The sequence below is a fragment of the Amblyraja radiata genome, chromosome 3 (genome assembly GCF_010909765.2).
Source record: "Amblyraja radiata isolate CabotCenter1 chromosome 3, sAmbRad1.1.pri, whole genome shotgun sequence".
Lineage (NCBI taxonomy): Eukaryota > Metazoa > Chordata > Chondrichthyes > Rajiformes > Rajidae > Amblyraja > Amblyraja radiata.
The window spans coordinates 74,056,747-74,198,039 of record NC_045958.1 but is presented as its reverse complement, the minus strand read 5'-3'; the positions used below and the strand labels follow the sequence as shown (position 1 = coordinate 74,198,039).

General features: G+C 43.4%; 2 protein-coding genes and 1 pseudogene across 7 annotated transcripts; 2 read left to right on the top strand and 1 right to left on the bottom strand.

Annotated features, from left to right (window-relative positions):
- Nucleotides 1-19,726: 19,726 nt before the first annotated feature.
- LOC116971627 lies at nucleotides 19,727-19,864 on the top strand (annotated as a pseudogene).
- Nucleotides 19,865-32,343: 12,479 nt separating this feature from the next.
- Nucleotides 32,344-75,840, top strand: c3h5orf63 (chromosome 3 C5orf63 homolog). 6 transcript variants are annotated; one of them, XM_033018081.1, is made up of 5 exons: nucleotides 32,344-32,613; nucleotides 37,297-37,423; nucleotides 39,255-39,311; nucleotides 45,339-45,520; nucleotides 75,787-75,840. In XM_033018081.1, exons 2-4 carry the CDS (start codon nucleotides 37,307-37,309, stop codon nucleotides 45,513-45,515), a joined length of 351 nt encoding a protein of 116 aa, XP_032873972.1. In that variant the 5' UTR covers nucleotides 32,344-32,613; nucleotides 37,297-37,306; the 3' UTR covers nucleotides 45,516-45,520; nucleotides 75,787-75,840. The 6 variants fall into 6 exon arrangements, with proteins under 6 accessions (XP_032873972.1, XP_032873969.1, XP_032873970.1 ...); XM_033018078.1 differs by lacking the exon at nucleotides 75,787-75,840 and adding an exon at nucleotides 47,370-47,889; XM_033018079.1 differs by lacking the exon at nucleotides 75,787-75,840 and adding an exon at nucleotides 45,996-47,164.
- Nucleotides 75,841-80,911: 5,071 nt separating this feature from the next.
- Nucleotides 80,912-129,516, bottom strand: anp32b (acidic nuclear phosphoprotein 32 family member B). Its single transcript, XM_033018075.1, has 7 exons — nucleotides 129,128-129,516; nucleotides 108,273-108,422; nucleotides 97,261-97,383; nucleotides 94,968-95,157; nucleotides 86,342-86,461; nucleotides 83,872-83,934; nucleotides 80,912-81,497 (listed from the first exon to the last, which is right to left on the bottom strand). Exons 1-7 carry the CDS (start codon nucleotides 129,179-129,181, stop codon nucleotides 81,424-81,426), a joined length of 774 nt encoding a protein of 257 aa, XP_032873966.1. The 5' UTR covers nucleotides 129,182-129,516; the 3' UTR covers nucleotides 80,912-81,423.
- Nucleotides 129,517-141,293: the final 11,777 nt, after the last annotated feature.

The following is a 141,293-nucleotide window of genomic DNA, read 5'->3' as shown; positions in this document are numbered from 1 at the left end:
ACCCTCGAAAAGCGCCTGGACCTGATGGTATACCCGGTCCTGTTCTAAAAACCTGTGCGGACCAACTGGCTGGAGTTTTTACGGACATTTTCAACCTCTCACTCCTGAGATCTGAGGTCCCCACCTGCTTTAAAAGGGCATCAATTATACCAGTGCCCAAGAAGAGTAAGGTGACGGGCCTCAATGACTATCGACCAGTGGCACTAACGCCTGTGTTGATGAAGTGCTTTGAGAGGTTGATCATGGCGCAAATCAACTCCTACCTCGACAAAAACCTGGACCCACTGCAGTTCGCATACCGCCACAACAGATCAACGGTGGATGCGATCTCGCTGGCCCTCCACTCCGCTATGGACCACTTGGACAACAAAAACTCATATGTCAGGCTGTTATTCATTGATTACAGCTCGGCATTTAACACAATCATCCCCTCCAAGCTGGTTACCAAACTCGCAGAACTGGGTCTCTGCGCATCCCTCTGCAATTGGATCCTCGACTTCCTCATTCACAGACCACAGTCTGTTCGTATTGGTGGAAATGTGTCAGCCTCAATAATAATTAGCACGGGAGCACCTCAAGGCTGCGTGCTCAGCCCTCTGCTGTACACACTCTATACTCATGACTGCGTAGCCGGTCATAGTGCGAACTCCATCATCCAGTTCGCTGACGATACCACTGTTGTGGGACGTATCACTGATGGGGATTAGTCAGAGTATAGAAGAGAGATCGAGCGACTGTCCATATGGTGCCAGCACAATAACCTGGCCCTCAACACCAGCAAAACCAAGGAACTGATTGGGGACTTTGGAAGGAGCAGGATGGGGACCCACAGTCCCGTTTATATCAACAGGTCGATGGTTGAAAGGGTCAAGAGCTTCAGATTGCCCGTTATCTATTATTTGCACTTTATCAGTTTATTTATTCATGTGTGTATATATTTATATAATGGTATATGGACACACTGATCTGTTCTGTAAATGCCTACTATGTTCTGTTGTGCTGAAGCAAAGCAAGAATTTCATTGTCCTATCAGGGACACATGACAATAAACTCTCTTGAACCTTGAATCTTGAAATGCATAATATCTTCTCAACCCTATGTTCCTACCCTTATTCCCATGTCTCTCAATCCCCTTGCAATCAGGAAATTGTTATTAAGGTGGCACGGTGGCACAGCGGTAGAGTTGCTGCCTTACAGTGCTTGCAGCACCGGAGACCCGAGTTCGATCCCAGCTATGTGTGTTGTCTGTACGGAGTTTGTACGTTCTCCCCGAGACCGTGTGGGTTTTCTCTGAGATCTTCAGTTTCCTACCACACTGCAACGGTTTGTAGGTAAATCAGCTTGGAATAAGTGTAAATTGTCGCTAGTGTATGTAGGACGGTGTTGGTGTGCGTGGTCGGTGTGGTCTCAATGGGTCGAAGGGCCTCTTTCCGCACTGTATCTCCAAATTAAACTAAAGTGTTAGAATGCAATTACTCCACTAATATTCTTTCCCAGGTTTTCTCAGTTGCCACCTCCAAACCCGTGACCCTTCAGGATGCAAGTATTCCTCCAACTCGAACAGCTTGGAAATCAGGGTGCATAGCTCTTCACTATGGCTGAATGTTCCTTCACAAGGTTCCAGGTTCTGGAAAGCAATAAAATACATGGTCAAGTGAGAGTCAAGAAATATTGCCATATTTGGTTTAGTTTAGAGATACAATATGGAAACAGGCCCTTCAGCCCACTGATTCCGCACCGACCAGTGATCACCTGTTCACACTAGTTCTATCCAACATACTAGGGACAATTTACAGAAGGCAATAAACCTACAAACCAGCATGTCTTTGGAATGTAGGAGGAAACCGAAACACCCAGAGAAAACCATATAGTCACAGGGAGAACAGATAAACTCCGTACAGACAACACCTACAGTCAGGATCGAACCCGGGACTCTGGCGCTCTGAGGCAGCAACTCTACAGCTGCGCCACTGTGCCGCCTCTTTTGCCCCAAAACAGAACAATAAAATTCTCACTTGCAGCAGCACAGCAGCTTTATAAACACAGTATTCACAGCATACATGAGAAATCTGAAACAGAAAACAATGAGGATAATCAGCAGATCAGGCATCAACAATGGAGAAGAAACTGGGTTAATATTTCAGGTCAATGTTCCATCATCACAATAGTAACTCTGAAAACATGTGAATTGTGAGTTGCAGAGAGGAGGAGGGGTGGAGAAATACTTGTTCCAAAGATACCCAAGCAAGCTTGAAGAACGACACCTAACCCTTTATCTGGGTACATTGCAGCCCACAGGATGAAGACGACCTGCCAATGCCTCTACTTTCTGAGACGTTTGAAGAATTTTGAAATGTCACCGAATACTCTCCAACTAATTTTCCAGATTCACCATAGAAAGTATCCTGACAGCTGGTATCAGCCTGGTCTGGTAATTCCAACACACTATCTGCAGCTCAAGGGGCTGCAGATAGTGTTGGACTCGGCCCGATCCATCACAGGCACAGCCATCCCCTCCATCGAAAGCATCTACAGTACATGAAGGCTACTTCAAGAAGGTGGCATCTATCATCAAGGATCCCCACTATCCGGCCAATGACCTCTTCTTGCCGCTACTATCGGCCAGAAGCTCCTGAAGCCTGAAGTCCCACAGCACCCGATTCAGGAACAGCTACTCTGCTATCATTTATCAGGTTCTTGAACCAACCTGCACATCCCTAATCCTACCTATGGGCCACATCCTGCGCTATCATGGACTTGTTCTGTTTTCTGATTGTGCTTTTACATTCATGTCTTCTTGCAGGCTGTTTTCTGTCTTGCAGTATTTTATGTATAATTTATGCATAACTGCTGTTTTGGAGTGTTGTTTAAGGTCTATGTGCCTGTGGTGGTGGTGGTGCTGCTGCAGGATTTACAGTGTATCTGTAACACACTAGCACATTTGACAATAACATTGACTGAAACAGATGCAGATGCTCCGGATATCACAAATAGTTAACCCCTTGAGCCTTAAATTGATTGCGGATTCATGATGTTATGCATTTCCTTTAGTCATTTGTTACATTTAAAGATTATTCCGATATGGGAAGCAGAAAGAGGAAATTAATATTTCTATACCATCATTGATAATAATTTCTGTCACACTGTTGCTCTGTAAAAACAAACACCATCATTAATATCAATATTTCGGAAATAATTAACTGAGAACGTTTGGCAGCCACTTATTGGACACTAAATGTACCAAAGAAGCTTCTTTGCAATCCATAGGATCAGTTCCAAGAAATGAGAGGATTTAAAGAGCAGGAGATCACTAAGTATAAAGAGTGAGATAAAAACAGAATGTTTTGGAAATACTTTGCATACTTTGCAGGTCATTCAGCATCCGTAGAGATCATAACAGCTAGCGTCTCAGCACAGTGGCTTTTTATCAGAGTAAGGAAAAATTAGAAATCAAACACTGTTTCGGCTGCAAATAAGGGGAGGGGTGGAGGGAACAAAGCACTGTCTGTGATCAGTTGAACACCAAGAGAGTGACGCTGGCTGAGAGAGTGTGGGAAAGGCTTGTTCAGGAGATGTGTCTGGAGGGGAGTTGTAAATAGAGGGTGTTGAAGGTGGACAGAGGAGAAAGCAAAACATATTGATACAGCGTTGAGATGAAAAAGATCATTGAAGTTGGAACTGAAATAAAAGAGAATTCTGGAAATACACAATGGCCTCCATGAAGAGAGGAACACAAAGTTAACTTTGAAAGTGGATGTAAGGAGAGTGTATACAGCAAGACTTTTAATTCAAACTGGGAAGTTCTGATACAAACTGGATGGACAGGTTACCAGACATTATTAAATTCAATGTGGAGCACCACGGACTGGAATGCGTCCAGTCGATAGATGAGGTGCTGCCCTTTGAGATTACATTACATTAGAAACCAACATGTGGAGGAGAGAGAGTCCAGAGAGGACCCGAGTGTGGTGTATAAAATTATGAAGGGCAGAGATAGGGTAGGTAGAGAAAAATGTTTCCCCACACCAGTGGCATCTAGAACCAGACGTTGTAGGTTTAATATAAGGGGCAGAAGAATTAGAGAAGATATGAGGTAGACTTTCTTTTCACCCAGAGGGAGTTTTTAATTTTGAATGCATTGTCCATGGTGGTGATGGAAGCAAATCTTATCACAACATTTCAATGATGAAACGATGGTTCAATGATGCTTTTATTGTCACATGTGCAAACACACAGTGAAATTCTGTTCTTACATACAGTCCAGTAGAGTATTGCCATACCTAAGCACATCCCTGATTAGCAATCTGTACAGATATAGTCTACTGAACCCATATGCAAGAGGCACCATGTTTTGGCATTTTCAAACTCCAGTCCGTGCTCTAGGTCCTATGAGCACGTGGAGCATCATGGTACAGCAGACTAGAGGCCAGATACAAGACAATGACAGTGGTTCAGATGAATATCCTGAGCCAATGGGCATATTCTGGTGCCGCGTGAGTCTGACTCTAAATGAGTAAGAGCCCAAAGGCTGAACTGATATAGACAATAGGTGCAGGAGTAGGCCATTCGGCCCTTCGAGCCAGCACCACCATTCAATGTGATCATGGCTGATCAACCCCAATCAGTACCCCGTTCCTGCCTTCTCCCCATATCCCCTGACTCTGCTATTTTTAAGATCCCTATCTAGCTCTCTCTTGAAAGCATCCAGAGAACCCGCCTCCACTGCGCTCTGAGGCAGAGAATTCCACAGACCACTGAAATGGGATGGAGAATTAAAGTGACAGGATTAGGATGTACCGGATTCATGTTGATTTGGTCATATGGATTCGGAACCGGCTTAGTCATAGAAGACAGAGGATTGTGGTAGAAGGTAGATATACTGGCTGGAGATCTGTGGCCAGTGCTGGGACATCTGCTGTTTGTGTATATTATAAATATATATATATATATATATATATATATATATATATATATATATATATATATATAACCTAGATATGAATGTATATGGGTTGGTGAATATGTTTGCTGACAACACCAAAATTATAGGAGTTGCAGACAATGAGGAAGGCGGTCAGTACAGAGGGGGGATATACTGTAGATCAGTGGAAGAAATAGGCAGATAAATGGCAGATGGAGTTTAACCCAAGCAAGTGCAAGGTGTTACACTTTGGAAGGTTGGATGTAAGGAGAGTGTATACAACTAATGGCAAGATCTTTAACAGCATTGAAGTGCTGTGAGATCTTGAAGTCCACGTTTATAGCTGTCTAAAGGCGGCAACTCAAGTAGAAAGTGGTAAACAAGGCATATGGTATGCTTGCCTTCTTTGCAATGGGCATTGAGTGCAAGAATCCGGAAGTTAGGATGTAGCTCTTTAGGACTTTGGTTAGGCCACATTTGGAACATTTGTGGATAATTTATTGAATGCAGGTGTTGGTGGGGTGGAAAGCGAGGACCAAGGGAACTGAATGTTGTGGCTTGTGAACGAACCTACTCAGAAGCTGAAACTGGTTGATATAAAAGTTGGTATTCATCGAGAGAAACAAACATTCTCTTAGGGAACCTTTCAAAATACATTGAGTTTTTAATTTATTTTTAAACACAGACACCAATACAGTTAAACTACAGTTTCAATGGCTATAATTAGCTTTAACATTTCGAGTGTTGAAACATAACTTTGCAGAATTACAAATTTATAATGGGAGTACACTGTAGCTGCCAAGATACCTCTGAATATTCAAACAATTTTTCTGGGACAAAGTAATTCATATGAATGATCAAGAAGCTTTTGAGGAAATAATCCAAACATCCAAGTTATGCCTCTTTAGTCACTGTTTTGAAGAATGGCTTCCTGGTACACAAACAGCAGAATATTAAGTGACCAGATAAACTATGCATTCAATGGCAGGGATATGCCTTTAACAATGTGTTAATACATGAGATTGGCTGGAGTTTTTACGAACATTTTCAACCTTTCACTACTGAGGTCTGAGGTTCCCACCTGCTTCAGAAGGGCATTAATTATACCAGTGCCCAAGAAGAGCAAGGTGACGGGCCTCAATGACTATCGACCAGTGGCACTAACGCCTGTGGTGATGAAGTGCTTCAAGAGGTTGATCATGGCGCAAATCAACTCCTACCTCGACAAACACCTGGACCCACTGCAGTTCGCTTACCGCCACAACAGATCAACGGTGGATGCGATCTCGCTGGCCCTCCACTCCGCTCTAAACCACTTGGACAACAAAAACTCATATGTCTGGCTGTTCATTGATTACAGCTCGGCATTTAATACTATCATCCCCTCCAAGCTGGTTACCAAACTCGCAGAACTGGGTCTCTGCGCATCCATATAACCATATAACCATATAACAATTACAGCACGGAAACAGGCCATCTCGACCCCTCTAGTCCGTGCCGAACACATAATCTCCCCTAGTCCCATATACCTGCGCTCAGACCATAACCCTCCATTCCTTTCCCATCCATATAACTATCCAATATATTTTTAAATATATAACCAAATATATAACTCAAATATATAACCAAATATATAACTCAAAAAGGCTGGCAGTATCATCAAAGACCCACACCTGGCCACACACTCATCCCTCTGCAATTGGATCCTCGACTTCCTCATCCATAGACCACAGTCTGTTCGTATTGGTGGAAATGTGTCAGACTCGATAACAATCAGCATGGGAGCACCTCAAGGCTGCGTGCTCAGCCCCCTGCTGTACTCACGCTATACTCATGACTGCGTAGCCGGTCATAGTGCGAACTCCATCATCAAGTTCGCTGACGACACCACTACTGTGGGACGTATCACTGATGGGGATGAGTCCGAGTATAGAAGAGAGATCAAGCAACTGTCCATATGGTGCCAGCACAATAACCTGGCCCTCAACACCAGCAAAACCAACGAACTGATTGTGGACTTTGGAAGGAGTAGGATGGGGATCCACAGTCCCGTTTATATCAACAGGTCGATGGTTGAAAGGGTCAAGAGCTTCAAATTCCTGGGCGTGCACATCTCTGAAGATCTTTCCTGGTCCGAGAACACTGATGCAATTATCAAGCAAGCACATCAGCGCCTCTACTTCCTGAGAAGATTACGGAGAGTCGGTTTGTCAAGGAGGACTCTCTCTAACTTCTACAGGTGCACAGTCGAGAGCATGCTGACCGGTTGCATCGTGGCTTGGTTCGGCAACTTGACCGCCCTGGAAAGGAAGAGACTACAAAACGTAGTAAACACTGCCCAGTCCATCATCGGCTCTGACCTTCCTTCCATCAAGGGGATTTATCGCAGTCGCTGCCTCAAAAAGGCTGGCAGTATCATCAAAGACCCACACCATCCTGGCCACACACTCATCTCCCTGCTACCTTCAGGTAGAAGGTACAGGAGCCTGAAGACTGCAACGACCAGGTTCAGGAATAGCTACTTCCCCACAGCCATCAGGCTATTAAACCTGGCTCGGACAAAACTCTGAACATTAATAACCCATTATCTGTTATTTGAACTTTATCAGTTTATTTATTCATGTGTTTTGTAGTCAATGCCTACTATGTTCTGTTGTGCTGAAGCAAAGCAAGAATTTCATTGTCTTATCGGGGACACGACAATAAACTCACTTGAACTTTATGTATTTCCTGATCTCATCATGGAAGTTTCAACCAAAGATCCTGGACAATCTTTGGTTGTAACAGGATCCAATTAACATGCACATTCATCTACTCCCCTCAATGGTACTGATCACACAGTCTGACACCCAATACTGATTTCAATCGCCTTAAAATATTCTCAACAATTTCAGATAAGACACACACAGAACATTTTTCATTTATTATATTGTTTACAGAGTGCTATGTTTACATATTCTGTTGTGCTGCTGCGTTAAGAATGTCTTCGTTCTGTCAGGGACACATGACAATAAAACACTCTTGACTCTTGACCTCACCTCCTTCCCTGCAATTGAAAACACGTTTGATTTCTAGCTTTTAATTCCTATGAAAGGTCATTGCCCTGAGACATTAAGCCCAAAATGTTCTCTCCCTACAGATTCCCATAATTGCAGTGTTCTATATATCTCATAGTTCACATTGTTTCATTCCCTCTTTTCTGAGGTCATTCAAATGCTACTCCAGACAGATTATCTGCAATTAACAAGCCATGAACCCCCTCCCTCAGCCAGCACCACCACCATTTGTGTCTTCAGTCTCTCTTAGTATTAACCCTGTCACAGGATGTTTCAATTTATTTTATTGTCACGTGTACCGAGGTACGGTGAAAAGCTTTTGTTCCTTTACTCCTGCTCCCTGCTTAACTTAACTATTTCTAACTTTACAAAGTTCTGATGGATGATAATCAACATGGAATTCCTCCTCTGTTTCTTCATGGTAGCTGCCTATTTTCAAAGTATTTCCTAAATTTTCTGGTTTTATTCCTTAATGTCAATATCAGGAGCAGAGCCATTGAATTGAAATGATAATACAAGTGAAAAATAGTTTCATTACAAGATGTAAGAAATTGTACTATGGCTTGGAGATTAAATTTGGAAGTCCTATTCATTGTGAGATTGTTGTCATATGATGAAGTACACACAGTTATGAACTGCTTCATGGAAATAGCTGGCAAACATTCATGCTCGTCGGGCAAAAAAATCAAGGTGCTGGGAAACTCAGAAGGACAAACAGCATCTGTGGAGGGAAATGGACAGACAACGTTTTGGGCCGGGACCCCTCTTCAGACTAATCCTGAGCTGAAATATCATCTGTCCCTTTCCTACCACAGATATTACCCGACCTGCTGAGTTCCTCCAGCGGTTTGTTTTTTGTTCAAGATTCCAGAATCTGCAATCTCTTGTGTCTGCTGTTACTGCTTGTTGTTCTGGGTTGGGGACAATTTGGATAAGAAATCGTCATTGTGGACCTGCTCTTGCGATAGTGAATGTCAGTGAATCTTCTGAAGCCACGGTTCAGAATAATTGATTAGTACGGGTGCCTTGAGTTATGGGGAGAAGGCAGGAGAATGGGGTTAAGAGCGAGTTCGAGATCAGCCATGATTGAATGGCGAAGTAGACTTGATGGGCTGAATGGCCCAATTCTGCTCCTATCACTTATGACCTTAATGTGTGGTGAAGTCATTTCCACAATGCTTATAGGTCCAGATTAGGTGATGAAGGAACTATTAAACATTTCCAAATCAAGAGGTCAAATTCTATTTCTCAGAGGCTGCTTAAAATGTGAAATTCTCTATTACAGATGGCAAAAGAGGAAATACTGTAAACTATTTTTAAGGACGAGAACGTTATTCTGTTATATAATGCAATAGTTGCATTCCTAAAAAAAACTAATCTTCGAGAAAATTATGTTATTAAAACAATTGTTTCAAATGGGGGTTAGGGGCTAGACAGTTTAGGCTCACAATAACTAGGTAATTTTCAAAACTAAAGGTTTTTTCAATAGCAGTAAGTTTATTTTTATTACCACAAGCTAAAAATACTAATGACTGCATATTACATTGTTGAACAGAGTATCACTGTACAAGTGTTAATGGAAGTGATTACTTGTGAATTTCTGTGACCTCCAGCAGTTAAACTTCTTCTTATTGAGTTCACATCACAAGATTCCTCGGCATCTGCATACAATGGCGTCTTGCGCTTCTTGTGCTTATTGTGCATAGTGGTGGAAGCAGGGCCGCGATGTGAACACTCTTTCCTTAACCCCAACTCTTAAGTGAGTCTCTAGTTTCCAATTGAAATCGCATTACAACTAATTTGGCCCACATAATACAGGTAGAGTTCCCTAATTTATCACTCGTGTTATATCATATTTTTGTTATGGAAGCAAGCATTGCAACAGAATTACCTGTGAATAAATTTCTAAATGCAAAACAAAAGGTAGAGAGCGGGAATATAGTGTAGGACACTATATTCACAGATGCTGGTTTAAACCGAAGATAGTCACAAAATGCTGGAGTAACTCAGTGGGACAGGCAGCATCTCTGGAGAGAAAGAATGGGTGACGTTTCTGGTCGAGACCCTTCTTCAGACTGAGCCTGAAGACTTCTTCAGTCTGAAGAAGGGTCTCGACCCCAAACGTCACCCCTTCTTTCTCTCCAGAGATGCTGCCTGTCCCCCTGAATTACTCCAGCATTTTGTGTCTATGACCAGGAATACAGTATTGAAATAGAAGATCAAGTTGAATGATGGACCTGGCTCAAAGACTGAATGGCCTACTCCTGATCCTATTTACTCTTATTCGAGCATTCACATATTTAAATGTGTTGAGGATGAATCCAGGTACCTACTTCTGTGTAGATTTTGATGGTCTTGTGATCAGCCAGATGTAGTGATCGAGGAAAGGAAACTGACAGTTGATCTCCTTCAGCTGATAAGCCCTTAAAATCTTCAAGGCACTTTGAATCTTCAAGGCACTTTGGGATATTAAGTGGTCAGTTTCTATATGCAAAGGCCACAAAACTTTAATGCTGGATTAATATGGTGCTACCTGGAGCTAAATGCATTCCTGCTGCAGGTTTGGTTTTTGCACTGGAAACTACAGTAGATGCAACAAGTCCCACACATAACCATAGGGTACAACCAGATCCTCTTTTCTCTTGCTTAGGCTGGTGTTTAAAGGACTACTGGTCAGGGCTCCCAGAGAACTTCCATGCCTTGGTGTAATACATCATTCACACAACATAAAACTTTTACCACAGGGTTAGCACTGAAGTGTCAGCATTGATCTGCACTCAAACTTCCCAAGTGAGACTTGCAACCACAATCACCTGGTATGGAGGTAGAAATGCCCCCTCTGAACTACACCCAGTATTTAGGTACTTCTCAGAGAATGTTCAGCTGTAAAGTGGTGAACAGCCGTTTGGAAGAATATATGCTCACTAAATAGGTCTCATATTATAGTCATTGCAGAAACATTAGACCTCCTAACATTCCCACTTTTTCTGTCTTTATTCTTTATGATAAGACTTTGCAGACCAATGCCTTTAGGGTCCTTCTTTATCCTTAACTGTGGTTAGCTCTCTGCCGTAATGAACTTTCAATTGTGACTCCTCTATTTACCACACATCTGCTCTCTCCTGCCATCCCAGAGAAAGGGCAGGACCTTGTTCGTATCTTCCACCCTCTGCATTCAACAGATCATCCTCCATAATTTCAACTTTCCTTTCTGGATTTCAATCACCAGACGCATCTTCCTCAGCTTGTCATCCCTTTACCTTTCAAAGTTTCAGAGGGACCATTCCACCCGTTACTCCCTGGACTAGTCCTCCATCTCTACCAGCCGGTTTACTCCCACTTTCTAAGGGAAATGCAATGCCTGCCATTTAAACTCTTCCTTTCTCACCGTTGAGTGACCAAAAGATCGCTTCCAGGTGACAGTGATTCACATGCACTTCTACTCTTGTGTTTGCATATCGGTCTTTGGAGAAACCAAATGCTATGTTTTAATGACTGCTTTGCAGAACACCTCCATTCAGTCCACAAGGATGACCCTGAGTTCCAGTCACCTTAAATCTCCCATCACACTTCCATTGCTCCAACATTGCTCAGAGTAAGCTTGTTCAATAACACCTCATCTTTTCTCTGGGCATGTTGCATCCTTTGGAATACCAAATTCAATAATGCAAGGCAAACACCCGTTTTTTCTCTCAATAGATTTGTATCTTTCTGTTTTAATTTGTTTATTTTTCTCTATTTTTAACTAGATCTGCACCCTCTCAAAGACATTCCGTGTTCTCCACTCTGCTTTCCCCTCTCGATAACTTAAAACACATTGAGATCCTTGCTTTTCCAGATCTTCAGAAAAGCTCTAGACATGAACGGTTGATTCTATTTCTAACATATGAATGCTACCTGATCTGCTGAGTATTTCCAGCATTTTGTGGGTTTTAATGACAAATTACACTCGTATTGGAAAAACAAAACTGCACGTGTACACATGTATACACACACACATTTTTTTTTAAAACATAATATATATTTTTTTAATTCTGGAAAGGGTTTGTTGGACCACTTTGCATAGGGCTTTCCCCCTTGTTATTTCATATACAGAGACAAGTCAGGGCTGATCTGCTACTAATTTAAAGCCGAACATATATATTGCCACAAAATGTTTTTAAAACATGATGCTCTTTTTTGAAGCTTGCTGTGTGGAAATTAGTTGCTGCAAAATACATCACTGACGACACTTCAGAAACACTATGCTGGCTATAAAACACTTTCACACATCCTGAGGACAAGAAGACAGAACACAGAATAGCACAGCACAAGAACAGCCCCTCAGCTTAAACTGGCTGTGCCAAACAAGATGCCAAGTTGAACTGATCTAGTCAGCCTGCACATGGTCCATATCATGTGTTGGCACTGCCAAGGGTGGTGATTGAGCCAGACATGATAGTGGCATTTAAGAGAGACTTAGATAGGCATATGATTATGCAGGGAATGGAGGGACATGGTTTATGAAAGGCATTGCTTTAATCCAAGTTTCCCATTAGTTCAGAGTTATATCCATAAAAGTAAGTGAACTCAGTATAAAGCCATCAGGCCTATTATATCAGAAAAAAAGAGAAACATTAGGTATTGATAAAAGCCACAGGTATCACAAATGTACTGTCATGTTCTAGAGTACATACTACTTGCAGGCTCCAAGTAAGGTTTAATGGATTCTTTTTTGCATTTGTGCTGAAAAACGACAGTCAAATAAATAGTACCCAAGTCTGTGAATGGCTTTTTATCGATGCAGATATTTCTTTCATTCTGCATTCAAGAAATTCACCTTATACAGCTTCTTCTGAACCCAGAAGATATGTTTTAGCTCTTTGCTGCTTTATGTGGTAATGAGCCCAAGCATTGTGGTTGAGGAATAATGTGGCTACCTCAGGGGTTTTATTCAAAAGTAAGGAGCGCATGATAGATCATTGCACATACTTAAGATATCTTTCTGCAAACATAACCCATAAAACAGTTTCAATACACAATGCCACCACTGTTTTTTATCTACTGATGCAGTTGGTAGTTTTCCTTCACACGATCTCCATGATGGCATCTTCCTCGAGAAGACATTGGTGAGGGTGTCTTCTTGTTATCAGCAACTCAGTGTTCACTTAGAATGTAGAACGGTACAGCACAGTAACGGGCCCTTCTGCCCACAATGTTTGTGCTGAACATGATGCCAGTTAAACTGATCTCATCTGCCCACACATGATTCATATCCCTCTATTCCTTGCACTTCCATGTGCCTATTTAAAAGCCTCTTAAATGCTACTATCATGTCTGCCTCCACCACCGCCCCTGGCAATGCGTTCCAGGCGTAATCGTGTTATGGCCTCATTCAAACATTTATCTCAATGGTAAGAGCAACAACATTCATTGCTGAACAAAAGTGTCCTTAATCGGAGCACCAACCAGTATTTTATTGGAAAGGTCAAGGATTGATCAAAAACCAAATTCAACAACAATGACTGGCTATATTTATCAAGCTGCTAATGGCATTTAAAACTACAGCCACTGGCACAGGTGCCTTAAGTCTCTTCTCTGACTTCCTAGATAATCCTTAACGTGTGTAAATCTTTCCTCATGTGCTTACCCTTACCTTTCAATCATCAGACAAGGGCTATTCAATCAATGTCCACTTATATGCTTTAACAAAGTCAACTTGATTGTATTAGCTCCAGCAGACAAAAGTCCCAACATCCATTGAAATCCCCAGGTGCAAAGCCCAGGTTAGTTTCCTTTCCCTTTCTTTTCTGCTCCTTAACCTCAACTTCTCTTTTCTCTGTTCCTATCTGACAAATAATCCAATTTATATTAATGCTAAAGATACGACACAAAATGCTGGAATAACTCAGCGGGACAGGCAGCATCTCTGGATAGAAGGAATGGGTGACGTTTCAGGTCGGAATCCTTCTTCAGACTTCATATCAATGCTGTTTCTTTTCTCAGGTAATCTGATCCTATCTGATCTGTTTGGTGCTTCCATTATTTCTTAGGTTTATTTCTTATTTTCCCAGAGTCCAGGACAATGCATCTAGTTTGCACCATCAAATGGTGGATCCGACGTGATGGGCTGAAGGGCGCACTCCCCATCCCTTTTATTGTATTCATTTATTATTACCATGTGTATCAAGGTACCATGAAGAACTTTTTTTTGTGTGTTATCATGTTATGAGTAGAATCAAGCCATTACCAAAGGACCACAGATAATGTTAAAAGAGAAAATAAACAGTAGAATATAGTGTTACAATAAAGTGATAAACGTCATAACGTGATAGATTGGTGTATGAAAGATCTGATAAACATAGGGAGGAAACTATTCTTAAACAAGTGCTAAATGCTTTCAGGCTTTTGTACCCTCTGCTCGATGGGAGCAAAGAAGCTGGAATGACCAGGGTGTGAAGAAGGGTTTCGGCCCGAAATGTTACCTATTTCCTTCGCTCCATAGATGCTGCTGCACCCGCTGAGTTTCTGCAGCATTTTTGTGTACCTTCGATTTTCCAGCATCTGCAGTTCCTTCTTGAACAGGTCTTTGATTATGTTGGCTGCTTATGTTGTTATTGCATGATGTAAACTTAGCCACCGTTACCAATTCCCTGCACCTGGAACAATGACTTTCTGTGCCATTTTAGAGCATATTTGTGTGTTTCAACCAAAGCTAAGCGCAAAATGCTTGAGTAACTCGGGCAACATCTCTGGAGAGAAGGAATGGGTGATGTTTCGGGACGAGGCCCCTCTTCAGACGGTGGGTCTCAAGTTTAACAAACTTGATAAGAATGGTGGATTACCTTTCCTGGAGAACATTGAAAATCCACATTTGGTTTCATCTACCAGACATTTTCACTCCAAACGTATTTTATGAATTGAAACTACATCCACTAGATTATGATTTCAATGTATCTACGGATGAACAGCCCATATCTTTACATGCTAGACTAATAATTTAACCACACCATTAGCTTAGGCCACATCCTTAATAACAGAATGATTACCAATGATTAGAACAGTTTTTTGGGAATAGACCAACATCCAGTTTATATTCTTCCATGAACATTTGGGGATACAGAAGCAAGTACCGCACATGCTGAGAATTTAAAATCAATACAGAACATTCTACAAATACTGAGCAATTCAGCCAACTTGAAGGCAATGAAAAGTGACCAAACTGAATTGTCTGGTTTTCTTTCCAAATGTGGTTTCCAATTTATTAAAGGCGAACAGCAAAATGATTCAGAGCTAAAATTTGGCAAGAAAGCATTTAGGATCTTGCTTTCATATCAAAAACATCAATATACAATCTTACCACAAAATAAAGGTTATGAACGGACTTAAAAATAAAATTATCATTTCAAATACAACTACTTGAAACACAACCACTGCTCCCTCCATTGGTACATTAGCACAATTGCAGAAGATACCATTGAAACGGATGATAGCCCGAATCAAAACGAGACAAAAAGAGTATAAAAGCCACTTATCCCCATCTAACACATTGGGCACTTCTGTATCCTGCCCTCAATGTTTCTAATTCTGTAATGTAGTATAAACATCTCCAAGTTTGCAGACAACACAAAGCTGGGTGGCAGTGTGAGCTGCGATGAGGATGCTATGACTTGGATTGGTTGGGTGAGTGGGCAGATGCAGTATAATTTGAATAAATGTAAGGTTATCCACTTTGGTAGGCAAGAACAGGAAGGCAGATTATTATCTGAATGTCTAAAGAAGGGTCTCGATCCAAAACGTCACCCATTCCTTCTCTCCAGAGATGTTGCCTGGCCTGCTGAGTTACTCCAGCATTTTGTGTCTATTATCTAAATGGTGTCAGATTAGGAAAAGGGGAGGTGCAACGAGACCTCCTGGGTGTGCTTGTACATCAGTCACTGAAAGTAAGCAGGCAGGTGAAGCAGGCAGTTAAGAAAGCTACTAGCAGGTTGGTCGACATTGCGAATGGATTTAAGTTTAGGAGCATGGAGGTCCTACTGCAGTTGTACAGGGCTTTGGTGAGACTGCACCTGGAGTATTGTCTGCAATTTTGGTCTTCTAATTTGAGGAAGGACATTATTGCAGCGCAGGTTCACCAGGTTAATTCCCGGTATGGCGGGACTGACATATGATGAAAGAATGGGTCTACTGGGCTTGAATTCATTGGAATTTAGAAGGATGAGAGGGCATCTTATAGAATATACATATACAATTCTTATAGAATTGGACAGGCTAGATGCAGGATAAATGTTCCCGATGGTGGGGGAGTCCAGAACCAGGGGGTCACAGTTTAAGAATAAGGGGACTGAGATGAGACTGAGATGAGGAAAAATCTTTTCACCCAGAGTTTTGAATCTGTGGAATTTTCTGCCACAGAAGGCATTGTAGGCCAATTCACTGGATGTTTTCAAGAGAGTTAGATTTAACTCTGAGGGCCAAAGGAATCAAGGGATATAGTGAAAAAGCAGGAATGGGGTACTGATTTTAGATGATCAGTCATGATCATATTGAATGGCAGTGCTGGCTCGAAGGGCCAAATGGCCTACTCCTGCATGTATTTTTCTATGTCTATGTATCTTAATATACAGTACATGCATTTGACAACATTGGGTCTGTACTCACTGGAGTGAAGAAGGATCGGGGGGGAGGGAGAGGGCTTCATTGAAACTTACCGAATAGTGAAAGGCCCAGTTAGAGTGAATGTGGAGATGATGTTTCCACTAGTGGAAGAATCTAGGACCAGAGGCCATAGCCTCAGTATAAAAGGTCGTACCTTTAGAAATGGAGACGAGGAGGATTTTCTTTAGTCAGAGGGTGGTGAATCAGTCAATCACACCATGAAGGCCACGTTCCTTCCGGTGAGAGGGGGGAGGAATTATAAAACCCGGAAGTGTGGGTGTGGCTCAGTTGCTGCAAGATGGGGGAGGGAGAGGTCACGACTCTCTCCGAGCTGTGAATCAACTGAACACACTGAATGTCAAATGAACTGCGAGTGTGGTGTTTTGTGTGGTTTTATGGTGGTTTCACCCTGCTTGAAATGGTATGAAACTGCATTTGAATGTGATGGCCTTGCACCCTGCATGAAATGGTATGAAACTGCATTTGAATTTGGTGGCCTTGCACCCTGCTTGAAGTGGCATGAAACTGCACTTGAATTTGGTGGCCTTGCAACCTGCTTGAAATGGCATGAAACTGCATTTGAATTTGGTGGCCTTGCACCCTGCATGAAATAGTATGAAACTGCATTTGAATTTGGTGGCCTTGCACCCTGCTTGAAGTGGCATGAAACTGCACTTGAATTTGGTGGCCTTGCAACCTGCTTGAAATGGCATGAAACTGCATTTGAATTTGGTGGCCTTGCACCCTGCTTGAAATGGAATTTCAAGGAATAGCCGTGAGTCAACTGCCAGCCCACCAGCCGTGAGTGAGCTGCCAGCACCAGGCTTGAGTGGCTGAGCTGCCACCCCAAGAATCCATTTGGCCCACAATGTAGATACTAGCCCTCTGGAAACCACTCCCTTCAGCCCACAACACCCATACTAGCGCTCCAGAAAGCCCCCCCCCCCCACTGGCCAGCAATATTGGAATTGGTGGAGAGGTGGAATATTGCGTTGGGGGACCAGCCCTCCCGTGTGAACATGGGACCCAACGGGTCCTACTTAGTCTAGTATATACTATATACAACAAACACACAATCTCATGAATAAATATAATCTATAAAACATTACAATTGTGATAATCCAAAGGTATCCATGGAACTGGTGGAAATGATACTTAGTTATTATCGCCAGAGTAGGAGAGCACGGTCCTCATGGGAAGTGCTTTCTACTTGAATGATCCAAACTTTGTATACGAGGCAGCTCCGAAACACATTAAATTCAGGTATTGAAAACCTTTTTACAAAAATAAACGTTATTCATAAAAAATATAGATACGGATATAATAAGAAAACATGTCCTTTTTAAGAGCTGGAGTAACTCAGCGGGTCAGGCAGCATCTATGACGAAAATGGATGGGTGACGTTTAGGTTAGGACCCATTTTCCTTATTAATGTTTGTAGTGTTATTTAGTCTTTATATCGATAATGTTATCAGGTGTAAATATTGATAGTGTTAGCACATTCTCCACACAAGGCACCATTTCCAACCCTGGCCTCTTGGGATGATTCAATTTTCAGTTGTGAGGCTTTTACACCCAGTTCAGCCCCTCAATGTCGAATGGCAGACCTTAGACTGCAGACCTAGCCCACAAAGCCCGTCCATTATATGTACCAAAGATTTAGTGCTTCCCTCAGCATGTACTCCTGCAATCTGGAATGTGGCAGGCCGCAGCATTCCCACACAGATATCTCATTGTACTGGAAGACCAACAGATTTCGGGCAGGCCGAATTGCGTCTTTCATCAAACTGATGCTCTTCCAGCAGCAGTTCCCAGTTATCTTGCAAGGCATCCCCGGAAACAGCCTACATAGATCAAAGACATATGATGCAGCTGCTCAGGATGAACCTCAGCAAGGACGTTTGCATCCTTTACCAGACCCTCTTTGCAAATGCAGAGTCTACAAGGAGTCGGACAATTGTCTCACAGCTGTCGTCCCGAGGGCAGCACGCCGTACGGACGAAACTCCAACTGTGAAGGAAGGGTTTGACAGTGAGGCTCCCTCTCACTGCCAGCTAAGGACATCTTGGTGCTGGTTGGTGAGTTCTGGAATTTGAGGCACATTTAATCCCAGCAGCTTATGGTATATCTGTCCCATATCTCCTCCTTGTTCCTGAGCAGAATCTCAATTTTTTTCGCCATCCAAGCTTCCTTACGCCAACCTGCCTTGCCCTTCACTCCACCGGGAACATGCATGACCTGGACCCTCGTCACCACACTTTTAAAAGCAAAGTCCAAGGAAAACAAACCTAGTCTGTCCAACAAAAATATAAAGTGTTGGAGGAACTCAGCTGGTTGTGTAAAATCTGTGGAAACAAAGACATGCTTGGTGTTTTGGGTAGAGAATCTGCACCAGGGCCCAAAACCTTGACATCCATTTGCTTCCACAGATTCTGCTCGACCTGCTGAGTTCTTCTAGTGGTTTATTATTTGGTCCAGATTCCAGCACCTGCAATCTCCCATGTCTCCAGCCTATCCAATGTGTTCTCATTACTGAACTGACCCATCCTTGAATTTCCTGTTGAATCTCTTGTGCGTCTTCCCCAATGCAAACACGTTAGTTACTTCTATACCAGGGACAATCATCTGCTCTGGGATGATTTCCATCACCCGCTCCGCAGCGCCACCTCATGGCCCGTTTCAGAAATGTTCATTTGCTTGTCGGCGAATAAACGCATCGTTTTCTTTTTTGTAACATATGCAAATAAAAGTTCGAACGAATTTCATCTAATCTATGGCCCAACGTGGAATAAATTACACGGCACGCATGCAATACTCGTCTTTGTAATTGTACCGTCTGAGACCGTAGGAAATTGAGCTGAAGGATTCTCTGTCGCCATGTGCCTAAGGAGTAAGGACAAAGCTTGGCTGCTCGCCGCGCCGGCTAAATCGCATACTTACCTGGCAGGGGAGAGACCGTGATCAAAAAGGCTGCTCTCCCTTTTTGTATAGTCTCCGAAAATGTCGGATGAATTTTGTTTGAATGGTTCAGAAATTGTATATATTTACCAATTGAATAAAGTATATTTTGAAAAAAAAAGGCTGCTCTCCCTTTAAATATTTAAAATTTGAAATAAAAAAAAGGCTGCTCTCCCAGGACGATGCTATCCCATTGCACTGCGGGTGTGCTGACGCCTGCGATGTCCCCAAATGCGGGATACTCGACTGCAACATTTGTGGTAGTGGGGGACTGCGTTCGCGCTCTCCCCCGACTTCAAATCTAAAAACATAATATGTGTTCTTATTCCTATAGATCACTCTCTTGTTTTTATAGTACGTCTAAACTATCTTTGGTCTGAACATTTATCTCGTTTCTATAAAACGCTTTTATGCGATTTAAAGCAACTTTAAACGCACAAAGCTATTGTGCAATTAGCTTAGAATTGCTTCAAGTTGAGCAATTTAAGATGATGTTTAAATGTGCCCAGCGATATTGCTTCAGATTTGACCTTGCTTTCATGATTTCATTATTAAAAGGATATTAGTGCGTTATTTCTTCAATATTATTTCAATTTATTATTCAGATTCAGATTCAGATTCAGATAACTTTATTGTCTGTCGTAACAGAAAATCTTCTTTGACGTGGCTCAACATACAACCAGGACAATGTACTGATAAGCAGTCATACAACACAGATTTCTGCGAGCACACACAGTGTGTATAGATCTTATTAGTGTTTTGGGACTCTGCAGCCACTGAGAAAAGTGCCATGCTTTCAGTGTTCAATCTATCTAGTTAGTATTTAGTTGCAGTAAACCCTTGGTTATAGCGGGCTGACTTACCACTGCAAGCGCCGCCTCACGCAGTGCGGGCCAAAGATGTGCGGGCCGTCCCCGGCTGCCTGCGTCTCCCCCCATCCCGTGGGGGGCCACTTCATCCGGTGATCGCAGAGCTGCTGCCGCCAACTCCGCCACCGCCGTTGTTCCATGCCACTGCCAACCCTCATCTGCAATCCGGCCGCTGCGGTCCGCAACCTCTACCCCGACCTCCAACAAGCCAGGGCAGTCAACTCACCTGGATAGACGAAAAATGCTGGAGTGACTCAGCGGATCAGGCAGCATCCCTGGAGAGAATGAGTAAGTGACTATTCAGGTCTGACCCTTCTTCAGAGTGAAAGTAGAGGAGGAGGTAGTGGGGTGGGGGTAGGGAGGGAAATAAACTGAAGGCGAGAAAAATGGCAAAACAAATCAGGGCTGGCACCCGATGACCTCAGGAAGAGTGGAGCCGATAATGGCCCATTGTTGGCTGGGGAAGGTGTGATTACGACAGGGATTCATGGATGCGAACAGTGGAACAAGCAGGACATCTAGGGTGGGAGAGGGGGAGTGGAATTGAAAACAGGACTTTATTGAAATTAGAGAAATCAACGTTCATATCAAAGATATGGAGGAAAGAAAGAAAGAAAAAGATGGCTCAACAAATAATTAGAGGAGATCACAAGAAGAAATTGGAGATATATATATGTGTGTTATATATTTATGTACATATATGTCACATATATATATATGCAGTCCTACTCCAGCATTTTGTGTCTCCCTTTGATTTAAACCAGCATCTGTAGTTCTTTCCTACACAATCTAATAAGTTGTATGATTGCTGAATAAAATCAGCCTTTAGTTATATATCAATTGTTCAATCTTGCTCAAAACAAATTTTAATTTAGTTTGTTAAATACTTCATTTAGATAACCCCACTATTACAGACAGATCTCTTTCCACTCTCTGGCTATTGGGAAAACCAACCCCATTTTATTGTTGCAAAACAACTCCATAGACACCAAAAAAAACATTAAGGAACTCTCCAAAAGTAGAGCAACTGGAATCTTCATATTACTATTATTTTACCAAATACAACACAAATCATCTTTTTTTGCAGCTGCAGGCGATCATTTTGATATTCCTGCCTAGTCATCCTTATTTTACTTTGAGCATTCAAAATACTGCTATTAGGAAGGAGCTCCAGAAAATCCTCCACCCACTGCACCCAGCAGTTGTGAACAGTGGGATTAGATGAATTACTGAGTGCATTTAATACAAAAATCAATTCAAACACAGGACATGAGCCATTTAAAAAGAAAATTTTAAAAAACATTTTAAAAGAAAATTAACAGAATTATGAACATGGTAGATGAGCTATATAATACACGCACAAACTGTTCCCCCGCAACACTGATTACACTGCGAGAAGCATAACGGAAGTCGGATGGGGTTTACTGAAATGGCCGACGTTCCGCTCCGTTGCGTACTACACGTCGTTCCATTGGATTTTGCAGGAGTGAACCATCTTGCTCCGCTCTTGTATCTTTGGTTCATACCGCTGGGTTGTAAAATGTGCCATTTCCTCCTATTTGCAAGTGATCACTGGCTGTGAAGGCGACCATGGACAGAAAGGTCAGTAAGGAAATAAACATGTTTGGCAAATGGACCTCCGTCTCGTCGCATCCGCTCCCAAGAAGAGGAGTTCAATACCAGGACATCCAAGATGTCCTCATTTTTTAGGATACAGGGGTTCCCCCTTTCCATCATAGATGAAGTCCGCATACGTGCCTCCTATGTACCCCATAGTTCAGCTATTGCCCCCCGCCCCCCCCCCCGTGGTGACAGAGACAGTCCCCCTAGTCCACATTAGGACACTATTTTCCTCTCATTCCAATGGCAAATCCAAAACCCCCCATAATTTTCACCTAATTTAATTGGAGGTGTAAGATGGCAATGCTGTTTCCATGCTACCCCCCCCCCCCCCCCCAACTATCCACCATTATCTCTGAAGAAGGGTTTCGACCCAAAATGTTGCCAATTTCCTTCTCTCCATAGATGCTGCCTCACCCGCTGATTTGTCTAGCATTTTTGTCTACCGTTATCTCCAAACTGGTTTTTCCTAGGAGATTTTAGTAGGCTTCAGTAAACTTCCATGGACATAATTTTTAGACCCCTACACTTTGACATAGGGAGATTATCTAATCCCACCCCCCCCCCTCACACCCCCAGAGATGAAGGCAAATGGACATCTTGATCGGTATGGACCCGAAACATCTTTCTATCCATTTTCTCACGAGATGCAGCCTGACCCACTGAGATTTTGTGTCAATCTTTAGTATAAGCCAACATCTGCAGTTCATTGTTATTACAAGAGCCAAAGGGCCTGTTTCTGTGCTAAAGGATCTATTTGTAGGTTCCCAAAACTACGACTCCATCATCATCATCCTTGTTTAAATTAACATCCAGAAACCACATTATACCATTACTACTCTGCCCCACAAACAAGCTCCAACTACATACCGAGCACTCATCACAAAAGAAGCCTCAAGTTGTGGCCGAAGATAGATACAAAAAGCTGGAGTAACTCAACGGGGACAGGCATGGAGAGAAGGAATAGGTGACGTTTTGGGTCGAGACCCTTCTTCGGACTACCCCCTCTATGATTCCCAGCAATTGTGGTGTTTAATCCTGACATTCTTAACAGATATGTCCAAGGGTACTGTGGGAACTTGCACATTATTGATGGAATTAACATCCTGAGATTCCCAAGATTGCTGTCCAAGGGACTGTTTCTGATAAAGACAAGGCTGTGTCTCTGTGAAGTACAGTGAGGTGTCAGCCAGCTGCAGAGTAATTTAACCCCTCCGGCTTTCATCCTGGATGGGTGTATTTGAAGGACATCAGCCATTCGTACATAGATAAGGAGGCGTGCTTTTTAGCAGTGTCAACACATTTTGTCTGTAAAAGTGTTAGTTGAGTGTCTTTCAGCTCTAGTCATGTTCAGTCTTCAGTCCCTCAGTTACAGTTCCATAGACTCTTAATATGTTCAGTTTTTAGTTTAGTCTACAGATATTTTCATGCTTTGCTCTGATGCCATTTAATTGTTGTGCGTGAATAAAAGGTTTTAAAACGTTACAACTGGACTCGGCAGATGATTGAGAATTGAGTGATCCTACAGGTACCAATGTGTAGGAAGGAACTGAAGATGCTGGTGTAAACCGAAGATAGACACAAAATGCTGGAGTAACTCAGACTGTAGATAGACTCAAAATACTGGAGTAACTCAGCAGGACAGGCAGCATCTCTGGAGAGAAGTAATGGGCGACGTTTCGGGTCAGGACCTTCTTCAGTTTGAAGGGTCTCGAACTGAAACGTCACCCATTCCTTCTTCAGTCTGAAGGGTCTCGACCCGAAACGTCATCCATTTCTTCTCCCTAGAGATACTGCCTGTCCTGCTGAGTTACTCCAGTATTTAGAGTCTATCTACATAGATAGATAGAGTTAGATAAAGCTCTAGGTAGTTAGATAGAGCTCTAGGGAGTTAGATAGAGCTCCAGGGGCTAGTGGAGTCAAGAGATATGGGGAGAAGGCAGGCACGGGTTATTGGTACGGGACGATCAGCCATGATCACAATGAATGACGGTGCTGGCTCGAAGGGCCGAATGGCCTCCTCCTGCACCTATTTTCTATGTTTCTATGTTTCTACAGGTACCAATTGCAAGCTGATAACACCTGCAATTTTTGTCTACGCCCAACCACCTCCCTACTGAAAAATGCAGCTGCAGTTGGAGAAGGGTCACAACACAAAACATCGCTTATCCCTGTTCTGCAGAGATGCTGCCTGACCTGCTGAATTACTCCAGCACTTTGTGTCCTTTTGTGTAAACCAGCATTTGCAGATCCTTGTTTCTACATTTTAGCTGCGGTTTGATATGTGTACATCACAAGACCAACAGGGGCGCCGGGGAGATGGCAGCCCTGCCGGCAGTCTGTCTTTCTTTTTGTTATTTTTTAGTGCGTTAAAAGTTTGTTTTAATGTTCTTCGGTATGTTTTATGTGGGGGGAGGGGGGAGGGGATCGGGGGACTCTTTTTCTTCAAATTCCTACCGTCCCGGAGATGTGATCAATTGTCGGATCACATTCTCCGGACTCTGCGGCCTACCATCGTTGGAGCTGGAGGCCTCCTTGGACTGTCGTGAGCCCCACCGCAGGGCGCTGACTTAACATCGGAGCGGATCCCTTGCTTGGGATCGCTCCCACCGCGATCACCGTGGACTTACCATCAAGGGCTCGCAGCCTCGGGAGAGGCTAGTCGGGAGCTCCAATGCCGCGGAAGGCTCGACCAGCCCCGATGCAAGCATCGATCGCCCGGCGCGGCGGAGCTGACATTCCCCTGGTACAGGAGCTGAACACCTAGATGCGGAGGGCCCGAACGCACGCCGCTGGCTACGGGAGTCAAGATCATCCTGTCAACGGAGGGCTCAAGGCCCCCGACCGAAGAAGAACAAAAGGAAAGACGAACTTTATTTTGCCTTTCATCACAGTGAGGAATGTGTAGCAGTCACTGTGGCGGATGTTCATGTTAAAATGTGTTTTTGAGTGATTTGTTGCTTTTAATTGTATGACTGACCTGGCCAATGAAATTCCTCGTATGTTGCAAAGCATACTTGGCGAATAAAGTGTGATTCTGATTCTGATTCAAAGATAATAAACCCGAATTGCTTGATTGGTTTGAGCAAACTCATTCAATCAATTGAACGAATATCTTTCTTAAAATATCCAATACAAGCATTGGATAAGAGCTTTCAAATTCCCCATTTCTCGAGTCACTAAAAGGTTACTGCAGATGCCACAACATACTTTTAGTTTATTAGTTTAGAGATACCAGGCAGAAACGGGCCCTTTGGCCCACCACGTATACCAACGATCCCCGTACACTAGCACTATCCTAAACACCAGGGACAATTTTACAATATTACCAAAGCCAATCAACCTACAAACCTGGAGAAGCAGAACCCGGAGGAAACCCACGTGGTCCCAGGGAGAACATACAAACTCCATACAGACGGCACTCGTAGTCAGGATTGAACCCGGGTCTCTGGCGCTGTAAGGCAGCAAGTCTACAGCTGCCCTATCTTATTCTCAAACTTTTGAAATTCCTAAATCTCTCAAAGCATTTCAGAGTCCTGTGCTTACTATAATACAAAACAAAAAATGCTGGAACTACTCAGGTCAGGCAGCATCTGTGGAAAGGGGATCTGAGTTAACCTGTTGAGTGGATCCAGTATTTTCTGTTATTAATTCAGGTTATGGTCATGCACAGCCCCCTGCGCTACTCATTCTATACTCATTACCGCGTAGCCGGGCACAGTGCGATGTCAATTGTCAAGTTCGCTGACGACACCACTGTTGTTGGACGAATTACAGATGGTGATGAGTCAGAGTATAGAAGTGAGATCGATCGATCAACTGACCAAATGGTGCCAGCACAACAACCTGGCTCTCAATATCTTTAAGACCAATGAACTGATTGTGGTCATTTGAAGAAGAAGGATGAGGACCCACAATCCTGTTTATATCAACAGGTGGAGAGAGCCTTCAAATTCCTGGGCGTGCAAATTTCCAAAGTTCTTTCCTGGACCCAGCACACTGATGCAATTATAAAGAAAGCACATCAACGCCTCTACTTCCTGAGAAGATTACGGTGATTTGGGATGTCAGAGAGGATTGTCTTAAACTTCTACAGGTGTGCAGTAGAGAGCACATTGACTGGTTGCATCATGGACTGGTTTGGCAACTTGAATGCCCAGGAGCGAAGAAGGCTGCAAAATGTTGTGAACACTACCCAGTCCATCACCGGCTCTGACCTCCCCACTAGCGAAGGGATTTACTAGAATCACTGCATCAAAAAGGCAGCCAGCATAATCAGATTCCCACACCATCTTGGTCACACACTAATTTCACCCCTGCTATCAGGAAGAAGTTACAGGAGTCTGAAAACTGTAACGTCCAGGTTCAGGAACAGTTCCTTCCCTACAGCCATTTGGCTATTAAACAGTACAACTTCAAATAAGCTCTTAACCACATAGACTATTATTGGAGGGGGGGGGGGGGGGGGGGTGTGTGTACGTATGTGTGAGTAAGTGTGTGTGTATTTGTGAGTATGTGTATATTTACGCACACTGAACTTTTTTTCTCTCATTTATTATATTGTTTACAGTGTACTATGTTTATATATTCTGTTGTGCTGCAGCAACTAAGAATTTCATTGTTCTATCTGGGACATATGACAATAAAACACTTGTCTATCTGCATTTTTTTAAACTTTTGGTTTCTTAGTTTACTATTGGACTCTGGAGAATGGATCCCAGTGCAAGCAAACAACAAGGAACGAGGACAAAGATGGGTCCTGACAGCAGTGTGAAGGGTCACAACCCAAAACGTCACCTATCCATGCCCTCCAGATTTGCTGCCTGACCCCCTCCTAAGCCAATTACTCCAGCATTTTATTTCTGTAAGCAAGGCACTAGTTTAACTAAAACCTATCAATTTGCCACCGACCACAATCAGATTGTGTTTCCCCGTATGCGAAAGCAAGACATCCATCCCTTGCTCTTGAAATTAAAACATCATTATATCATCTGATGCGAAACAAGGTCTTGATATTGCAATATAAAACTGTTAAATTGGTTAAATGAAGCAAGGGTTTCAATGCTTCAAGATCAGTTTATTGTCACATGTACCAATTAAGGTTCACTTAAATTCAGATTACCAAACTAAAAAAAAAGCAACAAGACACAGAACTACATAAAAGTTAACATAAACATCCACCACAGTGATTCCCCACACTCCTCACCGTGATGGAAGTCAATAAAGTCCAATGAATAACATAACGCAGGAATTGTTAAAGTCTTAAGGATCTTGCAGGGTCTTGGCAGCTTTATTTTACAATTGTGTAAACCAGTTACGCACATTTTTCCAAATTTTAAAACTGCCTGAATAGAATTCAGTCGACTAAAGGGCTGATATGTGCACTCACACATTATTCCATCTTGCCAGGTTCAATAAAATCCAGATCTTTATTCTTACTGCCAGTTCTCTGCATTATTGAAAACAAATGCTTTATTTTTGGATATCCATATAAAACCTGGAAGATTTATTGACATTAAAATCCAAGTCTGTTCTTACACAGGACCCCTCAAAATGCTTTACATTTTTCAACGTGGCCTTGAATGATAATAATGAGGCCCCAACTGTGGCATTAGCAGAATAAAAAATGCACCCTTCCCTTAACATGCAGAGCAAAGGTATCCATGAAAATGTGGCAGGTTATAGTGGATCATGCCACTCTAGACAATAGACAATAGGTGCAGGAGTAGGCCATTCGGCCCTTCGAGCCAGCACCGCCATTCAATGTGATCATGGCTGATCATCCCCAATCAGTACCCCGTTCCTGCTTTCTCCTCATATCCCGACTCCACTATTTTTAAGAGCCCTATCTAGCTCTCTCATGAAAACATCCAGAGAACCTGCCTCCACCACCCTCTGAGGCAGAGAATTCCACTAATGGAATGAAGAAGGGTCTCGACCTGAAACGTCACCCATTCATTCGTTTTTTTTATAGTTTTTAGTGAGTCCTGTTTTTCGTTTGTAGGGGATATGGACTTTTTAATGTGGGGGGTAGGTCTCAACTTTATTTCTAGGTCCCTACCTGGTCGGTGTGGCAGCTTTTTCTCCGGGCTGCCCGCTGACCCGTCCTCGTGGCCTACCAGCGGGCTTGGAGCGCCGTTTCCTGGCGGGCACCGCCCAGCAGCTTGGCCTCGGTGGCGGCACAGTGTTGGAGCGCTATCGCGGAGCGGAGTGGAGCGGGCGATGCCTTGCCTGGGTCGCCGCGCTGGAGCGACGCGCTGGAGCTCTGGTGAGCTGGACCGGCGAGAGCAACATCTCCGGGCTGTGGGGCGGAGCGGAGAGGCGGCGCCGACTCTAACATCGGGAGCCTGGGAGCTCCAACTCGGTGCGTCCTTGTCGGCTCCGGAAGCCGCGGTCTCAAGCTAGGAAGCGGCCGTTCCAGGTGGCCCAGCCGCCGAGAGGACTCTCCCGACGCCGGGGCAAGATCACCCGGTGAGAACGGCCAGGAACATCGGGCCTCCGTAGAGGCAATTGCGGTGGCCTCAATAGGCCTGACTTTGGGGTGAACTGGGGATGGGGACTGGACATTGTGCCTTCCTCCACAGTGCTATCCATTGTGGGGGGATGATTTTTTTGTCTAATGTAATCCTGTAAGTCTGTGTCCAAGATGGCTGCCGTGAAGAGAGAGTGGACGCTGGCACGAATTGGTTGCCGCTGCTCTCTCTTCACACTGTGTTTTTGATTTTCTGTTTTTGGAATGAATTCTGTTTTTAATTTGTGTCTCTGTGATGTCTTTATTACTTATTTTATTCTGATTATATGTTTTACTATGTAAGGTGTCCTTGAGATTTTGTATGAAAGGCGCCCATTAAATATAAAATGTATTATTCTCTCCAGTTGCTACCTGTCCCACTGAGTTACACCAGCTTTTTGTGTCTATCTTCGGTTTAAAACAGCATCTGCAGTTCCTTGGCACTATTGGCAGCTCAACCTGACACTCAACATGAATGGTACACAAAATTGCTGGGGAAACTCAGCGGGTGCAGCAGCATCTATGGAGCGAAGGAAATAGGCGACGTTTCGGGCCGAAACCCTTCTTCAGACTGATGGGGGGTGGGAGAAAGAAGGAAAAGGGGAGGAGGGGGAGGAGCCCGAGGGCGGGCGGATGGGAGGGTGGGAGGAGGCTAGGGTGTGTTGGGTAAAGACAGATGCTAACACTACTGTGTACCACACTAGCAATGTTGAATCTGCAAACATTAAGAATGTATTGAGCTTTTGCATTGTTTTTTGTTTTGTATATATTTTTTATTATGAATAAAGTTTATTTTTGAAATGTAAAACATCACCTTGATGGCAATGTTCAAGTAGATGTCACCCACAAGCCCGGTAAGCTCTTTACTGATCCCGAGTCAATGACTTGGGACTAAACATGGAAAATCGAATAAATCTCTTTAGCTACAAAGACTACAAGAAAAAAGTTGCCATTTGCTTATGCTCCCAACATTGTATTCATATATGTCTTCATTGGTGGGACAAGCGGTGAAGAGTCAAACAGCTTCACTGGGCAAGCAGTGATGACCTCCCAGCACATTGATGCAACCTCAAAGAAAGCTAAACAACTCCTCCACCACCTCTGACAGCACATTCCAGGCACCCACCACTCTCTGTAAGGAAAACTGGCCTCATGCATCTTCTTTAAACTTTTCCCCTCTCCCCTCGTCTCCTGGGAAAAAAAGATTCTGACTGTCTAACCTATCTATGCCTCTCATAATTGTATATACTTATATCAGGGTCTCCCCTCAGCCTCTGCCGCTCCAGAGAAAACAAAGTTTGTCCATCCTTTCCTTATTGAGTTGAAGGTGTGTGTGTGTGTGTGTGCGCGTGCGAGTGTGTGCGTGCGGGTGTGTGTGAATCCAATCTAAGCAGTTGGGCAATTTACATTAATTTGGTGCATTTGACAAATAAACAATCTTGACTATTGAGACTCTAGTTAAGATATTGTTTCTCTCACTGTATCGCCACAGAGACGACCGTTCATCTAATATCAGTACCTCAACAGTAAATGAAAGTCAGATGGTGAAAATTTAAAGCAACAGCAAAAACTATTGGCAACACTCACCAAAGATCCAGTGTTCTTAATATTGGGTATTATTGAACGTTGGAGGCTGAGGGGTGACCTGATAGAGGTCTATGAAATGAGAAGCAGAAAGGGTATGCTCCTGTACCTATAGATAGGTTCACTCATCTCTTTCCGCCCATACCATCCTCTTCCAACGTACATTTCCCTGCAACTCAAAGAGTTGTAACACCTGTTTCCTATACCTCCCTCCAGGGACCACTGCACTTCTTCCAGGTGAGACGGAGGTTCACGTGCACCTCCTCTAACCTCATCTACTGCATCCGGTATTCCCGATGTGGGATCCTGTGCATCGGCGAGACAAAGGGTAGACTCGGTGACTGTTTCATTGAACACTTGCGCTTGGTCTGCCAAGGCCAGCTGGATCTCCTGGTTGCTAACGATTTTAATCCCTCTTCCCATTCCCACACTGACATTTCTGCCCTGGGCCTCCACCATTGCCAGAGTGAGGCCACACACAAACTGGAGGAACAGCACCTCATATTTTGCTTGGGTAACTTACAACCCAACAGTCTGGCTGTAGAAATCTTCAATTTTAGGTAACCTCTAACTAACCCCTTGCCTCTTTCCTACAATGACTAGAGTAATAGAGTCACACATCATGGAAACAGGCCCGTTGGCTCAACCTGCCCATGCTGACCAGGATACCCCATCAAAACTAATCCTTCCTGCCCACATTTGGCCTAAATCCCTCCAATCCATGTACCTGTCCAATTGGACACTTCCTCCCAAACACGCATTCTTTGCACCCAAGCAGGTAAGAGCAATGGTGACAAAGGGAAACTTTCTCCCAGCCACCTTACATCTTGACTTGGAACCATTCACTTTTCCTACCCTGTCACTGGGTCTAAACCGTGGAACTTCCACCATTGCGGCATTTCAGGAGGACAGTAAACCCTTGTTTTAACAGACCCATTTATAATGGATTTTGGTTTCAGCAGACGCACCTGCTGATGCCACTCCCGGCTCGTACCTCCCCCCTCTGCTTACAGCCTCGTTTCCGACACCACCCCTGACTCGCAAGGTGCACCAGCGAGCCCTTCTTCCTCCGCCACATGGTCCGGTGACTTGGCTGTTATAGCAGCTCACGTTGTAGCCTCTGGGGACAGCATTTTCTTCAGGTCGCCGCCACCGACAGGACATGCTCGAGGCTCCATTCCCTCCCACCTGCTGATGCTTCTACCTGTTGGCCTGTCTCTTTATCTGCTCCTCGATCGACCGCCACTGACTCCTCCTCCCGTCGCTCTGTCCTGTCGGCCTCTCCCCCCACCCCTCCCTACCGCCACAGCCGCCTCCTCCTTCTCCCCTGGAGTTGACCACGTACTGCACCTTGAAAGCAGCAGCAGTTGGGAGGGGAGGGAGCCCCATGGTGACTGAGCGTGTCTTGTCGTTTGCAGCAACCTGAAGAAAGTGCTGTTCCCAGGGGCTACTACGTGAGCCACAACAACAGCCGTGTCACCGGACAGTGTGGTGGGTGAAGAAGGGCTCGCTGGTGCAGGTCAGTGGACTCAACACCTAGTTTTATGCTGAATCAGTCTGACAAAGGGTCCCAACGTCACCTATCCATGTTCTCCAGAGATGCTGCCTGACCCACTGAGTTACTCCAGCACTTTGTATCCTTTTGTGTATTGAGTAGCATCTGCAGTTCTTTATTTCAACTACATACAATTATCATACCTTACTCGGTTATAATGGACGTGGCAATGAGACACCATTCCCTGGCTGTTATAACATGGGTTTAGTATTCCTTCACCAGGAGGGCTGCAGCACTTCAATGTATTATCCTTTAACCAAAAGCAACTGGGGACTGACAATAACTGATTGTTTTGCCACAGACTCCCACATCTCAAAATTAATTGTAAATAAAAGCTCAAATCTTTCTCATCTGTTTTCTGGCTTTTGCCGGTGGAAATAATTGATTCAGTTTTAAATGTTAAATTGAGGATAACAGATAAATTGCAGAGACTAATTAAGTGGAAAATTTGATTTGGAAATAGGCTTTTATCTCCAGCACAAAACCTGTATTATTTACCCTCATGAATTTTTTAATTAAACAAAACTTAAATTACCGTATAAATTTTATAAACTGCATGCATCATCTGCTAGGAAGTTTCAAAAGGGAAGTGATAATGTAGTTAGTTATATTTGCAACTCATGGGAAATGTCACATGATCGCATCACGTGAAGAGTTCATAACCATAGCGCACATGGCAAATTAATTGTGTTATTGCACATTTCCTTGCTGTTCGGTAATTAATTCCGACTCAATACACAACGTACCTTAATCTTGCAAATCTGGAACATGTGCAGGGTAGCATATCTTAGACAGGCGTTAAATTATTTGGAAGTATAACGACTGGTTTCTGCACAAGGGAAACAAAGGGTTCAGCGAACAATTCTACAGTGCTACAATTCCATTCCCCCACACTGAGGAAGGTAATACAATTGTACTTAAAACTTTGCATTTATTTCAGATCTTCGCGGCGAGTGTGATAAGAGAAGCACTGCTCTCCTGAAGAGCTGATTAGTTGCTTTGTCGAATAGGCAGCGACGGCTGGCTCAGGGGTGGGACGATTGCTGATGAGTGAAGGGCAAACGATAAGCCGCAGGCAACAGCACTGTCTTACATCACTGCACATTATCTGCAGGCTTGGAGACGGGAGGGAGATGGGCGGGTTTTATTGTGACACCAAATGTCGGGTTATTGTACTGTTGCCGAAATGTATGCAGTGGCCATTTGAGAGAATGTAATTGACTTTGGATATTTGCAAAATATCTATCATGCCCAAGAACGTAAGGCATGTTTTTCAACCCTCTCACGTGGTTAATTCTTGAGATATGTAATCGCAATTATATTTTTAGTGTTGAGCAGAAGAAAACAATCCCTTTAGGCTTGCATTGTTTGTGTCTCTGGTTTTGATTTATGTTTTTTTACTGTATATTTAATATTCAGTGTATCATATGTGGTTGTATTAATACCCTTTGAATACATATTACATTAACTGGATGCAACTTTACTGTAAATGGCAAAACACAAAGTGCTGGAGGAACTCTTCTGGTCAGGCAGCATCTGTGGAGGGAATGGACAGACGACGTTTTAGGTTGGGACTCGCTATTTTACTGTAATGGTATTTGGTGAACCGGAGGGATATATTATTGGCCATTACATCAAGGACAACTCAAACACAAGCAGAAAATATGAGAATCGCACACCTGATCACCGACACCAGGTTTACGAATGTCTTCCAGCCATCAACCATCAGGTTTTTTTAAATCACTATCCATAATCCTAAACACAACCATACCACAATGCCAAATCACTACTATGGTAGCATAATGTTGTATTTTCTGCTATCATGATCTGGTTTACTTAGAATAACTGATAACTTCTTGGAAGGTCATAAGTGATAGGAGCGGAATTAGACTGAATTTCTATGAATGGTATATCAAGTCTACTCCACCATTCAATCATGTCTGATCAATCTATCCTATAACCCATTCTCCTGCCTTCCCCCTCCCCATAACCCCTGACACCCGTACTAATTAAGAATCTATCTCACTGCAAACAAAGTAACATTAGCAAATTTGCAGATGACACAAAGCTGGGTGGCAGTGTGAACTGTGAGGAGGATGCTATGAGAATGCAGGGTGACTTGGACTTGGGGGAGTGGGCAGATGCATGGCAGATGAAGTTTAATGCAGATAAATGTGAGGTTATCCACTTTGGTAGCAAAATCAGGAAGGCAGATTACTATCTAAATGGCGTCAAGTTGGGAAAAGGGGAAGTACAACGGGATCTGTGGGGTCCTTGTACATCAGTCTATGAAAGTAAGCATGCAGTTACAGCAGGCAGTGAAGAAAGCGAATGGTATGTTGGCCTTCATAACAAGAGGAATCGAATATAGGAGCAAAGAGGTCCTTCTGCTGTTGTACAGAGCCCTAGTGAGACCACACCTGGAGTATTTGTATGCAGTTTTGGTCCCCTAATTTGAGGAAGGACATTCTTGCTATTGAGGGAGTGCAGCGTAGGTTTATAAGGTTAATTCCCAGGATGGCGGGACTGTCATATGCTGAGAGAATGGAGCAGCTGGGCTTGTACACTCTGGAGTTTAGAAGGATGAGAGGGGATCTCATTGAAACATATAAGATTGTTAAGGGCTTGGACACGCTAGAGGCAGGAAACATGTTCCCGATGTTGGGTGAGTCCAGAACCAGGGGCCACAGTTTAAGAATAAGGAGTAAGCCATTTAGAACGGAGACAAGGAAACATTTTTTCTCACAGAGAATGGTAAGTCTGTGGAATTCTCTGCCTCAGAGCGCAGTGGAGGCAGGTTCTCTGGATGCTTTCAAGAGAGAGCTAAATAGGGCTCTTATATATAGTGGAGTCAGGGGATATGGGGAGAAGGCAGGAATGGGGTACTGATTGGGGATGATCAGCCATGATCACATTGAATGGCGGTGCTGGCTCGAAGGGCTGAATGGCCTACTCCTGCACCTATTGTCTATTGTCTATTGCATGAAAAAATATCCATTGACTTCTGTGGCAAAGAATTCCACAGATCCACCACCTTCTGACGAAATAAATTCATCCTCTCTCCTTCCTAAAGGAACTTCCTTTAATTTTGAGACTATGACTCTTCCACTAGTGGAAACATCATCACTATCCAAGCCTTTCACTATTCGGTAAGTTTCAATGAGGTTCCCCCTCATCCTTCTAAACACCACCGAGTACAGGCCCAGTGCCGTCAAAAATGCTCGTCATATGTTAACCCACTCATTCCTAGGATCATTCTTGTAAACCTGAACCCTCTCCAGAGCCAGCACATCCTTCCTCAAATATGGTGCCCAAAATTGCTCACATTACTCCAAGTACACCAGTGCCTTATAGAGCCTCAGCATTACATTCCTGTTTTCGTATTCTAGCACTCTTGTATTCTAGCACTTCTAGCATTGCGTTTGCCTTCCTTACTACCGATTCGACTTGCAAATTAACTTTGGGGATCCTGCACGAGCGCTCCCAAGTCCCTTTGCACCTCTGATTTCTGGATTAGAAACATAGAAACGTAGAAAATAGGTGCAGGAGGAGGCCATTCGGCCCTTCGAGCCAGCACTGCCGGCCGAACGCACCATGGGAACAACACTTACCCCCTGCAGGACCTATATACCAGGAAGTTCAGATCCAGAGCCAGCAACATTATGGGGGACCCCAACCACCCCAGTAACGGACTGTTCCAACTGCTACGGTCAAGCAAACGCCTCCGCTGTCATGCTGTGAAAACAGAGAGGATGAGATGAGTTTCTTCCTACAGGCCATCAGGACTGTAAACTCTTATCTCACCAGGGACTAAATTACTAATTTATTGTGTTGTTTCTTTTTCATTTTTTTTCTAACATGATTTTTTTCTAACACTGATTCTGTTCTATGCTGTTCTGTAGTTTTTGCACGATCCGCAGGCATTACCACTTTCATTTCACTGCACATCTTGTATGTGTATGCGACAAATAAAGTTGACTTGAATATTCCAGACTAAATTCATCTGCCTTACCCAGAATAGTCCCTGTTTTGATACAAACCTGGGTTTGTATCAAATATTTAATTGCCTCATCTAGAGAGAGATAGAGTGTGTGTGTTTATTTGTATTATATTGAACAGAATACTTGCTGCAGCTTTACGGGTACATTAAAAGCAACAACAAAAATAAAGTGACTTGGACAGGTTGGGAGAGTGGGCAGAGAAGTGGCAGATGGAATATAGTGTAGCAAAGTGTGAAGTTATGCATTTTGGTAGTAGGAATAAAGGCATAGACTATTTTCTAAATGGGGAGAGAATGGGGAGAGGAGTAAAGAGGTTCTTCTGCAGTTGTATAGGGCTTTGGTGAGACCACATCTGGAGTATTGTGTACAGTTTTGGTCTCCTAATTTGAGGAAGGACATCCTTGTGATTGAAGCAGTGCAGCGTAGGTTCACGAGATTAATCCCTGGGATGGCGGGACTGTCATATGAGGAAAGATTGAAAAGACTAGGTTTGTATTCACTGGAGTTTAGAAGGATGAGGGGGATCTTATAGAAACATATAAAATTAGAAAAGGACTGGACAAGCTAGATGTAGGAAAAATGTTCCCAATGTTGGGCGAGTCCAGAACCAGGGGCCACAGTCTTAGAATAAAGGGGAGGTCATTTAAGACTGAGATGAGAAAAAACTTTTTCACCCAGAGAGTTGTGAATTTATGGAATTCCCTGCCACAGAGGGCAGTGGAGGCCAAGTCACTGGATGGATTTAAGAGTTAGATAGAGCTCTAGGGGCTAGTGGAGTCAAGGGATATGGGGAGAAGGCAGGCACGGGTTATTGACAGGGGACGATCAGCCATGATCTCAATGAATGGCGGTGCTGGCTCGAAGGGCTGAATGGCCTCCTCCTGCACCTATTTTCTATGTTTCTATGTTTCTATGTAATGTCTCACACAGATGCACCGCGATGTGAATTTTCCAAATTGAATAGTTGATTTCCACAGTTGCTTTGCACAAAGGGCATCTTCGATAATTCTCTGCAATTTTTTATTTTCATTTTTCAGGATATGGGGGTTAATGTGTTCGAACCATACCACATCCCTAATTGTCCTTGAGAAGGTCTTGGTGAGCCATCCTCTTAACTCCCACTGTCCTTCAGGCAGCACGGTGGCACAGCAGTAGACTTGCTGCCTTACAGCGCCATAGACCCAGGTTCGATCCTGACTACGTGTGCTGTCTGTACAGAGTTTGTACAATCTCCCCGTGAACTGCGTGGGTTTTCTCCAGGTGCTCTGCTTTCCTTCAACCCTCCAAAGATGTACATGTTTGTAGGTTAATTGGCTTGGTACAATTGTAAATTGTCCTTAGTGTGTGTGGGATAGTGTTAGTGTGCGGGTATCGCTGGTCGGCACGGACTCAGTGTGCCGAAGGGCCTGTTTCCGCACTGTACCTCTAAACTAAACTAAACTAAAAAGGTGCTCCATAAATAGTTGTGTTGCAGGATCTTCTCCATCTAGAGATTGGTTGAATATTTCATTTGTTGAAACTCACTACAATGTTGGTCAGCAAATCAATGTATAATGTAATTATATTTTTTATTACATTCAGCAGTATTGGAACAATGTATTTGCAACATTTAACAAAACTTGTTAAACCATCAAAACCTATATTGGAATTTCTCTTCAGAAGAATGTCTTGGCTTAAGAAGGAGCTTCCAATCTTAACACTGTTTACTAAGGTACGGCATAAATTTACTTCATAAGGTCATAAATGATTGGAGCAGAATTAGGCCATTCGGCCCATTAAGTCTACTCACCATTCAAGCATGGCTGATCTATCTCTCCCTCCTAACCCCATTCTCCCGCCTTCTCCTCATAACCCCTGACACCTGTACTAATCAAGAATCTATCTATCTCTGCCCTAAAAATATCCATTGACTTGGCCTCCACAGCTTTCTGTGGCAAGGAATTCCACAGATTCACCACCTTCTGACTAAAGAAATTCCTCCTCATCTCCTTCCTAAAGGAACGTCCTTTAATTATGAGGCTATGACCTCTAGTCCTAGACTCCCCCACTAGTGGAAACATCCTATCCTCATCCACTCTATCTAAGCCTTCATCTTGTGCACTATAAAAAGCAGCAAATGCTGGAACTATTCAGCGGGTCAGGCTGCATCTGTGGAAAGAGAAACGGTTAACGTTTCAGCTCAAAAATCTTTCATCAAACTGGGAAAGTGGACAAATGATAGACACAAAAATGCTGGAGTAATTCAGCGGGCCAGGCAGCATCTCGGGAGAGAAGGAATGGGTGACGTTTCGGGTTGACACCAGATTGAGATGTAAACAAGGTTATCAGGCCAGAGTGTGAATGAGAGCAGTTAGAAAGTGAGATCAGAGACAAAAGATTGCAGACCAAGAGAACAAGTTGTTTCAGAAGGAACTGCAGATGCTGGAAAATCGAAGGTGGACAAAAATGCTGGAGAAACTCAGCAGGTGAGGCAGCATGTATGGAGCGAAGGAAATAGGCAACCTTTTGAGACGAAACCCTTCTTCAGAAACCCTTCTTCAGAGAACAAGTCGAGCAGGTCAGGCTGGGCATATCTTGCATTCCTTTGTCTATGTTCTCACCACTGCAATACACTTGCTGTGTTTCACTGCTTGTATTGTTCTAACCACTTAACGTTTAACTTAATTTAACTGATGAAGTTTACCAACCCAAAATTTCACCTATCCATGTTCTTCAGAGATGCTGAAACAAGGAACTGCAGATGCTGGTTTACACAAAAGGACCCAAAGTACTGAAGTAACTCAGCAGGTTTACGAGGAAAGATTGAAAAGTCTAGGCTTGTATTCACTGGAATTTAGAAGGATGAGGGGGTTCTTATAGAAACATATAAAATTATAAAAGGACTGGACAAACTAGATGCAGGAAAAATGCTCCCAATGTTGGGTGAGTCCAGAACCAGGGGCCACAGTCTTAGAATAAAGGGGAGGTCATTTAAGACTGAGGTGAGAAAAAACATTTTCACCCAGAGAGTTGTGAATTTATGGAATTCCCTGCCACGGAAGGCAGTGGAGGCCACATCACTGGATGGATTTAAGAGAGAGTTAGATAGAGCTCAAGGGGCTAGTGGAGTCAAGGGATATGGGGAGAAGGCAGGCACGGGTTATTGATAGGGGACGATCAGCCATGATCACAACGAATGGCGGTGCTGGCTCGAAGGGCCGAATGGCCTCCTCCTGCACCTATTTTCTATGTTTCTATGTCTGGCACCATCTCTGGAGGAAAAGGATAGGTGTCATTTCGGGTCAGGACCCTTCTTCAGACTCGCCTTGTCTGCCATTCTTTGCTTTAAACTGAATTAAACCTTTTAATTATTAATCATTGTGATAAGAGTACCCATTAGTGAATAATTTTGGATTTTCTTTTGCGTGGAAAATCATTATTGTTATTAGCTGCTGTATTCAATAGTGCAAACCATGTGGGTTAGACAGATTAGTTTCACTGAAATTCTTAACTGGGTTAAAAATAGTTACTTACTAACAACATTTTCATTTGTATACCCTTAGGATTCTTGCACTCTTTGTGAAGAAGCCAAAAAGGTTTTGGAGCCATACCGACACAGGGTATGAAATTAAATGTAAATTACTTGCTTAAAAGTATTTATAATCTACATTGGGGTGTGAATGACTGCCAATGGAGTTCTAACTTTAATCAATGGGAGATTGAAGCTTTCCCAAACGTGTTCAACAATTGCTGAATATTCCCTTCCTAAAAATGATTTTCCTTTTAAGCGATCTTACAAACATTGTCTATGATTAATCCGTTGACATTCCAAATGCAGGGGTCTTTTCATCCTTTGAATTATTTCTTTGAATCACCGTTACTGCTCCTCCTGGCTTCACTCTATGCCCTCTGATGTATCTTGTTGAGCAGAGTCACTGCTTCGCCAACTACCATTTATGTATTGACTTTTTAACACAGAACCCTTCCTGCGAGAGTTTAATTGGTGTGTTGAGATGGAAAGCTTCGTTAGAGAGAGAGAAGCTACAAGGAGGAGATACATTTGGGGATGAGGTGGGGATGAGATAAGGGCATATCAGAGGTCAGTGAGCACAGGGGTGAATGGGACGTGGTGCAAGTTTGGACAGTCATCGGAGCTGCGAAGGTGCTGAGGTTTGCAGTGAGTGGGGAGGTGCTGTGTGCCCCTTGCCCTGGACAGTTTACTCATGACTGCCTGCACTGTTCTGTCCAGCGTACAGAGTGAGCTTTGTTGGTTCGACGTACTGAATACTGCGTTTCTCTCTTCCCCACTTTAAGCCATTCAGACATTTCTCGTGAATTACGCGTGTTACCCATTCCTGTTTCCTCCAGCAATGTTTGACCATTTTGTTGCCCCATTGCCTATTCCATCCAATTTAAAAAAAATTCACAGTCTGCCTCCTCGGATTGATTCAGCTAATCTTTCCTCGACAAACTTTGCTTGCATTGAATGGGAGGCTATGATTCCTGGAATGGTTCAGGGAGAACATTCAGTCAGTCACAGTTGTTTCGGTGGCTGAGTGTTGATATTAATTTATTATTGTCACTTGTACCAACATGCAGTGAAAGGCTTGGTTTGTGTGCTATCCAGTCAGATCACACTGCAGTAAACCCTCGCTTAGATCTTAGACTTAGACCCTTTATTTGTCATTCAGACCTTTCAGCAATAACGGACCACTCAGTTCCAGATTTCGGTTATAGTGGACCGAGGCTCCCATTGCACCCCCCCCCCCCCCCCCCCCCATTTCTTCCTTCCTGGTCTTGGGTTAAACGTGTGTGCAGTTTTGGTCAACTGACCATCCTCCCCGCTTGGTGATGTTCTATAGACTCAGGATCAGTTCCTGTGGATTGGAGGGTAGCTAATGTTATCCCACTTTTTTAAGAAAGGTGGGAGAATGGAAACAGGGAATTATAGACCAGTTAGCCTGACATTGGTGGTGGGGAAGATGCTGGAGTCAATTATAAAAGATGAAATTGCCACACATTTGGATAGCAGTAACAGGATCGGTCGGAGTCGGCATGGATTTACGAAGGGGGAATCATGCTTGACTAATCTTCAGGAAATTTTTGAAGATGTAACTAGGAAAATGGAGAAGGGAGAGCCAATGGATGTAGTGTGCCTGGACTTTCAGAAAGCATTTGATAAGGTCCCACATACGAGATTAGTGGGCAAAATTAGGGCACATGGTATTGGGGATAGAGTGCTGACATGGATAGAAAATTGGTTGGCAGACAGGAAACAAAGAGTAGGGATTAACAGGTCCCTTTCAGAATGGCAGGCAGTGACTAATGGGGTACCGCAAGGCTCGGTGCTGGGACCGCAGCTATTTACAATATACATCAATGATTTGGATGAAGGGATTCAAAGTAACATTAGCAAATTTGCAGATGACACAAAGCTGGGTGGCAGTGTGAACTGTGAGGAGGATGCTATGAGAATGTAGGGTGACTTGGACAGGTTGGGGGAGTGGGCAAGTGAATGGCAGATGAAATTTAATGCGGATAAATGTGAGGTTATCCACTTTGGTAGCAAAAACAGGAAGGCAGATTATTATCTAAATGGTACTATCACCTGTATCTCCTCCAACCTCATCTATTGCATCCACTGCTCTAGATGTCAGCTGATCTACATAGGTGAGACCAAGCGTAGGCTTATCGATCGTTTTTGCCGAACACCTCTGCTCGGTCCACATTAACCAACCTGATCTCCCGGTGGCTCAGCACTTGAACTCTCCCTCCCATTACGAATCCGACCTCTCTGCCCTGGGCCTCCTCCATGGCCAGAGTGAGCACCACCGGAAATTGGAGGAGCAGCGCCTCATTCCGCTTGGGCAGTCTGCACCCTAGCGGCATAAACATTTAATTCTACAATTTCCGGTAGCCCTTGCTGTCTCCTCCCCTTCTCAGCTCTCCCTCAGCCCTCGGGCTCCTCCTCTTCCTTTTTCCTTTCTTGTCCCCCCCCCCCCCCCCCCCATCAGTCTGAAAATGGTGCCTATTTCCTTCGCTCCATAGATGCTGCTGCACCCGCTGAGTTTCTCCAGCACTTTTGTCTACCTTTGATTTTCCAGCAACTGCAGTTCCTTCTTAAACACAATCTAAATGGTGTCAAGTTGGGAAAAGGAGAAGTACAATGGGATCTGGGGGTCTTTGTTCATCAGTCTATGAAAGTAAGCATGCAGGTACAGCAGGCAGTGAAGAAAGCAAATGGTATGTTGGCCTTTATAACAAGAGGAGTCGAATATTGGAGCAAAGAGGTCCTTCTGCAGTTGTACAGAGTCCTAGTGAGACCACCTGGAATATTGTGTGCAGTTTTGGTCCCCTAATTTGAGGAAGGACATTCTTGCTATTGAGGGAGTGCAAGGTAGGTTTACAAGGTTAATTCCCGGGATGGCGGGACTGTCATATGCTGAGAGAATGGAGCGGCTGGGCTTGTACACTATGGAGTTTAGAAGGATAAGAGGGGATCTCATTGAAACGTATAAGATTGTTAAGGGTTTGGACACACTAGAGGCAGGAAACATGTTCCCGATGTTGGGGGAGACTAGAACCAGGGGCCACAGTTTAAGAATAAGGATTAAGCCATTTAGAATGGAGACGAGGAAACACATTTTCTCACAGAGCGTGGCGAGTCTGTGGAATTCTCTGCCTCAGAGGGCCGTGGAGGCAGGTTCTCTGGATACTTTCAAGAGAGAGCTAGATAGGGCTCTTAATAATAGCGTGGTCGGGGGATATGGGGAGAAGGCAGGAACGGGGTACTGATTGGGGATGATCAGCCATGATCACATTAAATGGCAGTGCTGGCTCGAAGGGCCGAATGGCCTACTCCTGCACTGTCTGTTGTCTATTGGTCCGCTTTCGTTGAGGGCTTACTGCATACAAGCAGTATTCAAGTACAATTATGCAAAGAGAAAAATAAACAGAGTGCAGAATATAGTGTTACTGCAGTCAAGCTTTACAGTTACAGAGAAGGTGCAGAATTAAAATAAAAAAGTGCAAGGGTCGCCATGAGGTAGGATGGGAGATCGGGTTTATACCCTAGTTTATGAGAGTTCTGTTCAACAATCTGATAACAGCGGGGCGAAAGCTCTTCCTGAATCTGGTGGTACATGCTTTGAAGCTTTTGTATCTTCTGCTTGACGTGTGAGCGAGAAGATGGGGTGATCGGGGTAAAAATGGTCCTTCTTTCCCGAGGCAGCATGAAGTGTACATGGAGTTGATTCATGCATGATGGACTGAGCCGTTTGCACACCTCATTGTGATGCATTCCCTTAGCAAGCTTTCTACAGTGCATCTGTGTAAATTGGTCAAAGTCATTGGAGACATGCTGAATTTCCTTAGTCTTTCTGTATAGATAAAACATAGAACAAACAATACATAGGAATGGGCCCTTTGGCCCACAATGTTTGTGCTGAACATGATGGGTGTTGATTGGTAAATTGCTCACTGTAGGTGAAAAATACTATCTGCTCCTCTCTTTGCTACTGCTGCAGAACCTGTGGAGATGACTGAGACAGCATGGAAATAGACCCTTCGGCCCATCGACTGCATGCCAATCATCAAACACTCATTTACATCGATGCCACTTGATACTCCCCCCGCTCCAATCAATCTCCCCCCTTCCCACCTATCCAAATATTCTATCACTTAGCTACACAAGGGTAAGCTTGCACTTGACAATTAACCCACCAATTGTACATCCTTGGGAGGATACCAGTGTTCCCCGAGGAAACCCACATGGTCACAGGCAGAACACGCAAACTAAACATTCAGCACCGGCCGGCAATCAGGATTGAACCGAGGTTGCTGGAGTAGTGAGCTATTGTGATTCCTTTTAGCTGCCAGATCCCTCCTGAATGTTCGGGGTCTAATTTTAAGGCAACACCCCTCGATAAGCTGGGACAGAAGATAAACTGCTGGAAGAGCATAGCAGGTCAAGAAGCATCTGTGAAAGCTGATGGAATCCCTCTGCCTTCACAGATGCTGCCCGACCCATTATGTTTCTCCAGTGGTTTATTTTGTGCTCCTGATTCTTGCATCTCCTATCGTGCTGAGCTTTTCCACCAAAAGAACCAGTTTCTCTCAATCCTTCAATCACCTGAAATACCCCAGGCAGACAACCTTGTACTCTTCTGCATGCTCGGAAACGCTTGTATAACATGCTCATAATTTAGCCCATAAGTGCGGCACGGTGGCACAGCGTTAGAGTAGGCTGGATAGACCCGGCTTGTACTTGCTAGAATTTTGAAGATTGGGGGGGATCTTATAGAAACTTACAAAATTCTTAATGGGTTGGACAGGCTAGATGCAGGAAGATTGTTCCCGATGTTGGGGAAGTCCAGAACTAGGGGTCACAGTTTAAGGATAAGAGGGAAGTCTTTTAGGACCGAGATGAGAAAATGATTTTTTACACAGAGCGGTGAATCTGTGGAACTCTCTGCCACAGAAGGTAGTTGAGGCCAGTTCATTGGCTATATTTAAGAGGGAGTTAGATGTGGCCCTTGTGGCTAAAGGGATCAGGGGGTATGGAGAGAAGGCAGGGATGGGATACTGAGTTGGATGATCAGCCATGATCATATCGAATGGCGGTGCAAGCTCGAAGGGCCGAATGGCCTACTCCTGCACCTATTTTCTATGTTTCTATATAGCGTCAGAGACCTGGGTTTGATCCTGACTACAGGTGCTGACTACAGAGTTTGTATGTTCTCCGTGTGACCGTGTGGGTTTTCTCTGGGAGCTCCAGTTTCCTCCCACACTGTACAGGTTGGTAGGCTTATTGCTTACAGATTTACTGAATTGGTTTCAATTAAAAAAAATCTTTAATTGTCCCTCATGTGTAGGAAAATAATAATAATAATGGATGGGATTTATATACTCAAGGCGCTTTACATCGCATTATTCATTCACTCCTCAGTCACACTCGGTGGTGGTAAGCTACTTCTGTAGCCACAGCTGCCCTGGGGCAGACTGACGGAAGCGTGGCTGCCATTCTGTGCCTACGGCCCCTCCGACCACCACCAATCACTCACACACATTCACACACAGGCAAAGGTGGGTGAAGTGTCTTGCCCAAGGACACAACGACAGTATGCACTCCAAGCGGGATTCGAACCGGCTACCTTCCGGTCGCCAGCCGAACACTTAGCCCATTGTGCCATCTGTCGTCCCAAATACTGCTAGTGTACAGGGAATGCAGGTCGGCGCAGACTCCATGAGGCGAAGGGCCTGTTTCTGCGCCACATCTCTAAACTAAAACTAATTGCCAAAGAATGAACCTCTCAGAAGCAGGCCACTCAGTCCATCTTCTTCATGTCAGTATTTACCCCCAACCCCCTTCTTCTTCTTCTTCTTCTTGCATATGGTGTGCACAGCCTAAAGTTTTAGGACAACTTGTTCTATCTGATCTTATTTGATTGTGCACGCCAGGTTGATTGCATTCGTCAACACAGGTCGGACCACGTGAAGGTTGCAATCTCCCACCCCAACCCCCTTCTTAGGAGCCTCATCTTACCGTTCTTCATCTCATTCAGAACAATATCCTCATGATCTTATCTACTTGCCCCCCTCCAGTTTCAAACAAAGATCATGCAATTAATTATATTATCCATTCGCAGTTCATCCTGCAGGAGGTGGACATCACCGATCCAGAGAATTGTGTCTGGTTTGAGAGGTACAAGTATGACATTCCAGTTTTCCACATGAATGGACAGTTTCTGATGATGCATCAAGTCAACTTGAAAATCCTGGAGAAACAGCTGGCCAAACTGGAACAGGATGGAAACAAAATTTGATAAAGGTTTGAAGTGTGAACTTGGGTGAAAAAATAACTTTTTAATGTCTTATTAAGGCTACAGTACTGCTTGTTGCTGATTTGTAAATTAATTTAAATTAATTTGTATTTTAGACATTGCCAATGAAACTAAATTACTTGGATTATAAAACAGTTAAAATAACGTGGAAATGTCATTAAATTGAATTTTTAGACAATAGACAAAAGGTGCAGGAGCAGGCCATTTGGCCCTTCGAGCCAGCACCGCCATTCAATGTGATCATGGCTGATCATCCCCAATCAGTACCCCGTTCCTGCCTTCTCCCCATATCCCCTGACTCCGCTATTTTTAAGAGCCCTATCTAGCTCTCTCTTGAAAGCATCCAGAGAACCTGCCTCCACCGCCCTCTGAGGCGGAGAATTCCACAGACTCACCACTCACTGTGAGAAAAAGTGTTTCCCCGTCTCCGTTCCAAATGGCTCACTCCTTATTCTTAATTAGTTCAAGACTTTGAGCAAGACTTCGGCCCACCAAGTCCACACCAACCAGCCAAAAACTGTGCACAAAGTTCTATCCTACTCATGAGGGAAAATCTACAGAGGCCAATTCACTTACAAACCTGCACGTCTTCGGGTTGTGGGAGGAAACCTAAGTACCCAGAATAAACCCACGTGGTCACAGAGAAAACTCCGTACAAACTCCGTAGTCAAGATCAAACCCGGGTCTCTGGTGATATAAGGCAGCAATTCTACTGCTGCACCACTGTGCCGCCATTTTACTGCTCCACTACAAAACCTCCTCCAGGTATGCTAACTTCGAAGAAGTTCTTCTGCCTCTGACAGGGTTTCTGCGAGACCCTCTCTCACTGCTCCCCATTGTGATTCCTGGTGCTCTCCTGCTCTTCGACAGTGTTTTGTCCCGGACTTGATATACTTATCGCTTGCCTGGCTTTGAGCTGGCCCCACCTTTCTTCCAGCCTTCTTCCCTCTATTACAATCAGTCTGAAGTAGGGTCAACCAGATGCCAAAGACTTGGTAGGGGGAAGCTGCCAAGCTGACCTCCTGCTTGTCCCCTGAAGACCGGAGAGGAGGAAGCCGGCAATGGCGGACGCGAGGTGCAAGGCCGGTAGGAGAGGGATCAAGGACGGTTGCAGAAGGCGCCCCCAGGACACAAAGGTGGATGGGTGATGAGAGACATTGGTTGGCTGAACAATCCGGACAAAGGTGATATCCGGAGGGCCACAGCAGCCTGGGGCTCGCTTGGATCGGGCTCCACTCCATAAGACCTGAAGTGCAGACTGGACCGGACTTTGAAATGGCACTAAATCCTGGCGCCCCTTGCATGTGGTCTCAGTGGACTATTTCTGTACACTTTGCTAATTGGGGATGATGCTTAGGTATCATAATACTTTACTGGGTGCAACCAAAAAAAAATTCACGGCGCATTTACACATGTGACAAGCACCATTGACCATTGATTGACCTGACCTGCAATGTACAGTATGTATACTGATTGTACGCCTCGTTGTCACCTACCCCATAGCCAATGCGCGCACACATAAAACAAACAATAGAGCTGACCCCTTATGTTACTCCAGCACTTTGTGTCTTTTTTGTAAACCAGTATCCGCAAGTTCCTTGTTTCTGTATTAAATGAGCAGTTTGATTGAATAGGCTGAGTGGTCTCCTGCAGAATTGTAGATAGAAATCTGTGTGAGCAGCAAAAGCCAAGACATAGGCTGAAAGTGAAAGACGACGACCAATATCTTGGGCTGTGATTCCAAACCCTTTGGGCCTTGCAGCTGGGTGAAGGGAAAGAAATTCAAAGGAATTAATATACTTTATACAAATAAAATCTAGAATTTTTATACATCAGGTGGATCTATCCCCGGCAAGATGGTTGGTTACCGGAATATGCTGATTCAAGAATACAGGTGATGCGTGAACGTGGAAAGGATGTTTCCAGTGGTGGGAGAATCTCGAGGCAAAGGGCACAGCCTCAGAATAAAAGGACGTACCTTAAGAAAGGAGATGAGGAGGAATTTCTTTATCCAGAGGGTAGTCAATCTGTGGAATTCATTGCCACAGATGGCTGTGGAGGCCAAGACATTGGGTACTTTTAAAGACGTTTTAAATACTTTGAAGCAGTTCAGACACTTTGAAGCCTTCTACTTTGTCAGTTTTTGTATTACTTTTTTTGCACCTCATGACATTTACAATGCTGCGTTCAAATAGCTAATAACTTTACAATGATAACACTTTATCTCCTCCAACAAGAACTACCCCAGCTTGAAAGAGAGGTGCGATCAATGAAATAACTTGGAAAAAAGACTGTGCAAGGGAGATGATTGTAAGCGATTTCTATGCAGTATAATAAATGCATGTAATTACATACATCCAGATGCCTAAAGGTGGGGCTACTTTATCGAGAAGGCATGCAGTACCAGTAGCCATCTCCTGGCTGCGCTGTTGAACACAAGACCCGCTGTAACTCAGAGGATCAGGCTAGCGTCTGTAGATGATGTTTCTAGCCTGGACCCTTCTTCAGACTGACCATATGGGGGCGGATGGGGAGAGTATGCTGGAAAACATAGAGACATAGAAAATAGGTGCAGGTGTAGGCCATTCGGCCCTTTGAGCCATTAAATATGATCATGGCTGACCATCCAAAATCAGTACCCCATTCCTGCTTTCTCCCCGTATCCCTTGATTCCGTTAGCCGGAAGAGCCCTATCTAACTCTAAATAGCTAGATGCAAGACAACGCCTAGCAAGTGATACAAAGCGCTGGAGTAACTCAGCGGGCCCACCTTCAGACCTAAGTGTCCTGACCCAAAACATCACCTATCCATGTTCCCCAAAGATATTATTTCACCTCAACACTTAAGGGCCTGTCCCATTGACACGACTTTACAGCGACTGTCTTCGACCTTCAAGCTCGAGGGCACTCGCCTGGAAAACCTCGAGCTGGATCGACCGTCAGCCATGAAACTGCGAGCTGGATCGACCGACCACACACACACACGCGCAGTTTCGCGGGCATTTAAATTTCTGGTCGGTTTTTCTTGGTCCTGAAAACTCCAATGAGCCAATTAAAATGCCCGGTCAGCGAAGGAGATTGCCTACGGCTGCCCTCGACAGCCTATAACTACATAGCGACCCCACTACACTACGAGTTCAAAAGAACCATGCCGACCAATTTTTACCAAACGGAGGCCGCGAGTATGCGGGAACTTCCCTCGAGCATGAAGGAGAGTTCCAGTGACCTCATAGTAGCAATGTTACAACATTTTGAGATTTTAAAAATCAAGTCTGCAATTTATCCCATCAGATAAAGCATAAAAATAAGTTTAATTTGACACCTAATTCATTTTCATATCTGCAGTATTAAAAAAGTTATGGGCAATGTCATACTCGGAAATTAGCATCTTGTTCCCTATTGCTTTTCCATTGACTTAACACAAAAGCTGTGATCGAGGATAGTCAAAAGCCCATAAGTTTCTTAAAAATTAAGAGAACTGAAAGAAATTTTCAGTTATTATAGATTGAAGCATTCTGAAACAAATATGAAACAATCTTACTTGGATGACCTGAAATTAAAGCATATAATTAGTTAGTTACCTAATTGTAGCTAATTACAAAATTCAATCACTAGATCTAAACATCTATCCATTTCTTAAGAAAAGGTTAACATTTTTAAATAGCCGAAGTGTCCAAATAACATTCACACAAGAATTCACAATATAACATGATTTTAAAAACTCATTGTCATGAATTTATTGGCCAAATGGAAGGAATTTAATGTTTAATTCTCGTAAAATAATGGGCTTTTAAATTAGCTTGCGAGTGGGTGTTTGTGGAACGCGATTGATTTGAACGTTGCAGTTGCAGTGAATTTGAACCCCATATCGGCAGGAAAAACACTGCCAGTTCATATGGGACCAAAAATGGGCAGATGCGTGGAGGAATTGATCACGGCTAGAAATGAAAAGGAGACAAAATGTCAGATAGAAGAGGAGTGAAACGTAAAGCCGGAGGGATATGGGTGGAAGGGACGTGAGGAGGGGAAAGAGGGAAAATAGGGAACATGGGGATGGGAGAGGAGGGAAAAGGAGAAAGGTGACCGGGGGCATATCGGAGTGGGAAGCTTCTTATATGTCATCCTTTTGTCTCTGTCTAAAGAAGTGTCTCGACCCAAAACATTACCCATTCCTTTTCTCCAGAGAAACTCTGACCCGCTGAGTTACTCCAGCTTTTTGTGTCTCCGTTATACTAGCCTTTGTCACTTATTCCAACCATCTGCCAATCAAACTTCCCTCACCTGTATTCGCCTATCAATGGGAACTACAGATGCTGGTTTACAAAAGAGACACAAAGGCACAGTGGTGCAGTGGTAGAGTTGCTGCCTTATAGTGGCAGAAACCCGGGCTCGATCCTGACTACGGGTGCTGCCTGTACGGACTTTGTACGTTCTCCCTGTGACCACGTTGGCGTTTCTCCGGGTGCTCCAGATTCCTCCCGCACTCCAAAGATGCAGGTTTGTAGGTTAATTGGCTTCTGTAAAATGCCCCTAGTGTGTCGGAGGCAAAGGTGGGATAACACAGAGCCTCTGTACAGGTAATCATTGGTCGGCACAAATTCATTTCCACGCTACACCTCTAAACTAAATAATCACCAAAATATTCTCCCACTGAGCTAATTACTGTATATATCCAGTTTTTTTCCTTTGGATCCCATGGACTTTTACATTTTTGGTCAGCTTTCCATTTGCAACCTCGTTGAAAAACATCAACTGCACCATTCTTGTCAATTTACTGCTAATTCAATCAAGTCAGTCAGACCAACACAGACACGAGTCTGAAGAAGCATCCAAATGTCACCTATCCGCATTCTCCAGGGCTGCTACTTGACCTGTTGAATTACTCCAGCACTTTGTGCGATTTTTTGTAAATCAGTACCTGTAGAACCTTGTGTCTATAATTGATTACAAAATGCATAGCCAGTTTGAACCCTTAAGCAGAAGGGTAAAGAATGATTTTTCAATATGTTCAGGTGAACTGAGAGAAACTATTTCTGCTGGTCAGGAAGTCTCTGGAGTACAGCATTAACATCAGAGCTTGGCCTTTCCAGCAATGAGGTTATGTGTCTCCATGGCCTTTTCTTTTTCATGCTCGCTCTACACACAAATAAGATGATGAAAAGCCTCAATAGTCTCTCCCTCATCCTCTCATCCCCTCCAGCTCTACTCACCTCTGATAGCAGTGACTAAGAATGATTTGAATAAGTCGATATACTGTTGGTGGCCAACGATGAATTATCTCCTCTTCGCCCCATCCAAATGACATAACATCATCTCATGCTGCTCACCGCTAATCCTTATCACTTCTTACACTTGGTTGCACAATTTTCTACAGACAGTAAAACTCCAATCTATCACACCTGGGACATTGGTGGTGCCAGACTAATAGATTTCCTGGACTATTGGATGTTTCACCAATTAATATGCATTCACATTTTTTGGGGGGGTTACCCAATAATATGATGCGTTTTACAGTGAAACCTGGTAGATTTCAAGGGAGCACAGAGAAGTGTTCAATGATATGTTATTGTCACATGTACCTAGGTACAGTGAAATGTTTTGCATCCAACCCGTAAATTCCATTGCTGGAATGAGGCCACATACAAACTGGAGGAACAGCAGCCATGTTCCACTTAGGTTACTTGCAATATTCATTGGAGTATCAACAATGAATTCTCCAAATTTTAGGCAACAACCCTTCCCCCGCTTTCTGCCTGTGCCCCACCTAGACGAACACCCCTTTCTCCCACTATTCTGTTTCTCGTACCCCTGTTCACTTCCACATATATACCTTCCTCTGGCTTCACAATTTACTTATCTCCTTAGCTTACACCCTGTTGTCCTTTCATCTCTGGCCTTTGTCCATCTATCTGTCAACAAAAATGCCCCTCACCTGAATCCACCTATCACTTGCAGGCCTTGTCCTGCCTCCATCTCTTTTCTCAAATTTCTCCCCTCCCTCCTTCCCATTACAAACAGTCAGAAGAAGGGTTCTGACTTGAAATGTCACCAATCTTCAGTTTAGTTTATTGTCACGTGTACTGAGGTACAGGGAAACGCTTTTTGTTGTGTGCTAACCAGTCAGTAGAAAGACAATACACGATTACAATCAATCCATTTAGTGTAAGATACATGTAAAAGGAACGACATTTAGTCTATCGAATAACGAATTATCCGGGATGCTGCTGACCCGCTGAGTTACTCCAGACTTTGGGTCTTTTTTTTGTAAACCAGCATCTGCAGTTCATGCGTCTGAGTAGATATTAAATTCAAGTTCAAGTGAGTTTATTGTCATGTGTCCCTGATAGGACAATGACATTCTTGCTTTGCTTCAGCACAACAGAACATAATAGGCATTGACTACAAAACAGATCAGTGTGTCCATATACCATTATATATATATATATATATATATATATATATATATATATATATATATATACACAGGAATAAATAAACTGATAAAGTGCAAATAACAGATAATGGGCTATTGTTCAGAGTTTTGTCCGAGCTAAGTTTAATAGCCTGATGGCAGTGGGGAAGTAGCTATTCCTTAACCTGGTTGTTGCAGTCTTCAGGCTCCTGTACCTTCTACCTGAAGGTAGCAGGGAGATGAGTGTGTGGCCAGGATGGTGTGGGTCCTTGATGATACTGCCAGCCTTTTTGAGGCAGCGACTGCGATAGATCCCCTCGATGGAAGAGTGGTCAGAGCCGATGATGGACTGGGCAGTGTTTACTACTTTTTGTAGTCTTTTCCTCTCCAGGGCGCTCAAGTTGCCGAACCAAGCCACGATGCAACCGGTCAGCATGCTCTCGACTGTGCACCTATAGAAGTTAGAGAGAGTCCTCCTTGACAAACCGACTCTCCGTAATCTTCTCAGGAAGTAGAGGCGCTGATGTGCTTTCTTAATAATTGCATCAGTGTTCTCAGACCAGGAAAGATCAAGTTCAAGTTCAAGTGAGTTTATTGTCATGTGTCCCTGTATAGGACAATGAAATTCTTGCTTTGCTTAAGCACACAGAAAATAGTAGGCATTTACTACAAAACAGATAAATGTGTCCATATACCATGATATAAATATATACACACATGAATAAATAAACTGGTAGTGCAAGTAACAGAAAGTGGTTGCTAATAATCAGAGTTTTGTCCGAGCCAGGTTTAATAGCCTGACGGCTGAGGGGAAGTAGCTATTCCTGAACCTGGTTGTTGCAGTCTTCAGGCTCCTGTACCTTCTACCTGAAGGTAGCAGGGAGATGAGTGTGTGGCCAGGATGGTGAGGGTCTTTGATGATACTGCCAGCCTTTTTGAGGCAGCGACTGCGATAAATCCCCTCGATGGAAGGAAGGTCAGAGCCGATGATGGACTGGGCAGTGTTTACGACTTTTTGTAGTCTTTTCCTCTCCAGGGCGCTCAAATTTCCGAACCAAGCCACGATGCAACCGGTCAGCATGCTCTCGACTGTGCACCTGTAGAAGTTAGAGAGAGTCTTCCTGGACAATCCGACTCTCCGTAATCTTCTCAGGAAGTAGAGGCGCTGATGAGCTTTTTTGATAATTGCGTTAGTGTTCTGGGACCAGGAAAGATCTTCAGAGATGTGCACCCCCCGGAATTTGAAGTTATTGACCCTTTCAACCATCGACCCGTTGATATAAATGGGGCTGTGGGTCCCCATCCTACTCCTTCCAAAGTCCACAAGCAGTTCCTTGGTTTTGCTGGTGTTGAGGGCCAGGTTATTGCGCTGGCACCATATGGACAGTTGCTCGATCTCTCTTATGTACTCTGACTCATCCCCATCAGTGATACGCCCCACAATAGTGGTGTCGTCAGCGAACTTGATGATGGAGTTCGCACTGTGGTTCGCTACGCAGTCATGGGTATAGAGTGAGTACAGCAGGGGGCTGAGCACGCAGCCTTGAGGTGCTCCCGTGCTGATTGTTATTGAGGCTGACACATTTCCACCAATACGAACAAACTGTGGTCTGTGGACGAGGAAGTCGAGGATCCAGTTGCAGAGGGATGCGCAGAGACCCAGTTCTGCGAGTTTGGTAACCAGTTTGGAGGGGATGATTGTGTTAAATGCCGAGCTGTAATCAATGAATAACAGCCTGACATATGAGTTTTTGTTGTCCAAGTGGTCCAGTGCGGAGTGGAGGGCCAGCGAGATCGCATCCACCGTTGATCTGTTGTGGCGGTATGCGAACTGCAGTGGGTCCAGGTTTTTGTCGATGTAGGAGTTGATTTGCTCCATGATCAACCTCTCAAAGCACTTCATCACCACCGGCGTTAGTGCTACTGGTCGATAGTCATTGAGGCACGTCACCTTACTCTTCTTGGGCACCGGTATAATTGATGCCCTTTTAAAGCAGGTGGGGACCGCAGACCTCAGAAGTGAGAGGTTGAAAATGTCCGTAAAAACTCCCGCCAGTTGGTCCGCACAGGTTTTTAGAACACGGCCGGGTATACCATCAGGTCCAGGTGCTTTTCGGGGGTTCACCCCTCTGAAGGATTTCCTGACATCGGCCTCTGTGACTGAGACTGAAATGCCATCACAGCGAATGGGGGATCGGGAAGGCACATCAGTATTCCCCTGTCAAAGCGTGCGTAAAACGCATTGAGCTCGTCAGGGAGTGATGTTACACCGGCATTCGAGCTGCCTCCTGGCTTTGCCTTGTAGGAGGTGATTGCATTCAGACCCTGCCACAGCTGCCGAACATCTGTCTCGTCCTCCAGTTTGGAGCAGAAGTCCCTTTTGGCCTTTTTGATGGCCTTACCAAGGTCGTATCTGGTCTTCATGTAGGCCACTGTATCGTTGGAAGTGAATGCCCTGTGTCTGGACTTCAGGAGAGTGCGGATCTCAAAGTTCATCCAAGGTTTCTGATTGGGAAACACTCGGAAGGTTTTTGTAGGGATGCAGTCCTCCACACATTTCTTTATGAAGTCTGTAACGACTGTGGCGTATTCGTTCAAGTCCGTTGCCGAGTCCTTGAACATTGCCCAGTCTACAGACTCCAAACAGTCCTGGAGTTGTTCTTCTGCCCCCCCCGACCAGCTCTGTGCTGTCCTCACTTCTGGGGGTGCGCTCTTTAATTGCTGCCTGTAGGCAGGAAGAAGCAGCACCGCGGTATGGTCGGACTTACCGAAGTGAGGGCGAGGGATAGAACGATAGGCATTCTTCAGAAAGATCTTCAGAGATGTGCATGCACAGGAATTTGAAGCTCTTGACCCTTTCAACCATCGACCCGTTGATATAAACGGGACTGTGGGTCCCCATCCTACTCCTTCCAAAGTCCACAATCAGTTCCTTGGTTTTGCTGGTGTTGAGGGCCAGATTATTGTGCTGGCACCATATGGACAGTTGCTCGATCTCTCTTCTATACTCTGACTCATCCCCATCAGTGATACGTCCCACAACAGTGGTGTCGTCAGCGAACTTGATGATGGAGTTCGCACTATGACCGGCTACGCAGTCATGAGTATAGAGTGAGTACAGCAGGGGGCTGAGCACGCAGCCTTGAGGTGCTCCCGTGCTGATTGTTATCGAGTCTGACACATTTCCACCTATATGAACAGACTGTGGTCTGAGAATGAGGAAGTCGAGGATCCAATTGCAGAGGGATGCGCAGAGACCCAGTTCTGCGAGTTTGGTAACCAGCTTGGAGGGGATGATTGTATTAAATGCCGAGCTGTAATCAATGAATAACAGCCTGACATATGAGTTTTTGTTGTCCAAGTGGTCCAGAGCGGAGTGGAGGGCCAGCGAGATCGCATCCACCGTTGATCTTTTGTGACGGTAAGTGAACTGCAGTGGGTCCAGGTTTTTGTCGAGGTAGGATTTGCGCCATGATCAACCTATCAGACCTATTAGGTCTGATGAATAAAAACTTGGTTTTAAAGAATGTCTTAGAAGAGGAAAGCCAAGTGTTGACAGATATTTGGGGAGGTAATTTCAATGTTTTGTATCTAATGAAAGAGTATTAGAAGTCAGAATGAGCAAGAAATTGATCTAACCTGTGCTCTTAAAACTATCACATTTTTTATCCATGTTCTTTCAATTGGCAGTTGGCACAATAAGCTACCAATTGAAATCTTTCTGCTTATTTAGATTGTTGACTAAAATTGTATTCATTTAGATGAATAGAATATCCTACTTTATTACTTTCTAAAATAAAATCAATAGAAACCTCTATGAAAACATCTGATTATGGCAACAAAGAATAATCTAAGATAACATTGTCGGTTTAGAAAACATATAGGATTTTTATTGAAGATAAGACACAAAAGAGTCTCAGCAGGTCGAGACCCTTCATCAGACCAAAAACCTCACCTATTCCTTTTCTCCAGAGATGCTCTCTGACCCGCTGAGTTACTCCAGCTTTTTGTGTCTATCTTAGGTTTAACCCAGCATCTACAGTTCCTATTCAGGATTTTATTTTTTATAAAGGCATTGAGCACAACACCATTTAAAAAAAATAAAAGTCAAAGATTGCCTCCATATTAAGCCGTCTTAATAGAAAAGGTACAGAGCAACAATCAACCCTGATTAGGTGGTAACCAATGAGCAATCAAAAGGTTCGGAATGTGTCCTTTGGCAATGAAGCTGTGCTGAAATCTGGAGTAGTCTGCCCCCAAGTGTTGGTCTATTCAAATTGTCAAGACCAAAATCAACTAATGAACAAATCAGATCTTTGTTATGGTAGTAACTCGCACCAAATCTTGTTTTTCTTGCTTGCTCACCTACACTGACTCCCACTGAAATAAAAAATAGACAGTCTGAGGAACGGTTTTGACCCAAAACGCCACCTATTCCTTCGCTCCATAGATGCTGCCTCACCCGCTGAGTTTCTCCAGCATTTTTGTCTACCCACTAAAGTAAAACCTCAGTTTAAAAGTTTTAATGCTTGTGTTCAAATCCTTCCATGGTTGCAGTTCCCCTCTGTAGCTTCTTCCAGTTCTACAATCCTCCAAGATGCCTGACCTTCTGATTTCAAACGGTCATATGTGATAGGAGTAAAATTAGATCATTCGGCCCATCAAATCTACTCTGCCATGGCTGATCTGTAACTTTGTCAGTACCCTTATGAGGCGACTATTTGCATACCTTGCGTATGCAAGTAAAGAATTTCACTTTGACTTACATAGAAACATAGAAATTAGGTGCAGGAGTAGGCCATTCGGCCCTTCGAGCCTGCACCGCCATTCAATATGATCATGGCTGATCATCCAACTCAGTATCCCGTACCTGCCTTCTCTCCATACCCTCTGATCCCCTTAGCCACAAGGGCCACATCTAACTCCCTCTTAAATATAGCCAATGAACTGGCCTCGACTACCCTCTGTGGCAGAGAGTTCCAGAGATTCACCACTCTCTGTGTGAAAAAAGTTCTTCTCATCTCGGTTTTAAAGGATTTCCCCCTTATCCTTAAGCTGTGACCCCTTGTCCTGGACTTCCCCAACATCGGGAGCAATCTTCCTGCATCTAGCCTGTCCAACCCCTTAAGAATTTTATAAGTTTCTATAAGATCCCCTCTCAAACTCCTAAATTCTAGAGAGTATAAACCAAGTCTATCCAGTCTTTCTTCATAAGACAGTCCTGACATCCCAGGAATCAGTCTGGTGAACCTTCTCTGCACTCCCTCTATGGCAATAATGTCCTTCCTCAGATTTGGAGACCAAAACTGTACGCAATACTCCAGGTGTGGTCTCACCAAGACCCTGTACAACTGCAGTAGAACCTCCCTGCTCCTATACTCAAATCCTTTTGCTATGAAAGCTAACATACCATTCGCTTTCTTCACTGCCTGCTGCACCTGCATGCCTACTTTCAATGACTGGTGTACCATGACACCCAGGTCTCGCTGCATCTCCCCTTTTCCTAGTCGGCCACCATTTAGATAATAGTCTGCTTTCCTGTTTTTGCCACCAAAATGGATAACCTCACATTTATCCACATTATACTGCATCTGCCAAACATTTGCCCACTCACCCAGCCTATCCAAGTCACCTTGCAGTCTCCTAGCATCCTCCTCACAGCTAACACTGCCCCCCAGCTTAGTGTCATCCGCAAACTTGGAGATATTGCCTTCAATTCCCTCATCCAGATCATTAATATATATTGTAAATAGCTGGGGTCCCAGCACTGAGCCTTGCGGCACCCCACTAGTCACTGCCTGCCATTGTGAAAAGGACCCGTTTACTCCTACTCTTTGCTTCCTGTTTGCCAGCCAGTTCTCTATCCACATCAATACTGAACCCCCAATGCCGTGTTCTTTAAGTTTGTATACTAATCTCTTATGTGGGACCTTGTCGAAAGCCTTCTGGAAGTCCAGATACACCACATCCACTGGTTCTCCCCTATCCACGCTACTAGTTACATCCTCGAAAAATTCTATAAGATTCGTCAGACATGATTTACCTTTTGTAAATCCATGCTGACTTTGTCCAATGATTTCACCACTTTCCAAATGTGCTGCTATCCCATCTTTAATAACTGACTCTAGCAGTTTCCCCACTACCGATGTTAGACTAACTGGTCTGTAATTCCCCGTTTTCTCTCTCCCTCCCTTCTTAAAAAGTGGGGTTACGTTTGCTACCCGCCAATCCTCAGGAACTACTCTAGAATCTAAAGAGTTTTGAAAGATTATTACTAATGCATCCACTATTTCTGGAGCTACTTCCTTAAGTACTCTGGGATGCAGCCTATCTGGCCCTGGGGATTTATCGGCCTTTAATCCATTCAATTTACCCAACACCACTTCCCGGCTAACCTGGATTTCACTCAATTCCTCCAACTCCTTTGACCCGCGGTCCCCTGCTATTTCCGGCAGATTATTTATGTCTTCCTTAGTGAAGACGGAACCAAAGTAGTCATTCAATTGGTCCGCTATATCCTTGTTCCCCATGATCAACTCACCTGTTTCTGACTGCTAGGGACCTACATTTGTTTTAACTAATCTCTTTCTTTTCACATATCTATAAAAATTTTTGCAGCCAGTTTTTATGTTCCCTGCCAGTTTTCTTTCATAATCTATTTTTCCTTTCCTAATTAAGCCCTTTGTCCTCCTCTGCTGGTCTCTGAATTTCTCCCAGTCCTCCGGTATGCTGCTTTTTCTGGCTAATTTGTACGCATCATCCTTCGCTTTGATACTATCCCTGATTTCCCTTGTTATCCACGGATGTACTACCTTCCCCGATTTATTCTTTTGCCAAACTGGGAAAAACAATTTTTGTAGTTCATCCATGCAGTCTTTAAATGTCTTCCATTGCATATCCACTGTCAACCCTTTTAGAATTAATTGCCAGTCAATCTTGGCCAATTCACGTCTCATACCCTCAAAGTTACCTTTCTTTAAGTTCAGAACCATTGTTTCTGAATTAACAATGTCACTCTCCATCCTAATGAAGAACTCAACCATATTATGGTCACTCTTGCCCAAGGGGGCACGTACAACAAGACTGCTAACTAACCCTTCCTCATTACTCAATACCCAGTCTAAAATAGCCTGCTCTCTCGTTGGTTCCTCTACATGTTGATTTAGATAACTATCCCGCATACATTCCAAGAAATCCTCTTCCTCAGCACCCCTGCCAATTTGATTCACCCAATCTATATGTAGATTGAAGTCACCCATTATAACGGTTTTGCCTTTGTCGCACGCATTTCTAATTTCCTGTTTGATACCATCTCCGACTTCACTACTACTGTTAGGTGGCCTGTACACAACACCCACCAGCGTTTTCTGCCCCTTAGTGTTTCGCAGCTCTACCCATACCGATTCCACATCCTCCAAACTAATGTCCTTCCTTTCCATTGCGTTAATCTCCTCTCTAACCAGCAACGCTACCCCACCTCCTTTTCCTTTCTCTCTATCCCTCCTGAATATTGAATATCCCTGGATGTTCAGCTCCCAGCCTTGGTCACCCTGGAGCCATGTCTCCGTGATCCCAACTATATCATATTCATTAATAGCTATCTGCACATTCAACTCATCCACCTTATTACGAATGCTCCTTGCATTGAGACACAAAGCCTTCAGGCTTGTTTTTACAACACTCTTACCCCTTATACAATTATGTAGTAAGTACAAGGTAGTGATTGTGGGAGATTTCAATTTTCCACACATAGACTGGGAAACACATTCTGTAAATGGGCTGGATGGGTTGGAGTTTGTAAAATGTGTGCAGGATAGTTTTTTGCAGCAATACATAGAAGTACCTACTAGAGAAGGGGCGGTGCTGGACCACCTGTTAGGAAATGAGACGGGTCAGGTGGCAGAGGTATGCGTTGGGGAACAGTTCGGGACCAGTGATCACAATACCATTAGTTTCAATATAATTATGGAGAGGGTCAGAACTGGACCTAGGGTTGAGATTTTTGATTGGAGAAAGGCTAACTTTGAGGAGATGCGAAAGGATTTAAAAGGAGTAAATTGGGACTTTTTGTTTTATGGGAAAGATGTGGAAGAGAAATGGAGTACATTTAAAGGTGACATTTTAAGAGTACAGAATCTTTATGTCCCTGTTCGGTTGAAAGGAAATAGTAAAAATCGGAAAGAGCCATGGTTTTCAAGGGAAATTGGACACTTGGTTCGGAAAAAGAGGGAGATCTACAATAATTATAGGCAGCATGGAGCAAATGAGGTGCTTGAGGAGTATAAAGAATGTAAAAAGAATCTTAAGAAAGAAATTATAAAAGCTAAAAGAAGATATGAGGTTGCTTTGGCAAGTAAGGTGAAAGTAAACCCAAAGGGTTTCTACAGCTATATTAATAGCAAAAGGATAACGTGGTATAAAATTGGTCCATTAGAGAGTCAGAGTGGACAGCTATCTGCAGAGCCAAAAGAGATGGGGGAGATATTGAACAATTTATTTTCTTCGGTATTCACCAAGGAGAAGGATATTGAATTATGTGAGGTAAGGGAAACAAGTAGAGTAGCTATGGAAACTATGAGATTCAAAGAAGAGGAAGTACTGACACTTTTGAGAAATATAAAAGTGGATAAGGCTCCAGGTCCGGACAGGATATTCCCTAGGACATTGAGGGAAGTTAGTGTAGAAATAGCAGGGGTTATGACAGAAATATTTCAAATGTCATTAGAAACGGGAATAGTGCCGGAGGATTGGCGTACTGCGCATGTTGTTCCATTGTTTAAAAAGGGATCTAAGAGTAAACCTAGCAATTATAGACCTGTTAGTTTGACGTCAGTGGTGGGCAAATTAATGGAAAGGATACTTAGAGATAATATATATAAGCATCTGGATAAACAGGGTCTGATTAGGAACAGTCAACATGGATTTGTGCCTGGAAGGTCATGTTTGACTAATCTTCTTGAATTTTTTGAAGACGTTACTCGGGAAATTTATGAGGGTAAAGCAGTGGATGTTGTATATATGGACTTCAGTAAGGCCTTTGACAAGGTTCCTCATGGAAGGTTGGTTAAGAAGGTTCAATGGTTGGGTATTAATGGTGGAGTAGCAAGATGGATTCAACAGTGGCTGAATGGGAGATGCCAGAGAGTAATGGTGGATGGTTGTTTGTCAGGTTGGAGGCCAGTGACTAGTGGGGTGCCACAGGGATCTGTGTTGGGTCCACTGTTGTTTGTCATATACATCAATTATCTGGATGATGGTGTGGTAAATTGGATAGTAAGTATGCAGATGATACTAAGATAGGTGGGGTTGTGGATAATGAAGTAGATTTTCAAAGTCTACAGAGAGATTTATGCCAGTTGGAAGAGTGGACTGAAAGATGGCAGATGGAGTTTAATGCTGATAAGTGTGAGGTGCTACATCTTGGCAGGACAAATCAAAATAGGACGTACATGGTAAATGGTAGGGAATTGAAGAATGCAGGTGAACAGAGGGATCTGGGAATAACTGTGCACAGTTCCCTGAAAGTGGAATCTCATGTAGATAGGGTGGTAAAGAAAGCTTTTGGTGTGCTGGCCTTTATAAATCAGAGCATTGAGTATAGAAGTTGGGATGTAATGTTAAAATTGTACAAGGCATTGGTGAGGCCAATTCTGGAGTATGGGGTACAATTTTGGTTGCCTAATTATAGGAAGGATGTCAACAAAATAGAGAGAGTACAGAGGAGATTTACTAGAATGTTGCCTGGGTTTCAGCAACTAAGTTACAGAGAAAGGTTGAACAAGTTAGGGCTTTATTCTTTGGAGCGCAGAAGGTTAAGGGGGGACTTGATAGAGGTCTTTAAAATGATGAGAGGGATAGGCAGAGTTGACGTGGATAAGCTTTTCCCACTGAGGGTAGGGAAGATTCAAACAAGGGGACATGACTTGAGAATTAAGGGACAGAAGTTTAGGGGTAACATGAGGTGGAACTTCTTTACTCAGAGAGTGGTGGCTGTGTGGAATGAGCTTCCAGTGAAGGTGGTGGAGGCAGGTTCGTTTTTATCATTTAAAAATAAATTGGATAGTTATATGGACGGGAAAGGAATGGAGGGTTATGGTCTGAGCGCAGGTATATGGGACTAGGGGAGAATACGTGTTCGGCACGGACTAGAAGGGTCGAGATGGCCTGTTTCCGTGCTGTAATTGTTATATGGTTATATGTTGAAAAGTGGCCCTTTTTGATTTTTGCCCTGGTTTTGTCTGCCTGCCACTTTTACTTTTCACCTTGCTACCTATTGCTTCTACCCTCATTTTACACCCCTCTACGCTCACACATTTAAGAAACCCTTTCCCTTTAACTCCATCTTCCACTATCCCATTCGACACCCCACCCCCCCCCTTATTCAGTTTAAAACCACCCGTGTAGCAGTGGCAAACCTGCCTGCCAGAATGCTGGTCCCACACCTGTTAAGATGCAATCCGTCCCTTTTGTACAGTTCCCCCTTACCCCAAAACAGATCCCAGTGATCTAAGAATCTAAATCCCTGCCCCGTGCACCAGTTCCTCAGCCACACGTTCAGGTCCCGTATCTCCCTGTTCCTGCTCTCGTCAGCACGAGGAACTGGAAGCACACCGGAGATAACAACCCTGGAGGTCCTGCTTTTCAGCATTTTTCCGAGCTCTCTAAAGTCACGCTGCAGAATATTCATCCCCTTCTTTCCGACATCGTTTGTGCCGACATGCACTACCACTTCCGGATGTTCACCTTCGCCCTTCAGGATTTTCTGCACTCTGTCCATGACATCCTGGATCCTGGCACCAGGAAAGCAGCACACCATCCTCGCATCCCGTCTGTTGCCGCAGAAACCCCTGTCCGTACCTCTCACAATGGAGTCTCCCACTACAATGGCGTTGCCTGCCTTAGGCCTTTTTGGTTTTGGCTCAACAGCCCTATTCGCATCACAAGCCAGTCCGCCGCCCAGTGTAAACACCTCTTCTGTCCCGACAGCTTCTAAGTGGGTGAACCTGTTCACAAGAGGTACAACACCCGGGGAAGTTGGCATTCCATGCTTCCCTCCCGTTCTCACTGTCTCCCACCTTCTCTCTTCCAGTACGTTAGGTGTAACAATCGTACTGTAGGACTTGTCGAGGAACGACTCTGTTTCTCGGACGAACCGGAGGTCATCCACTTGCTTCTCAAGTTCCCCAACACGGTCCTTCAGGAGCTCTACCTGGATGCACTTCTCGCATTTGTAGCAGCCAGAGGCACCAGCGGTGTCCTTGACCTCCCACATACTGCAAGCATCGCACTGAATCAGCTTGCCTGACATCTCTTTCTTTCGTCTCTACCTCTCAAGCGTATTGCGTGGTCTCCTCTCCTCAGCCTCCTCGCCAGAGACTCACACTTTTCTCACAGGGCACTTCCCTCACTCACTGCCGCTCGCTAAGAGCCGTCTTGCTTAAATTGACTGATAAATTGCCTGATTTACCAATTTACAAACCAAATTCCTCAGTTTTCAACTGTTTTCCCGGCACTGACTCACTTCTCTCCTCCCACTTGGGCTAGAGCCAATCAGTCGTATCTCTTACTAAACTCCTGCTGCTGTTGCTCCCAAAACTACAGCAGTTCTGAGTAAAGTCTGCCTGTCCTTGGCCTCTACTTTAACTGTTTTCACTTCTCTCCTCCCACTTGGGCTAGAGCCAATCAGTCGTATCTCTTGCTTAACTCCTGCTGCTGTTGCTCCCAAAACAACAGCAGTTCTGAGTCTTGTGACATGTGACAATAAAGTATTCATTCTATCTCTCCCTCCTAACCCCATTCTGCCTTTCCCCCCATAGCCCCAGACACCTAATCATTCCCCAATTTTATTGCTCTCCCATTAGATTGAGTCTTCAGCGACTACAGATCTAGTTCAAGTTCAAGTGATTTTATTGTCATGTGTCCCTGATAGGACAATCAAATTCTTGCTTTGCTTCAGCACACAGAACATAGTAGGCATTTACGTTCTGGAATTTCATCCTTAAATCTCTTTGCGTCTCTTAAAGATATTCCTTAAACTTTTCAGCAAGTGTTTTGTCACATCCCTTACATCCTATTAGAGCATAGAACAACACAACAAAGGAACAGGCCCTTCGGCCCACAATGTCAGGCAAGCACGATACCAAGATCAACTCTTATCTGCCTGCACAATCCATACCCCTTCATATCCATGTGGCCTATATAAAAGTATCTTAAATGCCACCCCCGGCAGCGTGTTCCAGGCACTCACCACCCTTTGTGTAAAAAAAACTTGCACCACACATCCCTATAATACTAAAACTCCTTGTCTTGTTTGTGGCTGTGTGTGTCAATATTTGGTTAATTCCTATTTTCTTCCAAACGCTAAGCCACAGCCTTCCCATTTTCACACATTCTACTCACATTTTGTCCGTCGAGTCGACAAACATCTGCCCGTCGCATTCCCATTCCCTATATTTTTGAAGTTTTTAATCGTTTTTAAAGCTGCTCGAAAACTCACCCTTTTCGGAAAAAAAACCCCGAGTGACGTCACAATGCACTCACAAGGCAGCAGGACGGGACACTCCGGGAGGGAGGGAGGGGCACTCCAGCCCTTGCGTGGTGGCGGCTGCCAGCGACCGACACCCGGTAGCAAGGGTGGTGCCGCGGGCCCTGGTTGGAGCCGAGCCTGGCGCTCAACCTGCAGTGAGAGCCGAGCCCGGGGCTTGGGATGCGGCCGTGACCGAGGCCGAGAAAGAAGCCGCTGCTGGAACCAAGGACGAGCCTGGGTTCCGGGCTCAGGGACGGGCCCGGAGATGAAGTCGGGGCCTGCACTGGAGCCCAGGCGGCGGCCGAGCCGACGGCTGGAGTCTACAGCCAGGGCCGGGCCGAATGCGAGAATCAGGCCGAGTTCCACGCCCTGGTGCTGCTCTATGACCTGGGTAAGTCATGGGACAGGGAATGGGAGTGAGGGGAGGAGGATGAGGGAAATGGGTTGGGGAGTGGGGTGCTAGAGGGAGATGGGGGGGTGTGTGGAGGAGGGAGATGGAGTGGAGGAGGGAGATTCCCCCCTCCCTATCTACCCTCAGTCCCACCCTCTACCCACCTCCCTCTCTACCCCTCCCACTACTCCCCACCCCCTCTCTACCCCCCTCCCTCTCTGCCCCTCTCTCTACCCCCACCCCCCACCCCCACTCTCTAGGGATTGAAGAGGGAGGGTGAAGAGGAGGAGGAGGGAGTGCTGGGGGATGAGGAGAAATAAGCCGCGACTGCGCAGTTGGGGGCTATGCGTGAGTGGGGCAAAATTGCATTGGGGGAAGGGGTGAGTGTTGGAATCTTGCGTCGGGGGAGCAAACCCAACAGGTCTGCACTTGGTCTGGTCTCATTTAAACTTTGTCCCTTTCACCTTAAACCTATGCCCTCTAGAATTTGATATTTCCATCCTGGGAAAAAAGTTCTAACTGACTCTCAATGCCTCTCATAATTTTACATACCTCTATCAGGTCTCCCCTCAACCTCCAAAGCTCCAGGGAAAACAATCCAAGCTGTCTAATCTCTCCCTGTAGCTTATGACCCCTAGTACAAACATCATTCCAGTAAATCCCCTCTGCTCCCTCTCTAAAGCCTCTACATCCTTAGTGTATTGGGCGCATGCAATACTCCAGATGTGGTCTAACCAAAGTCCTATAGCTGCATCATGACGTCCTGACTCTTATACTCAATTTCCCAACCAATAAAGACAAGCATACCATTTCTCTTATTTACCCCTCTTATTTACTTGTGTTGCCACCATCCGGGAGATATGGTCTTGGACCCCGAGAGCCCTCTTTACATCACTGTTGTTAAATGTCTGGCCATTAATGTATATTTTTCCTTTACAATCAACCTCCCAAAGTGCAACTCTTCACACTTGCTCTGGTTAAACTCCATCTGCCATTTCTCCACTGACTTCTGTAGCTGATCCATATCCCACTATATACTTTTATCAGTCAACAACCCCAGCAACATCGGTGTCAGCTGCAAACTTACTAAACCATCTAGGATTACATCCAAGTCATTTATATATATTTCCAATAACAGAGGTCTCGGCACAGATCCTTGCGGAACTCCACTGGTCACAGACCTCCAGCATAACCCTCTGGCGTCTATCAGTAAGCCAGTTATAAATCCATATGACCATGTAACTGTTAATCTATTAATTTAACTGTTAACTGGCCTTAAGAACAACAAGGCCACCAGTCCAGATGGCATCCCAGCTGAGATCTTAAAGGAAAGTGGACCGGAGCTCCTGTACCTCATCCACACCCTACACCTCAAGGTCTGGGAAAAAGAAGAACTTCCCTCAGAACTCAGGGATGCTCTAATAGTGACCATTTTTAAGAAGGGGGACAAGGCTGAATGTGGAAACTACAGGGGCATCTCGCTCCTGTCAACAACAGGCAAAGTCCTTGCTCGGGTCCTCGCAAACCGACTTCTACCACAGTCTGGGGAGGTACTCCCAGAATCACAGTGTGGCTTCCACCCATCCAGAGGTACAGCAGACATGATATTCACAGCACGCCAACGCCAGGAAAAATGCCGTGAACAAAGGCAGCCATTGTACATGTCCTTCATAGATCTGACAAAGGCTTTTGACTCGGTAGACCGCCAGGCTCTTTGGAGCATACTATCAAGGTACGGTTGTCACGACAAATACTTCAGAATATTGAGGCTTCTACATGATGGCATGTCGGTCACAGTGCTCAGTAACTGCGGCTCTGAGTCCGAGCCCTTCACTGTGGAAACGAAGGTCAAACAGGGATGCATCGTCGCACCCACCCTGTTTGTCGACTTCATTGCTGCCATACTTCACCTCATTGGTGAAGAGCTGCCACAGGGGATCCCAATCCTCTACAGAACTGACAGTGGGCTCTTCAACCTTAATAGGTTGAAGGCCAAGGGCAAAGTCAGTAACTCCGCCATCATGGAGCTTCAGTACGCTGATGACTGCGCCATTGCAGCACACTCTGCAGAAGACCTCCAGGGCATCCTGAATGCCTTTGTCAATGCATAGAGAGCCAAGGGCTTAGCCTTAAATATCAAGAAGACCCAGTTCCTACATCAACCTCCACCTACCCAGCTGTCTACCGAGCCCACTATAAATGTGGATGACACCACTCTTGAAAACGTTGATCACTTCCCCTACCTTGGCAGCATTCTTTCCTCAAAAGCTGACATTGAATCTGAGGTCAACCATCGCCTGAGTTGTGCCAGGGGAGCCTACGCCAGACACAGGCAAAGAGTCTTTGAAGAACGAGACTTTAAGGGTCAAACAAAACTGCTGGTTTACAGAGCCGTTGTCCTCTTCACCCTGTTGTATGGAGCCGAGTCATGGACGACCTACATCAGGCACCTGAGAGCCCTGGAACAATACCATCAAAGATCCATACGAAAGATTCTGAGGATTAGCTGTGAGGACAAATGCACTAACATCAGCGTTTTGGAGGAAGCCAACGTGACCAGCATCACCACCACAATAATGCAGCACCAACTTCGATGGACTGGCCATGTCATCCGCATGTCCAACACACGTCTCCCTAAACAGATCCTGTACTCTCTGCTGAAGGAAGTCGGCGAGCCCCCGGCGGACCAAAGAAACACTTCAAGGACAACATCAAGAACAGTGAAGAAATTCCACATCACATCAAGCAACTGGGAGTGGACAGGCGCTCCTGGAGGAAATCCGTGCAGGAAGGAGCTGGACTTCACGAAATGGAACTACGCCATGTCGCAGAGACAAAGCGACAGCACCGTAAGGAGTGAGAGAAGGGGGCTCGACGACTACCAACCACCGCCAGTCTCCACTGCCCACGCTGCACCAATGTGTGTGGATTGTGGATTGGCCTCTACAGACATCTGCAGACCCACAAGTAGACGACCCTATGGAACGGAGAGGACAGTCATACTCGTTTCGAGTAACCGCCGATGATGATGATCCATTTAAATCTTTTGGATCAGCCTGTCAAGGGGAACTATCAAATGTTTTAGTAAAATCAACGGACACCATCCACCGGCCCCCCCCCCCCCCCCCCCCCCCCCCCCCCCCCTCATGTGAAATTTATGTTCAAGACACTGGCTGTCCTCGGTAAACAAATAGTTTCCGTCTTTACAGGTGTCCATAAGTTGAATTTGTCTGTAATTTGGAAAGACACAAAAATCACTCACAAAATTAACTCCACCTCCACAGTATTGTAATGACAACTGCCAAACACTTCAGTACGCTGGTAAGAAAGACCAATTCCTAAAAATGGAGAGAGAGGAAACTAGTTCTCCCATTCATTGGAACAAATGTATGCATATACAAGTTCACAAGTTTTAGGAGTAGAATTAGGCCATTCGGCCCATCGAGAGTATTCCGCCATTCAATCAGAGCTGATCTCTACCTAATCCTATTTATCTGCCTTCTCCGCATAGCCCTTGACACCCGTTCTAATCAACAATTTTTCTATCTCTGCCTTAAAAATATCCACTGACTTGGCCTCCTCAGCCATCTGTGGCAATGAGTTCCACAGATTTCTCTTCCTGTCAGCCTACTCATTATTAAAACACTGCATTCTGAATATCAGGTGATTTTATTACACAAAAAATAATGCGTTCAATTTGTATTACAAACAAAGCATTTTTCCCCAGTGATAACATCAATAGTTTGCGTACTTTGCCACGAAAGCAATGTTAGAACATCTTTCTAATCAGCCACAGTTCCAAACATAACAACCTGCAATTTTGTTGTGATAAGTCTAATGACTCTCAGGCTGATTTTTACAAGAAATTGCAATGCAATTACTTTGGGGGAGAAACACATTCTCTGTACATGTATGTGTGGAGTGCAGTATTAACTCTAGCCCCACTTCCTGAAGCTGACAAACACCTTTAAACAGACACGATAATTACCCTGCATACATTATTGGATTGCATCATTTGGAATGCACTGCATCAGGCGTCATTATTAACAACTACATAATCATTGCCATCCTCTCAGCAGAAGGCTTACCTTGAAGTGAAAATCAAAGAAAAACTGAAGATGCTGGAAATCTAAAATGAAAATAGTAATTGCCGGAAATACAGAGTAGGTCAGGACCAGGAAGGAGACAAGAGATGGAGGGAGGGTCCTGATGCACGGTCTTGACACAAAACATTGACCATCCCTTTGCCTCCAGAGATGTTCCCCCACGCGCTGCGTTCCGCCACAAGTTTGCTTTTTTGCTCCAAATCGCACCATCTGCAGACCCTTGCGTCTTCTTTTGCCTCCTTCCCAATTTTTTTCCCCACAGATGCAGCCTGAACTGCTATGTGATTCCAGCATTTGTTTTAATTTTGCTTCTCGTTCAACATTTTACAGAGGTGTTGATGGTTGACTCTGCAACATTCAGAAACTTGAGGGACAGTGGCCCAAGGTCACAGATTTAAGGTATTTGGCAATAATGGAGATGGGAGATTAGTTTAGAGATACGGCATAGAAACAGGCCCTTCGGCCTACCAAGTCTATGTCGACGACAGACACAAAATGCTAGAGTAACTCAGTGAGTCAGGCAGCATCTTTGGAGAAAATGAATGGGGGACGTTTCAGGTCAGAGCCCTTCTTCAGACACTGAAGGAGTCTGAAGAAAGGTTCTGACCCGAAATGTCACCTATGTTTCTCCAGAGATGCTGCCTGACCCGCTGGGTTACTCCAGCATGTGTGTCTATCTCTCTATAAACTAATATCTGCAGTTCCCTCCTACAAGTCCACGCCAACCATTAATCAATCTTTCACACTAGTTCAATGTTTTCTCACGTTCCCATCCACACCCTACACACTAGGGGCAATTTACAGAGACCAATTAACCTACATACCTGCACGTCTTTGCGATGTGGGAGGAAATTAGAGCACCCAGAGGAAACCCACATGATCACAGGGAGAACATGCAATCTTCATACAGATAGCGCCAGAGGTCAGCATCGAATCTGGGTCTCTAGCATTGTGAGGCAGTGGTTCTACCAGATGTGCCACTGTGTCACCCTGATAAGGATCAAATTTTTTTTTTAAACACACATATGTGGAATGCGCTCCCTGAAGGGATAGTGGAAGCAAGGTTCAATCACAAGATAAGATAGGCACAAAATGCTGGAATAAATTAGCGGGTCAGGCAGCACCTTTGGAGAAAAGGAATAGGTGATGTTTTGTGTTGAGACCCTTCATCAGACCTTTAGTTTTGTTTTTTTACCTTTAGACCCTTCAATCATAAGAGAATTGGATACAAAACAAAATAATTGCAAGCCCTTGGGAAAGAATGGGGCACTTGGGATGAATGGTCTTTCTCAGCAGTTACAATGGGTCAAATGGTCTCTTCCAGTGATGCATTGTGGATCAATTAGACGGCAGGGGAAGATTTTAACTGGATTGAAGCTCTGGTAACTTAAAATGATAAGTGTTGATGAAGTGTGACAATATTTTCGTACAACTGATTACTTGTTTCATGTTATCCATAAATAAAACAAGGTGATTATTCCTACATAGATGCAGCAATTATCACCATTACAGCGAGGATGTGTCCAAGGCTGCACATGGAGAGGATGAGATGCATAACAAGGGAGTTTAATTAGCAACTGCTCCTTTAAGAGGTCATCAAACAAACCAGTGTTAGCATTTCTTGAAAGACACCCCCTCCTGAAAAAGTGGTCCTCGACACAAGGATCTCCGAGGCCTAAGCACAACGAGTGGTTACTGGATAGAATCATGCAGCACCGAAGATGGCCATTCCACCACCAAGACTTCAATCCCCAGCCAAACACAAAGGGCTGGAGGGCTCAGCAAGGCTAGGCAGCATTCTCGGGATGAGAATGCACAGGCAGGCCCTTGTGGGTCGGACGGTTTCTTCAGACAGATCACCCAGGAACTCCTCGTCAGCAACGTTGGTCTATCTTCGGTATTAAAACCAGCATCTGCGTTCCTTTCTAAACCAGGATCTCCTCTAATCCTTTGACAAAGTTATCCTGGCAAGACTTCCCCCGTTTTTGTGTTTGGACCCCCCCCCCTGTTTTTGTGATTTTTTTTTTTTTGCTTTTATTTTCACTTTCTCTTTGGTACCATGCTTGAGATGAGATGTTAATCAAAGGCCCTGTCCTTGTAGGAACACATATAAGATCTCATGACAATATTATGAAAAACAGTGAGATTCTCCAAGTCTTCTGGTCACTATTTGTTCATGACTAAAAGTACACAATTGCCTTTCCATGCCACAGTCTAAAAGATGCAATAGAAATAGAAGCATCTTTCTTTTATTGTGACTTACAATTCTTTGAAAGATATCAGTTCCAATATGGTCCACTTCCCTGGAAGGTCAGGTTTTACTTTCAAAAAGAGGCAGAAGATAAAAGTTTTGCTTACCTTGGACAGGGTTTTATTTAAAAACACACAGAGGGTGGACGGATGCCTCGGCAGGTGAGATGCAAGTGATGAACTTGTATCAGTACCGTACCACTCTGCTGCGACAACAGCAGCATGTAACACAATGCTCTTCAGACTTCTCCGAGAGACAGCTGGGTACAGGGAGAACATAGAGGCACACAACTGGAGTACACCCTGATCAAACACCACATCGCACAACATGTTTCCAGCAAGGAGCTTTGGTATTGGAATTGGTTTATTATTATAATATGCACTGAGATACATTGAAACACTTTTGTTTTGCCTGCTATCCTGTCAAATAATTCCATACATGAGTTTCAGGTAGCACAACAGAGAAAATAAACAGGAGTGGAGAATATAGAGTTACAGAGAAAGTGCAGATTTAAAAATGTGCAAGGGTCACAAGGTCATCAATCAGGGAGAAATGAGAATCCAGTGATAGCTGAATGTAGTAAAATATCCCACACTGTTTCATGGGAACCTTATAGCAAAGTCTGAAATTGAGCCAGGTTAGGAGATGATAGCATGTTAGGAGCCACAGCCTCAGAATAAAAGGACGTACCTTTAGAAAGGAGATGAGGAAGATTTTTTTTCAGTCAGGATAGTGAATCTATGGAATTCATTGCCACAGACGGCTGCGGAGAACGGCAATAACCATATAACAATTACAGCACGGAAACAGGCCATATCGGCCCTACAAGTCCGTGCCGAACAACTTTTTACCCTTAGTCCCACCTGCCTGCACTCATACCATAACCCTCCATTCCCTTCTCATCCATATGCCTATCCAATGTATTTTTAAATGATACCAACGAACCTGCCTCCACCACTTCCACTGGAAGCTCATTCCACACTGCTACCACTCTCTGAGTAAAGAAGTTCCCCCTCATGTTACCCCTAAACTTCTGTCCCTTAATTCTGAAGTCATGTCCTCTTGTTTGAAACTTCCCTATTCTCAAAGGGAAAAGCTGGTCCACATCAACTCTGTCTATCCCTCTCATCATTTTAAAGACCTCTATCAAGTCCCCCCTTAACCTTCTGCGTTCCAGAGAATAAAGACCTAACTTATTCAACCTTTCTCTGTAACTTAGTTGTTGAAACCCAGGCAACATTCTAATAAATCTCTTCTGTACTCTCTATTTTGTTGACATCCTTCCTATAATTGGGCGACCAAAATTGTACACCATACTCCAGATTTGGTCTCACCAATGCCTTGTACAATTTTAACATTACATCCCAGCTTCTATACTCAATGCTCTGATTTATAAAGGCTAGCATACCAAAAGCTTTCTTTACCACCCTATCTATATGAGATTCCACCTTCAAGGAACTATGCACGGTTATTTCCAGATCTCTCTGTTCAACTGTATTCTTCAATTCCCTACCATTTACCATGTACGTCCTATTTTGATTTGTCCTGCCAAGGTGTAGCACCTCACATTTATCAGCATTAAACTCCATCTGCCATCTTTCAGCCCATTCTTCCAAATGGCCTAAATCACTCTGTAGACTTTGGAAATCCTCTTCATTATCCACAACACCCCCTATCTTGGTATTATCTGCATACTTACTAATCCAATTTATCACACCTTCATCCAGATCATTGATGTACATGACAAACAACAAAGGACCCAACACCGATCCCTGAGGCACCCCACTAGTCACCTGCCTCCAACCCGACAAACAACCATCCACCATTACCCTCTGGCTTCTCCCATTCAGCCACTGTTGAATCCATCATGCTACTCCTGCATTTATACCCAACAGTTGAACCTTCTTAACCAACCTCCCATGAGGAACCTTGTCAAAGGCCTTACTAAAGTCCATATAGACAACATCCACTGCTTTACCCTCGTCAATTTCCCTAGTAACCTCTTCAAAAAATTCAAGAAGATTAGTCAAACATGACCTTCCAGGCACAAATCCATGCTGACTGTTCCTAATCAGACCCTGTTTATCCAGATGCTTATATATATTATCTCTAAGTATCTTTTCCATTAATTTGCCCACCACTGAAGTCAAACTAACAGGCCTATAATTGCTAGGTTTACTCTTAGAACCCTTTTTAAACAATGGAACAACATGCGCAGTACGCCAATCCTCGGGGACTATTCCCGTTTCTAATGACATTTGAAATATTTCTGTCATAGCCCCGGCTATTTCTACACTAACTTCCCTCAATGGCCTAGGGAATATCCTGTCAGGACCTGGAGACTTATCCACTTTTATATTTTTCAAAAGTGTCAGTACTTTTACTTTGAAACCCATAGTATCCATAGCTACTCTACTAATTTCCCTTACCTCACATAATTCAATATCCTTCTCCTTGGTGAATACCGAAGAAAAGAAATTGTTCAATATCTCCCCCATCTCTTTTGGCTCTGCAGATAGCTGTCCACTCTGTCTCTCCAATGGACCAATTTTATCCCTCGTTATCCTTTTACTATTAATATAGCTGTAGAAACCCTTTGGATTTACTTTCACCTTACTTGCCAAAGCAATCTCATGTCTTCTTTTAGCTTTTCTAATTTCTTTCTTAAGATTCTTTTTACATTCCTTATACTCCTCAAGCACCTCATTTACTCCATGCTGCCTATAATTATTGTAGATCTCCCTCTTTTTCCGAACAAGATGTCCAATTTCCCTTGAAAACCAGGGCTCTTTCCAATTTTTACTGTTTCTTTTCAACCGAACAGGAACATAAAGATTCTGTACTCTTAAAATTTCCCCTTTAAATGTCCTCCATTTCTCTTCTACATCCTTCCCATAAAACAAAATGTCCCAGTTCACTCCTTTTAAATCATTTCGCATCTCATCAAAGTTAGCCTTTCTCCAATCAAAAATCTCAACCCTAGGTCCAGTTCTGACCCTCTCCATAATTATATTGAAACTAATGGTATTGTGATCACTGGACCCAAAGTGCTCCCCAACGCATACCTCCGCCACCTGTCCCGTCTCATTTCCTAACAGGAGGTCCAACACTGCCCCTCCTCTAGTAGGTACCTCTATGTATTGCTGCAAAAAACTATCCTGCACACATTTTACAAACTCCAAACCATCCAGCCCATTTACCGAATGTGTTTCCCAGTCTATGTGGTGGAAAGTTGAAATCTCCCACAATCACTACTTTGTGCTTACTACTAATATCTGCTATCTCCTTACATATTTGCTCTTCCAATTCTCGATCCCCATTTGGCGGTCTATAATACACCCCTATAAGTGTTGCTACACCTTTCCCACTTCTCAGTTCCACCCAAATAGCCTCCCTAGATGAGCCCTCCAATCTATCCTGCCAAAGCACTGCTGTAATATCTTCCCTGACTAGCAAAGCAACACCTCCACCTCTTGCCCCTCCAATTCTATCACACCTGAAGCAACGAAATCCTGGAATATTTAGTTTCCAATCACAGCCCTCCTGCAACCATGTTTCACTGATCGCCACAACATCATACTTCCAGGTGTTTATCCAGACTCTAAGCTCATCCACCTTTCTTACAATGCTCCTAGCATTAAAATATGCACATTTAAGAAACTCCCCGCCTCTTATTCTGTTTATTTCCTTTTTTTTCTTTCTCCTCTTGTGTCCGAGTGCTTCCCTTTTTTGCTTCCTGCCTCCCATTCTGTCTACTAGCTTTCTCTATTTGAGTCCCTCGCCCCAACCATTCTAGTTTAAAGTCTCCCCAGTAGCCTTTGCAAATTTCCCCGCCAGGATATTGGTCCCCCTCGGGTTCAAGTGCAACCCATCCTTTCTGTACAGGTCCCACCTTCCCCAAAAGAAGTCCCAACGATCCAGAAACTTGAATCCCTGCCCTCTGCACCAGTCTTTCAGCCACGCATTTATCCTCCACCTCGCTCCATTCCTACTCTCACTGTCGCGTGGCACAGGCAGTAATCCTGAGATTGTTACCTTTTTGGTCCTTTTCCTTAACTCTCCTCCCAACTCCCTAAATCCTCCCTTCAGGACCTCTTCCCTTTTTTTACCTATGTCATTGGTACCTATATGTACCACGACCTCAGGCTCCTCTCCCTCTGATTTCAGGATATTCTAAGGCAGATATTGACAGATTCTTGATTAGTAAGAGTGTCAGGGGTTAATGGGAGAAGGCAGGAGAATGGGGTTGAGAGGGAAAGATAGATCAGCCGTGATTGAATGGTGGAGTAGACTTGATGGGTCGAATTGCCTAATTCTGCTCCTATAACTTACAAACTTACATTGTTTTATGATGTAATTGAGAGAGAGGTAGGAGATAAAAATGTTTAGAGGGAGTTCCAGAACTTCGAAGTCGGGTTGCTGATGGCATGGATGTCAAACTAAGATTAATTAAATTGAGGGATCAGAATTCTACGAACACAAAGATCTTATGAAAAATTCATAATCATCTTGCTTTGCCATAGTGGAGTTACTGAATTCTGTAACAATCCTGATTATTATTTTCACAGGATTCCTCCTTGCAGAAGAATAATATAAAGATGATAAAATGATGCTGATGATCCTTTGATGGCTTTGAGTGTGTTTAATCAGTTGCTGGCTGCAATCATTAGATAATGTAGAGGTAATTACACACACCCGCACATGCATATACGCACACACACACATGCACACACACAGAGTAATCTGTCGGACAATCAAAATAAGTCGTAAACACAAATCTCTCGACAACATTCCTGAAGAAAAAAATTAAACATGGCCATGTAATTTTACATTTTAAGCCTTAATGTGATTATTAACAAATGCGATTTGAGGTTTACAATCTGCTATCCTAACCACAAGTATTAGATGCAAATCTACTTACAAGTTTCAAGGAAGATATAAATTCTCTATACATATAAAGCATTTCTCCCCCAACAGTATTAATCCCTGACTGCACATCTAGTGATTAGTGTTGTATTACAGAGCACTTTCTCTTTAAACCAGTTCAATCAATGAATATATCAAGCAATAAATCAGAAATATTTTATGTACCTCTATCAAACTCAAATTTGCACTTTAGAGTCATCAAAAGCCATTTGCTCATTTTCTCAAAACAGGTTACAAATGAGCGGGATAACGTAATCCAAATGTAATTCCATGCTTAGATCTTCTGTCTCAAATGATAAGACCAGAATCAGAAATGATAAGACAATTGCTGAGCAAATGTGGAAAGGTTTCTAGATTATAGGATACTGGCCATAATAATATACCACTCATTTGGAGAGCAGGGGATCAAGTTACACCTTTAACTATCTTGTAGCTTCACTAATGTTTGGTACCCATTACACTGTAACTGGGAGATCAGTTTGATTCCTTATAAGACCAGGTTGAGGCCTTATATCATTTTCTAATCACGTCAATAACACCAATTTATTTGTTGCTTAAAATCCGTGTTTGGTATGGGTCTAATTTGTACAATGTACAACAAATTTCAAAAGGTTCTAAGCTGTACATGGATTTAAAAAATTCTAAATGCAGAAGTCGAGTTAGTTTCAATTACCCTTGTGTCCTTGTAAATATGTATTACTTAACCAACATCACTTAAGAAGATATTGCATTTAATGGTTGTGGGTGCTTTGTACTTGCTTTGCATATGCAAGTTAACTGCCTCATTTGCCTACATGACAGTAATTGTCAGATTTCAGAATTAGTATATTAGTTGTAAATCTATTTGGTTTATCCTGATATTGCAAAAGGGTTTAAACAAATACTTTTATTTTAAAATCTACTTGGTAAGGTCAACTTTTCCACAACGGAAGGAGTTTGAAACATTCCAGGAGTATAACATCCTGTTTTTTGAGGTGTGTGATCCCACTTGACCTGTAAAAATTCCAACTCTAAAGGCCCTTCCTTTAACTCCAGGCAGACTCCCAATGGACAAAAGGTTATCCATCATAATTCCAATCTAACTAAACCATAAGAATTGAATTATAATATACAACATCGGAAAAAGCCCTTCCGCCACCATTTCCATGCTGACCATCAATCACCCGTTGCTACTAATTCTGTTGTTATCGTATTTTCTCATCCACACCGTACAAATTTATGGCAATTTTACAGAGGCCAATTAACCTACAAATCTGCATGTCTTTGGGATGTGGTAGGAAGCTGGAGCACCTGGCAGAAACCCATGCAGTCACAGGGAGAACATGCAAACTCCACACAGACAGCACCCAAGGTCAGGATTAAGCCCTGGTCTCTGGCGCTGTGAGGCAGCACCTCTGCCACCTGCGTCACTGTGCCGCCCCAAACTCAGAAAAAGAAGAGACGGCAGGTGCTTAAATGTGAGAAAAAAACCCAACACTGGAAGAACTCAGCATGGCAATCAGCGTTTGTTGAGGCATAAAATGTAAGCCAACATTACGGGTTGAGACCCTGCATCAGGATAACATGGCTTTTGTTCTACGGACCCTGATTGACCCACTGAGTTTTTGCGGTGTTCTGTTCCTTTTCAAACTCATTCTGGTTCAAGCCACGCTGTTGCATCTGAAACAAGCTTTCTGCATCCTCTATTCTAAACCTTTTATAAAATTATTAGTGCTAGATTGAGTAGGTTGTGGCTTCATGCCACAGAGGTTCTAGCAGAAATCCTGGCAGACACTGAAATGAGATGCTATATCAACATGCTGCCTTGAGTGAATATACAAGAACACATGGTATTATTTTGTAACGAGCAAGGGAACAGCATAATACCCTGGTCAATGCTGATCATAGATTTGTACAGCACAGAAACAGACTCGTCCACACCCACCAAGCCGCCTATCTACACTAATCCCATTTGCCTGCGTTTGGCCCACACCTTTCTAAATTTACTCAATTAAAAACAACACTCAAATAGAGTTCTGTGCTGTACTCAAATAAAGACTGCGTTGGTGTTTTCTGGGAGCCTGATATTTACAAGAGCAGCTCACTTCAAATGTACTTAACTGGTTGAAATTTGCTTTGGGATGTTCCAAGACTATGAAATGTGCTAATAAAACCCAAGCTTTCCTTACGTTGCATAAAGCGCAGAGGTTCCAAGTAAATTACCAGGGTCAAGATTGAAAATAAACCTCAGATCAACGTGTGGTGCATCCAACCAGAGATTATTCTGATGATCTGGCATTTTCAGGTAAAACCTCCTTTACTTTGTCTATCAAATTGGAGCTTTATTTAAACTTTGGGTATTGGGAGTCTGCATTAGCACAAATCTGTCAAAGGTTGTTTGTGCAGGTTTCTCTTTACACAGATGTTGCCCGTTTAGCTGAATGCAGCAATTTGGTTTTATTTCAGATTTCCACATCTGCAATTTTTATTTTTATTTAACCCTCTGAAAGAAAGTGTTGGGATCATCATGATCACAGCACTCTCATTTTAAAATACTAGTAATAGGGATGTGTTATAACCTTCAAGAAAAAATAATTACTGAGGTGAACCAGATGAATTGCTGACCATGACAGACACATCTTGCTAAAACAATCCCACTTATGTTTGCTTGTTACTTTGAAATGTCTGCATTAAAAGATGATACTTGTAAAACAATGATACAAGAACAAAACTAGAAGCATGAGACCACCATTCTGCCCCATGCCTTTGTTGTCCAATTTAATAGTATGATTGTCTCGTTACCTCATCTGCACTTTCTTGCTCAATCATTCATCCTGTCTGTCAATACTGCAAGTGTTTAAAACACATTTGTTTTGAATAGACTTAAAAATTAAGAAACCACTTGCCTCTGGGTTTGAGGATTTTGGAACATCTGTGCAGAAGTCTCAATGAAGAAACTCCTCACCAATTTACTCTACATAGACATCCCCTTATCCTGAGATCATGCTCCTAACTCCAGAGGAAATGGCAAGGATCTTTACTACTAAGAATAAGTTCACCAGTTCTTTTTCTACCAAATAAGCTAATCTCCCTCAAAGGAGAAACTCCTCATTCAGATGAATATAGACAGCTCAAGTATATCCTTCCCTTGTTATGAAATTATCTACAGGGTCATGATTAGTTCATTGGGGTTTTTTTAAAGAGAAATTAGATTAAAGCAAATATTGCAGAATTAATGGCAATGGAGAATTAGCAGATGAGGCAGATTGGCATTGATTGTATTGAATATTGGGACAGGCTTAAGGGGTGACTGGCTTAGTCATGTTCCTATTTTCTTATACTCCAAGCAAAGCAACAGAGATCATAACACTGTATCTTGAAAGGTGATTGAATTCTCTCCAACAATAAATAATATTTTGGTTGTGTAAACTGGTGTAAATCAAGTCACAAGTGCACACATTAAGTGCAAGGAAGGCATAAGCTCTACTCCCTGAAATAAACTCAATTATTAGCAGATGTTTAAAAAAAAAATCTACAATGACATTTACAAGAAAAATAAAGCACAACCAGCTCAAACAGCATTAAACTAGAGTCAAATCAACTGAGAGTAAAACTGCAGGTGGGGCTTTCACAGAGTACGAGTAACAGGTTCAACAGGTCTCGGTATTTTTAACAGGATGAGTAAAAAATCTACTTAATGGAGAACAAGTAGGATAATGCATCACACAAAGGGTTGAGAGTTGTTGGAACTCATTGACACTCATCATGAATCATCGAGCAAGTTCGAGGTTGGGACTGACTGGATGTTGAATGCTCTGAGCTTTAAGGAAAATGCGGATGAGCTACGAAAGTGGGACTGAGATATAGGGTTAGACACCATATTAATGAATGGGGATGCAGGTTCTGGCCATCATACCACGATCACTCTGCTCTTATTTCTGCTGCTCTTACTATTCTGCCCATTGTGAGCAGTAGTGTATCAATGTTTGACCTCGGGTTCTACATGAAGACATTCATCTACAGGTAGTTTAAAAAAAGCAATTCCACAAGGTTTATGTTCCTCTTTTTTTCTTATTTATTTGCCCGTCCTATATCCCTATTACATGTTCAGTGCTGTTTTACGGGCAATGTCCTTCCCAGGGATTCGTATATACATACACGTCTTGAAAGCGATAGAAGTACATAAAATTGGGAGAGGCATAGACAGGGTAGACAGTCAGAACCTTTCTTCCAGCATGTCAAAGGTTAGAGGGTGCGGCTTTAAGGTGCGGGGCAAGTTTAATTTTTTTTACTACTACACAGATAAAGATCACCCACGATCTTAATGAATAAGGAAGCAGGTTCTCGCCACCGCTCCCAGTGCCTGGAACATGCTGCCAGGGGTGATGGTGGAGGCAGATATAATAGTGGCATTTAAAAGGCTTTTAGACAGGCACATGGATATGCAGTGATTGGAGGGATATAGGTCATGTGGAGGCTAAGGTTAGTTTATTTTAGCAACATGTTCGACATGGACATAGTGGGCCGAAGGTCCTCTCCCTGTGCTATACTTTTCTACGTTCTATAACTAGTCACGCTAAGCATCACTTTTCCCTTTCCTCGCACGAGTTTTTTAACAGAAAGGTGGGCACGAGGTTACATCAGGAATAAAGAATCCTGACTACACTGGAGCGCCATCACTCTGCTCCTTCCACCCCAGTCGAGGCCAGGTATTGTCCACCAACTTAAACCCACTAAGAAAACTAGCTAATGTTCTGGAAGCCCAGAAACCGGACTTAAAAATGAATAGTCTTTTTAAAAGAAACCATTTATTAACTTTCCAAAAACTGTTAGTTTAGAAACATCTTGCATTTGTAAATAACACCCAAAATGGTATTGCAATGTAGAACAAATCCAAAATTTTAAGATTTTATTTACAAAGCTTTTGACTTACATAAAGATCAATGTTATAACCTCTCTGTAACAGGCAGCCATTTTACAAACATGACTATCCAAATCACTTCATCTGTTCTTGTTGCAATGGTAATAGTCTTAGCAGGAAACCTAAGAAACCCCAACATCATAAAAGCACTGGACCAAATTCTACCCAGTTTTACTACTCCATGGAATACGGATTAACTGCATTATAAATACATGGAATGTCAAGAGAGTGACTACTGCTGGTTCAGTGATACTTCAGTGCTGCGATGGTAACCAGCAAGTCGCCAATCTGGGGTAGGGCTCAAGAGGGGCGGGAAGGGCAAAAAGGGAGGGCAGTAAGTCCACCCAGTACTAAATAGTCTTTCAGGTCACTTGGATTCTTAATCATCATCTTCTTCACCTTCATCGTCCGTATCTCGTTTTCTTTTCTCCCCTTTTGCGCTTTCATCTTCATCTGTAAAAATGACAGCAAATAGTTTCAGCCTTGGATCAATCACTCATCAGTCACAATATACCCCTCAATGACCCTACTTGATGCTAGCCTTTGAAATGCGGTCACGCCCAATCACCAAAGCTTTCATAAAGCAGGGTCTAAGGCCTCAATTGGATTGCTGTGGCATCACAACTTAGCAACTACGTTGGAGTTGTTGGAGCCAGAAGAGGGGCAAGAGAACAGAAAGATAGACAGATGGTACCAGCCTTGAAATACTGGAGAGGCTCAGTGACACAGCTGATACACAAGCTGCCTCTTGGCACCAGAGACTCAGGTTCAATCCTGACTGCAGGTACTGTCTGTGGGGAATTTGTGCGTTCTACCTGTGACTGGGGATTCTGGCTTTCTCCAACATCTCAAAGATGTACAGGTTGGTAGGTTCGCTACTGTTAATTGTCTCCAGTGAGTAGTGATAGAATTGGGGAGGGGTGGGGGGGAGTTGAGGGGAATGTGCAGAAAATAAAAATGAGCTTCATGTAGGATTTGTTAATGTGGTCAATAGTCAGCAGAGGCTCAATGGGCCGCATGGCCTACGGGTTCTGTGCAGAGGTCAACAATGAGGCTGTTCTCCTGATACAGGGAAAGGTTAATGGGAACCGTAACAGAGCCCTTTGAAAATGGCCCTCGTTTCAGAAGAATTAATCCGAGAAAATTGTTTCCTTTGGTGGGAGGTCTCAGGATGATTAACAAATGAGTCAGGAGGGAGATGAGAATTAACAAAGAGTTGTGAGCTTGAGGCTAAAAATGATAGATGGTTGGATTCAAACACGGGGATCAGTCAGAAGGTGGACACAATAGACAATAGGTGCAGGAGTAGGCCATTCGGCCCTTCGAGCCAGCACCGCCATTCAATGTGATCATGGCTGATCATCCCCAATCAGTACCTCGTTCCTGCCTTCTCCCCATATCCCCTGACTCCGCTATTTTTAAGAGCCCTATCTAGCTCTCTCTTGAAAGCATCCAGAGAACCTGCCTCCACCGCCCTCCGAAGCAGAGAATTCCACAGACTCACCACTCTCTGTGAGAAAAAGTGTTTCCTCATCTCCATTCTAAATGGCTTACTCCTTATTCTTAAACTGTGGCCCCTGGTTCTGGACTCCCCCAACATCGGGAACACTAGTCACTGCCTGCCATTCTGAAAGGGACCCGTTAATCCCTACTCTTTGTTTCCTGTCTGCCAACCATTTCTCTATCCATGTCAGCACTCTACCCCCAATACCATGTGCCCTAATTTTGCCCACTAATCTCGTATGTGGGACCTTATCAAATGCTTTCTGAAAGTCCAGGTACACTACATCCACTGGCTCTCCCTTGTCCATTTTCCTAGTTACATCTTCAAAAAATTCCAGAAGATTAGTCAAGCATGATTTCCCCTTCGTAAATCCATGCCGACTCAGACCGATCCTGTTACTGCTATCCAAATGTTCGGTTATCTCATCTTTTATAATTGACTCCAGCATCTTCACCACCACCGATGTCAGGCTAACTGGTCTATAATTCCCTGTTTTCACTCTCCCGCCTTTCTTAAAAAGTGGGATAACATTAGCTACCCTCCAATCCACAGGAACTGATCCTGAATCTATAGAACATTGGAAAATTATCACCAATGCACCCACGATTTCTAGAGCCACTTCCTTAAGTACCCTGGGATGCAGACCATCAGGCCCTGGGGATTTATCAGCCTTCAGTCCCATCAGCCTACCCAACACCATTTCCTGTCTAATGTGGATTTCCTTCAGTTCCTCTGTCACTCCAGATCCTCTGGCCACTACTATATCGGGAAGATTGTTTGTGTCCTCCTTAGTGAAGACAGATCCAAAGTACCTGTTCAACTCCTTGTTCCCCATAATAAATCCACATTTTTCGGTCTTCAAGGGTCCAACTTTGGTCTTAACTAATTTTTCCTCTTCACATACCTAAAGAAGCTTTTACTATCCTGCTTTATATTCTTGGCTAGCTTACCTTCGTACCTCATCTTTTCTCCCCGTATTGTCTTTTTAGTTATCTTCTGTTGTTCTTTAAACATTACCCAATCCTCTTGCTTCCCGCTCATCTTTGCTACGTTGTACTTCTTCGACACAGACGAGAATCAGCCAGTGGAGCAAACACCCAGATTCACATGGGCTGATATAGATGGGTGTGACTGAGAACCTGAACCAATATTAACGTTCAGAGGGGAGCAGGGAAATAACTGAAGGGGGTGCAATTACAGGGTTGTGATGAAAAGACAAGGGATGTTGGACTAATTGCAGAGCTTCAGCTGTGGGCCAATGCAGGGAATGGGCAACCCCCCCCCCCCCTGTACAATAGTGAGAAACAGAAATGGGCTCAATACCTTCGTCCTCATCTTCCTCGTCTTCATCTTCCTCGTCATCGATCTCACCATCCTGTCCCTCCTGCAAAATACAGAGCAGTATTTCAATTACAAAATGACCGAACTGGCAAGGTGGCACAGCGGGAGACTTGCTGCCTCATAGCACCAGAGACCCGGGTTCATTCCTGACTAAGGGTGCCATGAGTACGGAGTTTGTATATTCTTCCCCTGACCTGCGTGCGCTTTCTCCGTGTCTCTGGTTTCTTCCCACACTCCAAAAATGTACAAGTGTGTAGGCTAATTGGCTTGGTAAAATTGTAAAGTGTCCCTAGTGTGCATAGGATAGTGTTAATATGCGGGGATGGGTGGTCGGCACAGACTCGGTGGGCCGAAGGGCCTGTTTCTGCCCTGTATTTCTAAACTAAAACTGGATCCACTGATGAGTGTTATAAACTCCACACAGGCTTTGTGGGTCCCACCTCCAACCTCAGTGATTTAGTTCCTACCACTCTGAACACTGGAAGCTTGCACTCAGTTACCAAGAGCAAGGGGGTTCTCTGCTCCACACTGGTCTGGTATCATGCATATACTCAGCCTCACAAGAGAGGAAAGAGATTATCTGCTCATTGCCACATTACTGTGTTGGATCCTGCTGTGCATTGATTAGCTTCCGTGTTTTTTTTAATTCCTTCACTGATCAGAGTGCATTGGACCTTCCAAGGGTGTGAGGGAACTGAGGAAACTTAACCTCTCTTCCTTAAGGCTCTGGAAGCAGCAATAAGCACCAATTAATAACACAGCACCTAGATCCGACACCTTCCAGGCCGCATTGTGGTATGCTCCTTGAGATATTGGCTGTGAATTGCTGGAACTTGCAATTCACTAACCAGGAATGCTGTACTGAAAGGAACCCAGTTATTTTCAACACAAGGAAACCCAACAACACCGTTGATTAATTCTGCCACATAAATTCTTGTTATTGTCACAAACTGCGTCAGAGTGACTCAAGGCTGATTTAATGCCAAAATAATAGGGTAGAGTCTTTTATAGGCCAAGGAGTTTATTCTTTTCAAACTCAACAAATTAAAAACATGGAATAAGTCATTAGGTCATGTGATAGGAGCAGAATTAGGCCAAATCTACTCCGCCATTCAATCATGGCTGATCTGTATCTCCCTCCTAACCCCATTCTCCCGCCTTCTCCCCATAACTCCTGACACCCATACAAACCATGAATCTATCTATCTCTGCCTTAAAACTATCCATTGACTTGGCCTTCAGTCTTCTGTGGCAAAGAATTCCACAGATTCACCACCCTCAGACTAAAGAAATTCCTCCTCATCTCCTTCCTACAGGAACACCCTTTAATTCTGAGGCTATGACCTCTAGTCTTAGACTCTCCCACTAGTGGAAACATTCTTTCCACACCCACTCTATCCAAGCCTTTCACTCCAGCGAGTACAGGCCCAGTGCCGTCAAAATCTGAAGCAGAAGCAGATTTATTGTTAATTTACAACCAGGAATTGGATAAGCACTTGAAGTGTAAATGTTTACAGTGATCTGGGCAACGTGCAGAGAAATTATACTATTTGGAGGACTCTGTAAAAAGCTGACAGGAGCACAATGTGTCAAATGGATGCCTCTTGTGAAAACAATTGAATCTCTCCTCATTAACATTGTGCTGATAGAATATAGAACAGTACAGCATAGCAACAGACCCCTTTCCCCATGATTTTTGTGCCATGCATGATGAACTGTGCTTCTGCCTACATATATTCCTCCATCCCTTGCCTGTTCATGTGCCAGTCTCTTAAATGCTGTCAACAAATCTGCTTACACCACCTCCTCTGGCAGTGCATACCATGCACCTACTACTGCCTGTGTTACAAGACTAGACTCACAAATCTCTTTAAAACTTTCCCCGCCTCACTTTAAAACTCTATCCCCTAGCATTTGACATTTCCACCTGGGGGAAAAAAAATCTGACCATCTACGCCTCATGATTTTATATATGTCGCTCCTCAGCCTCTGACAATCCAAAGAAAACAATCCAAGTTTATCCAACCTCTCCTCAGCAAATACTCTATAATCCAGTCCACATCCTGGTGAATCTCTTCTGCATTCTTTTGAAAATCTCTGCATCCTTCCTGTAATGTGGCACACAATATTCCAAATGTGGTCTAACCAAAGTTTTATACAACTACAACATGACTTTCCAACTTTTATATTCAACACTTGACCAATGAAAGCTAGCATGCCAAATACCTTCTTTACCACCCTATCTACTTGGGTTGGCACTTTCAAGGAGAGAAAATTCAAAGTTTCCTTAACTTGTAAACATATTCAACCAGCTTTATCGGTATCTCTTAAACAAAACATTGATACTGTATTTGTGCTGTTAAGACTTTTAAAATGTGTTAAAAATGTTATAATACCAGAGAAAGTTCTAAAAGTAAAGCACACGAGTCTGAACTCGCATTGAAAGTTCATACCTCTTCCTCTGCGCTTACTTCATCTTCGTCATCTTCCCCCTCTTCATCTTCGTCCTCCTCATCATCAACTTCTTCCTCTCCATCTTCCTCCTCATCATCTTCTTCCTCTTCCTCACCTTCTGTAAACAATAAGTTAAAATCAAAACCATTCTGTGGTGCAGAACAGTGGAGCAGTGGTAGAGTTTTTGCCTTACAGCACCAGAGACCTGACCACAGGTGCAGTCTGTAAGGAGTTTGTACGTTTTCCATTTTCTCAGAGTCCCCTAGTTTCCACCCACATTCCAAAGATGTGCATGTTTGTAGGTTAATTGGCTTCTGTAAATTATCCCCAGTGCATAGGTTAGAACTGGTGATCGCTGGTCAGCACAGACTCGGTGTGCCAAGAGGCTGTTTCCACGCTATATCCCTAAACTAAACAGTATTATTATATTCAAACATCACTCCTGAACCGTGTGGCTTTCTGACCTATCTAGCTATGGATGGTGTCTGTCTCCTTCAACATCACAGAAAGCAAATTATCCCTAGTCATGTTATTTGACTCCTCTTTTTGTTTTTGTTTTTTTGTTTTGTTTATTTTATTAGGTTAATACAGTACAAAACAATACAGTGGTACCTAATTTTAGGTGCCAACTATGTCATAACGTACTACATTCTATGTACAACCTCTAGTTTTATGTTTTTGAAAAGGAAGTAAGAAAAACAAAAACAAAAAAAATAGAAAGAAGAAAAAGAGGAAAAATAGATAGTAGAAAATAGAAAAACGTGAAGTGTGTATATAAGAAAAGAAAAAGTAGAAAGTAGAAATAGGAGGAAAAAGACCCTTAAAAAAGAAATTTTCAAATCTTTATTCGGAGATGTAAATCTATCCACGACCTGACCTGAAATCAGCAATCTTTACAGTACTGCTGCATCACATGATTCCAAAATGTCGATGAAAGGAGACCAACTCCTTAAGAATTGGTCATATTTATCTATTAGTCGGAGTCTCATTTCTTCAAGGTGTGCTATGTCCATCATATTCCTAATCCACATTTTAATAGTTGGTATAGCTGTATTTTTCCAAAATTTAAGTATCAATTTCTTTCCAATTATTGACCCATAATTTAAAAAAACTTTTTGGTCTTTTTTTAAATTGATATCTCCTACTATTATTCCAAATATAATCCATTCCGTATTAGGTTCTATTCTTGACTTGAAGAGCTTTGTAAATATATCAAATATATCGCTCCAAAATGTATTCAACTTTGTACATCCTACAAATGAATGTGTTATATTAGCATTTTGAAACAAACATTTATCGCATCTGGGAGAGACGTTTGGGTAGAATTTATTCAACCTCGTTTTTGAATAATATAGTCTACTAGACCATGTGCAGACCCGTTGGGTCTGTTCCCCCAACGTGCGGTTGTGGGGGGGAGGCGGCATGCAGCGTCACACACACTAACTATTCCCCCCCCGCACACACGCTAATTACCCCCCTTGATATTATATTAATATTATTAATTTGCTCCTTTTACCCCATAATCACCCTATCTACTGACGCATAGCCCCCAACTTGCAGTCACATCTAGAGAGGGGGGGAGGGGGGGGGGGGGTGTAGAGAGTGAGGGCAGAGAGAAGGGGCAAGAGGGAGAGGGGGTGGCGAGGAGGAGAAAAGGGAGGGTGAGTGAGAGGGGAAAGGTGGGGGTGGAGGGGAGGAGAGAGAGAGGGTGAGAGTGAGGGGGAGAGAGGGGGGAGGGGAAGGGAGGGGGAGAGGTGAGGGGAGGGGAGGGGGAGAGGGTGAGGGGAGGGGGGAGAGGTGAGGGGAGGGGGAGAGGTGAGGGGAGGGGGAGAGGTGATGGGGAGGGGGAGAGGTGAGGGGAGGGGGAGAGGTGAGGGGGGAGGAGGAGAGGTGGGGGAGGGGGAGAGGTGAGGGGAGTGGGAGAGGTGGGGAGCAGGGAGGGTGGATGGGAAGGGGGTAGGGTGGGGTGGAGGGGAGGGGGGTTTAGGGGAGGGCGGGGGGGGGAGGGGATGGAGGGGAGGAGGGGAGAATAAAGTGGGTGAGAAAGGACCAGAGGGGGGAGCGGAGAGGGGGGAGAGGAGGGGGGGGAGAGGAGAGGGGGGGAGGCGGAGGGGGGGAGGAGAGGGGGGGCGAGGAGAGGGGGGGGGAGGAGAGGAGAGGGGGTTGAGGAAAGGGGGGGAGGAGAGGGGGGGGAAGAGGAGAGGGGGGAGAGGAGAGGGAGAGGAGAGGAGGGGGGAGGAGAGGGGGGAGAGGAGAGGGGGGAGAGGAGAGGGGGGGGAGAGAGAGAGGGGGAGAGAGGAGAGGGGAGAGAGGAGAGGGAGAGGGGGAGAGAGAGGATGAGGGGGAGAGAGGAGAGGGGGAGAGAGGAGAGGGGGGAGAGAGGAGAGGGGGGAGAGAGGAGAGGGGGGAGAGAGGAGAGGGGGGAGAGAGGAGAGGGGGGGGAGAGAGGAGAGGGGGGGAGAGAGGAGAGGGCGGGAGAGAGGAGAGGGGGGGAGAGAGGAGAGGGGAGGAGAGAGAAGGGGGAGAGGGGGGTGTTAGGGGGTGTGCTTAGAGGTGGGTGAGGGGAGGGGGTGGAGGGGAGGAGGGGGAGAAAAAGAGGGGGGGAGAGAGAGGGGGGGGGAGTGGGAGAGGAGAGGAGGGGGGAGAGGAGAGGAGGGGAGAGGAGAGGAGGGGAGAGGAGAGGAGGGGAGAGGGGGAGAGAGGAGAGGGGGAAAGGAGGGGGGGGGAGAGGAGAGGGGGGGAGAGGAGAGGGGGGAGAGGAGAGGGGGGGAGAGGAGTGGGGGGGGGAGAGGAGAGGGGGGGAGAGGAGAGGGGGGGAGAGGAGAGGGGGGAGAGGAGAGGGGGGGAGAGGAGAGGGGGGAGAGGAGAGGGGGGGAGAGGAGAGGGGGGGGAGAGGAGAGGGGGGGGAGAGGAGAGGGGGGGGGAGAGGAGAGGGGGGGAGAGGAGAGGGGGGGGAGAGGAGAGGGGGGGAGAGGAGAGGGGGGGGAGAGGAGAGGGGGGGGAGAGGAGAGGGGGGTAGAGAGAGTGCCTTTTTATTTCAACCCAAACAACCATTTGCAGGCAGTGCTTTTTTACTTTAACCATGTTTTCATTTTCAAACCACATCAAGGGTACTTACTCACAGTTGTGTGGACATGTGTTCAGTGTTATTCACAGCTCAGAGAAACGTGACCCTCTGCCTTCCTCCAGCTTGCAGACTAATTAAGGCACACCACTTCCTGGTTTTATAGTCCATCCCCCCTGCCGCCAGCGGGGGCAGCAGAGAGAATGGGGAATTTTGTAAAATCATTAATATCTCTGTCATTTTTCATCGACTGGAAAAATCCTTGGCACACATGCGGCGGAGGGGGGCTCTGAGCGAGGTGGCCAAAAATTACGGCCGTAGGTGGCGGCGTTCTCTCGGAAATCGCAGCACAGATCGCCAAAACCGGTCAAGAACAGACTTTTAGTAATATATAGATGTAATAATTTGATTGAATTAAATTATGTCTTGCATTAATGGAACAATTATGTGTGTTCATCAGATACTTTTCCCATTTATCTATCTGGATCTTTATCATTAGTTCATGTTCCCAATCTTCTCTTAGTGCCTCTGTTGAGGGTAATTCTCTATTTAATATACTATTATAAAAATATTATATTAGTTTTTGTGAATCAGTCTTAATATTCATTGCTTCTTCTAAAGGGTCTAAAAATATAGTTTGAAATCTATGTATATATTTCTTCATAAAGTCACATATCTATATATATTTAAAATATTGATTATCATTCAGTTTAAATTTTTATTTTAATTGTTGAAATGATAACAATTTGCCCAATTCATACATATCTCCTACTATCCTAATCCCCAGTCTATCCCATTGTTTATATTTTGTCGATAAGAGATGGTTTGAATGCAGGATTGTTCAATATTGGGGTTAGTACTGATAGATTATTTAATTTCAAGGATAATTTTATTTGTTTCCAAATTCTTATTGTATTGTGAATAATTGGGTTCTTCTTATATATTATACTATTCAATTTTATCTGTGAGAACAAGATCGTTCCTATATCGTACGGGAAACACTCCTCTTTCTCCATTCTTATCCACTCCGACTGGTGAGTGGAACTATCCAACCAGTACATTATGTTCTTAATATGCACTGCCCAGTAGTAATACGTAAAGTTAGGTAATGATAAACCCCCAACTTCTTTAGGTTTACACAAATGCTTTCGTTGAATTCTGTGTGCTCTATAATCCCATATAAAATTAGTGATATTAGAATCTAGTTTTTTGAAAAAATATTTTGGAATATATATTGGGATCGCTTGAAACAAATATATTAATTGTGGTAAGAAAGTCATTTTTATAGCGTTAATTCTACCTATCAATGAGAGCGGGAGCGTTTTCCAAAATTTAATCATATCATTCAGCTTATTTAATAGTGGCATAAAATTGGCACTAAATAATGATTTGTGTCTTTTCGTAATTTAAATACCCAGATACTTGAATTTTTCTGTTGCAATTTTGAAAGAGAATTTTAATAAGTGTCTCACATCCTGTGGTTTTAAAGACATAATTTCGCTTTTATTCCAATTTATTCTATATCCTGAAAAAGAACCGAATTCCTCAATTAGTGTTAATAAGGTGGGTTTACTCGTTTGTGTATTAGTAATATATAAAAGAATATCATCAGCATATAATTAAATTTTATTCTTTGAGTCCTTAGTATTATATCCGTGAATATTCCGATGATTTCTAATCCTTTCAGCCAGCGGTTCTATCATAAGGGCAAATAGCAATGGTGATAAGGCACAACCCTGCCTATTACCCATTGATAAATAAAATTTTGGAGATAACATATTGTTAGTTAATATTCTTGCCGTAGGTTTATCATAAAGTAGTTTAACCCATCTAATAAAATTCTCTCCCGTATTAAATTTTTGGAGTACCTTCTATAAATACTGCCATTCTACCTGATCAAATGCCTTCTCTGCATCCAGTGTAACAACTGAAATATCTTCAGTCCTCTTTGTGAGAGTACATTATATTGAAAAGCTTTCTCAAATTATTAAATGATTGTCTTTTGGGTATAAATCCCGTTTGATCCGGGTTTATCAATTTGTTAATATAATTAATCAGTCTTCTAGCTAAAATCTTTGCTAAGATTTTCTGATCCGTATTTAGAAGTGATATAGCTCTGTAAGAACCCGGTTCATCTAAATCTTTATCTTTTTTTGGTATAAGCGTTATTGTTGATTCTGCTAAAGTTTCTGGTAGTTTATTTTCGGTATAAGCCTGCGTGTATAAGTTGAGTAATCTTGGTACAATTGAGTCCTGAAATCGTTTATAAAATTCATTACTAAAACCATCTGGTCCTGGGGTCTTCCCATTTTTCAATTAGTTTATTATTTGTTTTATTTCTTCACTAGTAATCCGTGCTCCTAATTCCTCTTGTTCTAAACTATCCAATTTAGGGAGGTTGCAGTTATCTAAAAAATTTGTAATTTTACTATCATCTGTATTTATTTTAGTTGTGTATAAATTATGATAAAATTGGGCAAACCTTTTATTAATATCCTTTGGTAGTGTTAGAAGCTCACCCTGATCAGATTTAATTTTAGTGATAGTATTTTCCTTTTCTTGTTGCTTCAGTTGCCTCGCTAGTAATTTATGTGGCTTATCCCCAAATTCGAAGTGTGCTTGTTTTGTAATTTGGAATAGTCTTATTACTCTTGCCGATAATATTCTATTGAGTTTATATTTCAATAAGGTTATCTTATTATGTTTATCTATGGTTGGGTCAGTTGCATTGTCCAGTTCTAGTGATTTTATTTCATGTTCTATCCGCTGAAGTTCTCTTTTATTTTCTTTATTTTGAAAACTTTGATAAGAGATTATAGCACCGCGAATGTATGCCTTAAAGGTTTCCCATAATAGCGATACAGAAATACCCGGCATCTCATTTATCTCGAAAAAAAATTTTGTTTGTTCTTTTATATACTCATAACCCTGCGGGTTATTTAATATTTGTGCGTTGAATCTCCAAAAAGGTTTTATACCCCGCATTCCCTCAATTTTAAGTATAAAAGTCAGTGGTGAATGATCGGAAATAATACTATTATGGTATGATGGTTTAGTCGTATATGGGATTAATTTTGTATCCAATAAGAAACAGAGCTCCTGGAGCGGGGCCTACATCACCGCCCCACGCGGCTTGGAATGGCCGCGGGATTGCGAGCGCACGCCGGGGGCTCTAACACCAAGACCCGGTGTGCGACCTTGCATCACCCGGCGTGGTTTTAATGGCCACGGGACAATCGCCATCGCCCGCCGGGGGCTTTGACTTTGACTCTGACATCGGGGGGGGGGGGGGGGGGGGGGGGGGGGGAGTGCAGTGGAGAGATAAGTTTTTTTGGCCTTCCATCACAGCAATGTGATGGATGTTTATGTAAATTATGTTGTGTCTTGGGTCTATTTGTTTGTAATGTATGGCTGCAGAAACGACATCTCGTTTGGACCTCAAGGGGTCCAAATGACAATAAATTGAATTGTATTGTATTGTATTGTATTGTAAATAGTCAATTCGTGAATAAGTTTTATGAACCGATGAGTAAAACGAATATTCCCTTCCACTTGGGTTTGCTATTCTCCAAACATCAGTTATGTTATTATTATTTATATAAGTATTTAAAAATTCACAGGTCTTAGTTTTAACAAGACGCTTCCCTACCTTTATTGATTTATCTAAATATGGGTTTATAACACAATTAAAATCTCCCCCCATTATTATATTTTGATAATTATGCTCTGCAATTATATCTACTATTTTCTTTAAAAATTGGGGGTTATCAAAATTAGGCGCATAAATATTTATCATAGTTAATGGTGTATTATAAATTTCTCCCGTGACTATAACGTATCTTCCCTCTTTATCAGATATGGACTTCTTTCATTTAAAAGGTATACCTTTCCGAATTATAATGGCCGTGCCTCTTGCTTTAGAAGTGAATGCGGAATAGTAGGTTTGACCTATCCAGTTTGCCCTTAATATGATCTGATCAAACGACATTTCGTTTGGACCTCAAGGGGTCCAAATGACAATAAATTGAATTGTATTGTATTGTTTGTTGTTTCAAATGCGTTTCTTGTAGGAAAGCAATATCTGTGTTTAATGATTTTAATTGTGCCAGAATTTTACCCCTCTTAATTGGCTCATTCGCACCTCTAATGTTCCAACTACAGAAAGTGAGACCTCCGGTGTTTATTCGACTATTATCTTGCATTGGCTATTAATACCAGAATGTATGATTCATGTGATGCAGCCAAGTACCTCGAAATCCCGTGTCCAGGGTTGTCCTTCATAATTTCTGCACTAGTTTTACATCTCCTGGCACTATTAAACATATTTGACTCCTTTAACTTCATATTTTGGTCTCCACTGATCAGATAAAGCATGGAAAAGCCCATTCATTCCATTAAGTTCACACCAACCATCAAACACCCATTTGCACTTATCTTAATCATTGTGTTTTTTTTTTTAAATTCTCGCCACATTCCCAACTCTCACCAGATTCTACCATTCAACTGCACACTAAAAGCAACTTACAGTGGCCAATTAACCTTTCCACCTGCACAGAAGGAAACCTGGGCACCAGAAAGAAACCAATACATTTATAGGAAGAAAATGCAAAAGCCATGCAGACAGGGCCAAACCCAGATCCCCAGTACAGAGACAGCAGCTCTACTACCTGTGCCACCGTGCTGCCCATTAAACAGAAAGAACACACACACATACCAACATATCTGTTGATAACTCAACTGCCTCCGTGGCTCTAGAAGATTTTGTTTTAAATATAACAGAGTAAAACATGGTTGATTATTGAAAAATATATTATTAATTCATAAGGTAAATCTAACACCTTTACGTATACTGGATCAGACTCACATCATATGCTGGTCACCAGAATTTAGAAGGAAGTTAAGACTTTGGAGCAAGTGCAGACGTGATCAGGCAATTACCAGAGGACACTGGAGTAGCTAAGATTGTACTCATTGAGCGAAACAGTATGGTAACAGGCCCTTCAGCCCACCAAGTCCATGCCAGCCACCTATCTACCATTTCTCCTTGGAGCAGACAATGAAAGGGAAAATTTAACGGATGTGCTAAATTTATTAAGGTCGACACCATCCAGGATCATACAGCCCATCGGATTCACAAAGTTTCCTGATTCCTCGATGAAAGTGTCAGGAACTAAAGAGTAGACCCTGAAGATAATTGGGAAATGAATCACAGGGAAGATTGTCAAAAATGTTTCAAGGGATCTGGAATGCACTGCCCGAAGGGGAAATTTATGTCATTTCTGAAAGAACTTTACAAAGAAAGAATTAGATTTTTTTTTTAAACACCAGCAAAATTTTACACAGAAAGAACTCATGGAGTAGGACTATTTGGAGAGACCATTCAAGGAGCCAGTACCAGTACCGTGGGCTGGATGGCCTCCTCCTGTACAGTACTCAATAAGCTCTTGGAAATCTATTTCTGCATTAGATTTTCCCATCAAACTATCAAGGTGATGTACTCCTTCAACTTCACAGAAAACGTGTGACTCATGGATTTGGTCCAGAGAAGAACACCAATTACCTTCATCATCCTCGTCATCATCCACACCATCGGCTTCTGCATCAGAATCCGGAGCCTCCAGATCCTCCTGGTCGTACCCGTCGAGGTACATGAGCTGCGGGAGGAGCTTGAATACACTTTCTCTGTAGTCATTTAGGTTCGTCACCTCACAGTTAAAAAGATCTAGGCTCTTCAAGTTTTCAAGCTTTTGCTGTGAACAAAACATTGCACATGTTTCAATAGAATAAAGGGGAGGTCATTTAAGACTGAGGTGAGAAAAAACTTTTTCACCCAGAGAGTTGTGAATTTATGAAATTCCCTGCCACAGGGGGCAGTGGAGGCCAAGTCACTGGATGGATTTAAGAGAGAGTTAGATAGAGCTCTAGGGACGAGTGGAGTCAAGGGATATGGGGAGAAGGCAGGCACGGGTTATTGATAGGGGACGATCAGCCATGATCACAATGAATGGCGGTGCTGGCTCGAAGAGCCGAATGGCCTCCTCCTGCACCTATTTTCTATGTTTCTAATAGAATTGTCCCACCATAGACTCAGGACATTCAGCCCATCTCATCCATGCCAGTGTTTCAGCAGCAAACAACCATCCTCTCACCTATTCGGGTCTTGATCTGAAACGTCACCTATTCATCCTCTACAGAGATGCTGCCTGTCCCGTTGAGTTACTCCAGCATTTTGTGTCAATCTCACTTATTTCCATCTCCCCCCCCAGGGCGTTCAATGGGGTGGAAGATTGCAACCTTCACGTGGTCCGCCCTATTTCGACTAAAGCAATCAACTCGACGTGCACAAACAGAAGATCAAATAGAACAAGTTGTCCTACAACTTTAGGCTGTGCACGCCACACGAAAGAAGAAGAAGGCATTCAATATTTCCTCATGGTATAAACCAAAGCCACTCAGCCCATCAAGTCCATGCTGACTCTCAGAGCAATCCCATTCACCTTCTCCTATACCTGCCCCCATCATATTTATCAAGCTTCCACTGGGATGCATTTTGACCACCTGCACCAACCACACCTTCGAACAGTGAATTGCACATTCTCGCCCTCTGCTGGAGAAAATGCTCCTGAAGCCCTTGTTGGATACATTAGGGGGGTGGAAGATTGCAACCTTCATGTGGTCCGCCCTGTTTCGACGAATGCAAACAACCCGGAATGCACAATCAAATAAGATCAAATAGAACAAGTTGTCCTACAACTTTAGGCTGTGCACGCCATACGCAAGAAGAAGAAGAAGATACATTAGGGACTGTTCTGAATTCACATGACCTCGTTTGGTTCCCAGTTAAGTATAAAGCTTCTACCTTGTTGACCCTACCAAATCCCTTCAAAATGTTAAAGATTTCTGCAGTTATTTAAGAAATGGCATTTGTTGAATTACCTTAAATTCATTCATTTCACTGATCACATACCAATATTCTCTGGTTTAAACAAGAATTCAAAAGGTTCAAATATTGATACAGATAAAGAAATAGAAAAAAACCAAGGTGCAGAAATTGTCACAAAAAAAAATGGGAAACACAAAGAGCAAGGCAGGAATGAGCCAACGTGCAGAGAAACACACACCACTGTTAACACAGCAAGGTGGCCCAGACAACAGGAAGTAAAGAAACAAGGGAAAGAGTTTCACAAAAAGCTGGAGTAACTCAGCAGGACAGGCAGCATCCCCAGAGAAGGAATGGGTGATGTTTCAGGTCGAGACCCTTCTTCAGACAGAGTTGATCAGAGATGGACAGCAAATTGATTAGACAGAGCAGAGAGAAGAGAAACCTGAAATTTTTGCTCAATTCTTTGCACTCTTGGCTTTTGTAATTGTTTTACACTACAGACAGTGATGGGGGGGGGGGGGGGGGGGGGGGGGGGGAGAAATATAGAGCAGTGGAGGGAGAACTAATCAAGTGGGCTGCTTTGTTCAGAAAGCTACCGAGATCATTCGACTTTTTGAAGCTGCATCTTCCAGGCAAGTGGAAAATATACCAACATTTTCCTGATTTGTGTCTCGTGGAGAGGATTTTCCATTTAGATATCGCAGGGGTTGAAATCATAAAAGACAAACTAAGGTAAAGAGCTAGGATTCTAAGACTCCCGATTGGATTTTATTGGGCACAATGCGTCTGTCTATCTTTAGAACTATGCAGGTGAAACATTTCAGTGAACATTTATCATCCACATCAACAGTTTCCAAATTCTGCTGACATTCTTTAAAATAACACAGCAAATTCATGGTCGGCACCTACAAACATATTAAACCTGATACGTTGGTGTTAAAGCAACATGAATAAGAAAAGGTGCAGGTACCAGAGGCTCCAATGTACTGATGTCTTTCAGTTTGTTTCCACTGAGATTTAGGTGTGTGAGATTGGGAAGCTTCTCTGCCAAGACATCTAACCCTCCAGAAATCCGGTTGTCGCTTAGTTCAAGCTGAAATTAAACAAAAAAATATTCCATGAAGTTAAATATTCAAACATATTTGCAAAGCACTTAGTAAAGCTCCCCAAAGCATTTTGGAGGAATTCACCTGCCACATAAGAAAGTGGCAATATATTATGTTGAAGTTATTGGTTTATAGGTTTAAAGTGAGAGGGGAAAGATTTAATAGGGTCCCAAGGGGCACCGTTTTCCACACAGAGAGTGGTGGATATATGTTACGAGCTGCCTGAGGAGGTAGTTGTGGCAGGTACCACAGCAGTATTTAAAAGGCATTGGGATAGGAAAGATTTAGAGGGATATGGACCAAACACAGGCATGTTGGACCAGCGTAGATGGGGAATCTTAGTTGTCATGGACAAGATGGGCCGATGGGCCTGCTTGCATTCTGTATAACTTTATGCCAATAAGAAAAACACTTAAAGAGATGGAGAGAGATTTAGGAAGGGAGTTCCAGAGCTCAAGAAATAAAGAGCAGAAGGGACAGTTGCTGATGGTGGAGGGATTAGAATCAAGGACACACAAGGGCCCAGGACTCGGGTTACAGGAATATTGGATGGGATGAAGTTGTAGAGCTGGATTGGATGGAAACAGAAGGATATCCAAACAAAAGTGTGACAGTTTTAAACTCAACATTGCTAGATTAAGCATTAGCCTGGGACCGCAAATTTACAGGGTACTGTGCAATGGGATAGAGTACATGTTAAATCCTGGATAGTAATGTTCTGAGAAACTATACCTACATAGGATTATAGGTTACCATAGAGGGAAGGAAACTGAGTTGTGGCTAAAAAAGTACCTGGTTCAGAGAAAAAAGGATTTGGTGCTAAATGCACCTTGGAGAAATAACCATACATTATCAGCAGGAAGGATGTGTCAAAGTGCTCTACAGCTACTGAAATATTTTCAAAGTGTCTTCACCATTGTAAAACGTGAACCACGGCAGTCTCACAACAAAACACTCCCACAAAGCAGCACTGGTATAATGGGCAACTAAAACATTTATGACAAAATAAGGTGTAGGGTGAAAAATATTGGACAGGTTGCAGGATAAAACACTTCTCCCTTTGTACTCATCTGAGAAATAGTGAAAGGGCCTAATATGAAGCTGAAGCTAAGAGACGTAGAGAAGAAATGTCCAAGTTTAGAGGATAGGGAAGCTTCAAGCGGTTGAACAAATTCTGACTCTGGAAATGGGTCTGTCCAAACTGATACCATTTGCTGCTCTGCAGCCCCACCAGAGTTGTTTCTATCTATTCTGGTCACTCCCCATGCTATCTCCCCTGGCAATAGAGTTATCCAGAGTCATGTGTAGGAAGGAACTACAGATATTGATTCACACCGAAGATAGACACAAAATGCTGGAGTAACTCAGCGGGACAGGCAGCATCTCTGGAGAGAAGGAATGATGAAGGGTCTCGACCCGAAACGTCACCCATTCCTTCTCACCAGAGATGCTGCCTGTCCCGTTGAGTTACTCCAGCATTTTGTGCATATGCAGAGTCATGGTCTGAAGGAGAAAATGTCAACCCCGTTTGACGCTCTGCAGGATGTGAATTAACCCACAAATGCAGCAAATATTTTGGATGTGGTCAGAAAATCCTCAGGACAAACCACAAGACATAATAATAACGGCCTCGGGTATCATCTGGTAAAAGGAGCTTGGGGATCAGGAGGAGCACTGGAGAGGGTGCAGTCATAGGACTCGCCCCACCATTCATCCAGTGCCCGAGGGCCACAAACTGCCAGATCCAGGTCCCTGCCCCCCAGTCCACCTCACCTCTCTAGCCCTACTGCTCCTAAGGGCAGAGAAGATCAGATAGCTCACTGGGCCTGGGAGGGATCAGGGTTTGCATCAAGTTCAGGCCGATCCTCTCTACCAATGGGCATAGGTATGTCACTGCATTAATCCAAGGTACATGACAGGTGGGCCTGTCACTGAATAAAATTATTTACAGGCCTGACATTGCTTAACACTAGGGCACCGTACTGATAGATCCATCACTATGGGTTTAGGTTTATTATTGTCACATGAACTGAGTTATAGTGAAAAGCAAAGATCTTAGAGCAGAGCTATAAGATCCTTGGTGAAAAGCTTTGTTTTGCATGCAATGCAAACAGATCAAACTCAAGTACAATAGATAGAGCAAAGGGGAATATGCAGAGTGCAGAATATAGTTCTCAGCATCTTGGCACATCAGTTCCTTAGACAAAGTCCTATGACATCAATGAGGTAGAGGAGAATCAAACAGTATCCTAGCTTATGGATGGGCCGTTCAGAAGCCTTATAACAGAGGACAAGAATCTGTTCCCGTGAAGCACACTTTCAAGCTTCTCTATCTTCTGCCAGACAGCAGCAGGGAGAAGAGGGAATAACAGGGGTGGAACGTCTTTGATTATGTTGACTGCTTTTTCAAGGCAGCTGAAGTATAGATAGTCAATGGAAGTCTTATCTGTGTGATGACTGAGCTACATCCACAACTCTCTGCAGTTTTGTGTGGTAGAGCTATTCCCAAATTAAGCTGTGATGTAACCTGACACTATACTTTCTGTGTTCAAGAAGGAACTGCAGATGCTGGAAGATCGAAGGTACACAAAAATGCTGGAGAAACTCAGCGGGTGCTGCTGCACCCGCTGAGTTTCTCCAGCATTTTTGTGTACCTACTATACTTTCTGTGATGGGTCTGTAGAAGGCTAAGAGTCACTGGAGACATGCCGAATTTCCTCAATCTCCTCAGGAAGTAGATGCACTGGTGTGCCTTCTTGGCGAACGCATCAAGGTGATTGGTGCACAACAGATCACTGATATTAGTGCCAAGGAACTTGAAGCTCTCAACCATTTCCACATCTGCGCCATTGATGCTGACTGGGCCATGTACTCCACCATGCTCCATGAAGCCAATAACTAGCTCCTTCATATCACTGACGTACAACACCTCGGCAATGTGCTGGTGAACAAGGTTCTGTGCCCCTTCAAGAATGGGCACTATGTGGGCAGGCAGTTCTGTTCCCCTTCAAGTCTAGGCACTGTAAGGGTGGGTATAGGTCTGTCGCCTATAACATTGGAGCACTGCACTGGTGGGAAGAGGCATAATACTGTAAAACTGCACTGATCTGGGCACAGGTCTGTCTCCCGATAACATTCTGTCACATATTTATCCCCACTCAGCTCGGGCCCAGGAGTAAATTTGGGGCACAGGTCTACAACTTACACTGTACTGGTGGGTGTAGATCTGTCCTTCTATAACACTGGGGTACTGTACTTGCGGGCACAGGTCTAATAACGAGGCAATGTACTGCTAGACACAGGTGTAATACTGCGACACTGTACTGGTAGGCCGCAGTATGACACAATATTATTATGTCTTTTTATAATACTGGTGCAAACTAATTGGAATTTCAAAGCTCTCATTTAACAAACTAGTGCGGTAGCACTGGGTTATAGGTTTCTTTAAGTTACAGTCCCTGCCACAGCATGTATTCAAGTCTTGTTCAAGACTGGCACATGTATGAAAACTTAAGGGTTGACAGATTAGGCTGCTGGTGTACAGTACAGTGGCTACCAAGGTGCAAACTAGAGGTAGTGCGTTCTTCTTGACATGGGCAGGTGGGGAACGTTTATTCACTGAAGAAAATATGAGTAGCTTTCAGTATAAAACACAAGACACTGTTGACTTTTGATTGACAAATATTCCAGGTTTGTTTCATTGACGTTTCATGCCCCCGAGAGACAAACACTGTACCTTAATTGGTTAAGTGACAATAAACGCGAACTTGAACTTGAACATAGGTGCAGAATTAGGCCAACAGTCTATTCCACCGTTCGGCCCAGAGTCTATTCCACCGTTCAATCGTGACTGATCTATTTTTCCCTCTCAAGACCATTCTCCTGCCTTCTCCCTGTAACCTTTGACACCCGACTAATCAAGAACCTATCCATCTCTGCTTTAAAAATACCCACACAATCCTCCACATTGACCTCCGCAGCTGTCTGTGGCAATTAATTTCATTGATTCACCACCCTCTGGCTAAAGAAATTCCTCCTCATCTCCATTCTAAAGATACATCCTTTTATTCTAAGACTATGCCCTCTGGATCTAGACTCTCCCATTACTGGAAACATTCTTTTCACGTCCACTCTATCTAGGCAGAATAAAAGGGAAGAATATTCAAAAATTATTTAAATCAAATCAAATAATTTAAAAGTGTTGAAGTAAAAATAAAAGATAAAAAAGTGAAAATAACATTATAGTCACACCGTACCGGAACAGGCCCTTCAGCCCAACTCACCCATGCCAACCAAAATTCCCCAACCAAGCTGGTCCCATTTGCTTTCTCCTGTAACCATATTGCACAAAACATTTCCTCCCCACGTGCGCGTCCAAATCTGTTTTAAATGTTGTTATTGTACCACCCTCAACTACTTCCTTTGACAGCTCTTCCCATGTACCCGTCACCCACTGTGTGAAAAAATTGCTCCTCAAGTTCCGATTAAATATTTCCCCTCTCACCTTAAACCTGTCTTCTGGTTCTTCATTGCCCTACTCTGGGAAAAATAATCTGTGCATTCATCTTATCTGTAGATTGGTTATTGCATGGGAACCAATCAGAGCAGTGTAGCATCATTAACTCCACCTTACTGTACTTTATATTAACACCCATTTCCTACATTAGGTAGTCTTGGAAGTGGTAGTGATGAACTAACAACCTACTGTACCGCTCTACTATATGTTATGATTAATGATATTTAAACTCCAGACCCGTGTCAGTTAAGTCATTTACACTATCTATTCTCCTCATGATTTTATACACCTACTAGACCAAGTGCAGACCCGTTGGGTCTGTTCCCCCAACGTGCGGTTGTGGGGGGGGGGGGGGGGGGGAGGCGGCATGCAGCGTCACACACACTAACTATCCCCCGCACTCACGCTAATTACCCCTCTTGATATTATATTAATATTATTAATTTGCTCCTTTTACCCCATACCACCCTATCTACTGACACATAGCCCCCAACTTGCAGTCACATCTAGAGAGGGGGGGGGGGGTAGAGAGTGAGGGCAGAAAGAGAAGGGGCAGAGACAGAGACACAGAGAGAGGGGCAAGAGTGAGGGGGGTGGAGAGGAGAAGAGGGAGGGTGGGTGAGGGGGGAAAGGTGGGGGAGGAGGAGAGGGTGAGAAGGGAGTGGGAGGGAGGGTGGAGGGAAGGGGGTAGGGGTGTGTGGAGGGGAGGGGGGGTTTAGGGGAGGGACGGTGGGGGAGGGGATGGAGGGGAGGAGGGGGAGATAAAGGGGGGAAGAGAGAGGGGGGGGTAGAGGAGAGGGGGGGGGTAGAGGAGAGGGGGGAGAGGAGAGGGGGGAGAGGAGAGGGGGGGGGGGGAGAGAGAGAGAGAGAGTGCCTTTTTACTTCAACCCAAACCCCCCAAACAACCATTTGCAGGCATTGCTTACTCACAGTTGTGTAGACATTTGTTCAGTCATTCAGAGCTCAGAGTGCCCTCCAGCTTGCAGACACTGATTGAGGCACACCACTTCCTGGTTTTATAGTCCCTCCCCCTCCCTCCAGCGGGGGCAGCAGAGAGAATGGGGAATTTTGTAAAAACATTAATATCTCTGTCATTTTTCATCGACGGGAAAAATCCTCGGCACACACGTGGCGGAGGGGGGCTCTGAGCGAGATGGCCAAAAATGACGGCCGTAGGTGGCGGCGTTCTCTCGGAAATCGCAGCACAGATGGCCAAAAGCGGTCAAGAACAGAGATTTAGTAATATAGATATAAGATCACTCCTCAGACGCTTGCAATCCAAGGAATGAAGACTTCATCACAGGCCTCCAGTCCATAAACCCTTCTAAGACCCTATCTTTCAGACCACAAAGCCTATTCTGTATCCAGTTAGCCACCTCTCCTTGCTGAAGTCCGTATAGATTTTGTCTAGAGGCGAATCCTTATCAACCTTCTTGGTTATTTCTTCAAAAAACTCAATCAAATTGATGAGGAACGAAGCTCCCATAAACTACCATATTCTTTCCAAATGTATGTATATCTTATGTATGTATATCTTAACCTTCAGAACTGATCTACAGTTACCAGGTTTTTTCTTGCAGCCCTACGTGAAGGGACTTCTGCACGAATCGGCAGGTCAAATTTTCCCTCTGCAGCCAGAGTCCTGGCACTCTGGCCCAGCAGGAGCCGACATATCCATTCCCATAGTCGACTTCCAAGGCCAACTTTGTGGGCCGGTACCTCGGCCAGTGGTTGGCCTTGGCAGACCATTCTTGTACGTTTGACTACTCTCAGAGGAAATGACCTCTAATGGTCTGGCAAAATGGATATTCCGGAAAAGCTCTGGAAGTAAGCGTGCTGGAAAATCGGTGGTGGACCTGTACTTCTATCAAGTCTTCCCTGAGATTCCGACACTCCAGGAGAAACAATCCAAGTTTGTCCAACCTCCCCTTATAGCCAATACCCTTTAATCCAGCACCAATCTGGTCAGCCTCTTCCGCAGCTCTCTCTAAAGTCCCCTCATCCTTCCCGTAATGGGATGGCCAGAGCTGCCCACAAGGCTCCAAATGCATCCTAACCAAAGTTCACACAATGCCTCAACCAATGAAGCCTTCTTTACCAATCAATGTACTTATGTTGCCTTTACCAGTCAATGCACTTGTGCTGCCACTTTCATGGAGCTCTGGACTTAGATCCAAAGATACCTCTGTATATCAATACTGTTAAGGGTACTTTTCCCTTACGTTTGACCTCCTTGCACTTCCTTGGATTAAACTCCATCTGCCATTTTTCTGCCCATTTCGGCACTGATTCATATCCCACTGTCTACATTGACAGCCTTGCTCACTATCCACAATCCCACCAAATTTGGCTGCAAACTGACTGACCAACTATCCACATTTATGTCCAAGTCAGTTATGTACATCACGAACATTGAGGTCCCAGCATAATTTTTTGCGGAACTCCACTGGTCACAAACCTCCAGCCAGAATAACACCTTTCCACTCACAATCCTCTGTCTTATTTGAGTAAGCCAGTTGAGAATCCAAATGACCACAGATCCCATGTATATTAATCTTCTGCAACAGCCTACCTTGCCTTTCTAAAAATCCATGTAGATAACATCACCTCCCCTATCCTCATTGATCACATACATCATCTCCTCAATCTCAATCTTGCCTTCCTGCTTCCAGGATATTGGTCCCCCTCCAGTTCAGGTACACGAGGGCCATTGCACGTCATCTCTGCCCCAGAAGAGACCCTAATGGTCCAAAAATTAATCCCTGCCGCCTGCACCAAAACCTCAGGCACACATACACCTGTCCTATCTTCCTAATACCACTGTCACTAGCATGTGGCACTTGGAGTAATCCAATGATTACTAACCTCACGGTCCTGTTTTTAATCTTTTGACGTATTCCCTATATTCACTCTTTATGACCTAATCACTTTTCCTATACATGTTATTTGTGACAACGTGCACAACTACTTCTGGTTGTTCACCCTCTCCCTTGAGAACGTTGTGCAGTCACACAGAAACATCCTGGACCATGGCACCAGGAGGTAACACACCTTCCTGGAGTCCCGTTTGCAGCCACAGAATCTCTTGCTATCTCCATAACCAAAAAGTCTCCTATCACAATTGCTTTGCCTGACTTCGCCCTTCCCTGCTGTGCCTCGGAGCCAGGCCTGGTGTCATACACCCGGCTGCTGCTGCTCTCCTTTGAACAGTCATCCCGTCAACAACATCCTGTATGAGGAGAATAACCACTGAGGATTTTCTGCCCAATCCCTATTAATTAAATCGAATATACTGCAAAACAAAGGAAAATAAAGAGTTTTGCTAACCTTACCTTTTTTATTGAAGAACGAACATCCCAGTCAAATGAATAGGACAGCAGTGGGTGTAGGATGTATCTCAACTGGGCAGTAAGCACAGGAGATCAGGTGGACCTCCAGTAAGTACTATCAGCACTGCATTGCTCAGGCTTAGGAGGTCAGGATGTACGAGCACATCACACACAACTGTCAGTTCCTCGCTTCATTAAGCAGAATGAACAAGGCAAGCAGCACAGGAGGCAGAACAGAATCTACTGATGGGCTTGGAATGGGAGAGGCTTAGAGTGGATCAGTTGGGCCAAATGGTTGGTTTTGTGCTGCAAAATTCCTTGGTAGTAACATGCCAGGTTTAGTGACGAATGTGACACCTACTATAATTAGTACAGTGGCAATAGAATGTGCATCCTATAATTTCACTGCCACCAGGTATTAGGGTTCAGTACAATTTCAGTATTAAACACATTTTTTCTCCTGGACTACAACATTCTGATTAATTGTAGTACATCCTTTGACATCAGTGGCCAGCCTTCTTATTATTTCCAAGAGTGCTCAGACATTTGGGAAGAATTATTCAATACAGTCTTTATCTGCTGCTAAAACCTTTCCACGGTCACAGAGGGAATTGCTGCATTTTGGTTTATTTCCAAAATCTGATGTCTTAATTATAACGCAGAGGTAAATGCTCCATCAGCGTAAAATTATACCTTTGCAGCTTTTCTGTGTAGTGCCTTCATATTTGTACAGTTTTTTTCCCCCAAATAGTTATCTAGCACAAAAAGGTTTTGACATATTGTTTCAGCCATCTTAAGTCAATGTTATCACCAGTGTGAGGGTTTGCAGGCCTGCACATGGCACTGAAAATTAACAACAGTGTGGGCCGTGGCTTGAACTTAACTACAAAGGCATTTGCTGTCACTGACAAGGTCCCACTGATGTGACTGTGTGTTGCAGTGACCCCATCTGGTTTGAACACGGCTGTGAAGTGGCCAAATAAATCCCGGCCTGCTGGCTGGCTGACTGCAAAGTCAGAGATGATGCTATTAACCAAGTGGTGCCTGTGCCAGCCTTCATTAATCTGGCACGCGAGGCAAAAGTCGAAGGGTTTTGATAGAATGGACCACACAGAATACCTTGAGGGAGCCAGAATTGTTGAAGGGCCGAATACGTCCCAAGGCACCAGCTGTGCAAAACTATCAGACGGTCTGGTCACTGTTTTTGATACACAAAGTTCTGCAACATACCGCCAACAAAACAATTTACATTCATGTAGGACAGGCAGCATCACTGGAGAGAAGGAATGGGTGACGTTTCAGGTCGAGACCCTTCGAAACATCACCCATTCTTTATCTTCAGAGATGCTGCCTGTTGCGCTGAGTTACTCCAACTCTTTGTGTCTATCTTCAGTTTAAACCAGCATCTGTAGTTCTTTCCTGCACAATTCACATTCATGTGAAGCCTTCAGCATGGTATGACTTTCCAAGGAGCATTTTCAAACAAAATATACACTGATCCACAAAAAAGACCTTGAAATTTGGTGGATTAAAAGCAGCGTCTTAAAGAAGCGAGAGAGATGAAGAGGCAGGGAGATTTGGGACACTGGCAGCCGACAGTCTACAACACTGGAACAACACACAAAGCGCTGGAGGAACTCAGTGGGTCAGGCAGCATCAGGGAAGGGAAGGGACTGGCAACCTTCCGGGTCTAGACTCTTCTGAAGATTTTAGTATTTGCAGTCTTTTGTGTCTACCACACTGGGGCAAAGGAAATGCAGGACATCAATATCTACTCTTGCTAATCATATGTAGCACTGCAGGCAGTGCTGTGGTCTCGCTACTCGAGAGATCCTGGTTCGATTCTGACCTTGTGTGCTGTCTGTGTAGAGTTTGCAAGTATGCTGCGGCCCCCAGATGGCCTGGTTTCCTCACACATCCCAAAGATGTGTTGGCTGGTAGGCGAACCAGCCACATAATGACCCTAGTATAGGTGGCTGGTGGGAGAATCGGCAGGGGTTGAGAGTGGGGAGTTCCAATCATAACTTGCGGGTAAGAAGCGCCTCATTAACGGTTTGCAGTGATACGCCAATGTGGCCCAGTTAGACGTGCTTTACCACAGCACTGTGCTTCATAACCGACATACTTTACAAAGTGCAATCAAAGTTGGAATTTAATGAAGCAGCCAATATGTGGACACATAGCTCCAACAAATAGCAATATGAGCCGCGACTAATGATGCAGACAAGGAAGTGGTTGGACAAAACTAGTTAAAGTTGCTGGATTTAATTAAAATAAAAGCCGGCCAGGGGGTTGGAGGGATGGTGGCTCAAGTAGATACTCCAAAACCTGGGGCCAAAGTAGCCACCAATGTGGAATGAACAAAATGAGTGTGAAAACAGGAGCAAAAGCAACTAAATGTAGCGTAAACAAATCTCGCACTTGCTAACCAAAGTCTTTTTCTAATTTTTACCATTTCCATAAAATCATTCCCTAAATTTGCCACGGTGCAATGATAGGATGTTCACTCCACTATTTTCACACTGGAGGTGCTTACCATAAAAACTTGGGAGCTAATATCTTGATGCAACCCAGCATCAATACCTGCATTAATTGGACACACATTTTGAAGCCGAGTACAACTTGAATTAGAACATTTTGAAATGAATTCCCACTCCCAGCCAAGGATAATGCACCCAATGAAGCCCCAAGGATTTGTTGCTTTGGTGAAGTATCCGGAGATTTTCCTGACAGGGCATTACCTGATACGGCTATTTGCTGTGGCCACAGTGATCACACTTCAAATGAAATACTTCACTGTGCCAAAACACTTAGCTGACAAACACTAACCTCTCTATAATGCAAGTTTGTCTTTTGTGTGTGGCTCAATAATTGTCTGTGAAATAATTGGAGGTGAAACCCAGATAACTCAATAATGCTCACAAGAAATAAACATACCATTCCCAAGTGCAGCGAGGCTACACTCATTAAGTGGCCAAGATGCAATTCAAGGACAATTTCTCCAACTTCACCCAAGGGCTGATGGACTCACCTTTTTCAGTTTGGGAAGGCGAAGGAGGTTTGCGACAGATATCAGGCCAACATTTATCAAGCTGAGGAACTCCAGGTTCTCAAACTCTGCCGTCAGGCCTTCAATTTTACCTTCATTTGACCTGCAGTTGTCCAGAACAAGCTCTCGTACCTGGAATGAAGCAACAATGACTTAGAGTTTGTACAGTCAGAGTAATAATTCCACTAAGTTACTAACATGGTGGGCCCATACCAGGCCTAGTTAAGCTTTGCTTGAGAATCATTCATAAGAAGCACCGCGAGGCATTTCACTTATTAAAAAATTGTGCATATCACTAAACTCTGATAGTCCTATACATTTAGATCTTTGGTGAGGCTTGGCCAACACATTTTCAGATTATTAGAGATGTTGCTCCAAATAATACCAGACACTTATTTGACTGCTTTTTAACCAGGACACTGTAGATTCATACATTTTCCAGAACACCCGCAACTTTCAGGTTGCAGAAAGTATACACGGACCTGGCTCTGGCTGCAAACCTATCTATATCCTCGACCTGTAGAGTTTCAACCCATGCTTCTGCCTCTTATGCCCGGATATTTTTTGTTGAGTTGACAAAAGCAGTGAAGAAGGGAATATCTTTGCAGGTTCCTTATGGAGACACCCAGAGGCATTAAAAAAAATCCCTCTTTAAAGTCAGTAGCTCAAGAGTGAAATTTATAGAAAGGAAAACATTGACGTTTTTAAAAAAAAGGTTGTGTACCATGAGACAGTATACATAAAATCCCAACATGTCACCCATCAATAGTAACGCTTGCCCTTACAGTAACTCAGCCTCTTATATCTCCTCCATCCAGGGATCCCAGCAATTCTTCCGGGTCAGAAAGAGGTTCCAACGCACCTCCTCTGTTGCATCCACTGTGGGCTCCTATATATATATATATATCGGCGTGACCAAGCGTAGACTTGGTGACCGTTTCGCTGAACACTTTCACTCGGTCTGCCAAGATCCACAGGATCCACTTCCTTCCCATTCTGACCTGTTTATCCTGGGCCTCCTCCATTGCCAGAGTGAGGCCGCATGCAAATTGAGGAACAGTTCCTCTTATTTTGCCTGGGAAGCTTACAAAGAGGAAGAAGCTTGGACTTTATTGCCTTCCATCACAGTGAGGAATGTGGGGAATCCACTGTGGTGGATGTTTATGTTAACGTTTATGTAGTTGTGTGTGTTGTTGCTTTTTTTAGTGTGGTTGTGTGATAATTCACATATCACTGTACCTTAATTGGTACGTGACAATAAAAGACCTGTGAACCCACCATTGTGAACATTGAATTCTCTATTTCTAGGTAACTTCTGCAAACACCTCCATCCCTTCTCCACATTCCCCCTCCATTAAAAGCTGGTTAACTCAGCCTCTTGGCCTCACACCATCTCTCGCCAACAAGCAGCCTATCAAAGAACCTCCTTTCCATCTTTTGCCGACCCCGATTTATCCTGTTTTTTTTCTTCGCTTCCAGATTTCCTCCCCGCTCTTCCTACTATAAAACCTAAAAAAAGGTCCCGACCCAATATCCATTATCTCCAGAGATGCTGCCTGATCCCATGAGTTACTCCAGCATTTTGTGTTTATCTTTGGTACAAACCAGAGTCTGCGTTTCATTTTTATTGCAATACTATTGATTCAAACCCATTCTCAAAAGTTCCTCTGTAAAGAAATTTCACCCGAATTCCTGATTTAGTTTATTAGCGACCACCTTGTGTTGAATACACCTTGTGTAGGTTTCATCTACAATTTCTACAGTTACTCCATCTCACTTCCTCACTAATGGATGACCACCAGGCCACCTTGCAATCTTTTTTTCCCCCAGAGAAATAAATAAGAAAATAACGTCCCACCCTTAGGCAGAGAATTGTAAAAGTTAATTATCGTTGTACTGTAGGATTTGATTTTCAGTAATAGCATCAGTTTCCTCTCTTTTTTCCAGGTCAAACCCACCAAAGAGTAGCTTCAGGCATTGATAAAAAGTAAATATGGAAGATAGAGCAATTGTGAGTTTTCTCCTGATTAAACCAAAATCTGCTGCTTACAATGAATCCAGTAAAAGTTCAAAGACATTTACTATCCTTCAAATATTTTCCTGCTCAAGGCTTATCCTGATCTCAGGCATGCATTTCCACATTATATCCTGCAAAGTACGAATGAATCCATTTGTTTTCAATTCCCTTCTTGGACCCAAGGTCCGCATTTAGTCACACGCCCATTTCCCCTTGAGATTCCTTCTTGAAACTGAGTAGGAAGGAACTGCAGATGCTGGTTTGCATCTGTGGCAAAAAGGAATAGGTGGCATTTCGGGCATTTTGTTTGTGCCTTCCTTCCTGAAATGCTGCATTCACACAGTTGTGGAGAGATACTGTAAAGTAACAGACCCTTCAGATCACCGAGTCCTCCCTGATCATCAACCACCCATCAACACCAATCCTACATTAATCCCATTTTTATTCTCCCCACATTCTTCTCAATTCCCCCGATTCTACTACTCATCCACACTCTGAGGGCAATTTACTGTGGCCAAATTAATTTACCAACCCATACATATTTGGCTTGTGGGAGAAAAATGAAGCAACTGGAAAGAAACTACACAGTCACAGGAGGAAAGTGCATAGAAACATAGAAAATAGGTGCAGGAGGAGGCCATTCGGCCCTTCGAGCCAGCACCGCCATTCATTGGGATCATGGCTGATTGTCCCCAATCAATAACCCGTGCCTACCTTCTCCCCTTGATTCCACTAGCCCCTAGAGCTCTAACTCTCTCTTAAATCCATCCAGTGATTTGGCCTCCACTGACCTCTGTGGCAGGGAATTCCACAAATTCACAACTCTCTGGGTGAAAACTTTTTTTCTCACCTCAGTCTTAAATGGCCTCCCCTTTATTCTAAGACTGTGGCCCCTGGTTCTGGACTTGCCCAACATTGGGAACATGTTTCCTGCATCTAGCTTGTCCAGTCCTTTTATAATTTTATATGTTTCTATAAGATCCCCCTCATCCTTCTCCACAAAAACAGACTCCACAAAAACAGCACCCAAAGTCAGGATCGTACCCAGGTCACTGGTGTTGCAAGGCATAAACTCCAGACATTTCTACAGTGCTATTGTGGAGGCTTTTGGAGGATTTGAGATCCACTGATGATGAAGGACCAGTGGCATATTTCTAGAATGGTGCTTTGGATTGAAACCTGAACTCTTGGTGTTGTCATGTATCCGCTCCTCCTGTCCTTCTTGGTTACAAGTGTCACAGGTTTCAGAATTTAGAAAATGATGTAAACAGGAATCCACTTTCCTCACTCCTCCAAAAACAAGTTTTTTATCTGGTACTGTTTAGCTGCGGCAATAATATTTAATTAAAACATTTGCAGAATTGTACCTCCCAGGAAAGCATTCACATCAGAAAGCAGCAGATTTAGTTCCACTCATCATTTGCCGAATCTTCCTCCAGAACTCCATGGAATTTTCTTTTCATCTCTTACCCTTTGTTGCAAAAAACCAAGGCCGACTGGATCTGCCGGCTGCTGAACATTTTAACTCCCCTTTTTATTCCCACATGGACCTTTCTGTCCAGGGCCTCCTCCATTGCCCGAGTGAGGCCACATGCAAAATGGAGGAGCAGCACTTCATATTCCACTTGGGTGATTTACAACTCAATGGTATGAACATTGAATTCTCCAATTTTAGGTAACGTCTCACAGCCTAGCTTTGCCTTCCCTCCCCTCCCCACCAGCAAACCCTTCCAACCCCTTCCCTCCGCCCCACCTGGACTCCCATCTATTCCTCTCTTCCACCTACCCCACTTCCTGCTACATTCCCCCCTCTGGCTTTCCAATCCACAACTCTTCAAACTTTATTTTCTTATCTCAGGCTATTGGTCCAACCATTTGCCTATCAAAAATCCACCTCGCCTTTGTCAACCTATGATCTGCCAAGCTTTGTCCTGCCTCTCCCCTTTTCCAGCTTTCTTCTCCCCCACCCCTGCAAACAGTCTGAAGGAGGGACTCTACCTGAAATGGCACCTATTCATGTTTTCCAGAGATGCTGCCTGACCTGCTGAGTTACTCCAGCATTTTATATCCTTTTGAAAATTATGAAAGTAAGGCAATGGGCAATTGGTAATCCACCCCGTCTCTCCTAATCCCTGCAAAGCCCTCGAAGCACTCAGTAACATTCAGTCCTGGATCAAGAGAAGCTTTTTCCCCGTCACATATTGGAAAGATCAACGCTAATGTATTTTGTCAGCTTCATATAGCTTCCATTTCCTAATCTCTGAATCCATCCCTCACCTAGCAACTGTGTGAAAGCTTGGTGTCATATATCACCTTGAGATAAGTCTGGGAACACACATCTGTACAACCACTACAACAATCTATTTTCACCTCCATCACATCATCTGAGCATGTTGATGATGCTCTATCTCATGCCATCCTATGTAAAACTGATAGTACCCAAGTGTACTTCATGGAAACAACAGAGTGCTAGAGCAGAGAAATAGGCTCTTCAGCAAAAGAGACTACACCAACACTCAACCACTCTTTTTTTTTTTGTTGCATTAATCCTACCCTAACCTATTTTAATTATTTCAATATTTTTTTCATTAACTACTCAGATTATGGACCAAGTCCAGATCACTCATTATCACTGAATTTGCTGATTAACAACCTTGCTTTTGTGATTCTCATTGATGCTTTCAGATCCATCTGGCTTCTCCTTGTTCATTAGTTATAATAAAATTAGGCCATTCGGCCCATCTAGTCCTCACCTCTCAATCATGACCGATCTTTCTTTCCCTTTCATCCCCATTCTCCTGCCTTTTCCTCATAATCTAATTTTTTAATTTCTCCCTGCACCACAACCCTCTGAAGCATCTGCTCCACATCTGTTCCTATTCCACCTCTGCAGGCATCCCCAGTTTATTTGCAACTGCATCATTGGCACCAAACCTTCAGCTGCCAAGCTCCAAATACCCTCCTCTAAACCTCATCTCTTCCCTCCTCTGATATTCTTTCAAACCCATCAGTATGACCATCTGCCCTAATATCTCATTGTGAAGCTCAGTGTCAAACTTTGTTTCTTGACGACACCAAAACGTTCTTTGATCATTGAAGGTATTAAAGGCACTCTATACAAAGTATTCCCTCTTTTCCAAACCCCTCACTCCCTTCCCCTTTACAGCCTTTTATTTGACTATGCTTTTGGCTGCTTTAACTCATATCTAACGGTTGGCTCAAATTATGTTTGCTTGATTTCACATTGTTTTGAGTGTTACTTGTACACTGCCAATATGTTAAAGGCGTTATATAGATGAAAGTCGTTGCTGTGTGGTCTTGACTATACTAAGTTAGCCAGCTTCAACTGTGATAGCCTTGAGTGCGCTACAAATGTGTCCAGGCTGTCGGCAGAAAAACAACTGTTGGTCCACAATAAACCACTGAACAACAATAGTTGTGTCCTTGAAAAGAAATGGTGTTAGTTTGCAAATCTTGCAACAAAGACAAATTAGTTACAATCTTACAGCCATTTGTCACTCTATTAGATTAGACACAGGATATCGAATTGGCTTGGTTGGAGGGGAACAACATAAAATAAAAATGTGAATGTTTATGGAGATATTTATCTTTTATAGGAAGATGTATAAGCGATTTTAAAGAGGTTTGCACACACTGGCATAGAACAGTACGGCACAGGAATGGGCCCTTCAGACAACTAATGTTTGTGCCCAACATGATAAACTAAAGTTAAACTGATCTCATCTGCCTGTACGTGATCCACATCCCTCTATTCCCTGCACTTCCACGTGCCTCTTAAACACCACTATCGTATATACCTCAGACACCACCCATGTGCTGCAGGCTCCCACCACACTGTGGGTAAAAAAATCTTGCTCGGCACATCTCCAAAACAAATGTCCCCTTTCACCTTATAGCTACGCCCTCCGGTGGACATTGCCACCCTGGGAAAAGGGTTCCAACTATCAACACCATCTATGCCTCTTCTATCAAGTCTCCCTTCAACCTTCAATGTTTCAGAGAAAACAATTCAAGTCTATCCAACCTCTTCCTGTAGCTGAAACTTTCTAACCCAAGCAGCATTCGGATAAACCTCCTCTGCACCCTCTCCAAAGCCTCCACATTTATCCTGTAATGGAGTGACCAGAACAGCACACAATACTCCAAATGCACTTTAACCAAAGTCCTATAGAATTGCATCATGACTTCCTGACTCTCATATACAATGCCCCTAGCAATGAAGGCAAGCATACCCAATACCTTCTTAACCACCCTATCTACTTGTGCTGCCACCTTTAGAAAGCTATGTACTTGGACTCCAAGATACCATTGCACATCAATGCTTTTAAATGTCTTGCCATTAATTGTATACTCCCTCCTTACCTTCAACCTCCCAAAGTGCATCAACTCACACTTGCTCAGGTGAAACTCCATCTGCCATTTCTCCGCCCATTTGTGAAGCTGCTCTAAGTCCCACTCTGAATGACTACCGTCCGGTGGCCCTCACCTCGGTAGTCATGGAATGCTTTCAGAGGCTGGTCAAAAAACACATCTGCGCCTTCCTCCCTCGCAACATGGACCTGCTACAATTTGCATACCGTCTGAACAGATCCACGGACGATGTGGTCTCCCAGGTTCTGCACACCGCTCTCTCTCACCTTGACAGCTAGAAGGGGGGCTACGTGAGGATGCTGTTCAGAGACTTCAGTTCAGTAGATCCAGCTCACGCTTTCCAGGCGAGTGACCAAAACCTCTGGCGACTCATGGAAACCTTCGGTGGGGCACAAGGTCACCAGAGGTTTCCGTTCAGGTTTCCTAAGTGGGACAGGGGCATAAGGCAAGGCAGCGCCTTTACCACCGCAGGCAATTGAGGAAATTCAGAGTGCCTCTGAGGATCCTCCAGTGCTTCTACTCAGCGGCTGTGGAAAGCATCTTGTCCAGAAACATCACAATCTGGTTTGGGAACTGCTCTGCCCAGGACAAGAAGGCTCTGCAGAGAGTAGTGCGTTCGGCTGAACGCACTATGGGAACTACACTCGCCCCCATGCAGGAACTCTACATCAGAAGATGCAGATCCAGAGCCAGCAACATTATGGGGGACCCTTTCCACCCCAGCAATAGACTGCTACAGTCAGGCAAATGCCTCCGTTGCCATGCTGTGAACACAGAGAGGATGAGACGGAGTTTCTTCCCAGTGGCCATTAGGACTGTAAACTCCTATCTTACCGAGGACTAACTTACTGTACCAATTTACTGCTGTGTGGTGTCTTTTTAAAATGCTGTTTTTTTCTTTTTGCCCCCACAAATATGTAATTACTGATTCTGTTCCATTCTGTTTTGTAGTTTTTTGCGCAATCCGCAAGCATTGCCACTTTTCATTTCACTGCACATCTCGTATGCGTATGTGACGAATAAACTTGACTTGACTTGAATTTTCCTCACTGTCTGCAACTCCTCCAATTGGTTGTCATCAGCAAATTTACTCACCAATCCATCGACAATTTAACTCCATGTCCTTTATATATCACCACGTGACTTGACCAACAACAGTGGGCCAGTGTCGCCCACTCTCTGGAGAATCAAGAACATGAGCAACTAACCACAAAATAATGCAACCGAGGAGTTGCATTAACTAGGCTGGCATCCAACCTGTAACATGTGAAATGTAACAACAGAAAAAAAAAATGGCAAGAGACTCCAACAGCAAACCAAGTCCCAAAGGAGTCAAGGAAACGGATAGGGGCATTTGAGCTATAATAAAGGCCACAGGGGATGGATTGCTCAAGAGAATGAAAGAAGCCAATTAAGTTCTATAGTGCCCTTTTATGATCATCTGCTGGTCATCCCAGAGTACCATGAGGCCAAATACCATTAATTTGTTGTGTTTGTACATTGATTGGCCTCGAAATGACCATGATGTGCAGGGAGTGGATGAGGAAGTGGGATCGCATAGAACTAGTGTGACTGGGTGATGATTGGTCGGTGTGGACTCGCTAGGTCAAAGGGCCCGTTTCCATACTGTAACTCTAAAACTAATTCAATGTAGTCACATTGTATTGCAGAAAACACGGAAGCTCATTTACACAGAGCAAACTGCTGCAGTAATGCTTTGTTTTTTCCGGCACTGCTTGAGGGGTATAATTTAGTCTAGACAGCAAGGACAATTTCCTTTGAAAGCTTCGGGTTAGTTGGTCACCCCTGTTTCACATCCAGGATAATGACCCTCCAGAAGTGTAGCACTCCCATGGTACTGCATCGCAATGGCATGCTGGATTTTTTAGTTTAAAACTACAAAGGATTTGGAAACTCAATTTCCATCTATCTTCTGTCTAGTACATAACTAAAACTCTGATCTTGTTATCTTCCGGTTTAGTGGTCTTTCTATTTGCGCAAAAACGGATCGCGCGACGATTTTTCGCCAGTTCACTCATCGTTCTCCTGTGCTGCGAGTGTACCAAGTTTTGTTCCGATTGGTTGAATGTCGTAAAAGTTAGCGAGGTTTAAAAATCATAAAAACCGCATGTGCGCAGATCGATCGCTTCTCCTGCCGCGCGGATTAGTCCCTTCCGCTGTCACTCCCTAGGACAGTCCGCCCCTTCCTGCGCCATCGGGTATTTACTGGAGCTGAGGATGGCCGGCGGAGGTTTCCAACCGGTCACAATTTTCGGAGGGACCCGAAGCAGCCCAGCCCCAAGCAGCCCAGCAACGGAGACCCGACCTAGCCCAGCCCAGCGTGGGAGACCCAGCCCAGCGCAGAGTCGGAGACACAGCCCAGCCCTGAGTCGGAAACCCAGCACAGCGTCGGAGATGTCGCCAAACGGAAAGCGGAGACTCTGATCCCGGCGGTGGAGAACGACCAGCACCCGCTGTGAGTCCCCATCGCACCGCCAATTCCAGCCACTATCCCTTAGGTCCCCCTCGCTGGCTCCTCCCCCCTTCCCCCGTGATGCCCCCCTCTCCCCCATGGCTCTACCCCTGTCTTTTCTCCGAGCTTACTCCCCCCTCCCCCTCCACACACCCCCCTCCCCCCTCCACACCCCTCTCCCACCACAACTCCCTCCCCGCCCACACACGCATTTCCCCCCACACACCCCTCCCCCCCAAGCTCCCCTGCCCACACCACCCTCACAACCCCCTCCACACCCCCCCAACCCCTCCCACAAACACACCTTCCGCATACACACACATACCCCCACACACACACCCTCCCACATCCCTCTTCCCCTCCCATGCCCCTCCCGCCCACATACACACATCCCCTCCACCACACCCCCCTCCCCCCACACCACCCTCTACCCCCTCCTTCACCTCCCCATCCACACGCACACCCCCTCATCCCCTCCAACCCCACCCCGCCACCCACCCCACTTCCCTCCCCCCACACACATGAAGAGGAGGGAGAGGGAGTGCTCGGGGATGAGGGGAAATGAGCCACGCCTGCACAGTTCGGGGCTCTAGGTGAGTGGTGGAAGATTGCATTGGGGGAACGAGTTGCGTTGGGGGAACGGGTGAGTGGTGGAATATTGCATTGGGGAATGGGTTGTGTTGGGAGACCAGGCTTCCCGTCTGACCCTCCCATTGGCACCCACTTAGTCTAGTTCTAATTAAAAAAGAAAACAAATTGTGCAACCCATCAGACCATATCTGAGCATTATGAAAAAGATGGAAATAAATTTTAGAGAATGTACTTTTTGTAATCATTTCGGAGACTCTAACCATTTAAACTCCCTCTAGGCTATTCTTTTATCCCATTATCAACCCCTTTTACTATCATATGTTTTGACATTTAATTTCCCCTGGCCAACTGCCTTCCAGCCTGTCCTTTTTCTCCCATTTCTCCTGAGAATCATGTTATAAACTGAAACTAACTCAATTCTCTCTGATCTGCTGAGTATCGTATTTCCATCAATTTCAGGGGATCAACAGTACCAATTTACCTTCAACAACAAATGTGCAGAAAAACATGAGGGCGTTTGGACTGCACAATCCTTGTTTTGGTTAAAAAAAATATTGTGTCTTGGATTCATTGGAATTTGTGGCATTCAGGTCCTTGCCAACTCAGATGCAGCTCTTTATCTTATTCCAGAGGGCCATCTCTTGATCTGTAGCCATCTGGTTCTCCCCCATCTTTAAGTATCCTGCAACTTTGAAGCTCCATTCATGTAGTGTCTTAGATCCACCACTCTCTGGAACAAAAATCACATCTTGACTCGGTGTCAGAGTCATACAGCATGGAAAAAGGCCTTTCGGCCCAACTCATCCATGTTGATCAAGATGCCCCATCTAAGTTAGTTCAATTTGCCCGAGTTTGCCCTTAATGCCTCAAACCCTTTCCTATCCAATCACTTGCCCAAGTGTCTTTTAAATGTTGTCGCTGTACCTGTCTCAACTACCTCCACTGGTAGCTCATTCCACATACCCAGCACTGAATGAAAAAAATTGTCCCTCAGGTTCCTATTAAATCTTCCCCCGCTCACTTTAAACCTATGTCCTCTGTTACTTGATTCCCCTTCCCTGGGTAAAAACCTGTGCATTCACCCTATCTATTCCCCTCATGATGTTATATATTGTTGTAAGCTCATCCCTCATTCTCCTGCACTCCAAAGAATAAAGTCCTAGCCCGCCCAATCTTTCTCTGTAACTAAGGCCCTCGAGTCCTGGCAACAGCCTTATAAATCTTTTCTATACTCTTTCCAACTGAATGACATCTTTCCTATAGTAGGGCGACCAAAACTGAACACAATACTCCAAATGCGGCCTCACAAATGGTACAACTACACAATAACATTCCGACTTTTATACTCTATACCCTGTCTGATGAAGGCCAATGTACCAAAAATCTTCTTTACCACTCTGATCACTACCTTGTGATCAACAACTATAAGGGCATTTTTCTTATCCATTCCATCTCCACTGCTCATTATATAACACACATCAATTAAATCTTGCTTTGGCCTGCTCTTGTGAAGAAAACAATATCAGCCTAATTCAATTGAAGGGACTGTTATGATGACAGTCTCTGGTTCATCTGCGGGAGGTGCCCCGGGGCACAGAGGCCGAGCGATGGCTGGTGCCAGAGAGTGCACTCACAGCTCAATGTTGAGGCATCGGAATGGTCAAGTTGGCCGCTTGATGCCCTGAAGTTACCTGGAGCTCAAGTAGATTGGGTGCCGCTCCAAGTGGCCGAGCTTGCAAACTGGATGCAGCCATGGCACAGAATTTGGTTTATTCAATGGCACAGAATGGTTTAGCAGCAGTGGAAGGCCTAGACACATCGCCTGGCCATGTCAAACCTTGCAATGCCAACCGAATGCCGCCACCAGTACAACAGGTCTTTATGGCCAAGCTAACACAATAACATTGAAAAAAATGGTTGGACTTGAAGTGTATAAGATGGTATCTAAAACGTGGCAACTCTCGTGTGCGAACTCAGTGTGGTCTTACTGTCTTATACTCGTGTATTTACTATTATTGTGCCGAATGCACAGCAGGAGTATTGTGTTCATTTTGGTCATTCTACTATAGGAAGGATGTCATTCAGCTAAAAAGGGGTGCAGAATAGCTTTATGAGCACTTTGGCAGGACTCAAGCGCCTCGGCTATAGAAAAACTGAACTGTATGCAATAAAATAATTTCATTGTACTTGGGTACACGTGACAATAAAGTACCATTGAAACAAGATTGCATTCAGGGTCAAAGATGACCACAAAAAGAGAACTGGAAAGCACAATGAATTATAAAGTTCCTGCTCCCAATATACGAGAGCCATGAGATTGGATAGGTTAATCCATTTGATCAACTCCCATTCAATGGACACAGTGGAACTTGTGCAATATTATACCCGGCTGGATCGCTCTACACTCCAGCCAGGCATCAACAAATCCATGTTGATACATGGCAAATCGAAACAAGTCAACTCCCAATTAATGTGAGTGGTAGAAATGTTTGCTTGAAAAATTCCACATTAATATTCATGTTTCAAAATCTAAAGAAGGGCTCTCTTTTTTGAAATACACCCGATGTGGTCACGCAAAAGCATGTTCAGTATTGTCACTGTTGCAACATAGGAAACCAGGCAGCCAATGTGAATAGCAACATTTCGAAAGGTATATTGACCAGCTAAATCTACTTCCTCTAAATAAAACACTGACAGTTTAAGAATTGATTGATTGAAATATACTGCATGGATACAAGCCCTTCAACTCACACCAACCATCGATTACTCATTCACTATTTCTAGTTCAATGTTATCCCAATTATTTATCCACTCCCTGCAAGCTAGGGACAATTTACAGATATCTATTAAACTACAAACTCACGGTCTTTGGGATGTGGGAGGAAACTGGGACATCCAGAGGAATCCCATGCAGTTAAAGGGAGAAAGTGCAAATACCACACAGGTCAGTCCCAAACCCAAGTCTCTGGCACTGTGAGGCAGTGGTTCTACCAGCTGAGCCACTCTGCCACCCTTAGAATCATATCGCCCAATTCACAGTATGATTTATTTCCATTATTTTGATATCTATATTGGTACAAACCAGCTATTGCTTACATTAACAGTGGTGATGCTGTGGGCAGCTCTGAGTAAGACCTTTAACTCCCATACTAGAGAGCTGAACACAACAGTCTAAGCTGGCATTTCTAGTGGGGTATTGAGAAATGGCACAATGCCAACGATGTTGTATTTTGGGCAAGATGTCAAATTAAGGCCCCCTCCACTCTCTAAAATGAATTTTAAAAAACAGCAGAGGAGCTCTCTCAAAAGTCCTGGACAATATTTAGCCCTCAATCAAAATCAATTAAATAGATTTTCTGGTCATTATCACATTGCTATTTGTGAGAGCTGACCATTGCTCAATTTCTCATTTAAACAAATGGCTACACTTCAGAAACACTGCATTGGTTGCAAAGGACCCTGAAAGCAACATCAGATTGAGAGCTCTCAATGGAGAATCTTTTACCTAAGGTAGGGGCGTAAAAAACAAGAGGACATATGTTTAAGATGAAAGGTGCAAGATTTATACCAACCTGAGGGGCACATTTTTCATTCAGAGGATATACAGAATGAGCTGCCAAAGGAAGTGGTTGAGGCAGAAAATATAACTGCAATTAAAAAGACACTTGGACAGGTAGATGGATAGGAAAGGTTTAGAGAGATATGGGCCAAATGCCAGCAAATAGGCCTAGCTTAGGTGGGGCATTTGGTCAGCATGGACGATTTGGGCCGAAAGGCCTGCTTCCATGCTGCATGACTATGAGATACAGGATGACCCATCGCATAGGCAAACCTTTGACTGTTCTCCCCAATACAGAAAAAACATGATATTAATGGATGAAGACTAAAAGAACAGCACCACCTTGTGGTCACATATAAGTTATTAAAGAGTGCGTGACCACTTAGGGATGGAAGGAATAAACCAGAAAGAGGAAAGAACTTAAGTGGGGAAACAAGACGAACATTCTTAGTATCACAATGTGTTAATGTAGTAAATAGATATGGACTACAGAGTGTGTAAGCCAGTTATTTTTTTTTAATATAAAATACAAATAGCTTTGTACTGGGCAAAAGATTTCAAATTTCAACATTGTTGTTTGAATTCAGTTTCACAATAACGGAGATGCAGAACATTAAGGCAGTCGCAGTCGCAGTACATCTTTATGAGTCATTGATCGACTCCATCAACACCACTGCTTCCAAATCTGGTTACCCTACTCTAGGAAGAACAAGGCAAAAATGCAGGCAAGTTTGCAGATCACATAAAAACTAGTAGAGTGGTGGGAGTGAGTAAGGTTGTTTAGGAGATGCTGGCAGGATATAGAACAGTTGAAAATAAGGAGAAAGAAATGACAGGTGCCGTATAATTCAGCAAATGTGAAGTGTTGCGCCTTTGGGTCAAATGCATGAGGAAAATATAGTAAATGGCAGAAGCCTGAGAAGCATTGATGTACAGAGGGATATTGGGGTCCAAGTCCATAAGCGTACAGTAAATGGCAACACATGTGGATAGGGTGATAAAGAAGGCACATGACATACTTGCCCTCATTGATAGGGGCACTAAGTCATAGAAGTCATGTTGCACGTACATAACACCAGTCAGGGCAAATTTGGAGTATTGTGTGTAGTTCTGGTCACCGCCCTACAGGAAGAATGTGGAGGCTTTCACCAGTATATTAGCTATAAGGAGGTGGATAAAACTTGGATTTTTTCTCCAGAGCATCGAAAGCTAGTGGGAGAACTGATGGAAGTGTATATAATTAAGAAACACATTGATAAGGTAGGTCATTTGAGTCTCTTTAACGAATGGAAATGTCGAATGCGAGGGCAAAGCTTGAAGGTGGGAGGAAGAACGTTTAAAAGGAAACTTACAAGCCAAGTTTTTTTTTTAAGTGGTGGGTGCCTGGAACATGGTGCCAGGGGAGGTAGTGGGAGCAGAGATAACAACAATCTTTAAGAGGCATTTGGAGAAGCACATGGACTGATCAAAATGGAGGGATATGGACCATGTCCATAGTCCATGGATGCAGATGCAATTAGTTTAAATTGGCATCAAGGTCAGCAAAGACATCATGGGCAAAAGGGCCTGTGCCCATACTGTACTTTTCTATGTTCTAACACCATGGAAAGGGTGGATACATTTTTCCAGAGTAGTTTCTAGGATGAGCAACTTCAGATGTGCAAGGACAGGGAGAAGCTGGGGCAGTTCTTGTTGAAGGGAATAGAGTGGAGATTTGATAGAGGCATTCAAAATTCATGAAAGGTTTATTACTAATAAAGATAGAAAGTAGCTTCTGGTTTCAAAATGACCAGAATTATGTCAATTGGAAGTCATTCACAAAAATGGGGACTGCACAACCTTCCAGATTAGTGGAAACGACACAACATTGACCTTCAAGGGATAAATGTTTGAAAAGAAAACAGGACCCTGATGGAATTTGTGAACAGTTCTCTCGAAAAGCTGTCGAAAAGCTAATATACTGGTGAAAGCCTCCACATTCTTCCTGTAGGGCGGTGACCAGGACTACACACAATCCTCCAACTGACATGCTGGGGTTCATGCCCTCCTGTACAATACTTCAGTCTTCAGTGCAGCATAGAATAGTGTTGTTACAACAGGTAACATCTTTCCAATGAGATAGCAAAATCAATTTAGCTTTCTGCCTGCTCAATAGGTGTCAAAGAAACAATGATTGAAAACAGCGAGACCAATATTTCTTCGCAAAACTACGCACCCAAATTAATTTCATTTTGTGGGATCATCTATACAGTGAACAGCTGCTACTATAGGATTGTCAGAAGGCAAATGAAGTTAAGACACAGATAACTAAGCCAGATTTAAGTGATGTAGATACAAAATGCTGGAGCAACTCAGCGGGACAGGCTGCATCCCAGGAGAGAAAGAATGGGTGATGTTTTGGGTCGAGACCCTTCTTCAGACTTTTCCGAGATGTATTTTTAAGTACGGTCATTGTTGTATCACAGGAGGGGCAGGAGCCATTTTATTATCAGAAAATGTTCACTTACATCATGATGAAGGCTATTTTAAATCTTTTCTCTAACTCAGTACACGTGACAATAAACTAAACGGGCTGAAGATCATATGCAAGGAATTTTTAAAAAGAGTGCTGAATGCTGTACCAATTGGACTTAACAATGATGGCAGAGGCACTTTTGATAACACTCTGATATTTTTAAAAAATGTTCATAGATTTAGGACAGACACAAAATGCTGGAGTAATTCAGCGGGTCAGGCAGCATCTCTGGAAAAAATAAATGGGTAACATTTTGGGTCGAGACCCTTCTTCAGATGACCCGAAACTTCACCTATCCCTTTCCTCCAATGATGCTGCCTGACCTGATGAGTTAGTCCAGCATCTTGTGCCTATCTTCAGTATAAAGCAGCATTTGTAATTCCTTCCGACACAAGTTAGGTTTAGGTCTCAGGGAGAGACCAGAGTACCAAAATCTATCTGACATTCCTCGGCAGCTCTGATTTACTGGTCCGGAAATTGGTTTGCTACCTTTTAATGCTTTGATGCAATAACAGTGTTATGGGTCACACTAATCCTGCCTGTGAAGGTTGCAGAGAGAACAATTGCAAAGTTCTCGGAACACTGGTCGGATTTCCCTCTGTAAGATTCAAATGATGTTCCCTATTGATCAACTGCAAGATCTATACATCTTCTGGCATTTAACCCAGCAGGTGCAACCACTAAAGCCAACTCTGAAAGGGACACATTGCTGCAAGTAACAATCTTCCAGTTACAGGGAAGTGTGCGATTGAATGACTGGATGTTCCATTGATGGGCAGGGGTGGGAGGGAGAGTGTTCCCACAGATCTAAACAGGCTGATGAAGGACACTGCCTGCATGTTCTTTTTTATGCTCAAAGGTCCAGCCTTTCATTCATGGTAGAAGACGTTCAGGGAGGATCCTTGTGGCATCATTGCATTCTATGAATGCCTGCACTTTGAGGAAGACGGTGTGCCTGCACTGCCTTCCTGCTGTGGTGTGAAAGAAAAGTGGATGGAGTCTTCTCTCCTTGAGCGTGGAGTCTAGGTGACCTTCCCATTGCAGCAGAGAGCGTTGAACTGTGAGATCTAGCCGACATCACCAGCAGCAGCTGCTTGGACTGATCCTGAGGCAAATGGATGAGAGTCCCAAGACCCTGCCTTTCATTAGTTAAGAGGCTGCCTACAAGGTCACAGGAGGTCAGGAATTTCAGTGGAACATGAAGTTTGAATGTTGACCCTTTAAAATGGCAGAGTTTCAGGAAAAATTTAAAGCCTGGTTATTCTGCGTACAAAATAAGCATCGCTGTTGCTTTTTCAGATAGAACTAATCTGAAGTGTTGCACCCCAGAGGGAGAGGAATTCCCAGCCCCCCTGACTGAGGGGGGAGAATGCGACTGTCTGGTGACACTTACATTGAAGGGCTTTCGTTATACCAATGATCACTGCAAAAAGTCAGGAGCTGAATTTCCCCAAGAGGTGCAAAGACATCAAAATGTGCTTTTTGCACTGGAACATTTTCAACCACAGTGCCATGATTTTGTGTTTTGAGTTGTAATAGAGAATTCCTAGCCCGATGTCTTGGGATGCAACAATAAAAATAAGATAGCGTCTGCCATCAGATGGAGGTGAAATGGTTCCAATTTACTATTTCCAAGGAGAGGCCCGTTCTCCTGGCCGACATACATTCTTAATCTTTTAGTGCCGCCGATCACCTCTAAATTATTGAATTATCTCAGGGAGCTTTCTGTGCACATCTTGGAAAGGGAAACAGAAGGTATCAAATAAACACACTTTTTTCTTTTCTCATCTGCATGTGACAAACTTTTGAAATAACTTTGATTTTAATAACATCGGGGCTTTGCTAAACTTATTTCTTTTTTAAACTAATCTCAATAACTTGATAGTTTTACTCGCAGCAATTAAATTGTAAACCTCAAAACCACACTTAGCACATAGCTTGCACAAGGAAGATTTATGGCACTGGTCCAGTTATGCAGAATGCTGAGCACCAGCAAAAATAAATCAGGTTGCAGCAGCACCACACCTAATAATCTAAAGAATTAAAAGGAATATGCCACCCAACATATCTGGAACATGAGAATATGGCAAGCGTAATCAGGATAATTTGGTATCAAAATCATTACCAATTTACATCTCTTAATAAGGGCATTATCATAACAAATCCAGTGGAGAAATACACCTTTTGTGACCACTAGGCATGCCAAAAGAGCTTTCCAGCCAATTAAGCCACAGTTATACTGTAGGAAAAGTGTCAGACAATTAGCAAACAGCGAATTATCACAATTAGCAATATATTAATGGTCAGATAACTGCTTTGAATGATGGCCGAGGGATAAATTTTGGCAAAGGCACAAGATTAGCCACTTGATTTTCCTTCAGAACAATGCTCTGCGATCTCAAAAGAGGGCAGATAAGGCTTCATTTTAATGCCTGATTGCCCTCAAGTGCACAGCACTCCTTCAGTACTCCACTGGATTGGCAACCTTCATTTTATCTACAGTTCTCCAGAGTGAGACACAATACAGCGCAGTACTATTGACCGAGAGGCAAGTATGCAATTTAATGGTGACACCAGAATAAGATGGCTTCAGTTGTACTATTATACCACAAGTGTAGATCTTACACTGCATTGCATTTAGTAGGCAGGACCAAAGATCTTATAGCAGAGCATAGGATCTGCTCTAGTATCTTTGGGCAGGACCTGTAGTCAGGAGCTGTAGTCCAGAGCAGTTATGTGCACGCCTAACAATGGTGAGGTGATTAATATCCAGAAATAAAAATAAAAAAGGTGTTGGAGGTCAATCAGCAACAATGGAGAGAGAACCCAAGAACGTTTCAGCCAGAAGGAGTCAAAGCATTGAAGGCAACAGGCTACACATGGATAAATAGAATTAGTATAGATACGTTTCCCCCCCCCCCCCCCAAAATAGTTGCAATGAACTATTTGAAATATGTTCACGTTGCGATGAACATGCTGGCTCAAAGTGCCTGCGTTTGCACTACACAACTCCGATTCCATTACCTTACAACAGAACTCATAATGAAAGCTTAAACATTAAATGCTTTTCTTTCAGCAGACCTGATGATTCCAGTAGTTCTTTTTGTTTTTATCTCAGATTTTTAGCATCTGCAAGATTTTATTTGTTGATTAAAATTCATGATGCTCATAAGGTACAACCATCCCAGATCTACTGGGATGGGATGTAATAAGTGATACTTTCTTGTCAATCATGTCCTAACTCGATAGTTAAAAGCTAGTTACGTCCTAAGATGGAAAAAGCCATGGTTTAAAAAAAAGATATCGGTATCAATCAATAAAAAAGACAAAAAGTGCTAGAGTAACTCAGCGGGTCTGGCAGCAGCCCTGTAGAATATTCATAGGAGACGTTTATGATCACATCGGCATCAATCGATGTGCCAACAAAATATCCACTACAAAGATCGCCTTTTCAGACACTGACCGATTCCACTACGCATTTCCATATTGTCTTTAGCCTCCTCACAGACTTTGTTAATTTGCTTTCAATGTCGTGCGAACTCGATGTGTGTTGGGGAGGGTGGGATGTTTGAGAGAGAATAAACTTAAGCGTCACAGAAGGGGACAATTTATGAAACCGAAGATAGACTCAAAAAACTAGAACAACTCAATTAGCATCTGCAGTTCCTTCTTACACAATTTATGAAACAACAGCTTCTCCCTCGCCTACCCCAGTGGTGGGTGCACTGTCCAATGACGTCAACCCTTCTCTTCCCCCACTTCCTCTGTAATGGTTAGAACACGGCGACATTTGCAGAATGGATACATTTCGCTCCAGGGATACTTTGGCGGCGCCTTTGATGGTTCCATTTCGGAACGTGATGTAGCAAAAGAGGCAGCGGTGCGTTCCCGCAATAACTAGGGGTGGGAAATTGATCACTGCCCGGATTACAATGTAGCGTGATTCGCTCGCCCGTTTCAAAAGGCACCTGGAGCCGGCTCGCCTCGGTAGGCAACCAGGCGGCTCCATACCGGCTAAAGAGCGTAAAGACACGCCGCTTCGCCACAACAGCAACGTATACATTGTTTTAAAGCTACACGTCAACTCTTCCAACGAGTCAAATTGGATTCCAAGAAACTTTTGCAGCCGTAACATGGTGTTAAAGCTTTAAAAAAAAAACATTAAAAAAGAATTGAGTATCTAAAGTATTGCTCGGGTAGAAAACGTGCCACCAACATGGCGAACTCTCGCAAGTATCTAGCTGGAGGATCTTTCACCCAACACCCATCCACCCACAGCGGATCATTTCGCAAACCAAATCGGTGGCCAAAAAGAAAGCTATTAATGCTAACCCTCCATCACTTCTGTTGTGGATTTCGCTGAAGGCAAATATTTCTCTCCGAGCAAAACACCTTCGGAAAACCAATGCCGCGCGTGGCGGGAAGCCACCAACCGATGTTCCTTATGCGATACAGCAATTCTTCCTCGCGCCCCCTCCAAAAAAAAAGTTTACTGAGCAGATTTACCTTTTGCAACTAATTTGACCCAAATTGAATAAACCAAATCATGAACTTGTCGTCATCTCTGTAGTCGCGCGATGTTGGGTTGTTTAAAATTGTAGCATCCTTTCCCTTAATAAACACAAATTGAAGCTACATATGTAATACTTGACCCTTGTCAGAAATATTAGAACGGGGGGGGGGGGGGGGGGGGGGGAGGCATGTGGTGAATGTAGGTGATATAGAGAGTGTATTCTGATCCAGAAAGCGCATCAAAGACCAGTGTCTTACCAAATAAAACATAAATAAAAACATAACTCCATGGAGATTAACCCCCTCCCCATGCTCTCTTTAAAAGGGCGCCTTGACTATATGTTACAAATATGGCTTCCATGCCTTACAAAAAAAATTCCAGGGAGAGACGATGTCTCCTTCATCCCTCCACGTCCTGAGAAGAGATCCGCCCCCCTCTACAGCAGAAAGTTCCCATTAATTCTGCTCCTCCAAAAAAAATTCTGCTCCTCCAGCTTTCAAACAGTTAAATTGCAACACAGCCGCAACTCCCGCCTCACTCTTTTGATACTTAAATATTTTTTATATATTCCTCTATATTTGTTTAAAATCTCCCCCCTCCTCCTTTATAAACTCGCTTTTCTAAATTTATAGTCCCGCTACCAAAGAAATTAAATGTAAACCATGTGGTCACCAAAGGGTCACGACTACCTTAATATTGTTAAAGTAACGCCAACAAAACTAACACCCAAAACATGTTAGTTACAAAATTACAGTGAGGAAGAGGGAGGGAGCTTACATCAGACGGCGTTCTGTTCCGCAGTTCCAAATGGATTCTCTTTTTCATATCCATTTTTTAATTTTAAATGGTCTAAGATGATGAATTTGTTAATCCAGGCAAGAAGTCAGTCTTGACGATCTACACTCTATGTGTCGGTAATGTGAGCAAACGCCAGTTTCTTTGCCCGCGCCAACCAGCAAGCAGTGCTTAGAACGAGCGAGAGAACCATGGGTGGAAATGGAAACACAGAAGACTCACTGCTGCCACCGATGGATAACAAGCAAAGCAGCCACATCACATACTGTTAAAGGAACATGCCCTTCCAAAACCCCATCAACCAGCATTAAAAGTTAATGCTGCAATAACATACTCTTCGTTATGAAGTCCTACCAATATCTTCAAAAACTATCTTGGCAAATTTTGGGGGGGTCGGGATCAGTTAGAGGTTTCATGGGCCAAAACTGGTTGACTTGACTCTTGACTATCTTGCTTTATTTCACATTTTGCATCAACTTGTCATATTCGTAATTCCAGTTTGCAAAGCAGATCTTAACCTTGCAAACTGTATTGCACCCATCTGGATTTATATTTTCAATCTATTAGCATTACTGGTGTATGTGGATACCTCTTACGACCAGAAAAAAAGGTATTCATAAAGATGAAAGACTTGCATTTCTGCTAACTTCTAGGTCCCACAGCATGTTCCAATCAGTGGTGAATTTGAAGTGTGGAAAGTGGGAACATTGTGCCTACAACCAAGAAGATGGCAATGACCTTGCTAAATGTGAAATGAGATAAATATTGGAGCAAAACAGTCAGACAATTATCATATTCTTCTTCAAAATATTACCATAGTATTTATTTACATTAATGTAGAGATGAAATCTCCAACAAATGCAGCACCCTCTCAACATTGCATGAGCGCACCTGCTTGAATTGTTGAACTCAGATCTCTGGAGCAGTACACACAACCTCCTCACTCAAATTAAAAGAAATTAAAAAAAGCTACCCACTCAAGTCACTGAGAGTCATGGAGCTGTAGAGTACAGAAACAGGACCTTAGGCCCAACTCATCTAAGCTGACCAAGGTGCTTAACCTTGATAGTCCCACTTAATTGCATCTTCCCTTTCCAAGTAGTTATCCAAATGCGTTCTAAATGTCATAATTGTACCCACCTCTACTAATCCAGCAGCATGTTCCATATATGCACCACCCTCCGTGGAGAAAAAGTTGCCCCTCAGATCCCTTTTAAATATTTCCCCTCTCGCCTTAAACTTATGGCCTCTAGTTTTTGACTCCCCTTCCTTGGGGAGAAGACTGCAGCTCTTTATTTTATCTATTTCCCTCAACTGTATCTATTTTGTAGATCGCTAAAACGTGATCCTTCGGCCTCCTATGTTCCATGTAAAAATAGACACAGCTTTACCCAGCCTCTTCCTATAGCTCAAACCCTCTAGACCCAGTAACATATTCAAATATTTTGTGCACCCTTCATATCCCACTCCATTTTAACCACGAGGCTGACTGATATTGTTAGTCGGCAGTGGCCTCATCATAGAAATGGAAGAAGGTCTCAGTGTGGCATGACATTTTGACCAATATTACAAAGGAGGCATTTCAGATTATGCTAAAGTAAAATAAGGTTTAAATCCTCATAAATTATATGGAAATGATAAGGAATTCTTAGCACTAGCTACATAGTATTGGTCTGGTAAATACTGTTTCCAATTGCATGCTATCTTGGCACTCTAAAAGCCACAGTATCTTGGCTCACCTAAATCACACTTGACTACTTTGGTTACTATACTCTTAAAAGTAAAAGTCATTGCTCCACCTTAATGCCAGTGAACTTAGCAGTTGGAGTTCTGCATCTTATTTAACTTTTATTACACAAGTAACAATTGCAGGGTAAAAATATGACTTTGATAAGTCACAAGTTACTTACGAGTTAGAGTAATTGCAAATTTGTGCACTTGGAAGCCAAAGCAAATATTTTAATGACACAATGCATTTGCTGTAAGAGGAGATACTTGTTGATCATTTCAATGCCACCCAATCCCATAAAGAGTTGGCACATAATAAGACAATCTCTCTCCATTCACCATTCACTAACTTTCCTGGTGTGACATTTCCAAAACTCCAAAAATTCACAAGACCTAACATTTTTTCAACTGTACCTAAACCTCTAATCTATATGTAAGAAGCTGAAGCCAAAAGAAGGAATTCAGCCCTCGTGCATGTTCTGCCATACAATATGATCATGACTCATCTTCTATCTTGGTGTCACTTTCCTGCACTAATCTCTCAATATCTAAATTGTTTATACTCAATTGGACAGAGAATTCCGAAGATGTCCCACTCATTGGTTTAAAAAATGTCTTCTCACCTTTATCCCGAATGGCCAGGGAACAGAACTTGTTCTCGACACCCCAGTCAAGTGAAATGTCTTTCTCCAATTAATAATAACTATGACCCTTTTAAGTTTTCTTTTAACGTATAGGTATCAACATAGTCTTAATAATCCCAACCAGTGGTTGACCTTTCTTTAATTAACATTGCCTAATTTATTAAGAAAAATAAATTCATTTTGCATTAATAGAAACAGGGGTGAACTTTCTTGTAAACTGAAACCATGCTTTTTGTTTATTTATCTGAATGATCATCTTGGTTGGTAAACATTGACAAAACTGGAAAAATAGAACAATATCATTTCAAGTTATGTAAGGCTAAGAATCTAAATTGTTCTCTTTTCAATGTGTACCAACAAACAGTGTAAAACATCTATATATATATTTTAAAACATCTGGTCTTTTTCAATTAGGTTCTTCCAGTTATTAGGTGCTATGCTTCCTCTATTGATATGTAGAGCAAATGTACTTGTAAATATTTGTACAGATGACAACAATGTTGGTATTTGATCAGATAACAAGAAATATGCTACTGAAACATAGACTGACTCCATCAATACAGGAAGGAGGGATTTCAGCTACAAGGTTAGATTGGTGAAGAAGTGGTTTACTTTGGACCCTTGATTGAAAGTAGCTTTGAAAGAGGTACACATGATCACAATGGATTTAGACAGGATAAATGGAGAGAACCAGTTCCCATTAATAATGAATCATTGATGAACAATAAGATAAAGATAATGGAGACACAAGGAACTGCAAATGCTGGTTTACAAACAATGACACTGCCCCTACTCTTAAAATGTGGATTGCAAACATGTCTGAGACGCTACATCTTGAAAACATGAGACTTGTCTTAGCAGGAAAACCAGACCAATTTTCGAAGACATGGATTCCATTAATTAATTTATTACAAGGATAGTATGGTGCAACACAACTTCGGAATTAAACCGATTTACGGGTTGGGTGATGGGTGGGGAGAGATAAGAAGCAGGTATATGATCACTTTTTGTTTTTCTTTCTGTTTTTAGTCTATCTATTTTTTTTATTTTTCTACTTACGCACTCTTCGACTACACTTATTTGGTAGTCCAGGGGTTCTATTCTTACACATTCGCGTTCTATTTTTCTTGCTTTTTTCTCTCTTTTTTCTATTTCATTTTCGCTAAAAATTAAAATTGAAGCTGTACAATAAATGTATTATGTCATATACCACGGTTTATACTTTTGTACACTGCTTCTAATAAATAAATAAAAAATAAAAACATTTTCTATTTAAAAAAAACAAACAATGGCACAAAGTGCTGGAGTAACCCAGAGGGTCAGGCAGCATCTCCGAAGAACGTGGATAGGTGACGTTTTGGGTCGAGACCCTTCTTCAGAGACAACTCATTGTGGAATACAGAAGGTCTAGGGGTGGCACGCACATCCCCATCCATATTAACGGGACGGAGGTGGAACGTGTTTCCAGCTTCAGGTTTCTGGGGATCAACATCTCTGATGACCTCTCTTGGACCCACAATACCTCAACACTGATCAAGAAGGCTCACCAGCTACTCTTCTTCCTGAGGAGACTAAAGAAGATCCATCTGTCTCCTCAGATTCTGGTGAACTTCTACCGCTGCGCCATCAAGAGCATCCTTACTAACTGTATCACAGTATGGTATGGCAACTGCTCTGTCTCCGACCGGAAAGCACTGCAGAGGGTGGTGAAAACTGCCCAACGCATCACCATTTCCTCACTCCCCTCCATTGAGTCTGTCCAGAACAACTGATGTCTGCGAAGGGCGCGCAGCATCGTCAAGGACTGCTCTCACCCCAACCACAGACTGTTTACCCTCCTCCCATTTACCCTCCTCCTCTCGTTGCCGGACCAGCAGGTTCAGGAACAGCTTCTTCCCTGCGGCTGTTACCCTACTTAACTCTGCACCTTGGCGATTGCCAATCATCCCCCCCCCCCCCTCTCGGACACACCTTCCCCCAGTGACTGATCCCCCCCCCCACCCGAAAATTGCACTACTGCTACTGTATATACATATATATATTTTACTGTTCCATTATTCTTTGTTCACACTTCTGGGTGAGATGCTAACTGCATTTCGTTGTCTCTGTACTTGTACACTGCACAATGACAATAAAGTTTGAATCTGAATCTGAATCTGAACTGCATCACCTATCCATGTTCTCCAGAGATGCTGCCTGACCCGCTGAGTTTCAGCACTTTATGTCATAAGCATAAAGATAATGATGGTTGCGAGGGTTTTTCTTTTACCAAGAGTGGTTATGAGGAATGGTAGAAACAGTAAATTCATGCTTTCAAAAGTGAAACAAATCATCACTTGAGGGGAAATAACTTGCACATAAAGGAAATGAAACGGGGTTGTTTGCTCTGCAAAAAGCAAACCCAAACTCAATGGGACAAATGACTATGTGTAACTATTCTAAGATTCACTACATTGCTTATTATAATGAACCCAATTAAAAAATGGCAACACTTCCTTAATTGCTCAGTAAGATTTGATTACTGATCCCAATCCTGTTCCCAGTTAGCCTAAGTAGATGTCTACTGTCCTCCCAATAAAACTAAGCTATTCTTCAAGAAACCCCAGGGACCCATTCTATGTTGTTTCAATAAATCTTAAAAACATGATTATTCACTGCAATGTCAACAACCAGCTTTATTTCAAAAGTCTTCCAGGTAAATTGTTATTTTTGTAGTGTTTTAGTGGAATACTTGACTTTATTCATATTGATTTATGTGAAATACAGGTCCAAAAAAAACTATTAGTTTCAATGCATCTAATGACAAACATAATCATAATGAATTTACCATTTTTTAAAACATAGATATATTTTACATATAAACATAGTTTACTTTTTAAAAGATTAATAAGATGTATTCTTCCAGTTTGAAAACTTCTTAACCATTTAAAAGAGGAAAATTAATCCTTTTGACATTTTTTAACATACAGATGTTTCAACATATTTATGTTCAATCCCATATCTTCCCATTGCTGCTCATTGAATCATATGAAAAATCATATGGTTACGTTGAATTCATTTTGAAGCTGAGGGGAGATCGTTTAAAGAACCTAATGCTCACTTAGAAGTATTTAAGAAATACTTTTTTTCATTTTATATATGAAAATGTTTAATTATCTTAATTATTCTTTCACTTCAGCCCACTCACCATCTGCCCCCTCCACCTGCTGAGAGACACTCTGGGCCATGTAAACATTAACATGGATTTGGTGGCAAAACTAGAAGACCTACACAAAAAACTACACCCAACAGCGCAGTATAAGAGTGACCAATATCATCATTTCCCCCCCCAAGGGAAGATAATGTACCACCATAAAGCACTTGGCCCGCAGATTGTAACGTGTTAAGGCGAGTAAAACAGTTGATTGCAAAGAACCAAAATAAAATTCAATGATTTCCAAAGCAAACACTTTAACATTTGACAGTAAATCAAATTGTACCTGCAATAAATGTTGTTAATGTTAACTGATTTTAAAATATATAATTAGTACACTAACTAGTACAATTTATATAGTAACAAATCTCCTAGCAAGTATTGTTTACTTGGGTGGTTTCAACAAATCCTCTACTTTATAATGAAAATAAATTATCTGGTTAAGACAACATTATTGTAGACTAGACTTAATGTGCAACTGCATATTAAGCCTACTGCAGGCTTCAGTGCATTTGGAGTGAATGGAATGATGATGCTTGATGTCAATTCCATGGAATTTAATTTATCGTTCAATTAGGCCTCCAGTATTTGCCACATTTCCAATTGGGCTATCATGAGAATGTGGAATGTACAAGATAAATGTAAGACATGCTGAATTCTCAGTACAGTGAAGGCTAGAGGTTTATACAATTAGGAAGGGGCGGGGGTAGTATTTTTGATCATGAAGATTTCACATTGGAGTTGTTGGCTGGCATCTAATTTAAAGCAGCAAGCTCAGACTTGGTGGATAAACATGTCTTTTGGCAAGAATGGGGTCAGAGCAGCAGTTTCTGATGACCTGAGGTTTCGAGGTTGGAGATTGGATGGTCAGCCAGATAATGGGCTTATTTGACTATGTTGGTAACCAAGGCATGGATGTGGTTTTAGGACAATAATTAGCTCAACGTTACTAAAATGACCTACTTTCCAAAAACCTCCTGCAGCCGCCATCTCCTGGTGCATTCACAGAAATGCACAAGTTGCTTACTAGGACTGCAACATTGAGTCTCTCGAAGTCCTTTTCTTACAAACAGTATGCGTTTTTGTCACCTTTTAAAAAACCATGGCAATCAATTGAAACCAGTCCTTCTATATTAAGATTTAGGAAATAAATTAACCGCACACAAAATGTTTCCTCGAACATTAAAAAAAACGTATTTAATAATCTTTGGCGTTTGCAAAGCGGCAAGCCACGTATATATTATAGGCAGTGAAATATCACAAAAGGCGAATTGTTAAATATCCGTAGAAATATATGCGCTCAATGAAATTCAATCCTGGGCAAAGTCCGTGGATGGAAAGGGAAAACATAGTTAATTTTAAAGTAACATGCCACCGAAAGAAATGCAGTGTAATATCCCGCCCAATGACAGGGGGAAGAAAACTGCCATTAATCCCCCATCCCTCCTCTCTGAACCGCCTTTTTTTTTTAGTCAAGCTCCTCTCGTTGGAAAGGATATTGTCTCAGCCCCACACAAACGGAGAAGCAATAAGCATGGATGCTCGCTCTTTCAGGCGAAGGGAAAGACACCATAAATTATGCAGGTCATCCAAATTACTTGAAGGGATGTTGCTTTCATCTTTGGGGAGGTCTGTTTCTTTTTTTCCGCGGCGTTTCTTAACTAGTCATTGTAATCATTAACATGGAGCTGATGAAGGTCTCCCCCCCCAAAAAAAAACCTGCACGTGGTGTGTTTTTATGTCCTATATGGAAAATTAACGTTTTTCTGCAATGAATGATATTGATTCACTCAGCTTGTATCAGTGGATAAAATCTGACATGTTTATACACTCATAATAATAAATAAAAAACTACTATATTCCCGCTGTAAAACAAAGAAACCGTGTAATTTTGCAATTAGTTCAGGCGGTGCAAATCATTTTCAGCATTTGAAATATATTCAATTTCCGTCTGTAAACATTTATTTCATTAGATGAGTTGGTTACAAAAGAAACCGTAGAATGCAAGAGGAAATACACAGCAAGGCAGAGCACCGGATGCCTGTCAATCATAAACACATGACCATCACGCGCCATTTTACCGAAATTTTTATTAGCATGCAATATATCTATCGTATAGTATTTCAACTGATGCAAACGGAAATAGACTGCACGAAGAATACGTTAATCTATTTAGAAAATAAGGTATTTTAATATAAATTGTTACGAATACCAGTGCACCATGAATCAAATAAAATCGATTTTTGTATCCTTGCGATCATTGCATGTGAACCACAGCCTTCTGCAACAAGCCTATCTCCAGGTTTGGCCATTCTTAGGTATTCCGTTTTGCAAACCATTTCTTCTCCGTGTATTTTTTTTTGCTGCATGGTGTGTTTAAAAAAAAAATCTCCCCTTTTGCTCGGTGCATACTTCGTGTAACAATGCTAATCTACGGCCTCGCAAGTAAACAATCAACAGATCTCATCTCGCTTCCCCTTCCCCACTGCCATGTTTTGCAGCCGCTCTGCAGTGCTGCGTTCTCCTTCTTTCACTATGCAAATACAATCGTCAGCAATCCTTCGAGTGAACTCCCTCTAGGCGATAGTACTGGCATGACAACATTTATCAAGGACAAAAGCCGAACCCTGGCCCACTCCGGGAGGAAACTGTAACTGGCTGTTTTACCCAACAAACGTATTGCAATAAGATCTGTAACATTTATTTTTAAATGCACATTAAGGGACGTGTCCTTGTATTTTAGTGAACTGGATTTACTGTTAATTGTGGCGCAGGTGGGTTTCACCAGTGATTCGGCAGGTCGTGCGTTTGACACCAAAAGATCATGTGATAAGAGCAGAATTAGGCCATTCCGCCCATCAAGTCTACTCCGCCATTCAGTCATGGCTGATCTATCTCTCTCTCCTAACCCCATTCTCCTGCCTTCTCCCCATAACCTCTGACACCCTTACTAATCAACACAAGAGACATGAGTATAACATTTTTCTACTGATACTCCGGTGCAATAATGTGAAAGCACTGCAAACTTCATCCAATCTTGTCCGCAGCACCATTTCCCCACTCTGTCCCCATATCGTCAAGAAACATCACCTATCCGTTCCCTCTACAGATGCTGTTTTCCCACTGAATTACTCCAGCACTTTGTGTGTTGCCCAGGTCAAGTCAAGTTTATGTGCACCAGTAGAGTGAGGTACATGGTACATTGGAAATCTTGTTTGCAGTAGCATCACTGGCACATAGAAAACGCACAAACACTTCCATTATTCATACATATATACAAGACTGTGAAAAGATAAAGATGGTATAAAAACAAGACATTAGTGCAAAATACAATTAGATAAAAACATATCAATGGCAGTGCAAGAGGTGATCCATAGTGTTCCGTTGCAATAGAATTAAGATTGAGCAGGTCGGTTCAAGAATTTGTCACACCCTGGTGGCGGACGAAGCCAAAGAGAGACAAATCGATGTGGAGCAACCAGGTGCTCCAGATGGTCATTGCAAATAGCATGCAAGTGCTCAGCAATGTAGTCTCTTATACTGCGGCTTGGTTTCACCCATCAGAGCGAGATGTCTGTCAGGGGATGTTGACTGCAGGAGTACGTGCTGAGGGATGCACTGAAGCTTGGTGCAGCTAACGCCAAGGCTCTGTGAGGGAGGGTGACAGTCTAGGGTCTTTCCGCTGCTGGACATTGGGGACAGGGTGTGGTGGAGACACCCCTCAAAATGGGGGAAGGGATTCCATGCCAGTGGGCCACATAAGTGGCAAGGGTGTGGTAAAATTGTGTAATTTTTTTGTAAACACCATGTAACGACGAATTGAACAGCCTCCGAAAATGTCATCAGAATTTTCTGTACAGTTCCAGTATTGTATATATTTATTTACTTGAATAAAGTCTATTTTGATTTTTTTTTAATGGAGGAGGCCACACAGATTAGTATAGGATTGGTGGAAATGGATGGTTGATAGTCAGAGTCTAAGAAGGCATATTTCTATGGTGTAACTCTCTATAATGCCATCAGAGGAAATGCCTTTTTGCATTTATTGTGTCAATCCCCCTCAGAATCTTACATGGTTTAATAATATCACCTCTCAATCTTACAAATCCCCATAAGTATAAGAAATCAAGAAAACTGCAATTGTTGGATTACCAGGTTTATTACAAAGAACTGACTAAAGATGGAGAGACCTAAATCTTGGCAGCTATGGAATTTATATGATTAATAATATTGAAATTTGAAATAAAAAACACCAACCAGTCTTATGGGCCTGTCCCACTTGGACGATTTTTCAGGCGACTGTCGACGACTGAAAAACCGGCGACTGGAACGCTGACTCTCAGAGTGGAACACACACACACACATCGCTTCTTTTACTAGCCAGTTATGCAAGCAGAGGACAGGGCAAGTGGGGGGAGCGCTGTCTAAGTGAAATTCACACGGTGCAAAGTCAATGTGATACAGACACACACCACGATGAACAGGAAGGTTGGCGCTGTAATTAAGACGGTGAAATCACAATGTACGGGAAGGGTCACATAAGTCCTTTAAAAAGGGGGGGGGGGGGGAGAAGGGTGGAGAAGGAGTGGAGACAACTTTTAAGAAGCCAGAGATACATGGCTGTGAAGCTCGGCGGAGATTAACATTACCGGTCGGTTATCCTTGGTTCTGAAAACTACTGCTTACGTTTTTTTTCCTCAATGAGCCAATGAAATTCACCGGTCAGCTCCGGCTACAACCTACGACAACCTTCGACCTCCTGGCAACCCACTACCACTGCACCTACGGCACGAGAATTCTCACTACTGTCCATGGCGGCTTCATTCTGGTCGGCACTAATTTTTCAACATGTTGAAAAATACGTGGCGATTTGAAAAACTACAGGCGACCATAATGAGTGACTAGTTCCCAGAATGCGAGAACTCCTCACGACCATGAAGGTGACTACCTGGCAACCACCCGCGAACATGTGGCAACCACATAGTCTCCTGCAGTCACCTAAAAAGTCGCCTAAGTGGGACAGGCCCATTAGTAATAAATTAAATCAATGATGACCATAAAAAGCTTCCAGATTAACATAAAAACCCATTGAATTATCTAATATTCTTCAGGATGCGGAATCTGCCTGATCTATACGTGACTCTAGATCCATCCTATATGATTGACTCTTCTATGCTTAGTTATGCCAACTGTTATATTTAAACAAAGAATTTAAAAAAGTGGTCTGTTTACCTGTCATTGACAGGCACAAAATTCATACAAAGTTGCTCCCAGCCCAATTATTCTGACAAAGTGCTCCTCACAAACATCTGGGGATTGATTTCTAAGTTATGAGAGCTGTCCTGAAAGTGAGCCAAGCAAATGATCAACATAATTCTGCTCGCAGCAATACCTTGCCAGCAATTTACCAGACTCTTTCATTAAATCACAGCGTACATCTTGTCCATCAACCAAGACATAACCATCAAAGGTGGTGACACAGTGATGGTGGTGACAGGGCGTAGCCTTTGGGGTCCTCAACATTGACTTCAAACTTCAGGAAATCTCATGGCATCAGGTTAAACATGGGCAAGCAGCCTCCCTCCTGATTACCACCGAATGTCCTTCCCCAGCTAATGAATCAGTGCTGAATGACAGTATGAAAAAACACTGTAAGTAGGAAAGGCACAAACTATACTTTGGGTGGGAGAACTTCATTGGCCATCTCATAGAGTGGCATTTGCAGTGGTCCATGAGAGCATTTGTAGAAGTGACTACACAACTATCCTGTCTTCACAACAAACATACCCTCCATTGTGCTTTGCAGAACAATGATTATTAAATGAGATAAACACAGAGAAGGCCTGGCTACTCAAAAGCCGTCCTCCACGAAGCACTGTAGACCAACATCAACAGCAGAAAAGGTGCATACCATTTCCCTCACTCTGCCATTATGATGAAACTGGTAAACCAACTCTGTTTCATGAGGAGTTCAGAGGGGTAAGCTGGGACACGCACCAGACATATCTAAAAATGAGGAGATCCCATCCGAGTGAAGCTGCAATACAGGATAACATGAATGATAAAACAGCAACTAATACACAACCAATGGATAAAATCAAAGCCCTGCAGTCTGACCACATCTTTAAGCAGGACGTAACTGAGGAATGTTCAATATTGGTCAAGTCATTTGGATAAGTACACCTCTCCAAATACTTCAACATGCTCAGCATTTGGGTGTTGAAAAAAAGGCTGAAGATTCTCAGCTTTCTCTTGAGATCCCCAACTCCACAGCAGCAAGTTATCAGCTAATTTCATTTGTTTCTTGCAAAGTCAAGAATTAGGCTAGATTGTGCACTGAACATGGTAAAGGACACATCATCCCAGCTGTATTGCTAAAGATCTGTGCTCCAGAACTGGCTGAGGCTGTTCCAGAACAGTTCCTACACTGGCATCAACCCAGCAATGTGGACATTTGCCCAGGTTTGTCATTTCCAAAAAAAAGCAGGCGATGTCCCATCTAGCGATGTCACACACACACTAACCCTCCCCCCCCCCCACCCCACACACACACACTAACCACCCCCCCTCCCACACACACACT

Excerpts from the sequence above, each read along its gene's own strand:
- c3h5orf63 (XM_033018081.1), top strand. The coding sequence starts at position 37,307 with ATGTATTTGCAACATTTAACAAAACTTGTTAAACCATCAAAACCTATA. Across the intron at positions 37,424-39,254 it reads TCTTAACACTGTTTACTAAG|GATTCTTGCACTCTTTGTGA; the intron begins GTACGGCATAAA and ends GTATACCCTTAG. Across the intron at positions 39,312-45,338 it reads TGGAGCCATACCGACACAGG|TTCATCCTGCAGGAGGTGGA; the intron begins GTATGAAATTAA and ends ATCCATTCGCAG.
- anp32b (XM_033018075.1), bottom strand. The coding sequence starts at position 129,181 with ATGGATATGAAAAAGAGAATCCATTTGGAACTGCGGAACAGAACGCCG. Across the intron at positions 108,423-129,127 it reads GGAACAGAACGCCGTCTGAT|GTACGAGAGCTTGTTCTGGA; the intron begins GTAAGCTCCCTC and ends GCTTCATTCCAG. Across the intron at positions 97,384-108,272 it reads GCCTTCCCAAACTGAAAAAG|CTTGAACTAAGCGACAACCG; the intron begins GTGAGTCCATCA and ends GTTTAATTTCAG.